This window comes from Gopherus evgoodei, chromosome 1, assembly GCF_007399415.2.
Source record: "Gopherus evgoodei ecotype Sinaloan lineage chromosome 1, rGopEvg1_v1.p, whole genome shotgun sequence".
Classification (NCBI taxonomy): domain Eukaryota; kingdom Metazoa; phylum Chordata; order Testudines; family Testudinidae; genus Gopherus; species Gopherus evgoodei.
In genome coordinates this window covers 320,904,110-321,048,288 of record NC_044322.1, presented here as the reverse complement: position 1 = coordinate 321,048,288, position 144,179 = coordinate 320,904,110, and the positions used below count along the sequence as shown (strand labels likewise).

The following is a 144,179-nucleotide window of genomic DNA, read 5'->3' as shown; positions in this document are numbered from 1 at the left end:
CTGACTGCTGTATGGAGAGAAGAATCTGTGCAGGCTGAACGCCAATAAAAAAGAAGAAATGCAAATATATGAAAATGCAAAAAGAAATGCAAAATCGCACAGGGCATGGTGGACAGAGGCTACAACAGGGACACACAGCAGTACCGTGTGAAAGTTAAGGAGCTCAGGCAAGCCTAACAAAAGACAAAGGAGGAAAATAGTCACTGTGGGTCAGAGCCACATACATGCTGCTTCTATGATCAGCTGCATGGCATTCTAGGGGGTGACCCTATCACTATCCCACCATTGTCCAGGGACTCTTGCAAGGGGGGAGTCTCACACAACAGGGAGGAGGATTTTGTAGATGAGGAAGAGGAGGAGGAGGAGGAGAATGAGTTGCAGGCAAGCAGTGAATCCTTTCTCCCCAGCAGTCAGGACCTTTTCATCACCTTGGAACCAATACCCTCCCAAGGCAGGATCCCCAACCCTGAAGCTGAAAAAGGCATCTTTGGTGAGTGCACATTTGTAATTACAGTACAAGGTTTAAAAGCAATAGTGTTTAATATTTGATTTGCCCTGAAGAATTGGGATGCATTCGCAGCCAGTACAGCTACTGGAAAAGTCTGTTAATGTGTCTGGGGAGGGATTGGGAATCCTCCAGGGGCATCTCCATGAAAGTCTCCTGGAGGTACTCTAAAAGCCTTTGCAGAAGGATTTTGGGGAGGTCTGCCTTATATCATCCTCCACGGTAGGACACTTTACCATGCCAAGCCAGTAGCAAATAGTCTGGAATCATTGCAGCGCAAAGCATGACAGCGAATAGTCCTGGGTTTTGGTTGCATTCAAGCAGCATTCGGTCTATATCTTTCTGTGTTAGCCTCAGGAGAGTGATATCATTCATGGTCACCTGGTTGAAATAGGGGAATTTTTGTAAGGGAACAGTAAAAGGACCCTGTTCATGCTGAGCTATTTGTGCTTGGCTAAAAGGGATCATCCCAGAGAATAGCCACGCGGTGAGGGGAGGGGTGAAGAGATCATCCCAGAGAATAGCCACGTGGAGCGGTGGGGGGATGTGTGTGCTGCATATCCAATCAAAAAAAGCAGCCCCTCCTTTTAAATGTGAAACCCAGCCGACATTGCTTGCTATGGGATAGGAGGGTGCTGAAATTTGAAACTATTCCCACATGTTATGAAGGCGTAAGAAGCCAACCCTGCGTATCCATTGGCTTACCATGGCTGTCTGGAAACTGAACTCTGTTGCCCAGCCATGTATGATGTGACACCATACTGGCAGGCGCTCAATATAAAAGGCAAAATGTGACCTTGTACCTAAAGCACATGTGCTGTCTGCTGTGGATTGCTTGTTTCACTGTGAAAGCAATCTCAGAAATGTATCATCTTAAATGTTACTCTCCCTTTTTATCCCTCTGCAAGTGCAAATGTTTCTATACTCCCCTTATCATCTCCATTCCTGAGGTTATCGCAGATTAGAAGGCAAAAAAAACGCACTCGTGATGACATGTTTTCCAAGCTCGTGAAGTCCTCCCACACTGATAGGGCACAGCTTAATGCATGGAGGCACTCAGTGGCAGAGGCCAGGAAAGCATTGAGTGAGTGCAATGAGCAGAGGCAGGAGGCAATGCTGAGCTAATGGGGGAGCAAACGGACATGATGAGGCTTTCCTGCAGCTCCACCAGATGCCAACAAGAGCACAGACACACACCCCTGCATCCACTGTATAACCGCCTGCCTTCCTCCCCAGGTTCCATATCCTCCTCACCCAGATGCCCAAGAACGTGGGGGTGGGGGGCTCCAGGCACCCAGCCACTCCACTCCAGAGGATGGCCCAAGCAACAGAAGGTTGTCATTCAAACAGTTTTGATTTGTAGTGTGGCTACAACAAGCAACGTGGCCTTATCCTTCCCTCCTCCCCCACCCCACCCCACCCCACCGGGGCTACCTTGTCAGTTATCTCTCTGTTTTTTAATTAATAAAGAAAGAATGCAAAGAGGGCAGGTTTGCATCAAGGAGAAACACATTCATCTGTCACAACATAGCCTGGCCAGTCATGAAACTGGTTTTCAAAGCCTCTTTGATGCGCAGTGCACATAGCTGTGCTCCTCTAATCGCTACTCAAAATCAGCCACCAGGCAATTTGCCCCAACCTCCCACCCTGCCATAAATGTCTCCCCCTTACTCTCACAGATATTATGGAGCACACAGCAAGCAGCAATAACAATGGTAATGTTGGTTGCACTGAGGTCTAACCTAGTCAGCAAACAGCGCCAGCAAGCTTTTAAACATCCAATCCCTCAGACAGAGACAAACACCTACAAGATCTTTATAAGGCATTCTTAAAACTACAATATGCACCTGGGAAAGTGAGGAAACAGACTGACAGAGTGAGACGGGTACCCAGAAATCACCTACTACAGGACAGACCCAAGAAGGAAAATAACAGAACACCACTGGTCATCACGTACAGCCTTCAGCTAAAACTACTCCAGGGCATTATCAATGATCTACAACCTATCCTGGAAAACAATCCCTCACTCTCACAGACCTTGGAAGGCAGGCCAGTTCTCCTTTACAGACAACCCCTCAACTTAAAGCAAATACTTACCAGTAACTACACACCACACCACAGAAACACCAACCCAGGAATCAATCCCTGTAATAAACCTCGTTGCCTAGTCTGTTCCCATATCTACTCTAGGAACACCAATCAGAGGACCCAACCACAGCATCTACACCATCAAGGGCTCATTCACCTGCACATCTACTAATGTTATATATGCCATCATGTGCCAGCAATGTCCCTCTGCCATGAACATTGGTCAAATCGGACAGTCCCTACGTAAAAGAATAAATGGACACAAATCAGACATCAGGAATGGTAACATACAAAAGCCAGTAGGTGAACACTTCAATCTCCCTGGACATTCTATAACAGATTTAAGAGTAACTATTCTTGAACAAAAAAAATTCAGAAACAAATTTCAAAGCAGAACTAAAATTCATTTGCAAATTTAACACTCTTAATTTGGGCTTGAATAGGGACTGGGAGTTTTGCCTCTCCTGGAATTGACACCTCCTCATCTATTATTGGGAGTGGACTACGTCCACCCTGATCGAATTGGCCCTGTCAACACTGGTTCTCCACTTGTGAGGTAGCTCCCTTCTCTTCATGTGTCATTATATAATGCCTGCATCTGTAACTTTCACTTCATGCATCTGAATAAATGAGGTTTTTCACCCACAAAAGCTTATGCCCAAATAAATCTGTTAATCTTTAAGGTGCCACTGGACTCCTTGTTGTTTCCAAGAAATATAGGTTCACCCAAGAAATAAATCCCCCAAGATACACATGCCCTTTGAAATACAGATCACAAGTGGTGTTTCAGTTAGATGAGCAGCCATCCTTTCCTTCTTGGAAACCAGGGCTCCATTTATTTATAGTACAAGGAGAATATCTCATCCATGAACAGGTGCTGACCAAAATGATGCTCATGATTCAGCTGGCAGCATATTTCCCTCTGAGTCAGTGCTGGAGCACTGCCACAGCATTATGTTTTGGGCCACTTTTCCACTGAAGGTGCCATATTTCAGATGAGATTCTTTCAGCTAGTGGGCTTATGCTTGCCTCTGAAATCATCCACTTCTTTTTCTGTCCATATGTTATTTATCCAGTAAGCAATTTCCTCACATTTCTATGGTATCTTCTTGATAAATCACAGGAAAATAAAAATAAGCAACGGCTAGAACCATAAACAAGCTATTTTAAATAATGATCTATTTTGTGGGGGCTCTGTATAAACAGAGTGTGTCAGCACTCTTCCTGAACAGGCTTGCAAAATTACCCAGCTAGCATTTTCCAGTACACTGAGATGGTGCCAAAGGTACCATTAAAATTCTGTCTTTCTTTCTTGTCTCACCATGAAGTTTTCTCCACCTTTTGTCTGGCTCCTTTCTCCTTAACCTGGAAATACTCACAAGAAAATCCCAGTTTTACACAAAAGTCTAGCCACAGGGAATGGAACCGAAAATTGTCTGCCAGCAAACCTTGGCTGGAATGTAGAGAGGATCACTGCCAAGCCAAGATGACAAAATTGTCCCTGCCAATGGTTGCTGGAACAAAGATAATTACTAAGGTTCAAAGACTGGGTTGTATCAAAGGATCAATCCACTTTCCAAGCTCTTATATCTGGAACAAAGGCCAATTGGAAAAGGCCAATATGGAGATCAAAGGAAATCTCCAGGCCCAGATGGCAACAGTGTGACACTGCCTAAGGGAAGTCACAAGATCAGAAATGATTATCAAGTTCTAACTGCCTAGAATAAAGGATTCATCTGCAATAGAAATTGTCAGTAATCAAAACCTCTCAGTACAGACCTCTTAACAGTTTAGTGACAGGTTTCAGAGTAGCAGCCCTGTTAGTCTGTATCTGCAAAAAGAATAGGAGTACTTGTGGCACCGTAGAGACTAAGGGTACATCTACACTACGAGATTATTCTGATTTTACATAAACCAGTTTTGTAAAACAGATTGTGTAAAGTCAAGTGCATGCGGCCACACTAAGGACATTAATTCGGTGGTGTGTGTCCATGGTCCGAGGTTAGCATCGATTTCTGGCACGTTGCACTGTGGGTAGCTATTCTGTAGCTATCCCATAGTTCCCGCAGTCTCCACCACCTCTTGGAATTCTGGGTTGAGATCCCAGTGCCTGATGGGGCAAAAATCATTGTTGCAGGTAGTTCTGGGTAAGTGTCATCACTCATTCTTTCCTCCGGGAAAGCAACGGCAGACAATCATTTCGCACCCTTTTTCCCTGGATTGGTCTGGCAGATGTCATAGCACGGCAACCATGGAGCCCGTTCAGCTTTTTTTTACTGTCACTGTATATGTACTGGATGCCGCTGACAGAGGCGATACTGCAGCGCTACACAGCAGCATTAATTTGCTTTTGCATGATAGCAGAGACGGTTATCAGTTGTTCTGTACCGTCTGCTGCTATCATGGGTGCCCCTGGCTGAGGTCACCTGGGGGCACAAAGACAAAAATGGGAATGACTCCCCTAGTCAATCCCTCCTTTATGGTATCTAAAAATAGAGTCAGTCCTGCCTAGAATAAGGAGCAAGTGTACCAGAGAACCAGATAGCACAGCCACTCCGTGTCAGATCCTGCAGAAATGATGAGCTGCATGCCATTCATGGGGGGTGCCCCTGCAACAACCCCACCCATTGCTTCCCTCCTCCCCAACCTTCCTGGGCTACCGTGGCAGTGTCCCCCCCATTTGTGTCATGAAGTTATAAAGAATGCAATAACACACAGTGACTTGTTAGTGAGATAAAATGAGGGGTAGGCAGCCTCCAGTTGCTATGATAGTCCAGGCAGGACATTAAACGGCAGGGGAGAAGAGCCCAGCCTCCCGCTGCTATGATAGTCCAGGCAGTACAGAATCTTTTCTTTACACATGAAAGGGAGGGGGCTGATTGAAGCTCAGCCCCCAGTTGCTACGATGAGGACGGTTACCAGCCGTTCTGCACCATCTACTGGGAATGACTGGGAGTCATTCCTGTTTTTACCCAGGTGCCCCCCTGGCCGGCCTCACCTGAGGCCAGCCAGGAGCACTCACGGGCAGATGATGGTACTGCAGCAATCAAGCATATTGTACCATCTGCCACCGGGGAGAGAAGAGGAGCAGATACTGCTCTTTACTGATGCAGCATGGTGTCTACCAGCAGCATTCAGTACACATAGGGTAACATTAAAAAAAGTCAAGAAACGATTTTTTTCCCTTTTCTTTCACGTGGGGGAGGAGTAAATTGACACGCTATACCCTGAACCACGCCAGACAATGTGTTTGAACCTACAGGCATTGGGAGCTCAGCCAAGAATGCAAATACTTTTCGGAGACTGCTGTGGACTGTGGGATAGCTGGAGTCCTCAGTACCCCCCTTCCTCCCTCCATGAGCGTCCATTTGATTCTTTGGCTTTCCGTTATGCTTGTCACGCAGCACTGTGTAGCCTGGAGATTTTTTTCAAATGCTTTGGCATTTCCTCTTCTATAATGGAGCTCTGATAGAACAGATTCGTCTCCCCATACAGCGATCAGATCCAGTATCTCCCATATGGTCCATGCTGGAGCTCTTTTTGGATTTGGGACTGCATCACCACCCGTGCTGATCAGCGCTCCACGCTTGGCAAACAGGAAATGAAATTCAAAAGTTCACGGGGCTTTTCCTGTTTACCTGGCCAGTGCATCCGAGTTTGGATTGCTGTCCAGAGTGGTCACAGTGGTGCACTGTGGGATACCACCTGGAGGCCAATACCATCGATTTGCTGCCACACTAACCCTAATCCGATATGGTAATACCGATTTTAGCGCTACTCCTCTCATTGGGGAGGAGTACAGAAACCAATTGAAAGAGCCTTTTATATCGATATAAAGGGCCTTGTAGTGTGGACGGGTGTGGCGTTAAATCAGTTTAATGCTGCTAAAATCAGTTTAAACGCGTAGTGTAGACCAGGCCTAATAAATTTATTTGAGCATAAGCTTTCATAGGCTACAGCCCACTTCATCGGACGCATAGAATGGAACATATAGTGAGAAGATATATATACATACTTTTAATCAAGATAGCCCATTTAAGACAGTTTGACAAGAAGCTGTGAGGATACATTGAATCTATTTCCCCCCTGTTAAGTATCACAGTTTCTTGTCAAACTATCTTAATTGGGCTATCTTGATTATCACTACAAAAGTTATTTTTCTCCTGCTGACAACAGTTCCTCTTAATTAATTAGCCTCTTAGAGTTGGTAGAGCAACTCCCCCCTTTTCATGTTCTCTGTAGGTGTATATATGTCCTCACTATATGTTCCATTCTATGCGTCCGATGAAGTGGGCTGTAGCCCACGAAAGCTTATGCTCAAATAAATGTGTTAGTCTCTTAGGCGCCACAAGTACACCTGTTAGTTTAGTGACAGAATCCCCGAAGTCTTGCACCTTTTACTTTTTCTCTTGTGTGGTGAGTGTAATTAGAATGGTAACATCTGTACAAGTGACCACACAAGGGGCAAAGCAGTTGAGAATCAAGCCCTTAGGGCTCCATTGTAAGGCATGGCACTATGCTGGGGGGTAGTGTCTCTCTGCACCTCTGCTGGCAAGCTCCAGGAGGAATTATCCTAGAGACAGGATTCCAGCCTGATCTCACTTCCCAAGCATGTGAGAATACTGCTTCACCATTTCAGGGGGTAGGCATACTGCTCCTTGCATGGACAGTGCTTAAGTGTGGTGGGGCCATTGGCTGACCTCCTTGCCCCCCTGTTTGGTGTGAAGAACGCAGGGATTTCACTTGTGCCCCACTTCAGCACAGGGGAAGGATGGGGGTGTTCCTTGTGTTCTCCTTCTCCTCATTTAGTGCTGAGACCAGCAAGGTACTTCCCTTACTGATTGTAAAATAAATGGTGTAATTCTATGAACACCTAATGCTTAGCAGCTTCAGGTCACAGCTATTTTTGCTCTGTGTTTCTCCTATCCTTTTCCCTTTGCCTTCCCCACCTTAGTTTGTGCATTTCTCCCCCTTCCTTCTCTTTGTGTTTCTCTTTTTCCATCTCCACTTCCTTTTTTATTTCTCTCTCTCTCTCTCTCTCTTTTTATTTTATAACTCTTCTGCTCTCTGGCTTTTTGGCACATTCCCTCCCTTTTTACCTCTTCTATTTCCATACCTATTTTAACATTTGTGCCTTCTCCACCTACTTCTTGGCCCCTACCAGACAGTGGAAGTACTTTTCTCCAGCTCTCTGTGAGACCAAGAATCTTTGCACAACCCGTTAGTTTCTCTTTCCCTGTGTACAAAGAAGCTAATCCTAGCCAGTTTCCCTCTTGGATAAAAAGAGAAAAACTCAGATCACACGGTCCTAGTCCGTTTCCTTTAGCAGAAGGCTCGGTGTGCCCAGCGCTGGAATGCTACTTTAGCTGCTGCTGGCAGTGCTGAATCTTACATTTATGTGAGGACTGAATGAGTCTGCCAATCCTGCCAGCAGTCTGACACCCATGTCCTGTACTAAGGAAAGCTGTAACTCTAAAAAACAGTTTTAAACATGGCTCTTAGGTGTTTTTTGTTCAGACATGTCTGAAAGGCATTCATATCTTGCTATGTTGGAGTGCTATGTTATAGTACTAAGCATTTAGAGCTGTGGAAAATGATGATGTTGCAGTGCATCTACAATAAGCCATGGGACAGGTTGAGAAGACAACTCATGGGCTACCCTTTAATGCCATCCTCCCACTACTTTCACCTTTGTTTCATGTGAGAACAAACATTTTCCCATACAGAAACCCGAGGGAAAAGAGGAGTGCTCTAGATAGGAGAAGCGGAATTAGTAGCACATTCTTTTCATTGAAGTTTCATCATATTGACATATTCTCCCTGGATCCATCTATAAACCTTTTCTAGTAAATCCTTGTGTATCCATTCATCCCTGTGAGTGAAAGCAAGACAGCTGGTGTACATGTAACAAACTGCTAAACATCAGATCAGAGATGCCACAACATGAGTCCTTCATCCACTTTAAATTTTCAGTAGTGACTGGTGGTGTTGGGTTCCTTGGTTTTGAGACACCTTAAAGAAGCCTAGTTTTCAGTGAGAGGGGTGCGGGACTCACCAGTTTCTGAAAATCAGCCCCTTTGAAGAGGATCCAGTTTTGCACCCCAAAATTGAGACATCCCCAATCACTAGTGACTTTGCCCAACTGCATTTTGTGGCAGAGATGTGGGGACAAAAAGTTGGAAGAGTAATGTTGGAGAACAGGCTTATGATGCTCTTGCTTGGGTTCCATGGCTTCCTGACCCCTCTGAAGTTAATGGGAGTTTTGCCATTGACTTAAATGGAGCCAGGATTTCACTCTATGGATATTCATTTTTGGAGCCTGCACGTGGCCTACCATGATGGATCTAGTGGCCATACAAGCAAACATCTATAAAGAGATCATGGGTAAGAGCCACTGAGCATTACAGTGCAGAGAGCGCTCAAACTTTTATGGGCTGTGCTGTAATGTTAGGGGTATTACTGGCAATTATAATCAATTATTTGTAATGCAGTAGGATAATCTATATGATCAGGGCCCCATTATGCTTTGTGTTGTACAAACATATAGACAGACACAGTCTCTGCTCCAAAGAGCTCATTTGAAGCATGACCCAAGTGAATATGACAATTAAAAAGAGAGAAGAGGTTAAGAGAAGATGGTTACCTATGTAGCTGTCGTATAACTTAATGTTTCTTAATGGTTCCAAAACTAATGAAGATTTTAGGTTTTTTTTAATTAATTAACTAAAATTAGCTGCCTCTGATGTCCCCACAGCCTAGCCATCATTGATTGGCTGATACATCATTTACTTACAGTATGGATCCAATCCTTCAAACACTTGCTATTGGAGGGTAATGACTATTACTGAGATTAGTTGTATTAACTTCAGTGGGAATACTCATGACAATAAGTGTTAAAAAACCCCAATCCCGCAAAGACATACATACTTAACTTCATACACTAGTTCACTCATGTTAAAGTTAAGTACACGTGCAGATTTTTGCAGGATTAACCCCTAATCCAGTAGTAAATGTTTGCAGGATTGGGACCTGTGAATACTATTTATGGAAGAATCCTTAACTACAATAATACTGACAAATTTACTACCTTTTTTCCTCATTTTCATTTTATTCCTTTATTGCCTCTGTACTTTTCTGTTTTATTTAGAGTCCTTCTGCAATGTGTACCTAGCGTCATTAAAATATATATATATATATATAAAAAAAGCCTACCAGCTCATTTTGCGAACCAGTGCAGTTATTGCACCTCTCAAGACTGCAGCCAAGCTCATTTATATTGTTGATGCATTCTCCAGCCAAGTCTGCACTCTTCTGCCCACTGGACTAAGGAGAGAAATTCTCTCTTTCTCTCCACAGTAGCTGAAGAGTTGCCGCCCCCTAGACTTATTTTAGTGCTTTCTCTTGCCAAGTCTGTGTATTTCCTCCCACATTACACTTGCTTTTTAATCTTCCCACCACTGGCCTGGGAAACTAGTGCTTCTCTAGTCTGAGAATAACACAGGTGACAAATTAAATGACCTTCCCCTACTGCTCCCTGCACTTCATCAACTTAAGGAACTCTAGTGGTGTGGTCTGCTGGAAGCAATTGCACAGTTCTGGACTGCAATGTAAAGGACTCTATACAGTTGTGTAACCGTTTTAAGGCAATATTACAACCCCATTATGTTTCTTTTGCTGTCAATTACCTTCACATCACCACTTTGTTATAGTGTCTGGCCCTGGGGCCCTATAATGTTTCTATAATTATTTAGTAAGCTTTTCTGAAAATAGTAAATCTTCTAAAAATTCTGCCATCTCACCTGGATTAGCCCAGTGCCATCAATGAGCCTTTGCTTTAATACCTTGTAGCCACTCTGATGGACTAAAATGATGTGGTTGCCTTTTCCCTGCCAATATAATGTTTTCAGCACTAAGTAGAGGACCATTCTGAATATTCAGTTTTAGTTTGCTTCCATCCTTATACATTTTGATGCACCACAATAGGTATAATTTTCCCTAGGGGTTAAAATAATTTAATTTTAAAATGTAGGGTTTTTTTCTACCATCCCATTTCTATCGCTGCAAGGAATGATTGCGGACTGATTCCATCATGACAATAGTATGTGACCAGTAAGGACAAATATTGAGTTTTAGAGAAGCTGGCTTGTGAGCAACAGCAACATCTAGCGGCTGAGGGCTGCATAAGTGCATTGTTCATTAGTGATGCTCCACCAATTAGATATATTTCCATAGGGAGAGGCAAGGTTTGGATATAACACACATTTCTGCAGCAAGATACTAATTACAGTACAGACCCTTTGTTTTCACATTGTGCTCTGCAATGTTAAAGTAGGCAGAAAGCCTGTTCTCTTCACTAGTAAACATGTAAACATCACATGTAAACAATGAATACAAAATTTAATTTACAATAGTGCTGCTCATCCCACATTTCTCTCCCAAAGAGTAAATCAGATAAATATGGGGTAGATTCTTCCATCCCTTACATAAGTGTTATGCTCAGGTAGAACAATTGACTCAACAGAATTATTGTTGATTTACACCAGCATGCCAAGTCAGGTCCATGCTATATCAATATATAAATGCAAGAGCTTGAAAGATGCAGACGGCCTAAAAAATCCCAGAGGTCTTGAAAAGTGTGAAAATTCAGAGGAATAAGAAATAATGATTTGTGAGCACTTGTCTCAGATGGCAGCAATGCTAGAAGCGATGAAAAACTTATCTCTGGAAATATATGACATGAAATAATTACTACAGCTATATTCTCTCTGGATAAATTTTGGCAAAGCTAAATGGTAGAAAACTGTGCATACAAGGCAATATACTTTTGTATGACTGCTGTTTAAGTGGACTGCAGAGAAAGCAGTTAATGTTGCCACCTATGAGTAAATTACATAAAATTCCATATTACTTCCACCACAAGATTTAATATACCATGTACTATGAACTAAATCATTTACATCAGCGATTTTGGGTGTGAAAGAAATAATGTGTTTGGGATTTTTTTTCAGAATTGCCAGCAAACTGAAAAATCCATTATTCCCATAACCAAGAAGTCACAGGCAGAGCTTTGTTTGTTATATTCAAAATTAATTAAATCTTTTTCTATCTAAGGCAGTGATTCTCAAACTAGGGCTGCCGTTTGTTCAGAGAAAGCCCCTGGTGGTCCAGGCCAGTTTGCTTACCTGCTGCATCCACAGGTTCAGCCAATCATGGCTTCCACTGGCCACGATTCGCCGCTTCAGGCCAATGGGGGCTGCAGGAAAGGTGGCCAGCACATCCCTCGGGGAGCCACAATTGACCAAACCTACAGACATGGCAGGTAAACAAACCAGCCCGGCCCGCCAGGGGCTTTCCCTGAATAAGCAGCAGACCGGGTTTGCGAACCACTGCTCTAGAACATGGGAGAGCCAGAGGATTTCAATGAAAAGACCACCAGAATTTTCAAATTGGGCAAAACAATGTATTTTTTTTCCTGGTCTTGTTCTCAGCAACAGCTAAACTGTTTTGGCTCAAATTTCAAAAACACTGGCTGAGGCAGATACTTGCAAGTAGAATTTCTGCCCAAACTCTTAAAATTTTGCTAACTAATAAAGCAATTAAAACAAGGCTTTATTACAGGAATACAACCTTAGTAATAGGTGGCACTATCAGCCGTCCTATAATAATGAATGGTATAGAGAATATAAATTAGGTACACATATGTTTATAACACAATAACAAAGTGAGGAGCAATGAAATTCAAAGCATAAAAAGGTAAACAGGTAAAAGGAAGCTTTTGTTTTAGGGTTTTTTAAAATACAATGCACAATTAACTTGGGGAACTCATTGCTGCAGGAATTCTTATAACTACTACAGAAACATCTGGTCTGGCTAGTATCAGAGTCTTGCTGCTAAATTTGGTGGACCACTGGGTTGAGCTGGTGTGGCAATTCTGAAGAGCCAATGTAAAACAGGTATCCTCCTCAAATCCAGGGAAGAACCATAAATATAGCTGTCCTCTCCTGAGGTGAACATCCTTCTACAGTGGCAATCCTGTAACTGCATGTGGCAGCATAAGTGAAAGTCCAGGAAAAATCTTCTAACCAGATTTATAATGTTAAAAAAATAGGTTGCAGAAAATTTTCAAGTATTCATTCAGCAGTGGAGCATTTAAAAGCACAGTTTACTGGAAACCTTCTTAGTCTGTTCTTGAACCAGATTAAATACCAGAGGCAATTGGAATATCCCCAAATGCATGACAAACCCAAAATAAAATATTCTGGCTTTGTAGGCCCAAACAAGCCTGAAGCAAGTCCAAGTATAGCATCCACGTAGCCTATAGGGAAACATTTTCCAGAACTGTAGGAGACACGAGGAAAGCAAAGTGACCTTTGGTTACACAGTGCTTTATGGTTTAGTTTCATCCTGCTACTTGCCTCCCTTACTGAAATTAATCAGGTGGAAACTTGAAAACACACATTTAACAAGGCATATTTTGGAAACAGTAAGGCTGAGGTCTTCTATTCTCCTTTCAATATAAACTTCCTTGTACCAGGAAAATAAAGTCTTGGACAAAATATTTAAAGCTTTAGCTGGGCAGACCCTTGTGGGTTTGCTTGAGATCGGGGTCCTACAGGATTTGCTCCTAAGAACGGTGTGGTGAGCAGTGATTTGCTCTATATAGACATACACATACTCCTTGAGCCAAGTACCTCTTTCCCAGGGTTCATAGGGGACATCAGGTAACAGCTATCCTACTCAGCTCTTTGTGGGAGCATCAAATAAGAGCCACTGCTTTCTGAAGTTCAGGTGTTCTTTGGGTAGAGCAAGGTGTACCCGCAAACCAACTCCAACAGAGCAGCAGGAGAGAGTAAACACGTTAAAAGTCTGGTCGGCGGCACAGCAGGGGCCTGGGGTTAAGGCAGGCTCCCTGGCTGCCCTAGTTCTAAGTGGATCCCAGAAGTGGCCGCCAGGTCCTTGAGGCCCCTAGGTGCATGGGCAACCAGGGAGGCTCCGCACACTGCCCCCGCCCCGAGTGCCAGCTCCACCATTCCCATTGGCTGGTAACCACAACCAATTGGAGCTGTGGGGGCAGCGCTTGCAGGCACAAGTGCAGCGCGCAGAGCCTCCCTGGCCACCCATGCGCCTAGGTGCTCAGGGACCTGATGGCCACTTCCTGGGAGCTGCATTAAGCGCTGCCAGGACCCCGTGCCCCTAATTACTTCCTGCACCTCAACTCCCTACCCCAGCCCAGAGTCTTCTCCCATAGCCATACTTCCTCTTGGATTCTGCACTCTACACCTCCCACAATACCCCATCTCATTGCCCCAGTCCACAGCCCCCTCCTGCATACCAAACCCCTCATTTCTGTCCCCACCTGGAGACTGCTCCCCCAGCCCAGAGCCCATACCCCTCGCCCTGCACACCAAACCCCTGCTCCAGCCTGAAGTCCTCTCCCACACCCCAAACCCCTCATCCACAGCCTCACCGCAGAGCCCGCACCCTCAGTTGGAGCCCTCACCCCTGTCCCACACTCCAACCCCCTTTCCCAGCTGGTGAAAGTTAGTGATGGTGGGGAGAGCGAGTGACAGAAGGAGTGGGAATGGAGTAAGTGGGGGTGAAGCCTCGGGGAAGAAGCAGGGCAGGGGTGTTTGGTTTTCCCCAATTAGAAAGTTGGCAACCCTATCCACAGCAATTCCTGCCCTTTCAGTGACTGGCTCCAGACTCCACCAAAATGGCTTCTCCCCTCTTCAATGCTCCCAGGGGCTTCCTATTGGTCAGGATAGCTCTTCTTCCCAGAGTTTTACTTCTTCCTAGAGTTTGACTCTGCCCCCCTCCTTTCTTTCAGGCACTGCCCCTCCCCTGAGCAGAGAGCTGGTGGCCATCCAGGCACCCTCTATCCTTCCCATAGCCAACAGGGGCCCCTGTTGCTCCAAGCAGTGGTTCTCCTTTCATCCTCTAGGCCAGTGGTCCCCAACCTGGTGCCTGCCGGGGCATTTATGTGCACCCGCCTAGTGCCCAGCAGGGGAGAGAAGCTGCGGCCCCGCACCTGACGGGGACAGAGAACTCCAGAGCTGCAGGCTGTTGGCACTGGTGTTCTCTGTCCTTGCAGCTTGTCTCCGGCTTCTCTCTTCTCTCTGGATTCATATATTATGTTATATTAAACATGATGTTTTTTGTATTATTTAACGTACAAATACAAAATAAGCCTGGAAAAATTGTTGGCGCCCGCCACACCCTTCTGAAAACATGAATCTGCTAAGGGCCACTAAAAGGTTGGGGACCACTGCTCTAGGCTGTCTAGTAGACTGTGAATCTGCCTTGTCGTCTCTTCCTCCCAGGGACAGTGCCTCCCCCTGGATTACAAGCACACAGAGCCAAGAATCAAGGTAAACTCCTTGGGGTTAGCACTGGGATTAGAGACAGCTGTGAAGCTTAAATCCAGATCCCATGTTCACCAAATTCATGATCTGTTTAGATCTATAGCAGGGGTAGGCAACCTTTCAGAAGTGGTGTGCTGAATCTTCATTTATTCACTCTAATTTAAGGTTTCAAGTTCCAGTAATACATTTTAATGTTTTTAGAAGGTCTCTTTCTACAAGTCCATAATATGTAACTAAACTATTGTTGTATGTAAAGTAAATAAGGCTTTTAAAATGTTTAAGAAGCTTCATTTAAAATTAAATTAAAATGCAGAGGCCCCCGGACTAGTGGCCAGGACCCGGGCAGTGTGAGTGCCACTGAAAATCAGCTCACGTGCCACCTTCAGCATCCATACCATAAGTTGCCTACTCCTGATCTATACTTATGTTTCAGTTAGAGCTTCACAATCAATTAATGTTTTCTAATGAAAGCCAAAGTTAAATATGCTGAGACATTATTACTCCAAAGAGAAGGACAATTGAGTTTCTACTTCCCGGCATTGGTTATTTGCAATGTAGTGCATGCGTTGGCAATGAGCATGAGGATATTTGATCAATGTTTATGTTGTTAGTTCCACAGGCAGGAATTGCTGAAAGGCCAAGATTTGACAAAATGATTAAAGATTTTGAGTTTTATATTTTTGTTGCAATTCCCGTCCCTAGCTGGAATTTTCTAAGAACTCGCAATTTAGGGGAAAACAATGTGTCATGAAAACAGAGCGGGGTAGAGGTGGAAAAATTGCTGGGTGGACTCAATCTTGAAAGCTGAAGACCCTGTGCTCCTTTCTTTGTCTGTGAATGAAGGAGGGTCCTTCACCTGCAGAAGGAGGTGTTGTTCTGCCTTTCATGTACAACCCCACAGAAGACCTGGGGGGACCCCCTGGGCTTCATGCTTTGCAGACCAAAGGCAACAGAGCATGGGACAAGGAAGCCAGCTAGGATCCTCCAGTCTCTACCCCCCTTTAGAGTGGATTCAAGGAGTAACAAGTGTCATGGCAGTGCTGAAACTATGGCTGCTGGAGAGCATGTTGCCTGTTGGTTGGGGCACCAGAGCAGGAAGAGAGTCTCATAGAACTTGGCTCATTCACAGATTATGGGTACCCTTGGCCTCTTCCACAGGCAAGCAAACCCCACCCTACCAGGAGAATTGCCAGGACTTTCTGTTTCCTATCCCTGTACAGGGGGAGAACAGGGTCCCAGATTTTACAGATTTAGGGCCTGATTTTAACCTCAAACCAGAGCAACATCTTTGATTTTAATGGAGTAACTCCTCATACACTAGAATAGAATCAGGTCCACGGAAACCAAAGGTGAGATTAATTAAAATCAGTGTTAGATTGACTCAAATATTGACTTTTCTTCTTAGATGTTCTGAATCATTTGATTTCCCAAAAAGGGGATTCAGACAGTCATTTTCCAATATGTCAGAGATTTCTAGACAGATATCTAATATCTAAACTCATTTAGATGAGCCTTTGTTTGCACAGGGTTTGGAGTGATTCACAAAAGGCACTCAAGCTGGTTTTATGCCTGAATTTAGGAGATTATTTTCACTGCTGCAAATGTAATGGAGAAAATATAAAAACAAGAGGGCAACTGGCTCCTGATAAGGCAGACGCAAGCCCAAGACTTCGCAGTTTAAAGACAGTTTTGTGTGTAATTTTAAATACTGCATTAGCTTCTGCAGGCCTGTGAAAAGAAACTGCCTGCAGGATCCACTTTTCTAGTACTAACTAGGGTTGGTTTGTTTTTTCCAGCAGCGCAATCGGCATGAATGGCTACTTATTCCAATAGAAATAAATCACTTGATAACAATGAGTTCATGGCTATTCCTTTTTTCTGATTACAAAGGGCATTCCAAGGAGAGTGGTTTGATGAAATGTTTAGTGATTTCTTAGCACCTCCTAAATATAGTTTGTTTGTGATATTTTGTGTACTGAGCTTTTTGCATCAAAAACCTGTAGCGTGAATTGTCATGTGCTTTCATTGCAAATTTCTCTCTTGCTTTTCAAACTTCACCTTTTTTCCCTTGAAAATGGGCTCTTCTTCATTGAAAGGAACTATTTTTGAGTGGAAAATGTGCACTATTTTTTTTTAAAAAGTCATTTTGATTTTGGAATGAAATGGGAAAAACTCATACTTTAAGTGCAAGGAAGGGGAAGAAGGTCAAAGTTCAAATGGCATGTAAGGGAGGAAGACAGAAAGCCATGAATCTTTTAAACTAGAAAACAGCTAAGATAAGTAGTGCTCAGGGTAGGGTGACCAGATGTCTCAATTTTATAGGGACAGTCCCAATTTTGGGGTCTTTTTCTTATATAGGCTCCTATTACCCCCCACCCCTTATCCCGATTTTTCAGATTTGCTGTGTGGTCATCCTAGCTCGGGCCCTATGGTAGAATGCATGTAAATGGCGAACAGGAGGCAGAGGCATTCTGTCACAGGTGTCTGGCTTCCCTAGCACCTCAATGATTGAGAGACAGAAGCCACTGAGAAGTTATCAGTCAGGTCTCTAGATGTTAGGACAGGGGTTCTCAAACTTTTTTTGCTGGGACCCCCTTTGAAAATATTTCAGGCTGTGATGCCCCCCGCATACCATGCCACCCTTACTTCTACTCTGCTGCTGGTGGCGGTGCTGCCTTCATAGCTGGACACTCAGACAGCAGCCACTACTCTTGCCTCCCCGCCCCCCACAATAGTCTCATGACCCCTTGGGTTCAGGACCCTCAGTTTGAGAACTGCTGTGCTAGGAGAATGGAGTTCATATGCCTGTCTATAATTCAAAACATTACAGCTTACTGGTTGAGGTAGGAAAGTAAGATCTAGAAATGGTGGCAAGCCTTCATGATTCCAGAATTCAAGAACAATAATATCAGTCAAAAATATTGAGATTCATATTTATGACAATATCTTTGGTTCATCAAGATGGTGAACCATGTGCCTAATTTTTAGTGCAAGTAGTCCAATAGACTTAAGAACATAAGAACAGTTATACTGGCTCAAACCAATGGTCCATCTAGCCCACTATTCTGTCTTCTAACAGTGGCCAATGCCATATGCTTCAATGAGAATGAACAGAACAGGGCAATTATCAAGTCGTCCACTCCCAGCTTCTGGCAGCTTCAATGGGAGTACTCACATTCTCAAGTTAGGCATATGCCAAATACCTTGCTGACCTGGACCCTAAGGTTTTACCCAGGATGAAAAATAACCTAGTATTTATTTACTTTTAGGGTCATCTAAAAGGTAAAAGCCATGGACTTTTGTCTTTCTATAATAGATGCCAAAATATTTTCAGACTTTGACGTTTAACTGAGTAACCAGTTGGAGAGGCTGTTAACTGGTTGAAAGGAATGAATCTTCTTACTTAAACACGCTTGCAGCAATACACAAAGTATTCTTTCCACAGTAAAGATGCTCAGGTTAAAAAATAGGTACCAACATTTTATTATGGGAACCCTCATTAATTATGTGCCTGCTAATTTGTCGCAGGGAAATACTCTGTGCAAAGTGGACATACTCTGACCATTGAACAACATAACATTGTTTCTTTTGCATAAGAACTGTTGGAAGTAATAAAACAATCATCTGTGAGTAAGAGGAACTATATTTAGCCTTATTCTGGAATCTGATTCTAAGGACAAATTACTCAGCATGGGACAATGATCTTCTGCCCCACACATCCCTACCTCATTAAGAACCTTCTGCAAAAAGATCCTGGGGAAAAGGAGTGCGAGGAGGAGAAGCGAGAGAAAGACTCTGATTGGGTGGAAAGATTATCACAGGATATGCGCAAAGTCGCTTCACATGCAGTTTAACTGTACACTTCCAATAGGTTTTCCACAGCTCAGTAATAAATATTTCAGCAAGCTGAAATAAATAGGTTATAGGAAATATCCAAGACATTAACACCTAGAAGGAGCAACTTTTCACCCCACATCTAATCAATATAGCTAACCATCTTGTTTAATATCATGTAGTGCAACACTTTGTAGCAAAATTCACAGATTAAGTATTTCATGTAGGAGAATCGTTAACACTTAGAGCTAATTATTAAGCATGTGAAGTTTTATTCCTGTGACTCATTCTCTGCTGGAGCAGGGATGGATAAACAGTTAAAAATACTGATTAATGCATATCTCATGATATCTCACCAAATAAGCCAGATTCCAGCTTCTGCTAAATACAGCTAATTAAGTCCAAGATACAAAATTAAAAATGTAATAAAATTTAATGATTTGCTCTATAATGACAATGGTCTCTATTCAGGTGAAATGTTACAGTGGAACAGGCTTCCTCACCATCTTCTTACCTTCAATGTAGTTTTGTCTCTACACTGAGACATTTTACTAGTCTCCTTCACAGAAGTCTTTTAGAAATAGACCTAGGTAGCTGAAGACTAAGGCTTTGTCTAAACTAGCACTTTTGTCAGTAAAACTTTTGTCAGTCTGGGCTGTGAAAAATAAAACACACCCCTGACTGGCATAACTTTCACCAACAAAAGTGCTGGTGTGGACAGCACTAAGTTGGCGGGAGATGCTCTCCCACTGACATAGCTACCGCTGTTCATTGGGGGTGTTTTAATAATGCCTACAGAAGAGTTCTCTCCTGCCAGCATAAAGCGGCTACATGGGAGACTTTACAGCAGCGCAGCTGTAGTGGTGCAGCTGGGGCACTGTAAGGGCTGCAGTGTAGACGTGGCCTTAGTTATACTACTCCTTCCCCATACCTGCCCTCTAATAAATACAAATGTTAATTCTCCAGAGCCAAAAATCTCACGTTATCAGGAAATGCAAACTTAAAAAAAAAATTTGGAAGTTAGTCCAGCTCTGATTGGACTGTCAGTCTTCGCCATAAGTACAGAAGCTCAGGATGAATGGCTGATATAATATTTCTAGCTGTGAAATGCTGCTTGCAACAAACACATTTGACAATCAAACCAGGTCTCTCAGCTACATACATTCATGTCCATCTGTTAGGATGGCATTGTGCCCCTTCACAAAGTAGCATGCCAGTTGTACAAGGGCAGAGGAGCCAGCCAGAAAGGGGCTTAGGCAGGAGACTATATAACATCACACCAACCAGCTCATCTGCAAGAATTCATTCCTCTGTGACAGCAGTATCACACTGGTGCTACAAGCCTGTTTGTGTTTGATCCTGGTTGTGAACACATATAGGACAAATGGAATAAATAAAAGATGACTTGGTCATTTAGGGGTACTCACAACTGCCAAAAAACCTCAAGATAGATTACAGCTGATGGCCAAGAAACTCATAAAGGAGGCCTATCTATTCACTGACATGTACAGGCAGCAGGTGCTGCTGTGTATTAAAGCAATTCCATGGAAAGTATTAGCAGCTAAAGAGTCACAGCCACCAGGGAGTCAAAGAGAGAGAGCTCAAGTGCAAGTTCTGGTCTTATATTGAGAAGCTGGCATGGGAAGAAGAATAATTAGAAGTTGTCAACACAGTCCAGATCCCAGACTTGTTACAAGTCTGATGTTGCAACACTCATTTCAGTGCTTAAGTAACATAAAACTTAGATAGGACAATAGAAAGTTTCCCTATCTTGTGACTCACATGGCCCTCATCACCATAATATGAGTACTTTGATCACAAGGAAGGATGCTGCAGTCCTTATTTCAGGACTTACCGGATTTAATAGAATAGATATCCAAAGATAGATTTTATTGTCTGCAAAAAAATGAGGAAAAGTGGTCCAGCAAGGGCACCCACTCTCAGGCTTCCTGCTACCCAGCAGTCACCTATCAGGTGGAGACACATATCTCTCTCCCTGCTAACTAAGGTATTTTCAGGCTGCCTACACTGTGAATTCCCCAACAAAGTCAGAGTGCCTAAACAAGCCTGTTTTACTTTTCATCTCAGAGATGGTAAACAGTGTAATGACCACAGTTACGTTACCACACAGCTCTTTCTCAGCAAGCCTGTTTATTTGTATCATAAAAATACTACAGAAAAAAGACATTGAAATAATAATAACTAGAACCTATACATGTAATCCCCTTTTCTCTCTTTTTTCCCCCTTATTATTTGGTATTCATCAAAAACTTCACTGGTGAAATTCTAGTTGCTGTTTCTACTTGCTCTGAGTTGATATGGAAACATTCGGAACAAACTACCTGGGGAGGTTGTGGAATCTCCATCATTGGAGGTTTTTAAGAACAGATTAGACAAACATCTGTCAGGAATGGCCTAGTTATTACATAGTCCTGCCATGAGTGCAGAGGGCTTGACTAGATGACCTCTTGAGGTGCCTTTTAGCCCTATGATTCCAAGACAAGATGGCAGTATATAGGCTTGAATGACTGCAAAGAAGTAGTTGCTTTTTCAGCACACTAGAAGGAGTGCGGGAAACTGTTAAACATGCTCAGTAGCTGTTCTGAAGCTGGTGTTGAAGGCTTCATTAAGGGCAAACATTCCTGCATGTACACACATATCCCCTTCTTTAGGAGCTGGAAGCTGCTGACTGATGAGTAATACGAAACTGGCAACCATTCTAGGCACTAGTCAGATCCTGACCCGCCCAGCAAGGAGAAGATAGCACGACCAGGAGTATCCCAAACTGAATCAATGCATTGACTTTCAATGCAGTTTCCTATAATTGTATAGGTTAGTTTGACCTTATTGGTCTGCAGCAGTTATATGTTAAGGTACCAGTCAAGCCCTCCTTCTCAAGAAGAAAAGTTATTTTATTTTATTTTATATAGCTATAGATAGATACAGATACAGAGAATACATGCAGATACACATACGCAGTGGTTTATCATTAAGGGGACAGTGACTTTTGCTACTTGCCTAAAAGTCTGCTTTCTTACTCTGTTGTTCTTAGAAGAAAGCTTAGAATTTAGTAAGTAGGAAACTTGTATTTGTGAAAATTTGTTTATGGAGAAGATAGAGCTGCCGGGGAACTCAGACTAAATCTCTGGGTTGGATCTCAAAACAGTTTCCTGTAATTTTACGGAAGTCAGTGGGTTTGAGACTTGGAAAACACCATAAGGAGAATTCACAGACTGGAGGCCAAATGTGAGCTGTATTACATCATTGAACCAGAGTGTGTGAGCCTAGCAGTTAAAGTAATTGTCAAATTTTCATATTTAAAGCTGTGTTTGTGCTCAATATTGTGGATGCAGAAACAACTGGTTATGTTGTACAACTAAATGTTTTATCTAATAGCCAGCATAAAACCTTACGTGAAAGCGGAAGATCTCCAACTGTCAGAAGTCCCAGTTCCTGTACTTATTTTGTAAGATTCTGGAGTGTTAGTAAAAATATATTTGAAATTGCTAAGTGTGTGTAAGTGAGAGTGAGTGAGAGAGACTGTCTTATGGAAGAGCCTGGCACTGGATTCTAGAAGAAAAAGAAACAAGAAAGTAACTCCTATTATAATTTTCTGCTTTTAGTATTTAGAGAATTCCTATAAAAAGAACAGCTGTAGTCTCTTGCAAGAATATGAATTAATGGTCTCTGCAAATATTTTGTCAGAGGAATTCTATAGCTCAGAGTTGCTAAGTAACTTGACTTACTTTCCTTGGTGTAGGTTACACATGCATGCTAATAAGCTTACCAGAAATCATTGAAACTCCAGGCTCTGACTAGTGAGCAGTTCTTCAAATCATAGCAAGACTTTTCTCTGTGCTTACCAGTTCATAACCACTTTGGTTCAGTCTGGGCCATGTCCTTCTTACCATTCCAAGGAAGGATTGAGGGGCCTTTTGGACGGAAGTTTGTATCAGATCAGACAAAGGCAGAGTCAATTTTAACTCAAGCTATTTAAACAAAAGCCCTTTCTTTGTCTCTGGGTCCCTGGAGAATTCAGTTTGGACCAATATATGTAAGCCTCTCTCAAGAGAGTGATAGCTCTCTGGAGGAGTTACAACCTGAGTGCATATGCCTAGTCACCTCCTATTGTTCTTAGTCTCTAGAGGGTTATGGTCCTGTTCTCCCATGAAATTACATACAATCCGTGGCCCACAATGATACATAAACTTAATTCAGTAATGTTTGTCCAGGATATTGCCCTATCTGTCACAGGGATTGCTAAAGGGAGAACCTCTCCTTTGGAATCTCTCTGCTCTGACATCACATACTCTCTTCATGTCCACATCTCTCACTCACAACTGTGTAATTATTTCAGCGTTTAGGATCTGATCCAACGGCCACTGAAGCCAATGGAAAGACTCCTACTAACTTCAGTGAGTCTTATATCATGTTCATCACCATGATACATGGGTACCTGAAAGATGCAAGCTGCACCTTTTGGTCTAATTTATGTGCACAGCATATACACAGAAAGTTTGTTTTTAATCTAAGTACTCTTGCTAGAAGGTTGCATCATAACACTGCATCACAGAGGAATAATAAGAGTTTGTTAGATATAGCAAGAACAAAATACTGGAGTGGAGAACTACTAGGTACATCTTATAGGAAATTTTTCCTATGAATTCTACTCCACTACTGGACACTGAATTGCTTTGTGGTTTTTATTTCTGGTTGCATGATTCTGCTCTTCTCCCTCTGATGTACATGGTGCTGTTACTTGGAACTTTTGCAAGATATCCATTCTGCAGAAACATAATTTGGAGTCAAGCTGGGAAATATTATTTAAATCCAAAAATATTAAAGTATGTCAACCTGCTTTGATTATGGGTTTATCTGACAAAATATGTCAATTACATTGCTACTAAAGTGACAGAATAGGGAAAAGTTAGCCCTTATTAAATTCAGTGGAAGAAATCCAAAGGGACAAAGTGTTCATGAAGCATAGAAAAGAGAGTTCAATTTTTAATACAGTTGGCTGTATCAGCTTCCAAGCTGAGCCTTCTAATCATGCACTGACTTAGTACCCTATTAGTAGTATTCTTGCATTTCAAACACACACTCAACCTGATACCTTGCTGTTAATCTATATAATGTGCCATCGCCACACAACTCAGACCCTGCACTACTGTTCAGTTGTGTGGCAAACTAGTCAAGTAATAAATATCATTTCAGACACAGTACAATGTATTTGTATATAGTGGCCTTCATACATGGGATCACAAAATGCTTTTACAGACACAGTCAATCCTGTGGTAAAGAGGTAAGAAAGCTTTTAAGGAGTGATTTAAAGAAGGGAAGTTACTCTTGGAGCAGGAGGGGGAAAGTTCCCTATAGGACTTATGAAGTGCAAGAGTGATTATTAATCCTGGGGAGTAAATGGGAGGGGAACCAAGAGTTAAGAAGGGACACATAGTCTGGAAAAGCACATTAGGGGTAGGTTGTTATGAAGTTAGGGCTGCAAAATAGAATGAACCCAGGCAATATTTTAACAAATAAAGGGGAATTTGGAGCTGGATTCAGTTTGCACCTGTAATTCATATTGTTGTGCTGTAGTATGATGTTATCTACAGTATAATTTACACCTGTTTGTGTATCTCTTATAAGTAAGTTGTCCAGGTTAATGTCACTCTAAGACCAGACTGAGTTGTCACTGCCCAGAAGGAGAGAACTAGAAGCTCCCCTTTGCAGGGTTGTCCAGAGGCTTCTCACAGTTTTAGTCCCTGCATTCTTGGATGTTGAGAGATTGCTTGCTCCTATTCCTCCTGCTGCCAAAGAGTGGGTGAAGAGGAAAGTGAGAGTAGAAGACTGGGTCAGGGAAATGACCATCTTCCATATTGGTCTGCAGAGTGGGGTTGGCACTCCGTAGTGGACAGTTTTCTCCATCTGTGCAGCCCAATGCTAAAGGAACAGCACCAGAGAGATAGTGTCTTCGTGGGGGGTGCTGCTCCTCTCCACTAGCTACTCAGAGCTGTGGCTCCAAAGTCATAATCTAGCCTACATATTTTTAATAGGAATAAGAGGTTTGTGCACTGTCCTAGTTCCTGTACCTTGTATGTCCACAAATGAGGAAACATCAACACATCAAATTTTAAAAAGGATGGCCTTGTGGTAAAGGCACTGAATTAGGGCTCAGGAGTTCTTGGGTCAATTTCTGGCCCTGTCATAAGTTTCCTGTGTGATTTTAGACAAGTCACTCAGATCCAGACTGTTGAAGGTATTTTATAGAATCATAGATTATTAGTGTTGGAAGGGATCTCAAGAGATCATCTAGTCCAACCCCCTGCTCAAAGCAGGACTAATCCCCAAATGGCCCCCTCAAGGATTGAACTCACAACCCTGGGTTTAGCAGGCCAATGCTCAAGCCACTGAGCTATCCCTTCCTTCCTTCCTTCCCTCCTTCCCCTCCCACTTGTATCTTTAGGTGCCTAAAGATACAAGTGGGTGTCTAATGGGATTTTCAAAAGCACTAAGGTGCTTAACTCCCAATGATTTCAATGGGAGTTAGTTGAAAATCCCACTCGACACCCAAATGCCTTCAATAATCTAGCCTTTGGTCTCTGTGCCTCAGTTCTTCACCTGTATAAGGGGCATAACACTACCTTCCTCTCATCCTTTATCAATTGGATAATTAGAATGCAGAATCTTTTGGGAGCAGGCTCTTCTCTTACTGTGTATCTGCACTGCCTACTATAATGAGGCCCCAGTCTCTGTTACGATATCTATATGCTACTGTAATAGAAATGCTGACAGCACCAATGGTCATTCGGGTTTGGCGCTGTGACCCCATGTGCCAGGTCACAATGTCTGGAGTGTGGAGCCAGGCCCAGATTTGTGGGACAGGAGTCATTACAGTAGGGTGACTATGGGGCAGGCTTGCTCTTCAGCCTTCCCAGGGCCTCATCTCTGAGTTTTTTGCTCCCCTGTTTTTTGGAAGGGTGGGAGGCCTCAGTTTCAGATTTTACCCTGGGCCCCCAAAAACCTCTGTACAACCCTCAGAAAGAGCACATACTCCCACCAAGTACACAGCCTAAATGTTAAAATATAACATTTTTGTTGGGTTTTTTTTTGTATAGACAAATAGTACAATTTCAAAAATTAATGGAGGTAGGGACCACGCAGAGACTTTCAGCATTCAGCATTTTTGTTTAACCAAATGACTGTTCAGTGAATAATCTTTGCCCAGTCCAGGGATATTAAGAGCACTGTGGGACTGCATAAATATGACATATCAATTTTATAGTGATTCTCAGTATAATTTTCATTGTTCCTAAAATTGAATCTAACATAGTTTAAGAACATAACATTGGGCCTAATTCTACTCATTTATAGTGGTATAAATAAACATTTATTTTGATGGTATAGTGATATGTTAGAACAGTCTACATCTATTCCTCTACTTTTTAATCTAATCATGAAATTTTGGACATTTACTTAAAGTTAATTGGACCACATTTAATATAATAAACATACCAAAAAAGACCAGCTTCCACTCAGTGCCAACATTTTTCCATCCAATATGGACAGAAATGATGTAGCAAGAAGTAAAATTGTGTGATGTTATTTGAGATGATCTTTTTAAACTATGAAAAGAATTTGAACAACCCCTGTCTATTGATCTGCACTGAAACTACAAATATGAACATAGGAAATAAACATACTTAAAGAGAATGTTACCTATGATATTTTCTCCTTGAATGTATTACTTGAATGTACCTTGAAATGCTTAAATAAAAGCATTTTGAGTTTTGTTTGGGAGGGATGCAGGGGAGCAAAGACAGGTAAGCTTCTACCACAGCAAACTAACGAGAGGGAATGGGTCTCCAAGATTTGGACCTATATTGCTTAGCCTTTCACATTTGCCTAACTGTAAAATGGCTCTCTCAGCATAGAAAATGACTTAACTCTATTTGGTGCATTGCAGACTAATATTACCATACCTTGCACAGTTACCAGGACCCTTGAGAAAATCTTTTATTCAGTACATCCTGGGATATATTATGCCAGCTTAAGGCACTCACCAATTCAAATGTATCAGATTCCGTATTCAGAACCATTAATGGACAATTCAAAGTTTAAGTTTTACTTTACAGACAGATATTAAATAAATGTGGATACAAGAATGAATATATTAGGTAATATTATTATTTTCTCATATTTATTGCAGTACTGTGTTAAGGGCCAACAAAGGACAGGACCATGCACCCCCAGGAGCGAACGATCAAAATAGACAAGACAAACAAAGGATAGGAGAACAGTGCATAGTGAACAACACCATGGCTGGAAATGTCATGTTTGTGCCACAGGGTTTTGGGGGGTTTTTTTGCTTTTGTTTTATTTAAATCCTTTTGGAGGAGTCAAGTTAGGAGAAAATGAGCTAGGTGGAAAGAGAGAAAGGCAGAAGGGAAGAGGAGACTGTAGGAGAGGGCAGGAGGGCTTGGAGACTGGGGTTGAGAGGGCAGAGGAGGTTGATCAAACAGCCAGTCAGCACATGGGAGAGAATACTCAGTGAAAACTGCAAAAAGCAGTCTGTATCCTTCAATCCCTGTTCAAAAATGCTTTCTGCACCTGCTCTGCCAGCTTCAGTCAGTGTCTGGCTCCTCCTTTATAAGACTGGGGGGAAGGGAGGGACACCACATGGATACTAGCCGGGAGTAGGGTGGGGGTCCTACCCTGCAGAGTTCTGTGTTCAAGGGGTACTGCAGGGAAAGGTTGGTCCCAGCTAAGCCCCATTTCATCCTCTCACCTCCTGTGCAGAAGCTCTGCCAGCTTCAGTCTCAGGTAGATTTGATTTCTATTTACAAATTAGATTCCTTCCGTACCTTATATATATATATATATGTGCCCATCTCACATGGAACTTTCTCCTGATTACTGTGATCAAGATGTATAACTAGAATCGGGCAATACAGAATATGGGGAAATAACCAAATGTGTTCAGAAGTCTGAAAAAAAAAGATCTTATAGGCAACACATTCTTTGTCCTGCCTAGTGACACTGAAGAGACCAATCCAGGAAGGGAACAGTTGTCCTTCTTGAGGTTGGTGCTAGCTAAGTTGAGTAAGTAAACATGTCACTGACAGCACAGACAATGGGTGGCTGAAGAAATGGCTAAAATAACATGAATAAATGGGCACCAGTTCCTTGCATGTCCCTTGATCCATTTTGCGGCAGTGTGGAGTTCAGTCAACAAGAGGTTGCTAAGAATTTCAGGAGCCAGAAAAAAGACTGCCCTCTCAGTGTGTACCTACAATGCAAGACGCTGAGAAGGGACTACTCGATCACCCATCTAATGGAGGAGAGGGCCAGGAGAGCCTGTGATGTCCTTGGTCTCTACAAAACATGACAAAGAAAGGAAATGGAAATGAAGTGGAGAGACAGAAGCACCATCATCCTGGGAAACGGAGGAGGCAACAGAACTGTTGGAGGAATTGGTTTTATCATCAACAAGGAATGGTCTTTAACAATCTTCTTCTGCAAGTTCAAGTCATCACACATCAGCATGCTGTACCTCCAACTGAACAAGAATAGTACACTCAAGATTATCCAGATCTAGGCTTCCACAAGCACAAGTGAAGATGATGATGAAGCATTCTATCAGGAGCTTGAGGAAACTGTCACTCAAAAATTCACATATACGATTGTGGTGGGAGACTTTAATGCCAAGTTTGTAAGAGGGAAAGAAGGCAAAAAGTTCATTGGAAGGTGTGGCATCAGCAAACAGAATTCATGAGGATAGCGACTGGCAACTCTGGAAGAGACAAAAGAAATGATCATTGGCAACACCTGGTTTAAGAAAAATGCTAAGAGAAGGTGGACATAGATCATGCCCAATGTGAAGAACAAGAATGAGATCGATTGACAAGCAGCGCATCATGCAAGACATCTCACTAGTGCCATAATTCAACACTGGTAGTGACCATCGCTTGCTGAGAGCGAGACTTAACTTCAGTGTAAAGATGGAGAAGAAAGCACTGCAGATGCCAAATCAGAGACAGCAGCCGAAAATATTCGACAAGGCAATCCTGAAAGCTAACATTTCCAAGGAAGCCTTGAGTCTCATAGATAACTGTGATGAGGACTATAAAAACTTCGCAGATAAGTTGAGGCAATGTGTGAAATTAGCCAAAAAGAAAAAACAAAAAGAGCGAAGGGAAGAATCTTGGTGGAAATGAGGAATTTGCTACAGAAGCGGAGGAATATGAAGTGAAATTATGGCGACAAACTTTAGTACTCCTCCTCTGCAAACTGATAAGAAGACGACTAAAGGGAGGACTTCAAGAAGTACCGAAATGAAAGGCTTTTAAAGATGGCTGAAGATCGCAGAAGCCTCAAAAATGCAAACAGGAATTGATGCAGTACAGGTCGACAATAATGGCACTGAAGAACAGGGATGGAAAAGTAGTAAGTGACAGAACAGGGATGGAAGCTGTTTGCAAAGATTTCTACACCAAGCTGTTTTTGTCTCAAATAAATGTCCCACTACTAACATTTCAACAGACCAATGAGTGCATATTTCTGGTCCTCGTCAGCAAAGTTTGACATGCAATTTACCAAATGAAGGAAGGAAAAGCTCCAGGAAAAGATGGACTGACAACTGAAATGATGAGAGCTGGAGGCCATGACCTCTGGAAAACCGTTGTGCAGAGGTTTAGCCATTAGTTGGAAATGCAGAAGATACCATCCAACACCATTTTGCTGTACAAAACAAGCAATCGCAAAGATCAAAAGAATTATCATCCAATATGCCTGCTCTCATATGTTTACAAGCTATTTACCAAAATAATAACAAATCGACTCTCACCAAATCTGGACAGGCAGCAACCGAAAGAGAAGGCAGGTTTTCAAAGGAATTTCAGTACATTGGACCATATCTTCACTATAAACCACCTATTGGAGTGCTCAAAGGAATACAAATTCCCTTTATGCATTGCCTTCATTGACTATGAAAAAGCATTCGACAGCGTAGAGATCAATGCAGTGCTGAAAGCTATTGCAGAGCAGGACATCAACACAGACTACTAAAGGAAGCAAACTCTGAGTGCACTATGGATATAACTCTGTTTCCCTTTCGCATCCCAGTCAAAAAAGGTGTGAAGCAAGGTGTGAACATTGACTTAATACAGCTTTTAAACTTTACTATGCAGAAGAAAAATGCTGCTTTCCCTTTATTTTTTTAGTAATTTATGTTTAACACAGTACTGTACTGTATTATTAATTATTATTATCGTTATTACTATTATTATTATTTTGGTCTCTGTTTCTGCCTGATGGTGTACTTCTGGTTCCAAATGGTGTGTGTGATTGACTGGTCAGTTCATAACTCTGGAGTTTGTAACTCTGAGGTTCTACTGTACTGACTCAGCATGCGGATGTCAGCCTGAGAAGCGAAACATTGACACCAGGGATAAAACAGGATCTATATAAAAGACTTAAATATGACAAAAAAGTATATCAAAATGGGATTCACTTGGACTAGAGTCAGTGAATACCCTCAGTCGCAGTGTGTACTACATAGTGAAGTCCTGTCAAATAACAGCACAAAAATATATCTCCTATGCAAACACTTGGGAAACAAAACATGAACACCACAAGGACTGAGTTTTTCAAGTAGATACAGGCACAGCTAATGGTGAGCAAGAAAGTTTTGTGCTCTGCTGATGAAGGTAATATTAAGGCCTTTAAAGCATAAACTTAGTTAGTTACACAGTTGTGAAGTCAGGAGAACTTCACACCATAAAAGAGGAACTAATACTACCTGTGCCTGCAGACATGGTCAGCACTATGCTTGGAGAGAAGACCTAAAAATTAATTCAGTTAGTGCCATTATCAAAACAGTGTCACATCAAATTGATGACATGGCCAGTGATGTCCTAACTCAATTAGTGAACAATATCACTAGCAGCCAGTACTCTGCTCTGCAGCTTGATGAATCTACAGATGTAGCAGGCTTAGCTCACTTTCTGGTGTACGTGTGGTACATTTATGAAGGTGCAATACAGGAGGATATTTCATTTTGCCAGTCACTGCATACGAGAACAGCAGAGGAGATTTTCCAGCTGCTTGACAGTTTCATAAATCAATATATCATCTGGTCATGACCCAAATTCCTTGAGTCTTACAACAAAGGGGAATAAACCATTTCCCCTCCTTCTCCTTCCTTCCTCCCAGATCTTTCCTGCCCTGGGTACACTAGGAGATCACCATGATTCAACTCCTTGAATCACAACACAGAGAAATCAGGTTTGTTTCCTAACCTTCTCTCCCCCTCCCAGGCGTTCCCTCCCTGGGCTATCCTGGAGAGATAGACAGTTTCAAGCTCTGTGAATCTAAACAAAAGGATTCCCCCTTTCCCCACTCCCTTCTTTCTCCCTGTCTCCCACCATTTTCCCGGTAAGTACAGACTCAATTCCCTTGAGCCTCAACAAGGGGAAAAAATCAAACAGGTCTTAAAAAGCAAAAGTTTTAATAAAAAGAAAGAAAAAAAGTAAAAGTTGTCTCTGTAATTTAGATGGTAAAAGTTACAGGGTCTTTCAGCTTATAGACACTGTAGAGAAGCCTGCCCCCAGCAAAATACAGTTTAAAATACTGCCTGCAAACTACACATTTGCAAATACAGAAAACAATCAAAAGACTATAACCGCCTTTCTACTTAATACTCACTGTTCTGAATATATAAAAGACTGTAGCAGGGAGATTGGCAAGAAACCTGGTTGCACGTCTAGTCCCTTTCAGGACCCAGAGAGAACAAAGCAAAACCCAAAAAACACAAACAAAGGCTTCCCTCCACCGAGATTTGAAAGTATCTTGTTTCTTGATTGGTCCTCTGGTCAGGTATTTTTGGTTCCCTGTTTGTTAACCCTTTACAGGTAAAAGAGACATTAACCCTTAACTATGTGTTTATGACAGCAGCAGGTAAACAAGCCGGCCTGGCCTGCCAGGGGCTTTCCCTGAACAAGAGGTGGACCGGTTTTGAGAACCACTAATCTAGACCATCCCTGACAGGTGTTTGTCTGACTTGCTCTTAAAAATCTCCAGCTCCCTAGGCAATTTAGGTGCTTAACCATCTTGACAGTTAGAAATTTCTTCCTAATGTTCAACCTAAACCTCCCTTGTTGAAATTTAAGCCCATTATTTCTTGTCCTGTAATCAGAGTTTAAGAAAAACAATTTTCTCCCTCCTCCTTGTAACAACCTTTTACGCACTTAAAAACTGTTGTGTTCCCCCTCAGTCACCTCTTTTCCAGACTAAACAAAATCATTTTTTTCAATCTTCTCTCATAGATCATGTTTCTAGTCCTTTAATCATTTTGACGCTCTTCTCTTGAGTCTCTCCAATTTATCCACATCCTTCCTGAAATGTAGTGCCCAAAACTGGACACAATACTCCAGTTGAGGCCTAATCAGCTGTTGAGTAGTGCAGAAGAATTATTTCTCGTATCTTACTTACAACACTCCTGCTAATACATCCCAGAATGATGTTCGCTTTTTTTGCAACAGAATTACACTGTTGACTCATATTTAGCTTGCGGTCCACTATGAGCACCAGATCCCTTTCTGCAGTACACCATCTTAGGCAGTCATTTTCCATTTTGTATGTGTGCAACTGATTGTTCCCTTCTAAGTAGAGTACTTTACATTTGACCTTATAGAATTTCATCCTATTTACTTCAGACCATTTCTCCAGTTTGTCTAAATCATTTTGAATTTTAATCCTATCCTCCAAAGCACTTGCAACCCCTCTCAGTTTGGTATCATTCTCAAACTTTATAAGCGTACTCTCTATGCCATTATTGAAATCATTGGTGAAGATATTGAACAGAACCAGAACCAGAACTGATCTCTGCGGGGTCCCAGTCATTATGTCCTTCCAACATGACTGTGAACCACTGATAACTACTCTCTGGGAATGATTTTCCAACCAGTTTTTCACCCACCTTATAGTATCTCCATCTAGGTTGCATTTCCCCAGTTTGTTTATGAGAAGGCATACAAGACAGTATCAAAAGCTTTACTAATGTCAAGATATACCTTGTCTACCACTTCCCCCCATCCACAAGGCTTGTTATCTTGTCAAAGAAAGCTATCAGGTTGGTTTAACATGATTTGTTCTTGTCAAATCCCATAGTTACTTATCACCTTATTATCTTCTAGATGTTTGCACATTGATTGTTTTATTATTTGCTCCACTATTTTTCTGGGTACAGAAGTTAAACTGACTGGTCTGTAATTCCCTTGGTTGTCCTTATTTCCCTTTTTATAGATTGGAAAAGGGCAAATATAGTTCCAGTCTTCTGGAATCTCTCCAGTCTTCCATGACTTTTCAAAGATAATCGCTAATGGCTCAGATATCTCCTCAGTCAGCTCCTTGAGTATTCTAGGATACATTTCATTAGGCCCTGGTGACTTGAAGACATCTAATTTGTCTAAGTAATTTTTAAGTTGTTCTTTCCCTATTTTAGCCTCTTCTGATCCTACCTCATGTTCACTGGTATTAACTATGTTAGATGTCCAGTCACCACCAGTGTTCTTGGTGAAAACCGAAACAAAGATATCATTAAGCACCTCTGCCATTTCCACATTTTCTGTTATTATTCCCTCCTCTCCATTGAGTAATGGGCCTACCTTGTCCTTGGTCTTCCTCTGTATTCTTATGTATTTCTAGAAAGTTTTCTTGTTACCCTTTATGTCTCTAGCTACTTTGATCTCATTTTGTGCCTTGTCCTTTCTAATTTTGTCCCTACATACTTGTGTTAATTGTTTATATTCATCCTTTGTAATTTGACCTAGTTTCCACTTTTTGTAGGATTTTTTTTTTATTTTTAGATAGTTGAAGATCTCCTGGTTAAGCCAGGGTGGTCTCTTCCCATGCTTCCTGTCTTTCCTACACAGTGGAATAGTTTCCTCTTGTGCCCTTAATAATGTCTCTTTGAAAAACTGCCAACTGTCTTCAATTGTTTTTCCCCTTAGACTTGCATCCCATGGGATCTTACATACCAGCTCCCTGAGTTTGCTAAAGTCTTTGTGATGGTGTATTATAATTTGTACAATGCTTGGACATTAAAGGGTTAAATATAAAATCTGTATTTTGATAGGAGTACATGGGCAGCTGGTATATCTGGAAGGAGGTACGCAATAAGAAAAGTTTGGGAACATCTGCTGTGGAGAATAGAGCTGGCTGGAAAAACTTCATTGGAATATGCAATTCGATCAAAATGAAATGCTTCATGAAACCAGATCCACTGTGCCAGAATATTGTTTAGGAAAAAAATTAAGAGAAAGGGAATTCCAGTGATGTTGAAATGTCCCGCTTCAACATTTTTGGAACACAACTTTTTGTTCTTTTGTTTTGAATGGCTTTTCATTTCAAAATTTGTATTAAATATTATAATACAAAAGTCAAAATGAAATATTTCAATTTTGTTGACACAAAACAAGAAGTTGTAGGTCAGTGCCCCAAAAATCATAAGATTAATATTTTATATTTTTAAGCCAAAGATAATGCTTTTGGAGTTCTTATTTGCTTCTGGGTTTTGAGTGGTCTGGGTGCACTTGTTCACATTTTCAAGTCTTTTTCTGAAACCAGGAATGCTAGAAACTTACTTTTTTTAAAAGAATGAAAACAGATTCTCATATTCACTTGTCTCCCGCAGCTGAGATTTAAAGTAAAACATCAAAAATTGCAAGATTTTGTAATAAAATAGCATCCTCGTATGTAGCAGATGTCTCTCAGTCAGAAGTAGGAAGTACTACACTTGCAGCCATAACGTCTCATGTAGAGATACCATCATGTCCCACAAACTAGACAGATTCTGACCAAGGAGACACACATACAAAAAACAACAACAACAACAAAACCACCATGTCTCTGAATGCTTTTGAAAATCTCAATAGAGAGGCCAGTGCCCAAAATAGGAAACAAAACCAAAATGACTTTACATTTTCCTTCACAGGGAATTTTGCAGTGTTCAGGTTTTATTTTGATTTGGAACAAAATCCAGTTTCAAGATCTTGAAATCCTTCATAAAATGGTACTTTCACTCTCTGAACAGCTCTAGTGGAGAAGCTACTGCCTCTCCATGATAATGAATACTTATCACCTATATATTGTGTACTACATTTTGAAAATGCTGTACAGTCATTAACTAATATTAGTCAAAATTGGCACAGTCCTATGTAGAGCATCCTCAGTTCCTAATGAAGACAACAAAGTGTGAAGGATACTGTATCCAGTCAAGATATGTTGTGGGTGGAGAAGAGAGGAAGTGTTGATAGGAGAATATAGTTCTGCACTGGAACTTGAGTAATGTTTTTTAACCAGTGTTCAGGACCTCAGTTTCAATGGGATTCAGGAGCACATCCACAGCAAGTGTAAATTGTTATAACTGAGACTCCTGACACTCCTAAGACACTTTAGATCTTTTGAAAATGTGACCCCTCATCTAAATAAGGGAAGTGCATTGCCTTTACATAAATGCAAAGTAATGCACATTGGAAAAAGTAATTCCAACTATACATACACTATGATGGGGGCTAACTTAGCTACAACTAATCAGGAAAGAGATCTTGGAGTCATCGTGGATAGTTCGCTGAAGATGTCCAGGCATTGTGCAGAGGCGGTCAAAAAAGCAAACAAGACGTTAGGAATCATTAAAAAAGGGGTAGAGAATAAGATGGATAATATCTTATTGCCCTTATATAAATCCATGGTACGCCCACATCTTGAATACTGCGTACAGATGTGGTCTCCTCATCTCAAAAAAAATGTACTGGCATTAGAAAAGGTTCAGAGAAGGGCAACTAAAATGATTAGGGGGTTGGAACGGGTCCCATATAAGGAGAGATTAAAGAGGCTAGGACTTTTCAGCTTGGAAAAGAGGAGACTAAGGAGGAATATGATAGGGGTATATAAAATCATGAGTGGTATGGAGAAAGTGAATATGGAAAAGTTATTTATTTGGTCTCATAATATTAGAACTAGTGGCCACCAAATGAAACTAATGGGCAGCAGGTTTAAAACAAATAAAAGGAAGTTCTTCACACAGTGCACAGTCAACCTGTGGAATTCCTTGCCTGAGGAGATTGTGAAGGCTAGGATCATAACAGGGTTTAAAAGAGAACTAGATAAATTCATGAAGGTTAAGTCCATTAATGGCTATTAGTCAGGATGGGAAAGGAATGGTGTCCCTAGTCTCTGTTTGTCAGAGGATGGAAATGAATGGCAGGAGAGAGATCATTTGATCATTACCTGTTAGGTTCACTCCCTCTGGGACACCTGGCACTGGTCACTGTCGGTAGACAGGATACTAGGCTGGATGGACCTTTAGTCTGACCCAATATGGCCATTGTTATGTTCTTCCTAATTACATTCTAAGGAATGTGGTTTAATGGTTATACTTTATTGAGGTTTCATTTATAAGTGTGTTGTGGAGGATTAAAACATTATTAATAGATGTTTTAATAAATGGTTAATCAATTGTTATAGATTCCAACAGATCAATGGGTTGCTTTTAACCACCGCTTATAACCACCTATAAACTCCTAATGACGTGCTTATCATCATCTAAAACATGCACTACTCATGTCAACACCGTGCGTATAACATATCTAGCTTACAAGCCACACATAAATGGAAACTTAATATAAAAATGTGACCAGTTGAATAATGACTTTGCTAAAAGAGTGCCACCAACTAACTCCCTAATATCCCTTCTGCTGATTCTAGACTTTGTTTTTATGTGTCCTTCTTTGGCCAGAGTCTGCAAGTGATTATGGCATCTCAACACAAGGCATTATGGCTGCAAGTGTACTACTTCCCACTTCCTGACTGGGAGAAAGAGACTGAGGTTATCTGTAGAATCAACTTATGTCACAGCTTCCTACATACTGGAACTCTAGCAGTGTGGCCTCCTCTCATGAATTCATTGCAGAGCTTGAGATAGCAAATATTTTACTTTAAATTCCAGCTTCTGGAAATCAGTGAATGAGAATTTCATAATTTCCCCACTGCCTTCTCCCTGCCAGAGCCTTTCACAGCAGTGTGTTGCTACACACTTCTGTGACAAGTATGGAGTGCAGCCTGCCTTCCATTGTACTCTACACGCTGCCTTAAGTGTAGACATAGCCTTATTCTTTGCCCTTCCTTCTGCATAAATTAAAAGTCTTGCTGACAGCTGGAGGATGCATTTAACAATGGATAATATGTGCTGTTCTCATTCACAGAAAATAGGACTTTTCATAAAACACTGGGTGGTATGTACAAACTCCCCACTTGTGCCCGGTGGGAAGTGAGTTAATTACATTACTTTACAGTACAAAAGGTCATACTGACATCTGGTGGCCTATTAAAATTGTCCCCATAAATTTCAATAGATGCTAATGTCAGACTGGTGGCAATAAAAAAAATCACGGTGCAGTTATGTTTGTTTCCTCATGTGTTTAGTGAGGATTATCCAAAGTCTTAGTTAAGAATCTGGTAACGAATCCACTACTCAGTACTATGCTGAAGTACTGTGGTTTAATTAGCTATCATGTTAATTTATATTGCTACTGATACAAGCTGTAGAACTCAAAGCTTTTTAATTTACAAGCTTTGGTCAACAACAATTAACAGCATTACAGCTGACGTGGTAATTGCACCATTACCATGGGAGTTATCAATAAATTTGAAAAGGAAGAATTGGTATTAAGCAGTTAGAGCTACAACCTATAGGATTCAGAAGTAGAGCGGTGTGATCTTTGCAGGGTGTGATTGGTGGCAGCATTTACAAGCTGAACCCTGCTATTCCAGTAGTGTGAATTTCTTAAACACACCTCCAGTGGAGCATCTCGCACCTTTCTTCGCAAAGTCCCCCATCTCTCTCTTCTTCCTTTCTCTGCCACTGCTCACCAAGATCCAGACTGTATACTTCCTATTGTCATCTTTCAGGGAAGAGCCAACAGCCTTATCCCCTCCCACTGCTTTTGGTATTCATCCTGAAGAGTATTGAAGCTGGGCTGCTTCCAACATCTTCTATTTTCTAATGGGGAGGGCCACTGGTCCTTCCAAATCCAACGAGACTTGAGGGGCTGCACAGATGGATTAGGTCAGAGGCACTACAGTTCCAGCATTGGGTCCAGCTCCTGGAGTCAGGTGATTACATCAGAATCTCAGCTTTCACATTTTAAAACTGGAAGTCCCACATGATCGTGAAGAGCTGCAATATGTGAAAGGTGTATGTCTGAGTGATGCAGTGGTTTGGCAAATTCATGTGGACAGCCTAAAACACTGTGAGAAGAGTCATTTTGAAACAAAAACAAACCAAAAAAAACCATAAGAAGTTTTGTTCTAAAAAATGTTGAAACAGGACATTTTAACGCTGCTGTAACTTTTTCTCAAGTTTTCCTCCTAAACAAAATTCTGTTGAAATTGATGTGCTTCTGTGAAGCATCTGCCTCAATGTTTCTGAGAAGCAGAAACTTTGTACATAAATTACAAATCTTTGAAGAGCACAGAAGACATGTTACAGACAGAACCTGTATTTCCAACCTAAGGCAAAAGGAAAATGTGATGTTCCACACATTAGTAACTATGAACAGTAAGATTCTGATAGCTGTTTCCCATCCATGATCTCAAAAGCAGAGACTGGTGGAAATTCCACATTAGATTAATATCAGAATCCTCTTCTCCCAACATTCTCGGAAACGGTGGTGGAGGCCCTAACTGGCAACCATCGAAATCAGCAGGAATTCTGCATTGGCCTTCTCTGTTTTATGAGCAAGCAAATACATTAAATGGAACTTTATTTGTTACCTGATGATAATCTTCAGGCAACCCCTAGCCAAGCATTATTGAACCCATGTGCGACATTCCCCTGATGTTATTTGGACCAGGGATCTGCTAGGCCATTCCAATCCTCGGCTCTGGGAGCCAGCCTTACCCTGCTCTGCTGTGAGAACCCCCACTTCCAGGATATTTACGCACAGCCTCTGGCATGTAAGCTGCTCCCAGCTATGTGAGTGAGCACTTTTGGCCAGCCGCTGCTTGGATTGTGCAACCAAATGACGCTAATCAATATCTCCAGCCCCAGACGCAACCCTAGAAACCTCCATCGTGTAGTGTCCAGTTATGCCCGCTGGATGTTGCAAGCTTATACGAGTTCATCAATTTAACCAAGAAATTGATATGTACCAGGCTTATTATCCCAAGGGGAGTCTCTGACATGCTTCAAACTAAATGTACTGCTTCAGGTAGAATAAACAAACAAATTTATTAACGACAAAAGAGTTTTTAAGTGATTATAAGTCAAAGCACAACAAGTCAGATTTGGTCAAATGAAATAAAAGCAAAACGTATTCTAAGCTGATCTTAACACTTTCAGTGCCCTTACAAACTTAGATGCTTCTCACCACAGGCTGGCTGGTTACCTTTCATCCAGGCTCTCCCCTTTGATGAGCGTTTCAGTCGCTTGGGGGCGGTGTCTGTGGATGGAAGTGGAAGAGAGAGGAAGAGCATAGCAAACATCTCTCCCTTTTATCATGTTTTTCTTCCATCTTGGCTTTGCCCTACCCCTACCCTTCAGGGTCAGGTGAGCATTACATCATCATAGTCCCAAACTGACCAAGGGAAGGGGGGTGACTCACTCAAGAGTCCAGCAGATCCTTTGTTGCTGCCTAAGCCAATGTCCTTTGTTCCTGTGAGGCTGGGCTGGGTTTATCCCATACATGCCTTGATGAGGTGTGAACTGCCCCTCTGTTCCTGGAGAGTTTTGCCTGAGCTTGTTTTAAGCCATGAGGACATATTTTCAGCCTCATCACTATATACATGAAATTACAATCTATAACATTACTATAACAATGCTCAGTGCATCATGAGCCTTCCAAAGACACCCGATGTGACAAACTTTGCATTGGATACCACACAATCTTATTATAAGGATGAACATGGCATTCCCCCAAGATACAGAGTATCACACCAAGAAATTAAAATAGTAACTAACAATAGTAGGCCAGGGGTCGCTGTATAAGATAACCTATATCCTATTAGGAAAAGGTGCTCAGAGTGTTGGATAACCTGGAGACCTGATTTTGAATTACATTTTAGAAATTCTGCCTTCCCCTCACTACCTGTCTGAGGCAGGTTTCTTGAATTCCCCAGGGGCAACCCAGAAAAGACCCACCAGGTGGTAAAGTCTTGCTTATCATTTATGGGAGTGAACTTCTCAACTTTGTTTTACAGCTTACTTCAGAATCAAGCCACTCTAGTGCAAACAGTGCCTCTGATAATCATTGATACAGAAGGACAGGCTGGTTGTGTCTAACAAAACATCTGGCAGTGTGAGCTAGAATAAGACCTCTGAGCACTGAATGGGTCCCTGGGTAGGTTCTTCTTTTTTTCTTTCCTTTTTATAAAAAAATCAACTATTTAGAGTACATTGATTCATTGTAACTAAAATTTGTGACTGCAAAATGCAGTTTGCTTGTTATAGAATGTCAGCATAACTAAATAAAACCTTTTAAAATAGGCTTCCTTTTAAATAACTAAATTCCCAGCTTTAAAAAAAATCAAGATTCCAGGTTTATACATATCTCTCACAAACAATAGCACAGTTTGCTATACTATACATTTAAAAGAATCCCCTGGATTAAAATTGTGTGTATCATGCTGTGATGTAGCCTAGTAAAGCTATCCTACTGAAATGGAATAGCTGATTTGTGTTATTATTCACATTATTTATCTAATACTTCATAAGAATAAAAAAAAAAGAAACCGCTAGGAGTATTGTCTCAGACTGAACTTGAATATTCAGTGTTTTGATTGTTACAGCAGCAGAAGCAATAGTACATATGTCCCCTATTTTTGTCATTGCATGTTCATGAATCCAAACATGTATGTCTATGTACGCTTACTGCATGGCAAAATCTACAGTGCTGATGTACTGTTGATTCAAACAGCTGTATGTCAAAGCAAACTAGGAACTTTTAGTGTGCATCAGCAGGGTCCTCACAGGGACTTAATGCACAGGTCAGTGGAGCACTGTGGATTTGCATTGCAACTTGTCATGAAGTATGAGTACATGTTGACTTGTCCTAAGTGTGTTGGAGCAGCTTTTAACCTGGGATTCAATCTTTTATAAGACATTACTTTCCGAATTTAATTACTACAATTTGTAGTGCTGCAATATGGTGATACTTCATAAGACTAAAGAGGATATCTAGGATGATAATATTTCAGGTCTCTAATGAAGAGATTTAGGACTCAGAAACCAGAATAAACAAAACCAAAATGAAAAAAAAATTAATTTGATCTGAGAAATTGAAACAGAATGAATGTTAATTTCTTCTGTTTGTGATTTTTAAATTGTTCTTGTCTGGCTTTGAACAATGGGAATAATGGTCCAATCTGTGTCACTGTAGTCAATAGCAGTTTTCAACTTGACTACAGTGGGAGTAAGATTTAGTTCTACATTTTAAATATTTCTCATACCCAGATATCTAGTAAGCCTGGGCCAGATCTTATAGTCACACATCAGCCTTCAACCAGTACTTATGCAGTCAGAAGTCCACTTTATTTCAACATGAGTTTTTCTGAGTAAGGACCTCAGGACTAGGTCTCATAGGTGTAATCCTCACCCCACTGAAATCAAATAGGAGTTTATTCATGTTACTTAGCAAATGCAACTCCTGCAAGAAAACAGAAGATTTCCTATTAGATTGAATATTATGCCCTCACAACAAAACTACACAGCATAAGTATTTAACATTGGTTCATGTGTCTGTCAAACTGAAAGTAAACAGATCAGATACTGAATGATGTTCTTTAATGACCTGAAAATCAAAAGGGAATCATACAAAAAGTGGAAACCGTGGATGAATTGCTAAAGAGGAATATAAGAGAATACCACCAGCATATAGGGTAAAAATGAGTTACACTTAGAAAGAGATGTAGAGGCAATAAAAAGAGGTTCTTTTTCTCATACTCCTAATGTATTTAGACAAAGGAAAGTGTTGATTCTCTACTTAGCAGAGAAGGAGAACTAACTGATATCAAGAAAGCTGAGGTATTTAATGTCCATTTTGCTTAAGTCTTCAATAAAAAGGTAAATAGTTACCAGATCCTCTATGCAATTAATATTAAAAAGGGGAAGGAATGCAAAGACAAAGAACAAGTTAAAGATATTAGATACATTCAGGTCAGCAGAGCCTCATGATATTCATTCTAGGGCATTGAAACCATTAGCAATTATCGTTGAGAACTCATGAATGGGTAAGGTACCAGAAGGATTGGAAAAAGGCAAACATAGTATTTATGTTTACAAAGGAGAACAAAGAACTCAGGGATTTAGACCAGTCAGCCTAACTTTGACACCTGGAGAGATATTGAGTGGAACAAATTATCAATCAGTATATAAGCACTTAGAGGATAATTCGGTTAAAGGAATAGCCAGCAAGGATTTATCAAGAATAAATCATGACACACCAACCTAATTTCCTTCTTTGATAGGTTTACTGGCCTAGTGGATGGAGGTGGAGAGGAAGCTATAGATGTGATAACTTGATATTGAGGGAGGAATTTGACAGTCCCACATGAAATTCTCATTAGCAAACTAGGAAAATGTGGCCTTGATCAGTGGTTCTCAAAGCCGGCCCGCCGCTTGTTCGGGGAAAGCTCCTGGCAGGCCAGGTCGGTTTGTTTACCTGCCGCGTCCACAGTTCAGCTGATCGTGGCTCCCACTGGCCGCAGTTCACCGATCCAGGCCAGTGGGGGCTGCGAGAAGGGCAGCCAGCACATCCCTCGGCCCATGTTGCTTCCTGCAGCCCCCATTGGTCTGGAGTGGCAAACAGCAGCCAGTGGGAGCCACTATTGGCCAAACCTGTGAATGCAGCAGGTAAACAAACCAGCCCGGCCCACCAGGGGCTTTCCCTGAACAAGCAGCGAACCGGCTTTTAGAACCACTGGCTTAGATGAAATTATGGTAAGATGGGTGGGTGCATAACTGGTTGAAAGATTCTACTCAAGGTGTAGTTATCAATTGTTCACTGTCAAACTCTGGGGGAACGTATCTGCAGGGGTCAGTCCTGGGTTTGGGACTATTCAATAGTTTTGTTTATGACTTGATAAATGGAGAAGAAAATATGCTTATAAAATTTGCAAGTGACACCAAACTGGGAGGGGTTGGAAGCATTTTGGAGGACAGGATTAGAATACAAAACCACCTTGACAAGTTAGAGCATTGTTCTGAAATCAACAAAAGAAAGTCAAAGTCAATAAAGACTACACTTAGGAAGGAAACATCAAAGGCACCACTACAAAATAGTGACTAATTGGCTACATGGTAATACAGCTAAAGAGAATCTGGTGGTTATAGTGGATCACAAATTGAGTGAGTCAGTTTGATGCAGCTCTGAAAAAGGCTAATAGTATTCTGGGGTATAGTAACTGTCCCACTACTGAGCACTGGTGAGGCCTCAGCTGAACTATTGTGCCAATTCTGAGTGTCGCACTTGAGGAAAAATGTGGATAAATTGCTGAGAGTCCAGAAGACACTTGTTCTCTATGTCCACTGAAGGCAGGACTAGTAATTGGCTTACTCTGCACTAGGGAGATTCAGGTTATATATTAGGAAGAAACTCTCATTATAAGGATAGTTAAACACTAGAACTGGCTTCCAGAGAGGTTGTGGAATCCCCATCATTGAAGGTTTTTTTAAGAACAGGTTGGACAAACATCTGTCAGGGATAGCCTAAATTACTTGGTCCTACCTCAGTGCCCTCTTGAGGTCCCTGCCAGCCCTACATTTCTATGATTCTATTATTTTCAGTAATGAAGCCTTACTTTTGGCATTCAAATACAAGCTGTCCGTTAAAAGGAAAGAGCTAGAGCCACTAACCACTGCATTAGAATTGTGGGGTTCCTTCTGCTGATGTACATCCCCATCTTTAACATTCATTTAAATGGGGGGTGATGTGTGTAGCAGAATCCTCTCCCTTTCATAGTACATGCTCTTGATAAAGCTACCATTGGATGGAAACTGTACATTCCAGTCTATTTAGGACCTGGGAGGACTCAGACAAATCCACCTGCTGAGCAAACTTGCCATTTAAAAAGAAGAAATAAGCTTTAAATTCTTCAGGATCTCCAGGCTAGCCAAACCAAGTTCAAAGCAATGATGAATTTAAAGTGAGGGGAAATGAGGGCAACTGAATAAATAATGAAGCTGCTAATTGTCTTAAGTAATCAAGAAGAAAGGGTTGATGAGAGTTGACATTTACATGTGAAACATGTCCAGGAGAGGAGCATCATGTTGAGACAATAATGAGACAATGCAGAGGGTGCAACAACTGTGTCCACCCGTTTAATCATATTACATTAGCATTTTGCACATATGGAAGTGTTTCAAAAGGGTAAGAGGTAGCTGGCCCCCTACTGAACCAATGTATTAGTGTTCAAGAAGTGCACCAGGACAGAGAAATGAAAGGAGATAGTTTATTTAACTATAGGATCTGTAGCATCTAATGCTAAAAAGAATGAATCATGTAACATCAAGTGAAACTCCAAGCCAGGCATCCAACTTGTTGTTAATATTTTACACGTAAGGAAATGAAGACATAACATAAGAAAAGAGAGAGAGAGAGTGTCCTTGTGTAGGTGCTGTGGTAGGGATGGACAGCTAATGAGGAGCATGACTGACACAATAGATGGCCCTTTCTCACAGCAAAGACTACAGCAGAGAGTACTCTATATAGTCCAGATATGTAGAAAATGTTACTGCAATCAATACAAAGCTAATTGCTGGTAAGTCTTCAGAACACACTGAATAGCAGCTCTAGAAATGTTACAAAAACTACACTGCTTGTTTTCATAAGAATTTTACCTTTACATTTTTATTTCTTTTTTTTTTAAACTTTAGTTGTAAATTACAAATTCCATTAACTAAAGCACAAAAGGCAATAAATTATGTTTTTATTCTGGGGGCTTCAACGTCTTTCCATCTCTTTCATTGTCTGTCATGGTTACAGGGTCAAAAGAATTCTGCTGTGCATTCCTAATGTTGCCTTGTGCTTGCTTACATGTGCTCAGAGCACTGTTCAGCACAAGCAGTTGCACAGGAAGCACTGAGATGATTGAGTCAGGTCCTGACAGTTTCCCCTCCAAAAAAGGAGAAAATGAGAAGTTTTTGTGCAAAATGCAAATGTATGGTGGAAGGAAGAGATAGTGCTCCTTAAAGGTGGAAGCACTTTGCACATAACTCATCCTTCCAAAGGGCCCATACTCTGCAAGATTTTACAGAACTCCATTTTGTCATCCTTCCTGTTCAGCATGTGTAAAAAAACTAAATACACTGAGGAGAGATTGAGGCTTTGTCAACACTGGCGCCTTCATCATTTAAAAAACTTTTATCACTCAGGGGTGTGAAAAAAACCAGGCCCCTGAATGACAAAAAAGTTTTAATGACGAAAATGTGCACAGTGCTTCATTGGCAGGAGCCACTCTCCTGTCAATGAAGCTAGTGCTCTTCATTGGGAATGGTTTTATTTGGTCACCGGGAGAGCTCTCTCCCCATGTTGGGTCTAAACTTTTGGTGAACTTTGGGAAGCCAAAACACACCCAGACTGGCCGTCTCTGCATAATCCTTTCTGAACCCTTTATCGAACAAAGCACTGACCTGCAAACTACTCATGACACCCCCTTTCTCAAGTAGCCATTAGCCATTATCTCTATGCATTTACTTGTTAAACTTGCTTTTCCTGTAAAATCTTGATTGATTATGCATGATCATTATCTTTTGTTAATCACTTTGTTTACTTCTGTGTATAAATATTGATGCTCACCCCTAATAAAGGGGCCACACTTATTCTAAAGCTTTTGGGATAGTGTGAGCCCGTTGATCAACGCATTGGTGTCTGGTCTCTGACAGAATTGTGTGCCCATACCAACTCCGCACGAACTCGGGTGCTGGAGAGGTGAGTGAGGACTTGCTTTATTACCTAACACCCACGACAAAGAACAGCTACACTGCTTACCTTACAATGGCGTGGCTGCAGCGGCAAAGCCACTCAGTAGTAAGATCTGTAGTATAGATATAGCCTGAGAAACCTTCTGGGAGGCATGCTCTTCAATATGCAGATGGCTCATCTTTGTCTCATTTTCTTCACACACAGATTTTGCAGCCTAATTAGTCAACCAATGACTGACTGGACAAAACTGAACCAGTTACAACTGACCCCAGATAATTTTGGACATATAACCCTGTTTGCAATCTCAGGGTCCATTTGTACCCATTACTGCACCTTGACTCTCAATTAGCAGCTGTGGCTTATATTGCCTTTCATGATGTAACTATCCAGGAGGCTGTGACTATTTTCTCTAATGCAAGTTTCCCGACAGTTATCCATTCCTTTCATTACTCCCAGAGTACACTACAGTATTATATTCTACCTGAGGCTACAGTTGAAGCCCATCTGGAAGCGCCAACTAGCGCAGGATACAACTGCCTAATTTCTAGTTAGGACAACCTACTGCAAGCACCACATCTGCTCTGAAGTCTTTGTGCTTCCTATTCACTTCAGCATGCAACTCCATGGTTGGGGATTATATTTACAGCCCTAAATGGCCTTAAATCCTTCAAGCTGAAAGACTACTTCTCACCTTATTATCAGGAAGATCTGAGGAGACTTTCTCTGTTGTACCAGCCGATGGTGCTGCCCTTTTCTGTCCATATCAAAGCACATAGAAGCCACATTTCCATTACACTTGTATTCAGTTGCAGTGAGTATCCTTTTTGCTGTCCATTTTCTCCCCATGTGCTCATTTGTTGCCTTTCTCTGCACTCCTTTTGCTAAGCTTTCCCTCACACACGCTTTACTGAGTATTCTCAGCTCTCCACCACCACTCTCACCCCACCCCACCCCACCCCCGTATTCTTTCTCTACTTGGAGGAGGGCCTGTAGATTAGTGGCCACACTAAACTATTGCTGCCTTTGTTGTCAAGACCAAGATGAACAATAAGTGAAAGTGAGTTTGAGACCATTCTTCTGCCTGATCCTAAAGGCATGTACACATTAGCTGCTCCTCCAGAGGGCTGCATTAGGACCTGTGAGGACCTGGGAGTAAAATATCTACAGAATGATTGTTAGCTGTGTAGAAGGCTGAGGTGGGGGGGCGGCTCAGGCTTATTTCTATGTAGATGAGAAGCAAAGAAGATTAACAGTACAAATAAATAATTGAAGAGAAACTAGTAGTTTTCTTGTCTTGCTTCCTTTTTGCAGAGATTCAGGCCTTACCGGATGGCTAACATTGACCATAGTAGTTGGCCATTTATTAGAAATGCAAAGAGCACTGTGAAATAGGTTTTCAAGTATTTAATTTTCTCTGTAGATCAGTTAAGCAAAGGGCCATTAAAGAATCATCTGTGTACAGTGAAGTGTGCATTTCTCTTCAGTAAATACTTAACTGAAGCAAATGGTGTTAGGGGGCTTATTCCTTCACTCTCCCACTTCCCTGGTCCTTCTCGCATGAACAGAGAGCAACAATACCCAAAGTCCAAAGGTGAAAACAATTTGATGTTTATTGGGGTGAACTTCCAGCAAGTTTAAATCCAAGTTCCTTTTTCCTTATTTTTGAACCCTAACTTACTTCCTGTTTGCCCCCAATTTATATAGTAATATTCACAGCTATACCTTAACCAATCATTCTACTAAAATTTACCTAACCAATCAAATTGTAACATGATTAGCTAACCAATTATATCCCACCACCTTAATTAGTTTACATCCAGCAAAATTAATTGTTTCTGTCTGCTGTATAATCACAGAACCAGAGACCATGCAAATAAACATACAAAACAATACAGAAACGAGGATTTCACAACTACATGTATAAAGACATAAGAGTTTCCCAGCTGTGTCTATTGATAAGTGAGTTCTTACCAGACAGAAAACTATCAAACTAAATTTCCTTTTACATCTTCTAGGGTCTTCCCTTTCTCTGGAGGTGATAGATCGAATCACCTTCCTAACAGCCCCAGATTACCTTATTTCAGTATGACTAAACAGAGCCTCAGGCCATGTCTACATCTAAAATTTTGCAGCGCTGGTTGTTACAGCTGTATTAGTACAGCTGTATAGGGCCAGCGCTGCAGAGTGGCCACACTTACAGCAACCAGCGCTGCAAGTGGTGTTAGATGTGGCCACACTGCAGCGCTGTTGGGCGGCTTCAAGGGGGGTTCCGGGAACGCGAGAGCAAACCGGGAAAGGAGACCAGCTTCGCCACGGTTTGCTCTCGCGTTCCCCGAACCACCCTGCAAACCGCAGGGAAGGAGACCTGCTTGCTCGGGGTTCCGGGAACGCGAGAGCAAACCGGGAAAGGAGACCAGCTTCGCCGCGGTTTGCTCTCGCGTTCCCCGAACCACCCTGCAAACCGCAGGGAAGGAGACCTGCTTGCTCGGGGTTCCGGGAACGAGAGAGCAAACTGGGAAAGGAGACCAGCTTCGCCGCGGTTTGCTCTCGCGTTCCCCGAACCACCCTGCAAACCGCAGGGAAGGAGACCTGCTTGCTCGGGGTTCCGGGAACGCGAGAGCAAGCCGGGGAAGGAGACCAGCTTGATTACCAGAGGCTTCCTCCTTCCACGGAGGTCAAGAAAAGCGCTGGTAAGTGTCTACATTGGATTACCAGCGCTGGATCACCAGCGCTGGATCCTCTACACCCGAGACAAAACGGGAGTACGGCCAGCGCTGCAAACAGGGAGTTGCAGCGCTGGTGATGCCCTGCAGATGTGTACACCTTCAAAGTTGCAGCGCTGTAACTCCCTCACCAGCGCTGCAACTTTCTGATGTAGACAAGCCCTCAGACTGTCACAGTGAGAGAAGGCCCTTCACAGATTCTCTCTTTTATACCTGTATAACTAGCTAAATAATAAACATACCTCTAAATTCTTACAGAATAGGCCTTTACAGACAGTCTTGAATATCTATATCCTAACTAGTGGGAGTTTCCCCACTAGTTTTTCATTTTAATCATTCACCTTCACACAATATTAGTCAACATCCAGCAGAAATAAAAGAGCACCAGGGGAGAATACCAATAACTTGACTATTTATAAGAAATCAGTGTCTCTTTCAGTTAAGACTCTCCCTTTGTCTACTATTTCAGCTAAAATGCAACTCTGTGTGAAAATGTTGAAGTGAAAATGTTGAAAAGAACCTAGTGTTTCCATCTAGTCTACTAGAGCCATCAGTTTTCTGATGCAAAATTTTATTTAGTGGTTCTCCAACATGTGTATCTAAGATTGAAAAACTAAATCCATCTAAACAAATGGGATAATTCTCAGGAGATACTGAGCATGTAAAGTTTCCACTGATAGGCAACCAAGTTTGAAAACTGTGTCTGTAATGTAGTTTACTTTTGACTTCACTCTGGCCAGGATTTTAGCCTGGATGTAGAGAGGAGGAACCGTGTTAATAAAGCTGAATATACATTACATTACCTCATCAAGTTCTCTAATGCAGAACTAGGGAAGGCAAAGTTTTGCATGGTCCTGCCCACATTATCTAATCTAGCTCCTTAACTAATTAAGGATTAACCTATGCCCTGCTGCTAAATCCAGTATCTTTTTTTACAGCAAGTACTTTCAAGAGAGAAGATGGGTGAGGTAATATTTTATGGGACCAACTTCTGTTGGTGAGAACAACAAGCTTTTGAACTTTAGAGAGAGCTCTTCCTCAGGTCCATATACTCTTGGTAAGGGTTCCTATGCTTTTATCCCTGGGGACAGGGCTGGTGCTTCCATTAGGTGACCCTAGGCGGTCGCCTAGGGCACCAGGATTCAGGGGGCGGCATTTTGTGCACTCCCCACTGGGCGCATGAGAGCTTCCAGTTCCGCTCCCGTCACGCTGCTGAAGAAGGACCTTCTGCTGACGTGCCGCGGAAAACAGTGGCAGGCAATTGAGCAGCTCAATGACTGTCACTGTTGCCTGCGGCATTTCGGCAGAGGGTCCTTCTTCAGCAGCGCAATGGAAGTGGAACCAGAAGCCCCCAAATTCTGCCTAGGGAGCCAGAAAGTCTGGCACCACTCCTGCCTGGGGGAAATAGCTATAATCAACCCTTTGAATAATCAATTCTTTGAATGCCAATTAAAAGGAGGTCTTGAAGAGCTCTGTGCAAACTCAAAAGAAGTTGGTCTGTGTAAGGAGGCGCCCTGGCTCCCCGCCGCGCCTGAGGGGGACGAGCCAGAGCAGGCGCCTCAGTGGGCAGAGTCAGCATGGCCTGTCCCCGCCCCCCGGAAGTCAAGGGGCGGGAAAGGAAGTATAAAAGCCCAGCCCCAGCACTCAGTTGGCCGCCGGTCGCCGGAGAGGACAGACGCTGGTGCCCGGGCTCCTGCCTGGCCTGACCTGCCTCGCGCCCATTACCCAGAGGAGCGCTGGCCTGACCTGCCTAGCGCCCATTACCCGGAGGAGCGCTACCCGGACCTGCCTCGCGCCCACTACCCAGAGGAGCGCTGCCCTGACCTGCCTCGCGCCCACTACCCGGAGGAACGTCGGCCTGACCTGTGTGTGCCCAATACCCCGAGGAGTGGCCTGAGCTTCCCCACGACCGGTACTCGGAGGAACCTATGGTCTGGGACCCATCAGATGACGCCGGCAAGAACCAGGTACCCAGAGAGGGGGAGGTTGGAAGTAGCCCGGGGATAGCCGACCCTGGTTTGGCTCCGGAAGAGCCCGAACCCATGTCAGTGTGTTGCGGCCAGGATCCCCACTGACCACAGCGGGTCTTGACCGCTGCTAGGGCCCCGGGCTGGAACGCAGTGGAGTGGGAGGGCCTGCGTTCCCCCTGCCACCCGTCACCGGGTGGCAGACTCCCCCTCTTCCCGCCTATTGCCACTGCTCTGCCCGGATCCAGAGGGCCAGAGCGAATTAGACTTGTGTTTGGTGCCTGCCCGAACCCAGGGCTGGGCCCCGTTGACTTTGCCACTGCTCTGCCCTGACCCAAAGGGCCAGAGCTAATTAGACTTGTGTTTGGTGCCCTGCCCGAACCAAGGGCTGGGCCCCGTTGACTTTGCTACTGCTCTGCCCTGACCCAAAGGGCCAGAGCTAATTAGACTTGTGTTTGGTGCCCTGCCCGAACCAAGGGCTGGGCCCCGTTGACTTTGCCACTGCTCTGCCCTGACCCAAAGGGCCAGAGCTAATTAGACTTGTGTTTGGTGCTCCGCCCGAGCCAAGGGCCCGGGCTGATACTGTGTTTGCTCAGCCCCGCTGAAGGCCTGAGCCCGAACTATTGCTGCCCGCCCTGTCCAAGGGCTGGGGCTTATTGACTTTGAGAGCCCCGACCCCGGCTAGAGGGCCGGGGCTCTACCCTGTTTACAGACCCTGTACCCCGCTCAACACCCGCTGAGGGCTAAGCCTACCCGGACGGCGGCGCGCAAGGAGGCGCCCTGGCTCCCCGCCGGCCCTGAGGGGGACGAGCCCCGACACAACCGGCTTATAGTCTGATAAAAGATGTTACTTTACCCACTTTGTCTCTAATATCTTGGGATTAATACGCCTACAAAAAAAACCAAAACCTGCATACAGCAGGTACTTTCCTCGGCTCTCACATACTTCTTGTGCATTTTTTAAGACTGAACCAGTACATTACATAATGACTCAAGTTCAAAACACCTTGCACTGGTAAATGTTTTATATGATACAAATTGTAGTTGACTGTATGAAACCCACAGTTGCCTTACTCGAAGTACAAGATAGTACCCATGCATCTCTGCCTGCCACATCCAGAGTGCTGTCGTACTGAGAGTTCTCAGGGGATGCATCATAAGAGGAATAGTCCTACCGCATAGTGTTCCCTGCAGAGTTACACTTGCTTCCTGCATAGAACTACTTGTGAGAGATATGGCTATTTCCTGCAATATCCTTGAGAAAGCTGACTGAATTAAATTTAAAGTTCTTTGGAGTCCATTGTATTAAATGCAAAGCTTATGTATTGTGGGCTGGGATGATCAAAGGACTATTTTGAAAAGTGTGACAGATAAGAATGGACTTTTTGGACAATGCATGTGAAGTGAATTTCCCAGGAATTACCTATAGAGATGAATGCAAATTCCCCACTTCTAGTTATGCAAAAAAATCTTGCCTTTTAACCTATGCTCTGTGAAGACCATTGTCTGCTGATTACCCATGCCTAGAGACTGGATAGGAAAGGCCAAAGATGAATAAAAAACAGATCTGTGGGATTTGAAGGAATGAGTCCTTTCAGAGCCCTTGCTGGAGTTGGGGGTCGATCTCTGGTAACCTTATTAGCATGCATGTATGCAGGTTTTTATGTTTTCTCTGTAATTCTTTCATCTTAAGAATAAATCTGCTTGCCTGGAAAGGGCTGTGCGATACTTAGCGTAACTGCCAGCAGTTGCATTTATAGCCTTTGAAGAGAAAGCCAACTGCAGGTGCTGGCCTATTTAGTCAGTCTGACTTGCTGGGAATATCACAGTGTAGGCAGTGAATGCTGCATCCTGGAAAAAACCTGTTCAGGAGAGAGAGATCGATGTGCCCAGGAGAGGTGATGGTTAAGGAGCCAAGAGCCTAGAGTGGGTGTTCTCAAGGGACCATGAAAGGGAAATACCAAAGAGTTGCCTGAACTACGACACCGCTCCCAGGACTTCACTTCATCCACCTCTGTCATTTTGAGTATGATGCCTACATGAGCAGCAGTAGTGACAATTAGCTTTGACTTTAGAAGACAGAAGGAAGGAACATGGGTCCATTTATTATAACAGGGAGACCTAGAACAAATACCTTCAACAAGCAATGTCTGGGTCATTAGCAGGGTGCTGTTAGTCCATAATATTGTCACTCCTCTCCTGAGTGGTAGCAGATTTTGGGGCTTTCCCCTAAAAGAGAAAACAGTGATATGGAGACTGGATATTTTCTTAACATAAAGTGTTTTATTTCCACTATATTGATCAGTCTTTAACTAGAGGTGATCAAAAACAGCACGCACACACACACACACACACGCACACACATGCACACACACACACACACACACAAATGAAGCCTTTCAGAAACGTCAGCCCAAATACCAATATGCATCCCCAGGAAACAACCCTGCCCCAAGAATTGACTCTTATTAGAGAGATGAAGACACAGAGCAAGCTCTCCTGCTGCTGTTTGCAACTGCTTTCCCTAAAGATTCTACATCACAAAACTAACAAGACAGAATTTCTTCAAAGGAATAACACTAAGAAAACGAAGTAAAAGATAATGTGTAAGACTGCCATCTGGTGATTCCCATCATAACTTCTATGATTTTATGTTCTCCTCCAGTGTTTCAAACATTTTTCTTTCTGCAGTAAACCTGCAAATGGCCAGTAAGACTTAACATTTTCTGGTTCTCACCAGTAATGTTAGCTTTGATAGTTTTCAGATGTTTCTCTTCCTTCTAAATATGTCCCTATTCCATTCACACATGCTGTATAACCCCAGGACTGCCTGGTGATTAACTTCCCTCTTCTTTATGTATTAATATAACTAAAGCAACAAGAGTACACAACAAAATGAGCTTCTCACTTCTTAAGATCTTCATGGAGATTTTACTAAACTTTCATTAGACATTAGGTCCTCTCCAGTCTGTGAAAATTCTAAAGAGAAGGCAGACTGAAAAGTGCGAGAGAGAGAGAGAGAGAGTATACACACCTATTGTAGATAGTTAAATATATCAGGCAATATTAATTTAACTATCACAGTCTTGGCTTCTGCTCATCCTCATGCAGCTCTACACATTTGTATTTTACTATTAGAGTGGAGCAAATAATTCAGTGAATAATTTGCTTGATAATTTAGCCTCTTTATCTGCTGCCAAAATGTTCACTACCAGATCACAACTTGCTTGAATAATTTGTTATTCAAATTTACTTATGGAACTCTGAGACTATTTTATGGATTTCTCATGAACAGTTCATTATGATTCAGTGCTTAATATTCAAAATGTCAGGTGTGTCAGTTAGCCATGATTGTCACTTAAGTCACACTTTTTTCCTGTTCCCACATCAGATTACTAACTCCTATAATGAAGAGGAGGGTTGAAGAAACCCCTGTATTTTGAATCTCTCAGGGACAGCATGGCAGGAGTAAGAGACAGCTTGTCATTAGGAAGTTGATCCTATCCCAAAGAAGTAAACGGGGGTCCGACTTTGAATTCACTGAGAGCAGGATGAGATTCCAAAAGAGAAAACAGCAATGAACATCCAGGGCAAAAAATATATAAGCCATTGATGAATATGAATGTAACAGTGACAACTTTCTCTCATCATCCAGAGAACAGATCATACTGTGCTTTTCCCTATTCTTATAACTGTTTCCATGAAAATGAGGAGTCATAGTTCTGATTATATGTTTTTTGTGAGACAATAGGGTGATATATAATCAAAATGCTCTACAGTGGGATTAAACTAAAGAGTTAGATCCCATTCTTCCCTCATGTACATTGATATATGTTTATCACATAACCTAAAAACCGTCACTGCATACAAATCAAGTGCAAAGCTCATCTGTGTTAAATCTTTGTATTACTGTCACCTCATCCTTCCTCCCTTACCCATCTCCATTTCTTTGTTAAACCCATTTGCTGTGTTTGCTCTTAATCTTATATTGTAAACTCACTGGGGCAGGGATTGATCTATTTGTAACTAGTAGTTGCTGCTGTAATATAAATAAAATTATAATGAATAAATAGGAGCTTCACCCAGGCAAAGGAGGGCAAAACTGGACCTTTGGCATTCATCTTATTGCATAAGTACTTTATTGATGTTTGATGCTCCTGCAGTTTGGTTTCATGATGCAAATGCCTTACAATAGGATACATGCTAATTTTTGAGTTATACTGCTGTATGTCACTGGCATGACTACTAGCCATTCACATTTTACACTATAAGCAATAAGAATCTGAATAGTAGGCTAGATAAAAAACTTCTATAAGTCAAAGTGCTCAAATTTATATATAAAATCAGATCTCTCACTTTGTGCATATATTGTGAGGAAAGATATTTTCCCTGGCTCATATGTTCAGATACAGAAATATTGACATACATCTATGCAAACTACAGTATATGTCCTTACTTAAACATAGAGCATCCTGATTAGTACATTAAAAATCCACAAGAGATTGACATGATGCCACTCTTTCTGTAATTTGTAATTTTCAGTGTGGTATAGTGGTATATTAAATATGTAGTGCTTCGATTTTACAAAGCCTTTTTGCAGACCCCATCTAGAATACTGATTAGATATACAGTACATTGTATAGAACAGTACTGTAGACTTCCCTTCTTTATATAACTTCCTTAGAAATGGCCATTGTTTTGGATTTCGTAGTTGATTATTGATTGCAGCCTCTCCAAGGGTATTCAATGCACTAATTGTCCCTTAACAGGTATCTTTGAGGATCTTATAATTACAATGTTTTGCAATAATCTCTACCCATCTATTGACAGTTACAATTTTAACAAAATATATGATTGTTCAGAGATTATGTTTCTCTTCGGTGTTTGCGCCTCCCTTTCTAATCAGCATTGACCTCAACAAAAAGATATATTTGGCAAAATATAAAGTTGCCACTCCTGTTGATGTCAATTGGAGTTCACAGAATGGGAGGAAGAATGTGCCTGATCCAAAGTCCATTGAAGTCAATAGGAGATTTCCCATTGTGCATAGGATGTCCAATGTCGTAATTATTCCTGCAGATTTTTCATTCAAAGCACATGGATGAACAAACATTGTGCCTATTTGGGTCCTCCAATGCAATCATGTCTGTATATGACTGTATCAGGTGGAAGCTAAAGATACCAAGGAAACTCAAAACCCTCCATATGTTGAATGGATAGTGTCTTCCACTCCCACAATGTATTTGTTTTCAAGTGTCAATTTCCCAAACAAACATTAGCAAGACCCCATTAGAAAGTTGGGAAGGTCCTTAAGATCCCTCATTCCCTCTTCCCTGTCCCTTTAAATGACATAAATTCCATTAGGGCTGCCCGAGATCATTGTCTCTCTATCACTTACCAAAATCTTCACATTGATCCTGTTCATAGTGGTACAATGATGGAAAGTAACTTGCATTAGGGGCTGAAGAAGGCAATATCTGTTTTGCAGAACCTTCCCTCCAAATGTTAATGCTCACTCTCCCATTTAATTTTAGCAATATTGACTAACACCTTTAGTGGCAATGCCAAGTGTGATGGTGGTTGTAAAATATGGATAACTGAATTTATTCAATCTATACTGTGAAATATAACTATCTGAGAACTATATTCTGCAGATATTTTCTGTTAGGGGTTCTCCTTATCTGATGTTCCTATTTCCCATTTATTAGGAATCTAATGCCACACACAGAACACTGTCACTCCGCAGATGTTGTAAGCCTCACAATCTCTATTATATTGTCTTCTTCTCCGATTGTCTTTATATTGGTGGATGATTTTATTGAACTATACTTCTCCCATGAGAGGGCAAAGAGACAACTGGACAAACATAAGTCTACACACGAAGTTGTGACACACACACACACACACACCCTCGCTTGCCATAAACATATAAGGGAATGAAATCTTCAACTGTTAACTACTTTATTCTGCCCTGGACTTTTTTCTTATTTGTTCTTTGCCAACATTAACTTTTGCTGAAGTTGAATTTTACTAGTTCTGGAATACAAGTGTCTTTTCATTCCATTTTTACACCTGGAATATTTGCAATTGCTTCCTCAGAGATCGACAGGCAAGTTCTCAACCCATTTGTCCCTTGGCTAGTTGTTAAGGGTATCTGGAATGCAGTATGTTCTAATTTTAGATCTCTGGCTAAGGCTATGTGCAAAGGTGTTAAAGTATCAGTGACTGAACTAAAATTCAATGTTCTAGTCTGCAACTTGCAGTAGTTATATTTAATTAAAGTTTCCAAGATTTGTTTCATTGTATTCCCTATTTTAAAAAAGGCATTTCAATTCTGTAAGGAGACTGGCAAATTCTTTATGAAGACAGGAGGCCTATTAGTCCTTTCCCCTACATTTTTTTGAGGGTCAAGATCAAAACACATCACTTGCAGCAAAGGCCGACATCTCCCTTTCCCCTTCTTTTCAAGCAACAGTCTCAATTTAAGGCAGTTCTTAGTAGCCTTTTCACAACCTAAAGGCGTGCATCTGAAATATTCAGCAGGAGAAAGCTGTGTGTAACAAATGATAGATTTTTCCCCTCCAAACAGAATTGGCCACCAGGTTCTTATACTCTTCCACATTATGCCAGGACATTAAAAGTTTGAAAGACTGGTCCTTGAAAGACTGTTACTCATGCAAGTGACTTCTGTAGAACTACTCATATGCTTAAAGTTAGTCATGTGCTTATTAGGACCTTGCTTGCTGAATTAGGACCTAAATGTTAATAGTTATTGAACCCTTAGATTCCTTGTCTTCTACTTTATTTTATAAGTGATCTGGTTATTCTAGTTTTTTTCCCCTCAGTCCTTCAGATAACTGTTTTTTTCCATATGTACAAAGATCCTCAGTCTATATAGCCTGGGCCTGAAATAGATAGTATAAGCATATAACTTGTGTTATATGTGAAACAAGCAATTAAACCAATTAAGTTAATTACTTAAAGTTGCTAGCATCCTAGGCCTTGTTAAAACAAAAGGAGGAGATGGAGAGTGAGAAAAAGAAGAATGAATGGACAAGAGTGAAATGAAAGGATTGGACACCGAAACAGAAGAGAATTAACCATTGATATCTTCTAGAAATGAACCTTTGATAGTCATACCAGTCAGATAACAGGATTATGGTGCAGTATAAATGTAAACAGAGTCAGGATGAGCTCTACCCTGACATCTGGTGGTGAATTATGGGGAATGTGGAAAGGAATTTTAGGTATTTGCATTGGCACACCCACCCCACCTAGCGTAGCCCACGGCAGCCTGGGATGGTTATTTTGACAGCTCTGGGATCCCCAATTTCTTTGTTATTGGGGCAGGAGAAATAAAGTGTTGTCACCCTGATTATGTGAATGAGGAACTATGAGACTGCTTTATGACAGAGATGTCTCAATATCAATTAAGTAGCACTTGCTACACAAGGGGCATGGGTGCCAAAACCCATTGAAATGAGAGAGGTTGGGGACTGGTGTGTGTACCTGATGGTATGGGCTCCTTTTGAGGGCCTGGAATGCCAATTGCACATCCTCCTCTCTCCACTGTTGAAGAGTAGAGCTAATTTTGATTCCATTAGGAGTCCATCTAGAGGCTGCTGAGATGAATTCATGTTGGGCCAATGGTGCACCAGCACCAGGGCTCCCCTACTACAAGCTGAAATCACTAAAAGAGCTGAAATCACCAAAAGTGCTAAGCTTACTGAGCTGAGATCACTGAGTGCTGTGTTAACTAGTGGGGGAGCCTGAAGATCTATCGCTAGAGCGGCTGGCAGAGTGGAGCAGTTTGCAGCATGTTGGAGCAGCCCATGGAACAGTGAGCGGAGTGGAACGGTTGGTGGGGACAGCTGGAGTGGCTCACGGGTCGGCTGGAGGAGCGGCACAGCTGGTGTAGTGGAGCTGGTCATGGTGAAGGCTGCAGCAGAACTCCACAGAAAGGCAGAGCAGTTGGCCCTGGCCCACATAAGGTGCCCCTTAACACCCTGTGTGTGTGTGCCCCACCCCATTTCCACCCAGGTTGGGGGCTAAAACTCTGCAGATAACCTTTTGAACTCTGGGGTGGCACTGACCAGAGACTTTCGGGTTGTTGGACTTTGGGGTGATTGGACTTAACACCCTAAGGGGGAAAGGACATTGCCAAACATACATAGAGGTGGGTTTTTGCTTATGGTTTGTGTTATAATCCTGTTTCTGGTGTTTCTCCAACGTGATGCCGCATTGTTTCCCTCCTTTATTAAAAGGATTTTGCTACACTCAGACTCCGTGCTTGCGAGTGGGGAAGTATTGGCTCCTAGAGGCGCCCGGGGGGGTGGTATGTAATTGTCCCAGGTCACTGGGTGGGGGCTTGAGCAGGTTATAGACTCATAGACTTTAAGGTCAGAAGGGACCAATGTGATCATCTAGTCTGATCTCCTGCACAAAGGAGGCCACAGAACCCTACCCATCCACTTCTATAACTAACTCCTAACCTATGTCCGAGTTACTGAAGTCCTCAAATTGTGGTTTGAAGACCTCAAGCTGCAGAGAATCCACCAGCAAGTGACCCAGGCCCCACGCTGCAGGGGAAGGCGAAAAGCCTCCAGGGCCTCTGCCAATCTGTCCTGGAGGAAAATTCCTTCCCGACCCCAAATATGGCAATCAGCTAAACCCTGAGCATGTGGGCAAGACTCACCAGCCAGCAGGAAAGAATTCTCTGCAGTAACTCAGATCCCATCCCTTCCAACATCCCATCACCGCCCACATGGCATACTTATCTGCTGATAATCAATGATCAATTGCCAAAATTAAGCTATCCCATCATACCATCCCTTCCATAAACCTATAAAGCTTATTCTTAAAGCCAGATATGTCTTTTGCCCCCACAACTCCCCTTGGAAGGCTGTTCCAGAACTTCACTCCTCTAATGGTTAGAAACCTTCATCTAATTTCAAGTCTAAACTTCCTAGTGTCCAGTTTATACCCATTCGTTCTTGGGTTTTGCATTGTGTTATTGAAACAGAACCCCTGGATACTGAACCTGACCCTTCTTGCTGCCAACTCAGATAGGCAAAAGGGTTACATAAATACCTGAATGGAATAGAGTAGAACACAAACTCACCTTCATTATTTTGCAGAATGTATGTGAACTTTTCCACGGGCTGCCTCTTTGTCCATTGGCAGTGCCTAAAATCACTACTTAAGCTATCAGAGCAATTTAGGACATCATACATAAGACAAAGTTTTTGTAAAAGAGCGATAGGACACGTTTAAGAATCTTCCTCAAATCTGAGCAACTAATATCTATATTTATAGGTTATGATCCTGAAAGGTGCTGAGCAAGTCTAGGAGGGATTGAGTGCCCTCAATTCCAACTGAAGTCCTGGAAATCCATGGAAGATGAGGGCACCCAGCAGTACCTTGAAGGAGGCACTAAGTACTTTGCAGAATCTAGCTCATAATCACCACTTTTAGAAATGCTTTTGTACAAGCTATAGGGTCTTGAATACATCTTTGCATTTTGCAGAGAGTCAGGAATTACGCCTCTGGTTCAGGCTTATCAGCATTGCACCAACTCCATTTTATTTCTCTGGACTTTTCTCTAAGTTAGACAGATATGTTCCAAAACAGACATTCATGTGTGCCAAAATATGTGGACTCATACTGCTGCCTCTTTCCACACTCCATCTGCCGTGCAAGCTTTTGTTCTACTGCACATCCTGAGCCACTCCACCTCCCACAAGATTAGTTGCCTGCAAATTAAAAAATGTTACCAAGAGCCTTCCTCAGAAATTAGGAGTCATTCTGGCCTGTTCTTCCCTCTGTTGCTGTCTACCTTTAAATGTGCATAGTAAACTGTACATTGTCAGACTACTTTCTTTTGTGGTGTAGCATTAGCTGTTGATCATAATGAGACACCAGAGTTTCTGAGGTCTATGTGATGATTCACTAATGAACATTATATGAGTTGCTTATAACAAGTCAAACATGTGAGGCTTGCAAGCGGTAGTAGGATAGTATTCATGTCTAGATAACTAGACTTTTCAATATGAGAACTCACATATTTTCAACTGAAGAACCCAGTTCCTGTTTTCATCTTAGAACAATTCAAACCAATCCAGGTTTTGTAGTGATTGTACAGATCCTCTGTTGTTGTTGTTTTTTAGTGATACTGTATGAAAATTACTTCTGAGTAAAACCAAATGAGATTCAGTATATTGTCTTCAAAGAGTTGCCATGGTAATATTCATTAGCTGTGTTGTGATAAATACATAATGCTCCAGGTTACTTTGAAATATGAAAAGAACTTAAAATTTGTCAGTCTCATCCTAATTCTGTCACCATAAGGATGACATGAAATAGTCAGGGATTTGATTTTTTGACAGTCAAAACTTGTCAGCAAAATAAGACACAATTTGGGCCCTAAATTACCAGGAGATTGAAAGAAACAACGTATCATCAAGGCTATAAAAGCCAAACTTAAACTAAATGCAAAAGGAGGGAGAGGCACAGTTGTCTTTTTTTTTCTCCCTCCCTCTGAAAAAGTGTTTTATTTCAGTAACTTCATCCCATAGGAAAAAAGGATTTGAGCTGTACCACATTATAATCATTATATACAGGTTATGGGAAAAGCGCCATTCCCCAGAACCAAGAGAAAGATACCCAATCTATGAAAGTGGCATACACAAAGTTTTAAGACTGATCACTGTGTTCAGGGTTCATTTATTATAACAATCAATCTCTAAAACATCAAAGACTGCACTAGCACAGGGGTGGGGGAATCTAAAATATAGAACAAAAAAAAGTTTAATTCTTGGTTCTACTTTGCAAAGTGACAGAGCAAAGTGGCATCATGGGGTTCTGTGTTTATTGCATCCTAATGATTTCCATATCAAAAGTGATCTGTTTACAAATAACAGAAATGTCTTTACTTGCAAATTCATACTGTTTTGAGAGCCAACTTAGGTCATTTCCTTACCATACACTATCACCAGTAATAAAGGTTCTTCGAGCTAAATGATGCACTTATTTCTGTGATTGAAGTAGAACTGATATGTAATGATGTTATGAATACTGAGATGTAGCCATTTGATGAACACTAATTAACCTACAGCTCTGGGTTATTAGAATTGCCTGTATGTCTATTCCACTAACTTATTGGGATATGTGGAATGTTTATTACAGGGGTAGGCAACTTATGACATGCGTGCCAAAGGCAGCACGCAAGATGATTTTCAGTGGCACTCAAACTGCCTGGGTCCTGGCCACCAGTCCAGGAGGCTCTGAATTTTAATTTAATTTTAAATGAAGCTTCTTAAATAAGGTTTTTAAGGTGTTGTCATAACATTTTTCCCAGATTTGGACCTTAGCGTCCAAAATATGGGTGTTAGCATGAAAACCTTCAAGCTTAGTTACCAGCTTGGACATGGTAAAGCTGCCACCACCCAAAAAATTAGAGTGTTTTGGGGCACTCTGGTCCCCCCCAAAACCTTCCCTGGCGACCCCAAAGACCCAAATTCCTTGAGTCTTACAACAAAGGGGAATAAACCATTTCCCCCCTCCTTCTCCCTTTCAGGTGTTCCCTCCCTGGGTTCCTGGAGAGACACACAGAAGCAAGCTTCGTGAATCTAAACAGAGGGACTCCACCCTCCCTGTTTCCAGTCCTGGAAACACATGAGAGAGCTAATCTCTCTTCCCCCTTACCCAGAGGGTATGCAAAGTCAGGCTTAGTAAATCTAACACAAGAGATTTTCCCCCTGATTTCTTCCTCCCACCAATTCCCTGGTGAGCTGCAGACTCAATTCCCTGGAGTCCCCACTAAAGAAAAACTCCAACAGGTCTTAAAAAGAAAGCTTTATATAAAAAGAAAGAAAAAATACATAAAAATGGTCTTTCTGTATTAAGGTGACAAATACAGGGTCATTTGCTTAAAAGAAAAAAAATGAATAACCAGCCTTATCCAAAAAGAATACAATTTAAAAATTTCAGCAACTACACACATGTAAATACAAAAAAAAACCAATATAAACCTTATTGCCTTACTATTTTTGTACTTACAACTTGGAAACAGAAGATTAGAAAGCTAGAGATAGAAAAATCACTCTCATAGCCGAGAGGGTCAGACCCAAGATAAAGAACAAAGAACTCACACACAAACTTCCCTCCACCCAGATTTGAAAAAGTCTTGTTTCCTGATTGGTCCTCTGGTCAAGTGTTTCAGGTTACTGGTGTTACCCCTTTACAGGTAAAAGAACATTAACCCTTAGCTATCTGTTTATGACAGATGTTTACTTCACATACTACAATAGTTTAGTTATATATTATAGACTTATGGAAAGAAACCTTCTAAAAACGTTAAAATGTATTACTGGCATGTGAAACCTTCAATCAGAGTGAACAAATGAAGACTCGGCACAGCACTTCTGAAAGGTTGCCGACCCCTGGTTTATTATATGCCTATAATGCTTAAATTCAGTGGGGTTAGTTAGGAAGGTGACACAATGGCCTCCCAGATAAGAACACCCAAGCACACACTTGAAAGACAATGGAATACTTCCAGGATCTAGGCCAGTAATTTTCAAACTGGGGGTTGTGAAGCAGTACTGGGCCATACAGCATAAGGCACTTAGTTGTGGCGGCTCTGGTCGGCACCGCTGACCAAGACATTAAAAGTCTAATCAGCAGTGCTGCCTGGCTAAGGCAGGCTAGTCCCTACATGTTCTAACCCCGCACTGCACCCCGGAAGCAGCCAGCAGCAGGTCCAGCTCCTCGCCGGGAGGGCTATGGAGCTCCACAGACTGCTCCCACACTACCATTGGCTGGGAGCTTGTGTGCCTCTGCTTAGGAGACGGACCTGCTGCTGGCTGCCTCTGGGAAGCCTGTGCCCCAAACCCCAACCCCCAGCCCCAGCGCTGAGCCCTCCCCCCAAACCTGGAGCCCTTTCCTGCACCCCAAACCCCTCATCCCCAGTCTCACCCCAAAACCTACACTCCCAGCCCAGAGCCCTGGTCCCCTCCCACACCCTAACCCCCTGTCTCAGTCCAGAGCCCCCTCCTACACCCCAAATCCTTCATTCCCAGCCCCACCCCACAGCGATCACCCCTGCACCCTAATCCTCTGCCCCAGCCCTGAGCCCCTCCCACACCCAACCCCCTCATCCACAGCTCCACTGGGTCACAGGCATCTGCAATTTTCTTCAACTGGGTCGCCAGAAAAAAGTTTGAAAACCATTGCTGTAGGCCAAAGTGACACAGCTGTTGTTCCAGGCTGGGAGGATATAGATCAAGAGAACTATAAACAGTTTAAAAGTTTCTTGATCCCTGAAGGGGAGGGGGACAAGTCACCACAGGTTGCCTAGAGACTGTCACTGAGCTCTGGCAGGGAAATAAAAGTAGAGTTTTGCAGAAAAGTCTATATAGACTTAGTCCTAAGGTCCCTATATGGAAGATGGTTAAACACCTGGTAAACCAGACACACATGCAGTGTGTCCTATTCTTTAAAATAAATTTTCTCTGAAATACTTTCCTTCTAAACACTTTGCCTTAAGGAGGCTTGTGACAGGGTATACAAACCCCACACCGGAGTGGAAGGCATTACAGAGCTGCTTTGGGCTACAGTGGAACTGCCTCACCTCACCAGCAAATCATGCCAGGACTGGAGGAGGAGTTAAGTCAGATGGGGGCAACCCTGGGAAGGAAACAGGCTCTCAGAGAGAGGCTGGAGTCAGCTGAAACTCTGCCCTTGAAGAAAAGAGAATATGGATTGCCTGGGCTAAGAGACTTATACTGGAGACTAGTGGACTAGTGGACTCTGGACCACCAAAGCCCTCTGAAGTAAGAAAGGCAAATATCCTGGCTGAAGCTCCCTTCAGGTTCTTTTCCTTTATGCTTTTATTTAACCTCATTTGTTGACTCCAGACTGTTTTGTTACTTTCACCTGGAACCCTGATTGAGGGATAAGGGTATGGAGGGTTGGGGGCGGAAGTCAGAAGGCCTGGGCCAGAGGGCTGAACAATGGCCCTGCTAGACTGCCCCCCCCCCATTGGGTGCATCAATTGGATCCATACTCATATGCTTCCCATGAAGGGGGCACACTGCCAAAGACAGGTTTGTGACAAGGCTTTTGTTGTTGTTGGTTACCACTGTCATGGCTTTCAGAAAGACCAGAAATGCAGGATCTGAGTTTGAGTCAGACCTGCTGTGGTTTGATCATAGTTAGTATTCAGCATAGGTGCTGACTCTGGGGGTGCTCCAGGAGTGGAGCACCCACAGAAAAAAATGCAGCCCCCTGATCAGCTCCTCCCCCACCCGTGCCTTTCACCCACAGCACCACAGATCAGCACATCCTCCTCCCCTCAGCGCCAGCAATCAGCTGTTCAGTGGCATGCAGGAAGTGCCGGGGGGCAAGGGGGAGGAGTAAGGGTGGGGGTGCACTTGGGAGAGGGGCAGAACAGGGCAGGGTGTTGGGGGAAGGGGTGGGGCAGGGCCAGAGCAGGGGTCGAGCACCTCCCAGAATATTAGAAAATCAGCACCTCCAGTACCTGTGACTGCAATTCAGGGCCTGGGCCAAAAAAGAGGACTGTGTGATTCCACCAGGAATCAGGTGACAGCTTGAGGCCTGAAACCTGAAAGGGGGGAGCACCTGACGAGACCAATTCACTCAGTAACTCAGGCCCGGTGCAACCATTTAGGCAAACTAGGCAGCCGCCTAGGGTGCCTAGTGGTTGGGGGCGCCTAGAAGTCCCCTCAGGCAAGGAGGTAGAGTGGAGGTGAGCTGAGTGGGGGGGGGTGCGTGGGGAGGGCTGCCCGCAGTAACAGGGGGGGGCGCACAGAGGAACAGCTCCTCGCCCCAGCTTACTTCCACTCTGCCTCCTCCCCTGAGCACACAGCCCAGCTCTAAGTCTCCTCCAACCAGCGCCACAAGCCTGGGCGGGGAGGAGAATTAGAGCAGCGCCGGCGTGCTCAGTGGAGGAGGCGGAGCCGAGGTGAGCTGGGGCGGGCTACCCAGGCAGGGTTAGCTGCAGTTGCGGGCGGGAGAGGGGGAAGTCTTCCCAGGCAGGGTTAGCTGCCATGGCGGGGGGAAGTCTCCCTGTGTGGAGTTAGTTGCCATGAGGGGATGGGGGGGGAGAGGGGTTAGCTGTCACGGTGGGAGGTGGTAGCTGCTGCGGGGGGGCTCCCCAGGTCGGGGGTTGAGTTAGCTGCCGTGGGGGGGCGGGGTTAGCTGGGTGGGGGGTGCAAGGTGGAAGTTTAGCCTAGGGCATGAAACTTCCTTGCACCGGCCCTGCAGTAACTGACACATTTCACCATTGCATCCCTATTCTCTGGTTTGGCCCTATAACGGTAGTAAATAATTCTAATTATAATGAAGCCAAGTGATCACAATCCAACTAATGTCTTCTTAGATTGTCACTGTAGTGCCACCAGGGGTGAAAACTAGCAAACACTATTGTCACTGAAGTTAGAAAACATGGTTCTGATATACAGAGGAGTCAGCGCTGAGAAGTAAGTAAATGTGCCATTTTTTGCAGTCATTTTTAAGACCAGAACTGCCTATGTTCTCTGGAGGGATTATTCATGAGGAAACAGGAAATGTGAGGAGTTAGACTGGGTGGGAGCAGCTCAGCCACATGGACAGAGGGTTGCATAGGGTTTAATAAAGTTCCACTTGTTCAATTTAACCTTCGCTCTTTGCAAAGGAAACACTTAGATGCTGCCAGCAGCTTTCCAAACGAGTCCTTTTCCATGGAATATAGTGCTATCAATTAGCTGCACAGTGCCATTAATTACCAGCTGTCCTCTGATGGCTGCTGAAAGTTCTGCTCCAAGCTTGAGGTGCACAGCAACATCCATTCCTGCTAGAAGCTGTTTTTACTTCAAACAGTAAGTTAGTCCTGTTCCATAGTGCAGCAGCCAATTGTTTGGCTGAGTGTCAGAAGCAGCTGTTTACAGAACAATTTAATTTGCAGCCACCTCCTGGTTTTGCTTTGGTTCTCCTGCAGTGCTTAAACTGTAATGAAGATGATGGTGGATCGCTGCCATGTAAAGGTTTGCAACATGCAAAACCAGATTTAATCAGTGGAATCCAGGATGTATTTTTCATTTTCCATCAAAATAAATGTACCTTCTGTGATGCTGGCAGCCCAGCTCTTGCCCAGGCTACAGGCATTAGCTAAGAACTGAAATTCCTAACTGGAGATTAGACCAATTCACCTGTATGTTAGTTTTGCTCAAAATAGGTATTAGTTTTGTAGTAACGTAGTTAGTGCTTAATTTTTGCCAGGGCTGAGCCCTGGCACCTCTAGATCAGGCAGTTCATAGCCCCAGCACCTTTGGGCTTGCTGCATCAGTTATGAAAGTAAAAATATTGCTTGAGTCCCAGCACCTCTTTCATTACAAGTCACTACTTCATTACAAGTAGTGTTTAGATTATGAAATGCTTGCACGTTACTGCATGAATTAATCTCACTTACAGTGCTCCTATTCCATGTTATTAATAAAAGCTTACATATATCCTTTGTAACTTTGAAAATGTTTGCTCTGAACTTGTGAACTCAGGCACAAGAATTGTTCCCTCCTCTCCAGGAGGACTATAAAAACAGATGGGTCATCAAGGAACACTGCAATTCAACGGATTGGTTAATGGCCCTATTGCACCTGGGAAATCCTATGTTCAAGGAATCTGGTCCCCAGGACTTGGAAGCTGAATGAAGGAAATAAAGCAAAGCCACAGGAAAAATTACTATCTTTTTGGCTGTTTAAACTCTGACAGGGCCAGAGACTCTAAACTGAAGCCAAAGATCTCCAGGGGCTGCCTCCTGGGTCCACCATGAAAGACAGTTTGAATTGACAGACTGTCACTCTTAGGATTTAGATATCAGCTCATTTCTGTATATGTATGTTTGATTTAACCTGCAAATAACATTTATTTTTCCTAGTTTATAAACCATTAGATATTTTGTTAAAGGACTGACTAGAGACATTGTAAGATCAAGGGTACCAGTTGATATGGGATATGTGACTGGTCTCTTGGGACAGGAAGCAACCTGAATGAGATGTGATTTTTGGTTTTAATGACTATTTATCATTAAGTCCCATTTGTCTGGGGGCAAGCCCTCTGGGCTTGGCTACACTAGCACTTTACAGCGCTGCAACTTTCGCGCTCAGGGGTGTGAAAAAACACCCCCCTGAGCGCTGCAAGATACAGCGCTGTTTACAGCCTCAGTGTAATCAGTGCCGCAGCGCTGGGAGCGCGGCTCCCAGCGCTGCAAGCTACACCCGTAAGGGATGTGGTTTACGTGCAGCGCTGGCTCCCAGCGCTGGCTCTCCGACCACACTCACACTTCAAAGCACTGCCGCGGCAGTGCTTTGAAATTTCAAGTGTAGCCATACCCAGAGTCTAAGGGGATTGTCTAAGACTCCATGGTAAGATTTAAAGTGATCCAGGAGTTCACATTTGTTACTGGAGTTGCCAGGTGTCCAGTTTTCAAATGGAATACCTGGTTGAAAAGGGACCCTGGCAGCTCTGGTCAGCACTGCTGATTGGGCCATTAAAAGTCTGGTTGATGGCACAGTGGGACTGGCAGACTCTCTGCCTGGCTCCACATGGGTCCTATGAAGCAGCCAACATGTCTGGTTCCTAGGCAGAGGGGTGGCCAGGGAGTCTCCATGCACTGCTCCCACCCACAGGTTACACCTCAGGTACCTACTTCGCAGGTCCCATTGGCTGGGAACCATGGCCAAGGGAGCTGTGGAGGCAATGCCTGTAGGCAGGGACAGCGCACAGAGCCCCCCCCAGGAACTGGAGGGACATGTCAATTCCTGGGAGCCACCTGGGGTCAGTGCCACCTGGAGCCTGCACCCCAAATCCCCTCCTTCATTCCAACACCCTGTCTCAGACTTGAGCCGCCTCCAGCACACAAACCCCTCAGCCCTGGCCACACCCCCAGAGCCCCATACCCCCACAGCCTGCGCCCACAGCCAGAGCTGTCACCCTCTCCTGCACCCCACCCCTCTTCCCCAGCCCAGTGAAAATAAGAGAGGGTGAGAGAGAGCAGGAGGTGGGCTCAGAGAAGGAGCAGGTCAAGTGTGTTCAGTTTTCTGCAATTAGTAAGTTGGCATGCCTATCAAGAAGCCTATACAGCTTCAGTCTTCCTGTATCTGTCCTCAGATCATTCAGCACCACCGTGCGCTTCCCACAGCAAGTCTGCCTGTGTGGAGCTCTTGGGGAAACCTAAAAGCCCTGCACCCCAACTTCACAGTCAGTAGTGACTCTCAGCCAGCATTGTAAAATGGGTTTATTAGTCAACAGGTACACAGCATAGAACAGAACTGGTAAGCCCAGAAATCAGTAACTTTCAGGCAAATCCATCTTTGGAAGACCCCGGGCAAGACGCCCTAGACTTCCCCCTCCTGGAAAAAGAGTGCTCTGAACCCTGCTGCCTGGCCTCCGACCCGCCCATTGCTTCTCCTCCTGGGCTTTGTCCTGCTTCCCGGGCTGTGTCACATGGCTGCATCCCCCTCCTGCGTCTCAGGGTACAAAAGGCATCAGCCATCGCCTACATGCAAGCAGCTGGGCAATCTCACCTAACCCAGGGGCCTCACAACCAACTCCCACCACCTAGGCATTGGTGCTGTACACAGGGAAACTGAGGCACACAGTATTAATACATTACAGTAAGACTCACATGCAACATAACAAGGTGAAAAACCCTACTTTGTCACACCAGGTACCTGTGCAGAGCTGTAAGAAGTTTCTCTCTTGTTCTCCTGCAGGGTGTATAGACTACATCACAAGCTAGCCCTGCTTTTAAAAGAACATAAGAACGGCCGTACCAGGTCAGACCAAAGGTCCATCTAGCCCAGTATCTATCTACCGACAGGGGCCAATGCCAGGTGCCCCAGAGGGAGTGAACCTAACAGGCAATGATCAAGTGATCACTCTCTTGCCATCCATCTCCATCCTCTGACAAACAGGTTAAGGACACCATTCCTTACCCATCCTGGCTAATAGCCATTTATGGACTTAACCACCATGAATTTATCCAGTTCCCTTTTAAAAGCTGTTATAGTCCCAGCCTTCACCATCTCCTCAGGTAAGGAGTTCCACAAGTTGACTGTGCGCTACGTGAAGGAGAACTTCCTTTTATTTGTTTTAAACCTGCTGCCTATTAATTTCATTTGATGACCTCTAGTTCTTGTATTATGGGAATAAGTAAATAACTTTTCCTTATTCACTTTCTCCACATCACTCATGATTTTATATACCTCTATCATATCCCCCCTTAGTCTCCTCTTTTCCAAGCTGAAGAGGCCTAGCCTCTTTAATCTCTCCTCATATGGGACCCTCTCCAAACCCCTAATCATTTTAGTTGCCCTTTTCTGAACCTTTTCTAGTGCCAGTATATCTTTTTTGAGGTGAGAAGACCACATATGTACACAGTATTCGAGATGTGGGCGTACCATGGATTTATATAAGGGCAATAAGATATTCTCAGTCTTATTCTCTATCCTCTTTTTAATGATTCCTAACATCCTGTTTGCTTTTTTGACTGCCTCTGCACACTGCGTGGACATCTTCAGAGAACTGTCCATGATGACTCCAAGATCTTCTTCTTTGGGAACTGGGAACTGAGCTGAAGCTTCATGAGCTCCAAATGCTCCAGAGTGATGAGGAAACTGAGGCAGGGAAATCCCTGTAGGGTTTTTTTCTTTTGTGCAAGCTAAAATAAGAGTAATTGTGTTTAGAAACCATTGCAAAGGTTTCTACCCGTATCCCTTACCAGTCATGCATCCCTGGAAAGTTAAGCTTATTCTGTTAGGGAGACTGCGGGGTCAGCACTGGTCATAGAGGTTTAGTGCTGCTGAGTCATCAGGCCCCATTTCCATGAAGGGGTAACAAAGGATCTGTGCTCAGAATGGGCCAGAGAGTCCAATGAAAGAGACAGTGCAGAGCCTGCCCAAACCAAAGGAAGCCTAAGAGCACATCCTGTTGGGACTCAAACACTGCAGCCTTGTGAGTGTGCAGCAGCAGCAGCTCTACCAGGGCTGTGACACATGAATTTTTGCAACCTTTTTCCTTACTCTGAAATGTCCCTATTTTGCACTTTTTCTGCAGTCATTTACCCAGTGGTCTGTGTTTACAAACTCATTCAAGTAAACTCCAGAATTAAGACCTTCAAGTCCATTTCCCCCACCCAGGGCCGTCCCTACCCCTACACAAAGTACGCAGTTGTGTAGGGCACCAGGAAATCTGGGGTACCAAATTTCCTGGTGCCCTATGCAGTTGCGTGCTGCTCCAGCCACTGCTCTGGTTCTTTCTCATGGCCCCCCACTCCGCCCCCTGCAACACCTCTTCCTGCCCCTGCTCTGCCCCAGCCTCACCCCCACTCCACCCCTCCCCCTGAGGACTGCAGCAGGGGTCAGGCGCCCTGCACTCACCAGGTGGCAGTAAGTGGAGTGACCCTGTCCCAGCCCACTCCGCTTCGCATCGCCGGTGAGTGCTGGGGGGTGGTTCCCCCTGCCCCCCAAGCCCCAAGGCTGGGAGCCAGGAGAGCAGAGTGGAGTGGGCTGGGGCTGGGTTACTCCACTTTCCGCTGCCCCATGAGTGCGGGGTGAGGTCTGCCCTACACTCACCAGGCAGAAGGAAGTGGAGCCAGCTGGCCTCAACCCGCTCCGCTCCAGCAGCTCGTGCTGGGGGGCAGTTTTCCCCCGTCCTCCAAGCCTGCTCCTGTTGTCCTTTGCCCTGCAAAGGCCTGGGGGCCACACACACACACACTGCAGGGGGGCTGCGTAGGGCACCAAAATGGCTAAGGAGAGCCCTGCCCCCATCCCCCATTCTCCGGGACTTCAGACTTTGATTTAGCGAATTCTTGCAGCTTTCTTAGGGCCACACACCTCCTGTAGCTGGCTTAAAACCCTGTCCATTGGAAAAGTCTTACTTTTCAGAGTAACAGTTGCTCCCCTCATGCCCTTTCTTTTCATATTTTGTCTTTATCTTATAGTCCTTAAACAAATTGCCCCATTCAGAATCAGAACACAAACTAAAATAACACATTCCTACCTGCTTGCTTCAGATTTAAGACTTTTAGTTCCTATTATGACTCCACTCAGGAACTTTCCATGCCCTATTTCTTCTTGCTTATCTTTCTGAGAACATAAGCTAGAAAATATTTCACACCCCTTTTGTTATCTTCCTTCCAGACTATACCATACCACTATCTGCACCCTCTGGCTGTCAGCAGTACAGCAACCAATAAAGTTGTAACTTGTATATGGCAAGTGACACTTTTTTCATAAAACATTGGCTATAGAATTCATTGCAGCATTGTACATCAGGCTCTGCTGCAGTAGAGATCTTAGAGAGCAAGATTCAAATAGCCCAGTTTTCTCTATTCTTCCAGAGACAGTAAGTAACTAATAGCTCATGTTTAAGGTGACAATTTAGTCACAGGTATTTTTAGTAAAGGTCATGGACAGGTCATGGGCAATAAACAAAAATTCATGGCCCATAACCTGTCCATGACTTATTAAAAATCTGTTAGATTAAATCTGGAGGGAAGGGCACGCTGCTGGAGGAGCACCTCGGCCCAGCAGCACAAGCTGCCTCCATCCCAGGAACCACTGCCTGGGGCCACCGGAGCAGTAGCTGCTTGGGTGGCCCTGGGGTGAGCCACATTGGCCCCTGCAGAAGTCACAGATGTTGTGGAAAGTCACAGAATCCGTAACTTTCCACGACTTCCCTGACAGACATGGAGCCCTACTCATGTTTCCTCTAGGAAGAGAGTGGGGGAGACTGCACTTCTACAGATGGCATGATTATGGGGCGGTAGAGGAGGGAGCTGCCAGTAGCCTAAGAGAAGACTGGGGTGTCAACCTGTTTTTGATAAACCAGTGGGGTGTTCTATAATTTGATTTCACCAGGCCAGGAGGCATGCCAAACCAGAGTCCTGACTGGCTTCATTCAGAGCATCAGTCCAGTGACTCCATGACCCCTGGCTCTGGGTGTGTTGGAGCAGGTGGGCACTGCATACCTGGGGCAGGTGATCAGGGAAGGTGTGGGGTTGGGCAGAATGTCGGCTCTCCCCCTTATTGTTGGCCAGCATGAAGGATATGACAATACCTGGACAAACCTTGTTAAATTGTATATATATATTTTGGGAGCCCAATGTATTGACAATCCACGTGTTTGTGTGAGACTGTAGAGAACTTCTTTAGAAGGAAAGTAGGAGGAATGTAATCTTTCGGAGATAATAGGATCAAAGGAATTTTGGGGACAACGCGTGTTAAGTGGATTTCCTAGGAAATACTTGAGGAGAATGCAGATGACCCATCTCAAATCCATCCTTTTGAAGCTGCACTGTGAACAGAGACCTATTGCCCGGCTGCTTACCTACTGAAGGTCTCTTCAAAGAGGGAAACTGGATAAATGAGTGACTCTTACTCATGAGTGTTCTTGTTCAGAGCCAAAGGTGTGATTGACTGGAAGCCACCAGAAAACCCTTGGTGGGAGTTGAAGGACTGCTCCTGCCAGAGACCATGTTGCAATTGGGGCAATCTGTGTTAAGTTTATTAGCGTGTGTAGATTTTTTGGGTTTCCATACATTTTCTCTGTAATGCTTTTACCTTAAAGAATAAATGTGCTTATTAGAAAAAATTGAGTGGTAACTTATAATTGTCACAATTATACCGTCCTGTGTCTGAGGAGATATGCAAAGCAGGCCTACTTATTCCCAGCAAAAGACTGTTGGCCTAGCACAGTGAAGGCAGAGAACAGTTAAGCCTAGCTCTGAAGGCAGCATTACCATTAGCAGCAATGCAGAAGTAAGGGTAGCAGTACCGCAACCCGCCCCCATATAACCTTGTGACCCCCTCCCTGCACAACTCCTTCTGGGTCAGAACCCCTGCAATTAAAATGCATGAATTTTCAGATTTAAATAGCTGAAATCCTGAAATTTATGATTTTTAAAATCCAGTAACCGTGAAATTGACCAAAATGGCCTGTGAATTTGGTAGGGCCCTAACCATGAAGGCAATGGAATGGAGCCCTCTCAAATGGTTTCGTACTGGACATGGAATTTGTGTTGCAGAAAAATTTTGGTGATGTTTTAGGGACAGTCCACTATGTCAATGTAGGCAGCCACAAACCATGGCTAATGCTGTGAGTTTGTCATGGCAGTCACAGAAGTCATGGATTCTGGGACTTTCCGGGACTTCTGCAGCAGCTGGTGCGACTGACCCCTGGGCAGCCGCATTGACCACTGCTGGGGCAGTCTTGGAACACTCCCCTCCTCCCCTGCTAGAGCACTCATGTCGGTTCTGGATCGTGTGCTGCCGCCCCTCCTCCCCCGGAGCACCTGCGGAGGTCCTGGGTCACCTCCTGTCCCGGAGGACCCAAGATTTAGTCAGCGATATATAGTTCAAGTAATGGGCAGGTCACGGGCTGTGAATTTGTTTATTGCCCGTGATCTATCCATGACTTTTACTAAAAATACCTATGACTGAAACATAGCCTTAACCATGACACACGTTGTTGAGGACTGCAAAATGACTCAGCTTCCTGGAGAGCTTCCTGCCTTGAACACTGTTGATAAGAACACTGTGGCTTGGCTTGATCAGACTGCATACACTAAATAGTATTTGCCCCACAAATAACAGAGAAACAGGGATTAAATTGTGACTCACATGTGAGTAAGAGTCATAATGCCTTTTGGGGCTACCCTAAAATGCTGCAGCTTAGCATTGCTTTGCTCAGATCAGTGCCAAAGGTCTTATTAGACATAGCAGGTGTATTAACTTATCCTACTCTTGTTAATTAGCTTGAATTTGAATAGGACCATTTATATACTAGATTAAAAAAAATATAGATTGCATTCACTATAACCCTGATCCCATCAGTATATGCTATAAGGAAATAAATAGAGTTAATGTGTCCCACTGCTGTGCTGTATGAAACTCTAGCTTACCCCTCAGAGTGTAAATAAATTGATAGGAGGCAGTTCTAATACCCATTGCCACTATGCTGATATTTTTATTTCAGGGAAATTGAGAATATGTTGAAAGGTCTGTGTGGCTTTTCTATTTCACCCACTTCTTCTTGTCCCCTCATTTACCTCAGAAGAATATTACCGTTTGTCTGCCAATGGCTTGCAATTTGTGTAGCTGAAAACATACTCTTACCCATGCTGATTTTGGAAGGACAATGCCACAATTATATATTGGCAAACTTACTTTCACAAATCAGCTGCATTATATGCCTAATCACTTATACTGTGTACTCTGTATTTCCAGTGCCAGATATACTGAGTGCTCAGTAAAGAATAATGAAGTACAAGCCATATAAAAATGGCAACTGAAAAGAAAGAACATTTTAGACCAGACTGGGAAGCTGGAGGCTTCTCCCAGCAGTGCTTAATGTGAATTGAAAGAGGTGCCAGTGAGGGCTCAGCCTCAGCAAGCCCCAGTATAAATGAAGCCCTATCAGAGAGATGACACCAACCAATTAAAATGTCAAAAACAAAGATATAAAATATTCATGGGAACCAAGTGAAATACAAGATGAACCAGTGAATTGAGTTACATTGTGGTCCAGTTTACAGTCATTAGACCTTGTCTTTCATTTCAGTATTGCCTAAAGAAGAGCTCTGTCTAGCTTGAAAGCTTTTCTTTACCAAACAGAAATTGGGCTAGTAAGAGATATTACCCACCCACCTTGTCTAGCACAGTATAATCACTTTTAGGCATGATGTTAGGACCTGACCTTGGAGCCCTAAGTATACACACATTTCACTGAAGCTCAGTAATCCACTTTGTTCTGTTTGCTAATCCCTATGATCACTTAAAATTTACCTTTTGTAGTTAATAAAATTATTTTTTGTTTATTCTTAAACCCAGTTTGTGCAATTCATAACCGGGCACAGGGAGGGGGTAGAAAGCTGTGCATATCTCCTTCCACTTTGAGGGAGGGGGAAATTTTTATGACCTTATGCTATATAGATCTCCATACAACATAAGCCAATATAATTTTGGGTTTACACTCCAGAGGGTGTGTGCACAGGAGAGCTGGGCATTCCCCTAGCTGAGCCCTGCCAGAGAGCTAATTGCAGACTCTGTGTGACTCTGCAGCTGGGTGTCCCCCAGTCTGTGTGTGTGCTGGAAAGGGGCTTGAGCACCTGACACAGCAGCACAGAGTAAGGAAACCCAGGCTGGTGGGACAGGAAGACTCAGTGAGACCCCAGCACATCAGGTGGCACCCCAGATGGAGGGGGATCTAACTTGTCACAGGTACTGCCTCCCAAATGAAACAGATAGTCAGGAAAAAAGGAAATGCAAAAAAAAAAATCCCCACACCAAACGCTCTTAATAACCAGATTACTCACTTCATACATTTGCCAGGAGGAATCTGGACATTTTCAGTTAGCACAGATAATATATTTCATTGTAAAACCCAGAGGGTTAGGAGACTAAGAACACATCCAATTCTCAAATCAGTTATCCAGATGAGCGTGATTTGCAGATGCTAATTTGACTACTATTTTTATGCAAGTCAATCTCTCTGCCATATGGTAACGGCTGAAGATTGTTATTTTTGTTTTGTTAACAAAGCAGAAATGGTTGACAACAGATTATGTTGAGATTTGAGCACTAAAAAGATTGAGTCTACATAGTACACTCTTTTGAGTGGTTTTCAAGCATAATTTCACAAATCTCAAAAGAAAGTAGGGGAGATACCACATTGTATATAAATGTAGGCAGAGTTGGACAGAGTAGGCTTATCAGCGGAAAGGTATAGGCAGAAGTTCTGGTCGGCCCGGTGGATGTCTGCTGTGCAACCACAGGCATTCACCCAGAGGTTAAGGGACTGGGACACATGCTGGTTGAGGTCTGACACGCGTACAGTGGAAGAGATAATGGACTCCCTTATACTGGAGCAGTTCTTGCAAAGCCTCCTGGAGATGGTGTGCACCTGGGTGAGGAGACACCAGCCAGACACCGTCGAAGAGGCGGCTCAGATAACCGAGGAGTATATAGAGGCTGAGGGACCCCTGGGGGAGGACTGGCAATGGAAAGACAGGGAACTGGGGCGGAAGCCCATTGACTTCTTCCCCAGGAGAGACAAATAAAAGGGGGAGCCCGGAGGAGCACCCAAGAGGCCCGCCTGCCTAACGTGCTGGCAGTGTGGGAAACTGGGGCATGTTAAACAAGGCTGCCCGGACATGGAATGTGGCTGGGCAGATTTTTGTGCTTGGACTGAACGGGCAGGACAGAAGCTGAGGTTGTCCACTGTGCCTGTGAAAGTGGGGCAGAGACCCCAGATGGCTGTGGTCAACACTGCCTTGAGTGCTGGTGCAAAAGGTGCTGGTTAAGCCACATTGGCTCATTCAGAGGAAAAGGATGGCCCTTGGGTGTGTACATGGGGACAGGAAGTCCTGCCCAGTAGCCCAGATATCCCTGGAAGCAAAGGGTTGCTTCCGATGGAAGCAGGTAGGGGTCCTGGAGAAACTACCATGTCCGGTACTGTTAGGCCAAGAATGGGCCTCACTACTGGGTGTGAAACAACAGGGCTCCCTGCGAGGGGGGTGGGGGGATCCCCAGAGAAGGAGGACCCCAGGACGAGAGGACAGGCCCCATCCTGGGAACCAAGACAAAACTCCTAGACAGAAAAGCCCAGAGCGGGGAGACCCGCAGGAAGCATATATGGGGGAGCTGGTCAGTCTGGACTCCCTCAGAGAAGGAAGGCATATGGGGGTACACTCCCTGATCCCACTCTCTCTGTGGAAGAGGCCTCAGATGTACTAGGATGAACGGGGGAAACTGAGGCATGGAAAGTCCTGCCCAGTGGTGGGATGACTGCCGACCCCCGTCCCAGAGGGGCAGGAGAGCCCCAAGCCGCAAGGAGAGCTGAGGGAACTGAGGTGAGGAAGATCCCAGCCAGATACACAGGGGGAGCTGGGGATAGGGGGCCTGCCCCACTGCGATTGGTGTGATGACCTGTGGGCAGAAGCAGAGATGGGGGGGGCACCACTCCTGGAGAAATGCTCCTCCTGTGGGAGAGGAATGGAGAAACCATCGAGGGTGCTGGCTGGCCAGGGCCCAGCTGGGGAGGGCTCCCCAAAAGAGCCTCCTTCGGGGGAACAGCAAAAGGGCTGAGGGGCCAAAGGGGGCCCGGGGGCACCATTCTTAAGGGGGAGGATGTGTAACAGGGTGCTGGCTTAAGCGGCACTGAACCAGCCCCTGGTAGCTCAGAACCTGCTAACATAGTTCCCATCAAGGGAAACTGGCTGGGGCTGGCAGGCTGTGGCTCATTAAAGGAGCCTGAGAGCAATCACCTGTGAGCCTGCTGAGAGGAAGGCCTATAAAGCTAGCAGGACAGAAGTAGGAGGGGAGACAGGAAAGTGAGGGCTTATTGCTCCCAGCTGCAGTAAGAGCAAGCTGTTATCTAAGGGGCTACCTGACCGGCATTGAACTGTATATATGTGATGGTGGTGAAAAATACTGCGAAATAAAAGGGCACTGGTGTGTGAGTGGTCTTCAGCAAATTTGTACTGAGAGCGATGAAGTACTTCTTTACAGGGCCATTCCATGGTAAATAGATTTGCATTTCAAATTTCTAGCCCATGTTGTAAGAAACTAAAGCTGATACTAACTGTATGTGTTTGTTTATATCTTGTTTAATGATTAGCCATGTAAACAGACAGCTCTTGTCACTATAGCTATTGATTTGGAGATCAAAAGGAAATATTAACATTTAGATTAATCTTGGCTGAAATAATGTCATTGTCTATATGTCACTTTAAAAGTTTGTGAATACCTAGTGGATAAATTGCTTTATGTAAATGTGTAGCTAATTGTGATGCTTAGGTGATAGCTCTACTTCAAAGTATCCATGATTGCGTATTCACCTAAGGACTCCAAACTGTATAAAGATGCCTTGGGTCCTAATCTTAACTCAGATCTGCATGAAGCATCAAGCAAGCCAAGCTTAAGCCACAAGGCTGAGATCCCAGTCCTAACTGGACCACCCTGAATATAAACATTGGACTATAACCTATGGACTAGTTCTGAAAGAACTCTTTGCAAGTACAAAGCTCACCATCTCTACTATGAATCTGAATCTCAAGAATTGTACTCATGTCTGTATGTATACTGATCTTTAACTAATACTCTTTTTAATAAATTTTAGTTCATTTAATTGTGTGTAAGCATGTATATGGGTAACATCTGGAATAGTCAGTCATTAACCTGTGAGGTAATGTTTCTGATCCTTTGGGATTGGTAGAACATTTATATATGATTAAAGTTTTCAGCAATCCTTCTCCTATTTTGACTTGGTGTCTGGGTGGAGGCCTGAGGCTGGGTTACTTTAAGGGAATCGTGTTGTTGGTTTCTGGATAACCACTGAGGTATTACAGAAGCTGTTTTGTGCTGGCTCGGTAAATCTAAATACTGGAATATCCACCAGCTTTGGGGGATTGTCTGCCCTATTCTTTGCAATTCACCCTAATTGAGTGACCTTGTCTAGCTCCTCTGGGACTCGAGTCACACCTCTTAATAAAAAATGCTGAAACTACTACCTAGCTTTGTAAGGTAATGTAAGTATGACTACAACAATCACTTTGTAGTAACATATCAGAATTAGAGAAAAGGCGGGTGAGGTCTCTCACCAACAAAAGTTGGTCCAATAAAATATTACAAGTTTTCCAGCTATATAGAGCTGTTAGAATCTGAGACATACTCAGAGTGTAACTGCTAAATGGTCAAACAGTTCAGTGAAAGTAATTAGCATGTATTCTAAGGGACCACTGATGATGAAGTAGTCCATTAACACCTCTGTAGTTATATGAAAAAAGGAGGGTTAGTAGGGTACAACTTTGTCACAGGGTCACTCATCATACTCATTCTTCCTGCTGGTTGTTTTGGGAACTAGCTTTGGTCCTCAGGTGTGCCCTCTGATGGTGGTGGCTCTCCTATCCTGGTCTCTGCCTGCAGACACACTTAAGTTCCAGTTCCTTCTCCCTCTGCTTTGTGGCATAGCCCTCCAGCCATGTCACAATCCAGATTCCCCTCTTCTGGGGGACTCCTTCAACAACAGTCTAGCCGCTCCTTACAGTGGCTTGGCAGGCCCCAACCTGGCTGCTTCTTGAGTGGTGGGGGAAGAGAACCACACCCACCCACTACTCTGGGTCCCAGCCCAGCAACCTTGTAAACAAAAGCTTCCCACTGCCCCTCCTTTCTTTCTCCACCAGTCTATCTCAATGCTCTGGGCCACTTCCCTGCAACCTCAGCACCTTTGGCTCCTGCCTCTGGCTCCTTTACCCTCTTCCCAGGGCTCAGGCTTGCAAGGCCTCACAGCCCTGGTCACAGTGCTAGCTCTCCAGGAAGCCAATCCCCTCAGGCTTCCTGAAGCAAACTGATTTGCTTTGTCCTGCAGCTTCCCTTTTATATGGACCAGCTGGGCCCTGATTGGCTGGTCCAGCCACCACCCTAAATGGCTTTTTCCTTGCAGCCCACCAGGCTGGGTTTTAACCCTATCATGGCCTGCATGGAGTAGATGCCCAGTCACAAACGTAAAGTCATAACTTTGCTAGACATTAAGGGTATTTCTACACTGCAATTAAAAACCCACAGCTGACTTGGGCTAAGGGGCAGTTTAATTGCTGTGTATATGTTCAGACTTGGGCTGGAGCCTGGGCTCTAGGCAGGGCCATCTCGAGCAGGGTGTGGGGCCCAGGACATAGGTGACAAGTTTCTATTTGCCAGGGGGCTGCTCCCTAGGCTGCACCCCCATGCTACCCCTTCTCCCAAGGCCCTGCCTCTTCCCTGCCTAGTTCCATCCCCCCCCCCCCCCGCATAAGTGGGCTGTTCCTTGCTCCTCGCCCCAGTGACTCCAGACACAGCAAAATAGCTGATTGGCAGTAGGCACTTGGGGGGGGGGGGTGCTGATCATCAGGGTCCAACAGTGAGTAGGAGGTTCTAGGGGGAGGGGGAGGCTCTCCATCCCCCCCACCTCAACTCCCCACCCATGTCCTCATGAAATGTGGGGGCCCCCAAAGCACAGGGCCCAGGGAGGTTGCCCTGATTTGCCATACCCTAGGGACAGATCCAGCTCTACGACCCTGTGAGGCAGGAAGGTCCCAGAGCTATGGCGGCAGGCCAAGCCTGAACATCTACACCATAATTAAAAATCCTATTAGCCCACACCCTGCAAGCCCGAATCAGCTGGCACGGACCAGCCACAGGTATCTAATTGCAGTGTAGACATACCCTAAAAATCATGGTTTTAATAAGACACTGAATTTATGGCTTATTACAACAATCTGTAACCCATTAAGCCTCGCTTTTTGTCCTATAACAACAGGGATAGTTCTGAGTAGCCTGAAAGCTTGTCTCTCTTACCAACAGAAGTTGGTCCAATAAAAGACATTACCTTATCCACCCTGTCTCTTTTACTTCAAAGTGAGACATTTTGATAGGCAACTAATAGCCTTCAGTGTGTTTCTTATGTTAGAGAAGCATTGCTTTTAATCTTGACTTCAGTTAGCAAATGTCCAGGCTAAATAATTCTAAATTACTCATAGTAAAGAAGCAAGCTGAAACTCTGTGGATCATTACTACTATAATTATATATTCAAGTGAAAGCTCAGAATTGAGCAAACATTCAGCAAAAACAAACATTTGAATCTACACAAAACAATTCTCACATGGCAAGGATTAGCATTAAACCCACCAAAATTCTACTGAAACTCTATTTTAATGCATCCTGTTATTCCTAAGGATTGTTGTTCGCAGGTGCCACCAATGAAATGGTAATCTTGCATACAGCTGCTTAGGAAAGTGAATATAGGAGATAAGAGTAAAAGAGCTTTTGAATTATACATGCACCAGTGAATTCAAGCTCCTAGAGTGACAGCCAGCTATGATCAATTGTACTTCTCGATGGCCTGATAGCACCAATAAGCACCACTATAGAACACATACAGTACATTAGAAACGATATTGTTAAAACAGTGTTTGCAAACTTTTTATTTGAACTCCAAATAGCTGTTTTATTTGACCAAATTCCTGGCCTTTTCTCTGTTTACATTTATTTGTGTAAATGGGTTTTTGTTGGCACAAATATTTGGGGAATGTCTTGGTTTACAAAAAAAAACATTTGCATGTGAACAAGTTATTTGTACACAAACAAGAGTATTCACTATTCCTTATTCATTACTCACTATTTTCTTTTAAATTGGCCATTCATCATCCATTAGTCTGTTTAAAAAGTTTCAGATGTCCAAACAAGAAACGGAAACACGTGACTTAGGTGATCAATCACACCATGAATAAGAATACGTCAAAGTGAACAGTTCACAAACAACCTACAGGGTGAATATAGTTCATGAAGAGTATCTCAGAAATCAGTATCATTTTGTGAAAGAACCAGCAAACAGATAAGTGCTACATTTGTTGGATTAATGTGTTTTCAGTTAATAAATTGACCAATTCACTAGGCACAGAGCATAAAAATTATGGAGCAATTATTGTCTCAAGTGTGGACACATTTGGCAGGTCTACACAAAGGTGTATGGTTACAGGAGCCTTCCATCCCACTTGCATCTCCCTGTTTATGGGTCAATCACAATTGTGGTCCCTGTACTCTTCAAAGTACAAGGTCTGTGCCCTGCTACCACCACAGGCCACCTCAAAAGCATCAGGAAGTAGGTAATAGATAAGACCAGGCTCCAAAGGTAGCATATGCTGGACCCTCCAAAGGAATGGTACAGCAGGCCCACTCCCTCTGCACTCGAGGTTAAGTCAGGAAATAATGGTTCCCATAAATGTAACACACTCTTTCCCATTGCAGATACTGTATGGTACAGGAAATATTTAGAAGCCTGGGAAGAGATCTGTTTTTTTAAAGATCCAACCAATTAGGTGGTAAACTTTCACTGAAAGTCAATGGGAATTTGGTGCTGGACTCTCCTTTGTACCTTTGAAAAATCTCTCCCCTATCTGCTTGATGAAGATAGGATAGCTGGGCAGTGTGAATAAAGTTAAAGCTGGTTTATACTGTTAAACTTTTAATTGCCTTACTTTTAGTACATTAACATTTTTGCCATTTAATTGCAAATGACTAGATCTTTCTTACATTCCCATACAAGTTACGATAACTATGTAAGCCACAATAGAACAAATGTTAGCTTTAACTTTGAATTTTCTGGCTTCTGGTTATTTTAAACCTACTAAGTTAAACATTAACATAATTTCTGTGGACAAATCAGCTTCCTATTGGCCAATTTGCCCATTATGTAACTTTGTGGTTTACCAATGAAGAGCATTAGGTTATGAAGGATTTGCAAAATACAATTTTATTATGCAAATCTTAATCAAGAAGTTATGTTTTCCTATAGCTCAAAGTAATTCCTAAAACCCTCATTAGAATCCCTTTAATTAGTGTAGGCAAAATTGTTCAAGCATCAAAGGAGATCATATTCTCTACCTCTGCTAGAAATGATAAAATAATTTTGCAATTTACATGCACTATTACTTCTGGGGAAATGTGTCCTGCTGATAGTTTCTGAAAGAAAATATTAAAGGGCTCTGTGTGTGTGTGTGTGTGTGTGTGTGTGTGTGTGTGTGTGTGTGTGTGTGTGTGTGTGTGTGTGTAAGTGCAGATCCTGTACTATACAAAGCAAGGAGGATGATAATGGGACTTATCCTATAGAAAACAGAATTCCAATTAGAAATGCATAAACAAAGGAGACAAGATACTGTGGTTTTCAGTGCCATAACTTTGTATATTGATCTATATTTTTAAAGTCTAATTTCTAATTAAAACCGCTAATAACTTATGAAAGAAAATACTAAGGTTTCTAACGTACTGTCCTGTTCTTGCAGTGCATTTGGATATGTTCCACTCATGTTGATACAATACAACAGAATGATGGAGGCCAGTCAATAGCAATCATTAGCCCAGCAGTGTACTGAGCACTGATAATGTGTTGATAGGAATGACAACTGATGTGGAAAGTGAATGAATGCCCTGTGTACAAACAGACTTCAGTGCTGGCAAATCTGATGTGTCTGAGAAGTTTCTCTAATATGAGTGCTCCAGGTATTGCTCGTCATGGCCAGAAAGGCAGATACACTCAGTAAATAGCTAGTTAATAGTGTGTTAGAAGAAAGAGGTATCTGTAGCCTTTACTCCCTGAACACCAAATGGCAGGTGTACAGAGAAGTTATCAACACACAGAAACACACACATACCTGGAGTAAATATTTAGAGATATTACCTGTTCTCCCTATCCCACAAAGAACAGCCATTCCACAACTGTGGCTCAGTAGTATTAAAATTAAAATAAGGGGAAGTGCAGAGCTCCCTGTCTTATGGGGAAAGGAGAGAGACTTTCCCTTGCTTGGGAGAGCAGTTCTTCCTCCTTCTCCTTGGCTCATGCAGTGAGAGTGCCCTCTCCTGTTTCAATCTGCTTTACCTGCCATGCTGGAGGAGGAACCGGCCCCTCTCAAAGTAGCATCCATCGTATTTCCAGAACAGCCTCATTTTCATCCCTTTCCCTGCTTTTGTCAAGAGCAGACGCACCAGTTCTCCCACCTTTAGCTCAGCAGGCTTGCCCTTGTTTGCAAGTACTTTGATTGCATGACAATATATTTCTTGGATTAAACTTTAAAAGATTTCTGATGTGTAGTAGGGGCCTTTTTCTCCAGATAGATGGTATGTTACTTCCAATTAGAGATGTGAGGTTCAGGGTCATTCAGGCAGTTGAAATCAGTTGTTTATGGAGTTACACTGACACAATAAGACAGTGGTTTTCAGCCTGTGGTCTGTGGAGCCCTGGGAATCCACCGACTACGTCTAAGGGGTCAGCGAAACGTTGTTATTACCACAGTACAGTGGTTTTCAACCTATGGTCCACAGAGCCTGGGTATCCACAGACTATGTTTAAGATGTCCAAAGGGATCCACACCTCCATTCAAAATTTTTTAGGGGTCCGCAAATGAAAAAAGCTTAAAAACCACTGCTAAAGACATTTATTACTTACCATTAGGCATGATAGTAGCTGTCATATGGCAGATTTTCTTGTGTCTGACATGTTGCCAACATAGTGGTACTCTGCAAAGCATCATGAATTCTAACAGAATGGCCACTGAGATTGTGGCAACCTAATCTGTGCCATCATTTCTTAAGAATACATCCAAAACCAGTCCCTATGGGCCAGAGTCTCATGCCCTTACTTACAGCAAGTAAATTCTTACTCTGCTAGTAGTCCCATTGAAACCAATGGGACTAATTGTGGAGTAATTTACTACTTACTGTGAGTAAGGCATCACTTTCTAGTGTTAAAAAATAGTGTAAACAATGGCTCTTTTTACAGCTGTAGAAGTATCTGACCCTAATTGCTAGTGGTTGTTGTCTGAACAGTAGCCACAAATTGAGAAGGCATCAAATTTCCCTGTGAATAAGAGCATCCCTAATACAAACTGCAGCTCCAAAAGAAATGGGGAGACTCACATTTAATTAAGACTGATTGTCAGAAAATCAATACGGTTAGCATAGCAGTAGCAATCCATGATAGAGAGAGATGACACTTTAATCAGTTAAACTTTTAGGTTAATTTTTGATGTCTTTGTTCCAGCTTACAGCAGAAAACATTCTTCATTTGACATATGTTTACTATTCTATAGTTGTTTTTTCAGTTGCCTGCTCTAATTAGTCAAGTGACAGCTGCAAAGGTATGGCCACTCAGAAACGAGATCTCAAGACAATAACACTGGGATTTTTCATTCATATGCACCCATATTGATGGTCTCTCTGTTGTACTAGGGAACAATCCAAGGACACAGCAATGCTGCTTAGAGGCCATGTTTTTTAGGGTCCTTATAATCATTTTCTGCAGAAATGCCCGGGGCAGGGAGGATCACTGTGAGACTCTCTTAATGGATTTTCCCCAAGATCAGTCATGGGGTTGAGGGGGCTCCTACGTCAATTTTGAAATTGGCTCCTACAGAACTTAGATGCAACTCCTCAAAGTATTTAGGCACCTAAATACTGAGCCTGAAACACTTTTGAGATGTTACTCATTGATCCTTTGTGAGATGGGCCATGGGAATGGGACAGAATCCTATTATATATGTATAATCAGTTTAAAATAACAGAAAAAAGTTGCCAAGCATAAAGAAAAGGAAAATATTATACTTTGCAAGATCATTACCAGTGTCTTGGAGTTCTTTTATAGTCAAACAAATTTGCCTTTCTTATATTATGCTTATATATCATAACCAGTAATTACATTTTTAATTAATGGTTGCAAAGTTAATTATACATTGCAGACTCTTGCAGAACAGACTCTTGTTGCTATAATTGAAGGATCATGCTGCCATTTCTTTACTGTTAGATAAGTCATAGATAAGCACACTATAAAAAACACATACTGAATATACAGGCCATAGAACCAATCCTGGGAGGTAAGTAGTAAACAAATTAATACAGTAGAATCTCAAAGATACAAACACCAGAGTTTTGGACTGACTAGTCAACTGGACACCGTGTGGAACCAGAAGTAAGCAATCAGGCAGCAGTGGATACCCCTCTACCTCAAAGCAAATACTGTACTGTGCCTGTATTGCATCTTAAAGGTAGGCACATCTGGGCTGCCTGTCCCCACCCCCATGCGTGGGGCAGATAGACACTTACAGTTAGGAGGTGAAGATGCTGGTGCTGCCAGCCCAAGGCAGCTGGAGCCAGCAGAGCAGGAGCAGTGTTGGGATCTGTGCCACTTTCACCTCCTCCCCCTCTGGCCAGGAGGGAGATGTGCTGTTTTCACCTTCCTGCCCCCAGCTGGGAGGGGGATGCACTGTTTTCACCCTGCCTCCTGCCCTGCCCCTTCCCCGAGGCTCCGCCCCTGACCCGCCCTTTTCCTGAGGCCACTCCATCACCCCTGCCTCTGTTGCTCACTCTCCCCCACCCTCACTCACTTGCTCATTTTCACCAGGCTGGTGCAGATTGTTGGAGTGTAGGAGGGGGTGAGGGCTTGGCTGGGAGTGTGGACTCTGGGGTGGGGCCAGGGATGCGGGGTTTGGGGTGCAAGAGGCACAATCATATCCATACAGCACAAACAGTCATTTTATTACAAAAAATGCCTTGCTCTTCACCATATTGTGGTGATCCTTAATGGACTTCACACATTCAATATTTTCACCATTCTGGATTAGACAAACCAAGGAATGAAGGCAGGCAGTCCTCACTCCTTAATAAAGACCTATTCTGAGAAGATGCTGGTGAGGGCACAGTGCACTTCATAAGATGATGCCCTTGTTAATCCATGTGGTGGACAACACACAGTATCATTAGACACAAAAGTGTTTTCATATGCAAATCGTATGTCCCTATTATGAACTTGTGCTATTTTCCTGTAAGTGCTCCAAGTTTATCTGGTTATCAATTCATCACACTTGGTATCAGAGACAGAATGGAAATATCTTTTACCATGTGTTCTGTATACTGCAAAGGAAGGAAGAGGGGAGAGTGTTATTGTTCCTATGTTTCTCAAGTCATGTGCTCAGAATTAGCTAACCAATTTGCCCCAACAAACTAAGGTCATATCTAATCCTTCTCCCACTGAAGTCAATGGAAATTATGTCATTAATTTCAGTGGGAACCGGAACAATCAGGGCTGGCCTTACCATGAGGTGAACTGAGGAAGCCGCCTCAGATGCCAGACCTTGGAGAAGTGCCACTAGGACCCAGAGTGTAGAAAATTGTGTCTGCTGCTGGTGCATATGTATTCTCTCTGCTCTAGATGCACAAAGATGGTGGAGTGCTGTGCTGGAGGAAGGAGGGCACAAGAGACATAACAGGCAGGCAGGAGAAAAGGTGAGAGGGAATAACAGAAAGCAGCAGGAGCTGCAGAGAGAGAAAGGAGGAGCCTCTTATGTACCTCTCTAGCACCCCCGGGAGCCTGGACTGATTAACACCAGCTTCTAAGGGAGCTTCCTGTTTCCTGCTGCTTCCCTGAACCCACTTGAGGAGAACAGGCAGTCAACTGAAGTAGTAGGAGCCAGTTAGGCCCTTCAGATGCTGATATCTTCCCTCACTCAGGCCCTGGTACCAGCCTGCTTATTTTTCCCCTTCAAGTGAGTGTTGAGAGCCACTATAGCTGGCACATAATAGCAGTCATGAGTGAAAGAAGAAAATGCTCCTCTGGGACAGCATTCAAAAAAAGAAAGCAAGCAAAGGAAGTTTTTCTATCTAAGCAGGAAGGAGCTCTCCTGAGATACATAGACACAAATGTTCACAGTGAGCTTTCCGGCCCCAGTGAGGATGTGAGTGGTGAGGAGATGCCTAACCTTCCAGTCAGAGTGCAGGTGACCTAGCAGCTACTGCAGCATCCATCTCAAATGGATGTAACTATGCACATTCCTGAAGTAAAATGTAAATCAGAGAAGAGTGTGGTGAAGGTGCAAGGAACAGCTGCTGTTGAGTTTAGTTCCTTAAGTCTAGATGATCCAGGACTGCAGACTCACTTGAGCAGTAGCCTGAGGGACTTCCTTGTACTGCATGGGCCACAGCAAGCAAAAAACTTAACAGAAGTGTCCATCCAACACATTACTGGCATGAAATCCCCAATGGTGACAAAGCGGAGAGGCCATGGCTTATGTACTCAAAAACCCAGAATGTTGCATACTGTTTTTGTTGCAAATTCTTTCAGTCTAATGTTCCAGCCACAGGAACAAAGGACTGGAAAAATCTGGCTAGAAATCTGGCATGCCATGAGAAGGCAGCAATTTATCAGAGAGCATTCCATAGGTGGAAAGAGCTTGAGATGAGACTAAGGTTAAAGGCCACCATAGATTATCAGCATCAAGAGAAGATTGCATCAGCCTCTCTTTACTGGCAAAATGTTCTGAAAAGGCTCATTGCCATTGTGAGAATGCTTGCTACCCAAAACCTAGCACTGTGTGGCGCTTCAGATCAGCTGTATGTGCCAAACAATGGAAATTTCCTTAAAATTATGGAGCTGATGGCTGAGTTTGATGCTGTACTCCAGGAGCATCTAAGAAGAGTCACCACTCAAAAAATGTACTCAAACCTTGGAAATACAATTCAAAATGAGATCATACAGTTACTGGCAACAAAAGTCAAACAGAAGATTGTGGGAGATCTGAAGTCAGCAAGATATTATTCTGTTTTTCTGGACTGCACACCTGACAGCAGCAATATGGAACAAATGACTTTAATGGTGCATTGTAACAACAACAGAACCTAGGGAAAATGTCCCTGCAATGGTGACTGTCAGAGGGCATTTTCTAGAATTTATTGACATTGATGATATTACAGGAGCTGGTATGACAAATGTGCTTCTAAAAAAGCTGGAAGATATGGGAATTGCAATAGCTGACATGAGAGATCAGGGCTACGATAATAGTACCAACATGAGAGGAAAGAACAGAGGAGTGTAGACATGGATCCAAGAGTTAAACCCTCAAGCTTTTTTTGTCTCATCCAGTTCTCATTAACCGAACTTGGTGGTCAGTGATGCAGCGTCAGCTTCTAACAAGGCTGCTGAATTTTTTAATGTAATTCAAATCATCTATGTATTTTTCTCTATATCAGCTCATTGATGGCAAATTTTGAAGGAACATCTGGGAACATCCTCTCTGACACTGAAACCACTGAGTGCCACACCATGGGAAAGTCGAGTGGAGGCGATAAAGCCTATCAAACACCAAATTGGGAAGATAGATGATGCCATAGTTGCCATTATGGAGGATAATGCTATGACAGGAACTGTTTGTGAGAGAACAGTGGCAGAGGGAAATGGAACAACTGGACAAAGCAAAGTCATACCTACAGTCTTACTGGTCAGATGAGGGATTTCAAAATGTTCTGAAGAGTTCACAGAAGTTGGCAGAGGAACTTCACATTGAAGCTATTTTCCCACCCTTACAAGAATACAAGAGTCACCAAAGAAGACGACATTTTGATTACGAGGCATGGGATAATCCCATAAGAGACCCCAAACGACCATTAAAAGTTGAATTCTTTAACCAGGTCTAGATTGTGCAATACTTTCCGTTGAAGAACGTTTCATGTAGCTCTAGGAACATAGCGGTATATTTGGGTTGTTGTATGATATTCCAAAACTCCTCACTATACCTGAAGAAGACCTACACCAGCAATGCAGGGCACTAGAGACTGTGTTGACACATGATGACATGCGCGATATTGATGTGAGTGATTTAGGTGATGAACTGAAAGCCCTTTCAAGATACATTTCAGCAGGATCATCTCCAAAGGCTGTTCTGGAATATATGTGCACAAATAAGATGACCACCTTTTGTTGCTCTGCATATACTTCTAACACTTCCTGTAATAGGTGCCAGTGGAGAATGCAGCTTCTCCAAGCTGAAGTTAATAAAAACACATCTATGCTCCACAATGACACAGGAGAGGATGCTCAGCCTTGCAACCATCTCACTAGAGCATGAGCTGGCCCAGACTGTGGACCTTCAGGAAGCAGTTCAATTTTTTTGCAATCAAGAAGGCATGGAAAGCACCACTTTGATTATTCAGACATAAAAATGCCAGTGTTTACTATGCAGGCAAGAAAAGTTACATTTGCTGTTCAGGCATTTGAAAGTTAAGTGTTACTTAAAATTTGTGAACAAGGCATTTTAAATTCTTAGTTCTCCTTTATTGGTGTAGGTAGCAGAGCAGTACCATGAAAGGAGTAGAACAGGAAGAAGGCAGAATTGAGACCTTTCAAAGTTTGGCCCAAGTGAGGGGGTATGGGGGCTCTCTGCCTCAGGTACCAAAATGTTGTGGGCTGGCTCTAAGAACAAGCCTCAAGGGCTTCATTCTGTGAGTCTGAGTGACCTCAACTCTCACTAAGGTTAGTGGGAGTTGGAGGAACTCAGCAATATCAAATCCAAATGTACTCTCTTCAGTATAATAACAGCCATCATTTAGTAACATAACCAGATGAACATAAGTGTGGCAGCCCTGAACTTCTAGGGCTCTGCTGCAACTAAATGGTGAAGCAGAGGAATAGACAGAATGAGCCAGCCCTTATTTGCATATTTTTTTACCCATCATCCCAGTGTGAACATTTTGGTCATTCTGGTAAAGAATGATTTAAGTTTTGGGTGCAGGGGTAATGAAATATCCTTATTGTATGAAGAAGGGCAACAGAACTGTACTTACTATGCCCAGAGCTAGATGGTGCCATAACTTAAACATCAGATTTACATGGGTAGGCAGTCGACCTCACTTAGCAGTGTACCAGATGACTCAGAACTGGAATACGCAGAAGGCCTGCTCCCGCCCTGGTCTACACTACGCGTTTAAACTGATTTTAGCAGCATTAAACCGATTTAACGCTGTACCCGTCCACACTACGAGGCTCTTTATATCGATATAAAGGGCTCTGTAAATCGATTTCTGTACTCCTCCCCAACAAGAGGAGTAGCACTAAAATCGGTATTACCATCTCAAATTAGGGTTAATGTGGCCGCAAATCGATGGTATTGGCCTCCGGGAGGTATCCCACAGTGCACCACTGTGACCGCTCTGGACAGCAATCTCAACTCGGATGCAGTGGCCAGGTAAACAGGAAAAGCCCCGCAAACTTTTGAATTTCATTTCCTGTTTGCTCAGCGTGGAGCTCTGATCAGCACGGGTGGCGATGCAGTCCCAAATCCAAAAAGAGCTCCAGCATGGACCGTACGGGAGATACTGGATCTGATCACTGTATGGGGAGACAACTCTGTTCTAACAGAGCTCCATTACAGAAGACGAAATGCCAAAGCGTTTGAAAAAAAAATCTCCAGGCTACACAGTGCTGCATGACAAGCGTAACGGAAAGCCAAAGAATCAAATGGACTGTCATGGATGGAGGGAGAAAGGGGGGACTGAGGACTCCAGCTATCCCACAGTCCCCAGCAGTCTCCGAAAAGTATTTGCATTCTTGGCTGAGCTCCCAATGCCTGTAGGTTCAAACACATTGTCCGGCGTGTTTCAGGGTATAGCTCGTCAATGTACCCCCTCCCGCCCCACGTGAAAGAAAAGGGGAAAAAAATCGTTTCTTGACTTTTTTTAATGTCACCCTATGTGTACTGAATGCTGCTGGTAGACACGATGCTGTGGCAGCAAAGAGCAGTATCTGCTCCTCTTCCCTCCCCGGTGGCAGATGGTACAATATGCTTGATAGCTGCTGAATACCCCTGGCGGGCCTCAGGTGAGGCTGGCTGGGGGCAGGGGATGCCTGGGTAAAAATAGGAATGATTCCTAGTCATTCCCAGTAGATGGTACAGAACGGCTGGTAACCATCTTCATTATAGCAACTGGAGGCTGAGCTTCAATCAGCCCCCTCCCTGTAAAGAAAAGATTTTGTACTGCCTGGACTATCATAGCAGCGGGATGCTGGGCTCCTCTCCCCCACACCGCTTAATGTCCTGCCTGGACTGTCATAGCAGCGGGATGCTGGGCTCCTGCCTGGACTATCATAGCAGCTGGAGGCTGCCTCCCCCTCATTTTATCTCACTAACAAGTCACTGTTTCTTATTCCTGCATTCTTTATAACTTCATGACACAAATAGGGGGGACACTGCCACGGTAGCCCAGGAAGGTTGGGGAGGAGGGAAGCAACGGGTGGGGTTGTTGCACGGGCAACCCCCGTGAATGGCATGCAGCTCATCATTTCTGCGGGATCTGACACAGAGCGGCTGTGCTCTCTGGTTCTCTGATACACTGGTTCTGTAGTACAGTTGCCCCATATTCTAGGCAGGACTGACTCTATTTTTAGATACAACATAAAGGAGGAAATGACTCAGGGAGTCATTCCCATTTTTGCCTTTGTGCCCCCGGCCAACCTCAGCCCGGGGCACTCATGATAGCAGCAGATGGTACAGAACGACAGATAGCCATCATCTCATTCCCAATTTACAATGGCAGCAGACGGTACAGAACAACTGATAACTGTCTCTGCAATCATGCAAAAGCAAATGAATGCTGCTATGTAGCGCTGTAGTATCGCCTCTGTCAGCAGCATCTAGTACACATACGGTGACAGTAAAAAAAGGCTGAACGGACTCCATGGTTGCCGTGCTATGGCGTCTGCCAGGGCAATCCAGGGAAAAAGGGCGCAAAATGATTGTCTGCCGTTGCTTTCCCGGAGGAAGGAATGACTGATGACATTTACCCAGAACCACCCACGACAATGATTTTTGCCCCATCAGGCACTGGGATCTCAACCCAGAATTCCAAGGAGCGGGGGAGACTGTGGGAACTATGGGATAGCTACGGAATAGCTACCCACAGTGCAACGCTCCGGAAATCGACGTTAGCCTCGGACCATGGATGCACACCACCGAATTAATGTGCTTAGTGTGGCCGCGTGCACTCGACTTTATACAATCTGTTTTACAAAACCAGTTTATGTAAAATCGGAATAATCCTGTAGTATAGACGTACCCCTTTGTGTACTGTATGTTAGAGAAGCTGGGTATTATGTAGTGATATTATCCTTAATCAGCAACAAAAGTTGCATGAGAATTGAGAAGGAAGAGGTATAATTTAAAGAGGTCTAAGCATTCCCTTTGCACCTTTTCAATGAAACATTGAGATAGCTAAGGTACTTTCTTTCTATTTTATGCCTTATGAGTAAGACTTTTTAACTGTGTGACGGTGTTCCATAGCTGTGAATTTTTCCCTACAGTCCTATTACTAAAATTGTCCTTTTAGATATGATAGCTACAAGATGGTATAATCTATAGCTATATTCTGAACAACAATAGTACAATTGTATGTTTGAGCAAAAATGTCACTGTAATGAATGAGTGTTGACAAAAGCAACAAATATTTAATTATTCCACATGGAAATGATCTGGTTATTATATAGAACTCCATGCCACATTCTTAATATATTATGCTAATACTTGTTTTTCCCTATTGGAATAGCTACTAGTTCTCTAATTTATTTAGCATTAGAGAAACAATAACTTTACATACATGAATTATCCCTTATGGATGCTTAATATTGACAACAACGGCGTTTAGCAAATTACGTTGTTTCTTCACTGTGAAGTGTAGCAAACCACTGTGCACATTGAGGCCTTTGAATGCTTGCAGGTTTATTTTTCTTCTCTTACCAACCAAAAGGGCAGTTAATCCCCAGAGGAAGGGAGGTGAAATGTGTTATTAGCCTCCTGGTCACAGTCCCACACCTGATTTTCTTTAATTCCTTCCATTCCTCTTTTTAAGCAAACAATTGTTTGTCTCCTTGCCTCCCACTCCCCAGGAGCTCTGCTACTGCAGGCTGCCTGCCTGAATTTCCTTGAGGAATCCAATCCTCTTCCCTCCAAATAGTCATATTTCAAACAGAAATATCCACAGGGCAATGACTGTCACTTTGTATAAGTAATTTTTTTTTTTGGCTGAGCAGCCTCCTCAGACTCCCCCATATGATGAGATTTTCAAAAGCCCTGTTTTTTCTGTATTTTGTTCATAACCTGTGTTTGTTTGTTCATCATTTGTTTCAGATCCCACTGAAAACAAAACAAGAGGCCTGAGGCGACATGGTTCATGAGGGCTGGGTTGAGGAGGAAAGGGATGGGAGGCTGGTGTTTCTGGGAGATCACCAGGTAAGGAGGCAGTCAAGCAGATTTCCTGAAGAGGAAGAAGCAGCCCAGGGAAGTACTTGAGGGATGAGGAGGAGAGAGGCAGAACTAAATTGAGATGGAGCTCTAAGGGATGGGAAGGACAGAGGATGAGACAAAAGGGAGATTCCCGTAGAATAGGCTGGTGATGGATGGGGAAGTTGCTATGGAATGGGGCAGAGATGGGAATGTCTGAGGATTGGTGGGAAAGAGAGAAGGGGATGGGATAAAAGGAATGAAATGTGAGGCAGGGAGCATAAAAGGTGGTCAAAGAACTGGAGAGAGGGAGGAGGCAGAAATAAAAAGGGAAGAAAGGAGACTTGAGATGAAAAGGCATGAAGGGCTAGAAGGAAAGCTGGAAAGAGTATGGGGAATGAGGGGGAGAACACACACAGGAATCAGAAAGAAGGAAATGGAAGGAAAGTAGAAGTGAAAGCTTTAACAGTGACCTGAAACAAAAGCAAAATCTGAAGTGAAGTTTCAAACTATGAGCTGAATGCCCCACTAGGCAAGCTGGGGCAATCACTTGGCATAGATATCAGTTTAAACTCACCTTTTGAAAAAAAGAAATCTGTGTCCCACAAAACCACTTGCCAGTTCCAGGTTTACCAGAGCCATTATTCTAGGATGTTGGGTACTCATCAGGAAGGCTGTGAGTTTGCCACAGAGATCATGGAAGTCATGGATTCCGTGACCTCTGTGACTTCTGCAGTGGCCGGTGTGCCTGGCTCAGGGGCAGTTCAGGCAGCCCTTGTGCCAGTCGCACCAGCCTCTGCTGGGGCAGTCTCGGGCCACTGCCCCTTTCCCTCCCGGCAACAGACTTTGGGTGTGGGAGAGGGCAGGATGTTGGAACACGGGATGAGGTGAGGCGGGCTCTGGGAGGCACTCACCTAGGGGAGTCCTCAGAAACAGTAACATCCCAGAGCACAGGCTTCGCAGCTCCCATTGACTGGGAACCAGAGCCAATGGGAGCTGTGGGGGTGGTGCCTGCAGATGGAGGCAGCACACATTGCTGCCTGGCCATGCCTCCGTCTAGCAGCTGAGCAAGGGGGTTGTTGCAAGGGGGATATATAGTAAAAGTCACGGATAGGTCATGGGCCATGAATTTTTGTTTACTGCCCGTGACCTGTCCATGACTTTTACTAAAAATACCTGTGACTAAAATGTAGCCTTACTCATCAGCTATAATATTGAATCAGTCTACAGAGGCTCAGGTAAGATGCAATTTTTTTAGCTTCCTCCTTTTATTATTTTATTAATTCAAAAGTAAACTTAAGACCGCTCAATAAATGAAAATAAGTTTTGGAACTATCTGGGTTGATTGAGAATTGTAACTGATTAGACAGCTGGCATCCCAGATGATATATCCTTTGGTGTCTATATTGAGCCATGAGCCAATGAGGTGATTGTGGGACAAAAACTTTTTTTAAAAGGTTAGTTTAAATTCATATATTTGCTGGCTACTGCCCAGGGGTGGCTCCAGGCACCAACGCACCAAGGGCATGCCTGGGGCGGCAAGCTGGGGGGGTGGCCTGCTGGTCACCCTGAGGGCAGCAGTCACACGGCTTTCAGCGGCATGCCTGCGGGAGGGCCGCTTGTAACGCTGATTCGGTGGCAATTCGGCGGCAGGTACGCTGAAGGTGCAGGACTGGCGGACCTCCCGCAGGCAAGCCGCTGAATCCACATTACCAGCGGACCTCCTGCAGGCATGCTTCCGAAAGCTGCCTGACTGCTGCGCTTGGGGCGGCAAAAAACAGAGCCGCGCCACTACTGCCCATAGTTAGCTTAGCTCATATTTCCAAAGTCCTTAACTTTTTGGTTTGTTTCTCAGATCCCTGGAAGGGGTCAGACAGAGGAAAGGAAAAGGGTACAAAAAAGAGAAATAAAAGATTCACCAAAAATACAAAGTGAAAGGAAAGATGGGGGAAGGGAAGAAGCAGAGTGAAGGAAAGAACTGGGAAACAGGGAAGGACAAAACCAAGGCAGAGAATCCACAACAATGAGTTGTTTCATTGTTTTACACAGTCTGATTGGCATACAAATGCACAATAAAACACAAGTGAATGTTTACTTTGTCAGGAGATGCCAGAGGATATAATGCTATAAGAGATGTGGTGAGTGGATAAATGTTCCTACTTATGCATTAGGGGATAACTGGCTTTATTAGGAGTGGGTGGAATTGTTAATTTAGAATAAAATGCTTTTTAATGTACTTTAGCAAGAGTGATGCTGGAACCTCTAGAATAAATTTTCCTCTTTTAATATTGGTTTCTATGAATGTCTGATGGGAGATTCACAAATGCTTCAGGGTCATGGTTGTTTTTTTAATAGAACACAATTTGCTTCTGGGAATTTACTCATATAGAGAATTCCATATGAATAGATTAGTTTTTAGGGCCTAAAATGTTCAGGTTTCCTTAAAAAATTACAGGAAATTGCATTTGTTAAGGAACATTCTCTATAACACTTCCCACTTACTCTCTTCTTTAAAGCCCTAATCCTGCAAAGGCTTTCACACATGCTTAACTTCACTCCTGGGAGCAGTCTCACTGAAGTAGGGCGATTGCTCACATGGGTGAAGTTGGAGCACATGCAGGTCTTTATGTGATCCAGACTTAATTTTGTCCCTTTTGATCCCCCATTCAATTTAATCACGTGGTGCTATTCTTCAGTGGTTTAACCAAGGTGGTTCTGAGTGGAGAGCTAGGGCCAAGGGAGGATAAGTCATGCTCTGAGTCACGGAACTTGCTTGGGTTTGAGTCAAAAGGTATCATTTTATCCATCATTCCCACAGGCAGCAAAAGAGGGGCCTGGAAGAACTACAGAGAGTCTTTACCCCACCTTCCCTCTCCAGGCAGGAAGAGGTTTTTAGGGAAACCTTTTCATCCTCCTTCCCTGGGGCAGTAGTTAAGGATACCCCTGGCGGAATGGTAGGGAGGGCTGGTTGGTTGGGATGAGAGCAGGCATTGGGAGAAAGACCCATTTGAGGAAAGAAGCCTCACCTGGAAGCAGAGTCAAACACAGGTCCTGGCTTGTTGTGCAGTTGGCTCCTGTCCTTCATACTCCTCCTCATTCATACCACATCCTGTATGTTCATAGGCAGGGCCTGTGACTTGGGTTCCTCTGAGGTATCCAAGGTGCTGTGGAGGGGGATGGAGGGTCTCCACTGAGAATGGCATGCAGCTCTTCATAAAAGCATAAGGTCTGTGGCTCTTGATCAATTGTTGGCTTCCTGATATGCTTGCCACAGCTCCTTGGCTTTCACATGATTAATAGCCCAGCACATTTGCGCAACAATAGTTCCTGCAGTGGATTTCATGACTCCAAATTGATTCCTGACTGACTGGTAGTAATCTGGCATTGCAAGTTTCCACAGCGTGATCACCACTTACTTCTCCACTGTCAGTACAGCTCTCATATTGGTGTGCCTGCTCTGGAGGGCTGGGGTAGCCTCAGCACACAGATCCAGGAATGTGGCCTTGCACATCCAAAAGTTCTGCAGCCACCATTCATCATCCCAAACCTGCATTATGATGCAATCCCACTAGTCAGTGATTGTTTCTCGGGCACAGAAGCAGTGCTCCATCATGTGCAGCTGCTCCGTGAATGCCACCAACAACCTTGAATTGGTTCTCGCTATGTCCCACAGCAATCTGTCCTCCAAGAAATCGTAATGATCCCCACTCATTTGGTTCATCTTGCGGTTCTGCAGATACTCCAGGATTTTGCGTAATGTGTTTGCAATGCTCATGACAATAGTGCAAAGCAGAGCAGGCTCCATGCTTCTGTCAGAGATGGCGGACAACAAGGAGGGATGTACAGGTATTTGGGATTTTGAAAAAAGGCATGCAAATTATGGAATATAGATAACTTTATGGGATGGAGACAGTTGCAAACTGGGAAGTTGATCCCATGCTCCCAGTCACCTCTGTGCAACTCGTTTTGGCCCCATTATGCATTGCCAAAACTTCCCAAAAGACACTGTGCTGGATGATGGCAAGTTACACAGTGGGATCCCTACCCATGGTGCACCGCACTGTGCATCAATACAAGCACTCATAAGAATATAAGAACAGCCATACTGGGTCAGACCAATCATAGACACTAACTACATGGGTCCTAACAGAAAAAAAGTTGTGGGGGTCAGCACCCACCTGCAGGCCCCACCAATCAGCTCCTCTTCTTCCTGCCCAGCGCCTAGTGCCTCCCACCTTCTGGCCATCCCTGCCAATTAGTTCCTCCCCCTCCTCCCTACCACCTCCCATCTGCAAGTGGGCCCCACTGATCAGCTCCTGTTCAGTGGTGAGCAGCAGGTGCTGGGGGAGGAGGGGTAGGAATGGCAGAGTGAGAGCAGGGCACACTCAGGGGAGCAGGTGGAACAGGGCAGGGAGAGGTGGGGTGGGAGCCAAGTGGGGGGTGGAGTGGAGATGGGGCATGGGGCGGAGGAGAGGTTGAGCATCCCCAGGAAATCAGAAAGACACTTCCTCTGAGACCAATGGTCCACCTAGCCCAGTATCCTGTCTTCTGACAGTGGCCAATACCAGCTGCTTCAAAGGGAATGAACAAAACAGGTATTCATCAAATGATCCATCCCCTGTCACCCATTCCCAGCTTCTGGCAAACAAAGGCTAGGGATGCTTCAGAGCATGGTTTTGCATCCCTACCCATCCTGGCTAATAGCCATTGATGGACCTATCCATCATGAACTTATCTAGTTTTTTTTTTAACTCAGTTATAGTCTTGGCCTTCAGAACATCTCCTGGCAAGGAGTTCCACAGGTTGACTGTGCATTGTGTGAAGAAATACTTCCCTTTGTTTGTTTAAACCTGCTGCCTATTCATTTCATTGGATGACCCCTAGTTCTTGTGTTATGAGAAAAAGTAAATAATACTTCCTTATTTACTTTAGCCAAATCAGTCATGATATTATAGACCTCTATTATATCCCGCCTTAGGCGTCTCTTTTCCAAACTGAAAAGTCCCAGTCTTATTAATCTCTTCTCATATGAAAACTGTTCCATACCCCTGATCATTTTTATTGCCCTTTTTTGTACCTTTTCCAAATCCATTATATCTTTTTTTGAGATGGGGTGACCACATCTGCAATCAAGATGTGAGCGTACCATGGATTTATACAGAGGCAATATGATATTTTCTATCTTATCTCTCTCTTTCCTAATTCCTAACATTCTCGTAGCTTTTTTGACTGTGATTGCATATTGAGTGTATGTTTATAGTGTAGACAGCCTTAAACCTAAGTCATTCAACTGCTATTAGCCTAGTATATTTATTAAGAAATAAAGCTGAATCTTGACCATTCCTCTGGGAAAAGGGGTTACTTGCACAATGTGACTGACATTCTAAAGTGTAGCAGGGGGACAATGGCTCCTACTTTTCGGCCTAGGATGAGGAAAGCCAGCGTAGAGCTCCGCTGTGCTGGAATGGAAGTCTTACATAACCTCAGGACATGGCCAGAAACAGAAATATTTGTGAATAGAGTTTAGAATTGTTTCTTTAGAAGCAGCATGGGTTAGAGAACAGGCTACAGGCCCAGGAGTCGGGAGACGTAGGTGCTAGTCTTAGCTCTACCAATGACCTTGGGCAAATCATTTTACCTCCCTGTCTCAGGTTTCCCCTCTTGCCCTTTGTCTATTTTGACCTCAACCCTTTGGGGGAAGGTATTGTCTCTAATCTGTATGTATGTCTCAATAGGCTCCCAATCTTGGCTGGGGTCTCCAGGATCAACTGTAATAATACATTATTTCTCCATTTTCTGTCACATACCATATTAGGCTTTTTATTCACAGGAGGTCCCATTGATATCAGTGGTTCGCTGTCTAAGGCAAGCCACATTTGATTCAGATCATTGTGAAAGCTGGCTAACCCCCCTTATATTGTTTGTATTGAGGGGGGTGGCATGAAAAATGCCCTCTTTACATTGTTTGTATTGAGGGGAGTGGCATGAAAAATGGATTGGATGTTCTGAAAAACATGAGGAAACAGCAGAAAATAATTGTATCAAATCTTTCTCACTTTACTCTTGTAAAGAGTCCAGTTGCTTTCAATAGAAGTATTGGTGCAGGAATGTAGACAGTGACTTTTAGTGGGAGGCTACAGTAAAAAAATAAGTAAATGGCAAAAAAAATGTCAGTGCAGTTAAGGTTGCCCAGTGATAGCTCATGCTCTGAGTTCTTGCAGAATTGCGAGTTCAGCTAAAGTCAAACTTCTGAAAACCAGGAAATAAAAGCTTGATTTAAAAATTGCCAGTGATAGAGAATCCACCACAGCCCCCAATAAAGTGTTGCAATGGTTAATCACATGCACTGTTAAAGACTTATGCATCATTTTCAGTCTGAATTTGTCTAACTTGGTGGTTCTGAACCATTTTTTATTTGCAGATCCCTAAAACATTTCAAATGGAGGTATGGATCCCTTTGAAAATTTCAAATGGAGGTGCAGCCTCCTTTTGAAATCTATTGTCTGTATATACAGTTGAATTCTCCTGAGTCAGTTTTCAGTCTTAATCTTTCGCAGATCCCTTAGATATAATCTGTGGACCTCTAGGTCTAACTTCAGTTTCCAGCTATTGGATGTTATTATACATTTGTCTGCTAGACTGAACCGCCCATTATCAAATATTTGTTCCCCACGCAGGTACTTATAAACTTTTATCCTCTCTTTGTTAAACTAAATAGATTGAGTTCCTTGAGTCTATCCCTATAAATCAGGCTTTCTAATCCTTTAATCATTCGCGTGGCTCTTCTCTGTGGAGCCTTGCATGGATATGAAATTTATATCTGTGGATGTGGCTATCTACTGATATACATTGGTATCCGCAGAGCTGCAGGACTATATCAGGAACTGCAGTCGCAAAAGCAGCAGCATGTCAGACCCCTGTTCCCAGGAGCCAGTGCCCCACGCCGGGAGCTCCTCCAGCGTGGCTGTACCGACTGCAGCCCCACCCCCAGCCACACCCACTGGGGCAGGTACCAGGCTCACTGGCAGCTGTCCCTGATCACACTAGTGTGTGCAAGCAGCTCGAATGCTTCCAGAGAGGGGTCCCTTCCATGCAGCAGTCTGCATCTCCTGTCCGGGAGCATGTGAGCCACTTGCACACTCTAGCATGACCAGGAACACCTGCCGGTGAGCCTGGTGACCACCCCAGTGGGCGGAGCTGTGGGTGGGAGGTGGTACTGCCACACCAAAGGGGCTGCTGGCATGGAGCACTCGCTCCTGGGAACAGCAGCCCGGTATGCTGTTGCTTTCACCAGTGCAGTGCCTGGTAGAGCCCTGCAGCTCGGTGGATAATGATTTATATTTATGGATATCCGCATCCGTTGACATAAATTTTGTATCTGTGCAGGGCTCTACTTCTCTGAACTCTCTGAGGGTTCAGAGCTAGCACTGTGCTATAACTAGAACTTGTCTATACGGTGGAGGGAGGGAGGTTATTAATAAAGTGCGCTAATGTGATGTGCATTAATTGGCCTGTGCAGACTGCTGGTGTGCTTTAATGTAGTGCTGTTTGAAACATAGAACATTTAGTGTACACCAAAAGAACTACGCAGTCCAATGAATGCTTTAGAAATCATACCCCCATAAAGCGCATTACCCCCTGGTGTAAACAAGCCCCTAGAAGGAGAATGGAGCGGAGGAGCATGACCCATCCATCAGCAACAGAGCAGGCTCAAAGCGGTGTGAAGGGACCCATTTATCTCAATGAGATGTTTCAGGATGTATTCTCTTTCAACTGATAACAATAGCTCTGAGATGTGTGTACTGCTCCAGTCATGTCAGTGGGTGTTCCCGTTCCCCATGTCCAGTCATGGAATTTGATATGTGTCAAGCATGCCCGTTCTCAACTATTTATTCCAGTCACAGCAGTGTGTGTTCTTGGTGCATGCTCTGAGCATACCTGTTTTTAAGTTCCCTCACTTTGAGGGGCAGGGTTTCTCCACATCTTGTCTCAGGAGAAGGTTGGCAGATTGGCTCAGATCTCCTCTACACAACTACTAGACACCTGAAGCTGGCCTGTGCATGCCAACTTGGGTTCACAGGGCTTGGGCTGCGGGGCTGTTTTATTGCTGTGTAGATTTCCATGTTCCAGCCTGAGCCTGGGCTCCAGGCCCTGAGAGCCTGAGCTCCAACTATCCCAGAACACATGAGGGTAGGGAGTGGGGTTCAGAGAGCCATCCACTAAGGCAAGCCTCTAAGCTGGTGAACGGAATCTTCTTAAAGTAGGATGCTACCGGTGCCCTGCCCTCATGCTGCCCATTCCCCCCGAACTTCCACCCTCACACTGCTCCTTTCTCCAAGGCCCCGCCCTTGTGCTGCCTCTTCCCCCCAAGACCCCATCCCCCACTCACTCCTTTCCACCCCCTCCCCCTGTTGCTCGCCCATATGGCTGATAAAAAGTAATGGGACCATGGACCCCTGGCCTGCCCTGTTTCGGCACCGCTGCCTCTAGGATCCAGGCACACACACAGGGAGTCAGGGCTCAGTTGCTCCCAGAGAAGCAAGGCCTGCCAATCTCATCTTACATGATGGGGACAAAGAGAGAGGCTCAACCTGCCCAGATCCACACACACCCCATTTTAATTTGATTTCTTCCAAAGGGCTATTTAGCCCTGTTGGGGTAACTCGATCATCAGAGACCTGGTGTAATGATCTTAGCCCTGGTTTGATCTCTAGCGGTGTGCAAAAAACTTCATCAGAATGTGTCAAGTTTTAAGAAAAGTAGTTTTTTTTTCCAGGGGTTGCATCTCAGGAACCCCTTGGACAAATAGCCCCAAATTTGAAACAAAGACCATATCCCATGCCTCCATGTAGGACACCAAATGACAAGGGAATTCAAGTAACCATACCAGATTTTAGAGCATGTAGAACAATTGAAGTTTAAACGGAAGACTTGTCTTAACCTTATAACAAAACTGTCACTTTTGAATATAGAATCATAAACTATCAGGGTTGGAAGGGACCTCAGGAGGTCATCCAGTCCAACCCCCTTCTCAAAGCAAGACCAATCTCCAACTAAATCGTCCCAGCCTGGGTTTTGTCAAGCCTGACCTTAAACACCTCTGAGGAAGGAGATTCCACCACCTCCCTAGGTAACCCATCCCAGTGCTTCACCACCCTCCTAGTGAAAAAGTTTTTCCTAATATCCAACTTAAACCTCCTCCACTGCAACTTGAGACCATTACTCCTTGTTCTGTCATCTACTACCACTGAGAACAGTCTAGATCCATCCTCTTTGGAACCACCTTTCAGCTAGTTGAAAGCACTTATCAAATCCCCCCTCATTCTTCTCTTCTGCAGACTAAACAATCCCAGTTCCCTCAGCCTCTCCTCATAAGTCATGTGCTCCAGCCCCCTAATAATTTTTGTTGCCCTCCACTAGACTCCTTCCAATTTTTCAACATCCTTCTTGTAGTGTGGGGCCCCAAACTAGACACAGTACTCCAAATGAGGCCTCACCAATGTCAAATAGAGGGAAATGATCACATCCCTCAATCTGCTGGCAATGCCCCTTCTTAAACAGCCCCAAAATTCCGTTAGCCTTCTTGGCAACGAAGGCACACTGTTGAATCATATCCAGCTTCTCATCAACTGCTTCCTAGCCATTCAGTCCCTAGTCTGTAGCAGTGCATGGGATTCTTCCGTCCTAAGTGCAGTACTCTGCACTTGTCCTTGTTGACCCTCATCAGATTTTTTTTGGCCCAATACTCTAATTTGTCTAGGTTCCTCTGTATGCTATCCCTACCTTCCAGCATATCTATCACTCTCCCAGTTTAGTGTCATCTGCAAACTTTCTGAGGGTGCAATCCACACCATTCTCCAGATCATTAATGAAGATATTGAACAAAATCGGCCCCAGGACAAATGCTTGGGTCACTCCACTTGATAGTGGCTGCCAACTAGATATGGAGCCATTGATCGCTACCTGTTGAGCCCGATGATGTAGACAGCTTTCTATCCACCTTATAGTCCATTCATCCAGCCCATACTTCTTTAACTTGCTGGCAAGAATACTGTGGGAGACCATATCAAAAGCTTTGCTAAAGTCAAGGAATAACATACATCCACTGCTTTCCCCTCATCCACAGAGCTAGTTATCTCATCACAGAAGGCAGCTAGATTAGTCAGGCATGACTTGCCCTTGGTGAATCCATGCTGACTGTTCCTAATCACTTTCCTCTCCTCTAGGTGCTTCAGAATTGATTCTTTGAGGACCTGCTCCATGATTTTTCCATAACTAATTTTGTACCATAACAAATTTGTAAAAGTGAGGTAAGTGAGCTTCTGTTCCAAATTCAGGGTTTCCTTTATTTATTAATGCAATCCCTGTATTTTCGCCCCCCTCATTTCCTAAATGCTCAGCTGTCTATACCCATGTGGTATTAGTACTCATATGAGCATACCTTACTGTAATAGGAATTTTCCTGTCAAATGCTCAGTTGTGCCATACACCCTATAATTTTATTTATAAATACGAGTAAAATATCACTTAGTGATGACTTTTCTCCCATTTCATAGGTATGATTAAAAATAGATGGTGTCATTAATATTTCTTTTAGAATGAATGGGATTTTGTTTTGTTTTTTTAAAAGCATTTTCCCACAAGTAATTAAAAATACATTAATTCTTGCAGTTTTAAGGTGCCTTTTAAAATAATATCAACATTTATAATTTTAATAGGTTTTCCTTGGTACCAGACTATAAAAGGGGCAATATGTCTGTCAGCATACTGCTCCTGTAGAGAGCAAACTACTGAATATATCTGACAAAGAAGAACTGTCTAATTAGTCTACATTTTTCAAAAAATAATTGCCTGTCAACTAGTTAAATCATCTTTCTGGAAACATTTCCCACGGGAGAAACTGAAATTACAGGTATGTTCATGTGAATCCTTGATAATATAAAACACTCAAAAGCTGTCCTATTTCTATTTTTTATACAAAATATATTTTCAGTGCTATTTTATGTTTGAAGTACAAACTATAAAATTAAGGAGAAAAGATATTTAAAGGGTTTTCAGGTTTCCAGCAACAATTACTATACAGTAGCTCATTCCAAATAACAAGGCCAATGTCTTCTTTTATGGCATGTGGCAAACGTACCTCATTTAGAATTGTTTAATACACTGCTGTTAGTTTTTCAGAAGATAAAGCCCATACAGTAACACTGGCATGAATAGAATTGGGTGAGGCTGAGGAGTGAAGCACTGAATATTAATGTCGTCATGTCAGGTAAAGATGGAAGCTATTTTTAGATCTTCCTTTTCAACTATGTTTAGAACAATAAGGTATTTGTGATATTACTCCATGGGGACTTTTGCTCAATAAAACATAGTCAGTCTGCAGTGTTGCAGAGGTAAGAGTACCTGAGAAAATAATGAAGCATATTTCAATAAATGTTAGTATCCAATATCTCATTATGTTTCATGCCTACTGATTCTAATGGTAATTAGGCACCAGGGGAGGAACAGATCTGAAACTGAGATAAACAACTAAATTAGAGATGCCATTTACTCATTATGTTTCCCCTGTATTATTATCCCAGAAAATTAATCCAGTATGATGCAACCAGAAAGCTGGTGAGAACATATTAGAGAATTCCCTATTTTTTTAAAGCAGTGCCCTTGTTTACATGAACTAGCTTTGCACAGCTCTGGTGTTCATATTCCATTTGTATGCCATATTTTATGAATAACCAACAGCAACCCACTCTTAATAGTAGGGCCCTGATCCTGAAATGTACGCTTAATTTTACTGCTGTGATTTCAGTTAGGACTGCTCAAGGAAGGAAAGTTCAATGGGTGTGTAAGTGTTTGCAGGATAAGGACCCAACATTAAAAAGCCCCTGCTCATTTTGAATACTGAGGTTGGCATTTTCATCTGATTATTTTAATGCACAACAACTTGTGCAATATGTGCATAGTTAATTAAAACTTTATAGCAAAAATATCCTAACAGCCAGAGGTAAGAAAATACGGTTACACCTGCTCTGTGCCAGCTGGGAAGAGCCAGCTGTTCTCTGGCAGCTTTGCTCTACTGGAGTGGTGTAAAGAGGCTGGATTACAGTATAGAATCTGGTCCATAGAATGATAATGACAGCATTGCCTCTAATGAATGCCTTGTTTCATCTGGCTTTGGCAATTTAGGGAAATATCCCCAACTTTTTGTGAATTATACTCAAAGACACCCAGGTCAGACATTCATCTGGTTTACAGCAAGATCCTATTCTTAACCATTAGCTTTGTCAAGCCTGGCCTTAAAAAGTTAAGTCAAGTCCTGTGTACTGCTCAGCTGTTATTTGGCTAAAAGTTTTTGTATATCTAGGTAGAAGCAGGGCCTGTTCCAGGATTTTTGCGGCCCCAAACGGTGGAAAAAAAAAAAGGCCGCGATCACGATCGGCGGTAGCTCCACCGTGCCGCTTTCTTCTTCAGTGGCAATTCGGTGGCAGGTCCTTCCCTCCGAGAGGGACTGATGGACCCACCGCTGAATTGCTGCCGAAGAGCCCGACTTGCCGCCCCTGGGTAGAAGTGGGCAAAATTTTAGAGACACTGAAACTTTTTTGAATTCATGTGGGTTTCACTAAATGGTTTTCATCAGGGAGAAAAAATCAAAAATTCAAAACACTTGATTTCAGTATTTTAGAAACAAAATGGTTTCAATCTGAAAATTGTTTTGTATCAAAACTGTATTTATTTATTTTTAAAATCAAACATTTAAAAATTCTTGAAATTGAAACATTTCATTTGATCAGATTTTTTTTTCCACTCTGAGTCATGGAAAGTCTTAAATTAATTTTAGTTATACCCAAAATGATTTTAGCAATTTTTCAAAGTTGCCAGTAAACTGAAAAATCCGCTATTCCCACAGTTCTATCTGTCTGTGACAAGATGCAATCGCAGTACCACAACGTCTGCTGTAAAGTATAATACTCCTGCACACATGTGATGTTCTAGTGAGTCTTCCCCATTAATTAGTTATTAAGTTAATTTAACTAACTGGAAATCTGCAAGAAACTAAATTTACATCACAACTCAGGTTTATATTCTGAATATTCAATATCAAAATAAACAAACATTCTGCACATGAAAATTTTTTTTTAAGAAATATTGAGAGCAGGTTCTTCACCACATTCCATTTGTAATGGCTCATTGGAGATGATCGTCTCTTCAATAAAAACCTCTTCTAAATACTTTTACTCGGTTTCAAATAAAATTATAAATTTACAACAATGTACTACAAGTGTACAAAAATATCAATGATAAGATAAGGGATTTCTCTGCACTAAAGCTCTAACTGGAACTTTTAGTAAAGATGTGATGGTTTATTATATTTAAGTACTAATGGATAATATTAAATCTACATACATCAGATTTGGGATGTTTCTGAATCAGTTAAAGTTTCATAGAGTCATAGAAATGTAGGGTGGGAAAGAACTTCAAGAGATCATCTAGTCCAGCTTCCTGCTCTAAGGCAGGATCACGTATGCCTTGACCATGTAGGTATTTGCCTAATCCATTCTTAAAAACTTCCAATGATGGGGACTCCAAAACCTTCCCTGGAAGCCTATTCCAGAGCTTAAATAACCTTATAGTTAGGACTATACCCTGTCTAGTTGCTTGTACAATTTTTGCCCATATTCTTTCTGATATATAAAACAATTTTTAAGTACATCTACATGTACTACCCCATCATCTTCTTCAGTTGCATTGAAGCTCTAGACTCATAAGCTCTAGAAAGAATATCAGCAGCAATTCATGATTTGACTGGCTGATATTCTAATTTAAAATCATATAAATACAATTGAAAACAAAATCCTTGTAACTGAGGTGGTGTGTTTGTCATATTCCTTTTTGAAATAGTAACTAATGGTTTATGATCTGTTTCTGCCAGTAGAGATCTACCATAAATATGAAATGTTCTGCATGCAAAAACTGATGCCAAAGCCTCTTTTTATAGTTGAGCACACCGACATTCTATTTTCGATTTAGCTATAGATGCATAAGCAATTAGTTTCCATAGATCACCATTCTTTTGTAACAGAACTGCTCCAAGGCCTTCTTTGGATGCAAATGAAGATGATTTTGTAAGTCGGTTATTATCAAACAGTTTTAATACTGGAACTGTTTTTGTTAGTTCCTTAGCTTGCTTGGAAATTCTTGTAGATGCTGACAGTCTCATTTCTATTGATTATTTTTACAGAGTAAAGCCCTTCAATTTGTTTTTTGTTTTTGGCTAGGTTATATGTGTATTTTCGTTCAAAATTAACCATATCCCAAAGTTTCTGTAATGACTCCCTATCTTTTGGGTAAGCAATCTTACCAATGGCTTGTATTCACCGTGGATGAATCTGTAATTCCGGACTAATCACTTTTTCACCTAGAAACATTAATTCTTACACACTAAATTTATATTTATTTTTGTTAAATTTCAATCCTGCTTGTTTTGGTCTAAATAATGCTTTAATTAATTTTATATGATAGAATCATAGGACTGGAAGGGATTTTGAGAAGTCATCTAGTCCAGCCCCCTGCACTCATGGCAGGACTAAGTATTATCTAGACCATCCCCAACAGGTGTTTGTCTAACCTGCTCTTAAAAATCTCCAATGATGGATATTCCAAATCCTCCCTAGGCTATTTATGCCAGTGCTTAACTACCCTGAGAGTTAGAAAGTTTTTCCTAGTGTCCAACCTAAACTGCCCTTCCTGCAATTTAAGCCCATTGCTTCTTGTCCTATCTTCAGAGGTTAAGAAAAACAAATTTTCTCCCTCCTTCTTGTAACAACCTTTTACGTACTTGAAAACTGTTATCATGTCCCCCCTCAGTCTTCTCTTTTCCAGACTAAACAAACCCAATTTTTTCAATCTTCCTTCATAGGTCATGTTTGCGAGACCTTTAATCATTTTTGTCGCTCTACTCTGGATTCTTTTCAAATCCTTCCTGAAATGTGGCGCTCAGCACTGGACCTAATACTCCAGTTGAGGCCTAATCAGAGCAGAGTAGAGCAGAAGAATTACTTATCATATCTTGGTTACAACACTCCTGCTAATATATCCCAGAATGATGTTTGCTTTTTTTGCAACAGCTTTACACTGTTGACCCATATTTAGCTTGTGATCCACTATCACCACCAGATCGCTTTCCACAGTACTCCTTCCTAGGCAGCTATTTCCCATTTTGTATGTGTGCAACTGATTGTTCCTTCCTGAGTGGAGTACTTTGCATTTGTTCTTATTGACTTTCATCCTATTTAATTTGGACCATTTCTCCATTTTGTCCAGATTATTTTAAATTTTAATCCTATCCTCCAAAGCACTTGCAACCCCTCCCAGCTTGGTTATCATGCTCTTCTACAGTTCTTCCCCATATTATTATATCATCTATGTACACCTGTGTGCCATCTATATTTTCAAAAATCTTTTGTATTGCTCTATGAAATACCTCTGGAATTGAACATAATCCAAATGGTAATATTTTAAAATAGTAACATCCAAGAAATGTGTTAATTATACACAGTAATTGACTTTCTTGCTCCTATCATATTTGCCGAAATCTATTAGAAGCATCTAAAGAAGAAATGTCATGGGACAAAATATTTTGTCCAAATATTTCTTCTTTGATATATATTTTAAAATGTTCCCATTTAACATACTTATATATGTCTTTTGGCTCTAAATAAATGTAAAGATCCATCTTTCTTTTCTACTATTGCTAATTAATTTACCCACTCAGTTGGCTCTTCCACATTTCTCCAATTCCTTTTACACTCTATTTCTTAAAGCTAAGGTATTTTTTTACTTGCATGTATAACTAGTTTCTTTGTTTCATTTAACTCCATTTTATGCATCATCTCCAATTTACCAAAGCCAGTGAATAACTCTGTAAATTTACATTCTGTTTCCAGTGTTTTGGAATCCTGATTTGTCTGAATTCTACCAATTAGATTTAGTGCTAAACATGTTTCTAAACCTAAAATAGAAATACCTTGTCCCTTAACTACTACAAGTGTTACATTTTCTAAATTATCTTTAACTAGGACCTGAAATTCACAAATACCCATAACAGGATTTTTTTTCACCACTATCAGACTTCAAATTAATATTCATTTTTTCTGTTATTACAGGTTTAATTTTTAGATATTTTATAATATCTTCTAAAATTATATTAGCTTGTGCACCTGTATCTATTACATACAAAATAAATATTCCATTAGTAGATAGAGTAACTGTCTAATTCTCCTTTTCAAAGTGACTGTTTCACAATAACCAGACACAAATTTTCTTCATCTGTAATGTCAGCTCTATATTCTTTTTTTGGTATCATCTCTGAAACTTTTAAATTTTGAACTAAATCGATATTTCTAAGTTTTGCCAGACTTCTCTGTTTACAAACTTTTGCAAAAATGATTCTATTTCTTGCAGATATGAAAAGTTTGACCTATTCATCACAATTTGATTTCCTACCATTGACTCAGATTCTGGAAATTAGATATCTGACTTCTTGTCTTTAGATATGTTTAAAAATTATTCAGAAGTCTCTTCCTTACCTTGATTTCTTGAGTGAAACTGCAATCTTTCGAATGTTTTATTTCTTTTTGGTAAACAGCATCCCTCATTTTTAAAAAAAAATACAGACTCATAGTTAACTCATTTTCAAATATTAAGCTCAAATGAATTATATAATGAAATTGCTTTAGAGCCTACACTATTCAAAAACATGGCAACCTTTTCTTCATCTTCCTTATAAATAGATCCAACTACCCTCAAAAATAAAGCAAATTCTTGTTTAAACCTTTTCCAGTTTTCTGCAGCATTTTCCAATATATTTAGGAATGTGGGAACACATATTTGAGCCATCTTATTTCATTCAAACTTGTTTTTCATTTCTGAGTAACTTTTACCTCTTTTTTAAAAAACAAAACAAAACTTCTTCCAAGTCTTTGTATCACTTCCTTCATTTCCGGTAGCATGTATTGTTTTATATTCAAGCAATCTACTAGTCTTAATAACAATTCATTGCTAGTAATTTAACAAAAGTATTTATTAGTTACATAGTTAATACATATAAGAGCATCCTAACTCAAGTCAATCAGTCAGTCTTATGTAAAACCAACCTTTCCTCATAAGTCAGGTTTTCTAACCCTTTTATCATTTTAGTTGCTTTTCTCTAGACTCTCTCCAATTTGTCCTCAAGTGTGATGCCCAAAATTGGATCCAACTGAGGTCTCAACAGTTACTTCCAGTGTTGTACATATGACATTACTGGTTAACTCTCACCAGCATGATATTAATTTTTAGCAACTACATGACATTGTTGACCCATATTCAATGTGTGATCCATTATAACCTCAAGATCCTTCTCAAGTTTGACTTTTTTTTCTTCCAAAGTGTACTACTTTGCACTTGTCTGTATTGAAATTCATCTTGTTGATTTCAAACCAGTCTCCAATTTGTCAAATTCTATTTTGTGATGAGGTATCCACTCCCCACAAGGCTTGAAAGGGTTAAAGTGGCAAATTAGCTCCACAGGCTGGACCAGGAGGAGGATCTAGGTAGCAGAGAATTGATTGGGAGCAGGCCCAGCTGGATAGGAACAGAAGTGGCCAGTATGAAGCCCAGGAGCTGGCAAAAGTAGGGGGCAGCAGAAAGGCAGGCTGCAGTCACTCCCTGAGAGGAGGGAGTTGGGAGATTGGCAAACTCAGAGAGGGAGGAAGCCAGAAAGTTAGGAAAGGCTCAGGGGAAAGTAGCAAGGTAGGACAGTGCAGGGCTTGGCTGCTGACCAGAGGGCCTTTTGAGTTGGAACTTGGAGTAGAGGGTGGGCCACTGGGGATGTAGCACCAACGAGGCAGAGAACAGTGGACTGCTTGATTTGTTCTGGAAAGACTTAGTTACGTTCCTGAAAGGGGGAACTATGTAGTGACCTTTCCGGAGAGCTGAGTCATGAAGAAGAAACTGTGGTTCCTGGATTGAGAGGGGTCTATGTGATGAGAGGATGATAGGGAAGACACCACTAGCGGAGGGCATAATGCCTAGCTAAAGCTAATCCTCAGAGTGACCAAGAGGAGGTGCCACTACCCAGGACCAGATTAATCTTTTGTGGGCCAAAAGCCATGCGGCTCCCATGGAGTTGTCATGGGCCCTTTCTGAGTGTTGGCCCAGTGCAACCCAGCCTCAAGTCCCTACCCTAATAATCATATATCCAATACTGCTAGGATAGGGATGAAAACATTTATTCAAAAACAAAACAACATATTTGAAGCCACACTTGAATGAGATCTCCATAGAGAACAAACTGGGCTAGCATTAATATATCCAGAATACTCCTGAATTTGGTTAAATATGTGGGAAGTGGTTATTAGTTTAACACCAGGGTCCTGAACACAAGTGCTTAATTAGCACATTTATGAGCCAAATTAAGCCCAGGTGTACCAGATAGTGGAGTTGCAGCTGCATCTCCCCACCACCACCACTACCGTCACCCAAAGTTATGTTTCATAAATACATTTTTTGAAGGCAGGATTTTCTACTTTGGTACAATAATGTTTACAAAACTTTTTAAAGTTAGTTTCTTTAGCCTATTTCTCCCTCTCCCTCACGACTTCAAATGAAACAGTAAAGTTACTGGGGTGGAGTGCGGGGAGGAAAATTGCTGGTGTCCATCTTTTGCAGGGAGAAAGGGCCACTGAGACAGATACACACAGATAGTTTCTTTACCACCAAGGCTACCACAACCCAGCCGCAAGTCCCTACCCTAATCTTCACACCTGGGCTCTCCCTGTCCCTCCTGCTACCCCACCTGCACACAGAGTTAACCCCCACCTTCACACTCTGGCTCTCCTCAGTCTCCCTGCTACTGCCCAGCCTCCCCATGCCCCATTTTGTGCCAGGGCTGTCACCTCCCTCCAGTCTGCTGCTCCCCAACCTAACCCTCAATTTTAACATCCTGCTTCTCCCCCCACATGGTGTCACTGCCAGCTCCCCTGTCGCACCTGGACTTACCCCACAACTGCCCCTTCCTTCCAAACCATGCTCTACTCCATCTCCTCCCCAGACTATGGGGGGAAGTTTCTGGGCATTCCCACCGGCAGGGGGTGTGGCAATCAGCACTGCTCAGCTCTGCTGTCACCATCCCCACCACCACTGAAGGACACAGACAATCAGCCTTTTCTGCACTGGGCCCCGATGGTGGCTGAGGGGGGACACACACCTGGCGCAAAACTGCAGGATTGAGACAGTTCCCAGGTGTCTGCAGCCGGGCATCAGGGTCACCAGGGGTGGGGGTGCACATTGAGACTCACAGCACCGCTGCTGTCCCTGGCTCCCCACTGTCCTAGGAGAGCAGGGGAGACTTGGGGGCTGGGGGCAAGTCAGAAGCCTCCACCCTTATAGGTGCCAACTCCATGGGTGCTCCAGGGCTGGAGTACCCATGGGGAAAAATTGGTGGGTGCTCTGCACCCACTGGCAGCTCCCCACCGTGTCCCCCTGCCCCAGCTCACCTCCACCTCACCTCCGCCTCCTCCCCTGAATGCACTGTCACCGCTTCTCCTCCCAGCACTTGTCACCGCAAACAGCTGTTTCATGGTGTAACAAGCTGTGGGAGGGAGGGGAAGGAGCAGGAATGCAGTACAATCAGGGAAGAGGCAGGGCCATGGTGGGGATTTGGGGAAGGAGTCCAATAGGGACAGGGAGGGGGTGGAATTGGGGCAGGGAATTTGGGGAAGGGGTTGGAATGCAGGTGGGGCAGGGGTGGAATCCAGGCAGAGCCAGGGGGCATAAGCACTCACTGGTGCCAGGAGAAGTTGGCACCTATGCCCACCCCATGCTCCACAGGAAAAAAGGGCACAGTGGGATCAGCACCCCCAGCACCAGGAACCCTCTCCATGCATAATTTCTTTGTTTTAGATTTGTTTTTGGTCCACTCTGCTACCATCTGCTTCAACTGGGTTGGCTCGCAGCATGGTGCAGTGCATTCTGGGAGTAGTAGTGCAGTTGACGGTGTAGGTCCGATAGCCCCAGCTGAATGCAGTGAACTACGACTACCGTCATACCCTGCAACACCCAGTCCCTGTTGTGTCTGTGCACTGCACTACCTGGGCTGCTCAATGTCAGCAGGTGCTGAGAAGTTGCTGACTCTTCACATTGCCAGGCTGTGGCCAGGGCCAAATTAACTTTCTGTGGACTCCCATGTAGTCATTATGGGCCCCTTCCAAGTGTGGGGATGGTACCATTGGTGCCACTGTAAACCTGGTACTGCCACTAGCAGTGAGTGCACTTTGCGACAGTTTTGAATTAGGATCCTGACAGAAATCAGGACCCACAGCATAGCCAGTCTCCAGGCAAAATACCAGTGCACCAGGCTTGTAGTAGGTTGCCTGATTGACTATGTCACCTGATCATTTGGAAGGATCAACAGACTGGCTCTTAAGCCCAGCTGCGACAGCAGGTTAATGCCTGCTCAAAACATCTCCCCACAGCTGTGATAGCTCTTGTGCCTGCTTGTTCCCTGCCCTGCACCCAGCCCCTGCCTTGCCTCACGGATTCTCCAAACCTTCTGAGCCTGAGAACTCATTGGGGAAAAGAGTCTAGCTGAAAGAGAAGCTGGCTAAGACCCTACTACTAGCCTAAATTACAATCCAGCTCCAGTGAGGAGAACTGGGACCTCTTGTTTTAAGAGGAGGTGACTATTTAGCATGAAACCCAAGCACAGGAAGGGGCAAAAGAGCCAATGAAGACTCAGAGTGGGCATGTGTCAATAACCTAGTCCCAGATTTGGACCTTAGCATCCAAAATATGGGGGTTAGCATGAAAACCTCCAAACTTAGTTACCAGCTTGGACCTGGTACTGCTGCCACCACCCAAAAAATTAGAGTGTTTTGGGGCACTCTGGTCCCCCCAAAAACCTTCCCTGGGGACCCCCAGACCCAAATCCCTTGAGTCTCACAACAAAGGGAAATAAACCTTTTTCCTTCCCCCCCTCCAGGTGTTCCTGGAGAGATACACAGAAGCAAACTCCGTGAATCTAAACAGAGGGATTCCACCCTCCCTGTTCCCAGCCTGGAGAACAGAATTACCGAGAGTCCATCTCTCTTCCCCACTCACCTAGAGGGAATGCAAAGTCAGGCTAGTACATCTAACACACTCAGGTTCCCCCCCAACTTCTTCCTCCCACCAATTCCCTGGTGAGCTACAGACTCAATTCCCTGGAGTTCCCCAGTAAAGAAAAACTCCAACAGGTCTTAAAAAGAATTCTTTTTTATATAAAGCTAAATACATAAAAATGGTCTCTCTGTATTAAGGTGACAAATACAGGGTCAATTGCTTAAAAGAATATTGAATAAGCAGCCTTATTCAAAAAGAATACAATTCAAAGCACTCCAGCAACTATAGACATGTAAATACAAAATAAAAACAATAACCCTTATTGTTTTTATGATCTCTGTACTCACAACTTGGAAACAGAAGATTAGAAAGCAGGAAATAAAAATCACTTCTCAAAGCTGAGAGAGATTCAGGCAGACAGCAAAGAACTCAGACACAAATTTCCTTCCACCCAGAGTTGAAAAAATCCGGTTTCCTGATTGGTCCTCTGGTCAGGTGCTCCAGGTTATTTTTTTTTCAGGTGAAAGAGACGTTAACCCTTAGCTATCTGTTTATGACACATTACTGATGAAGTGGACTACATTTTGTAGAAAGGCTCATCCAATCAGCCCCACAAAGAGGGTACATGTTCTGAACCAACCTAAGCTAGGTAATTGATTGAAAGAACCTGAGGAGCTGCTGCATGCAATGCACCTCTAGAACCAAGAGTGCCCACAAAGGGGTGTGCTGGCATGCAGTGCCCTATGACAGTCTGGATATAAAAAGGTAATCTGTAGTTTAGTGTGGTAAAAATTCAGTTGGCCCTGATCTCTAACACAAGTCACTATTGAGTTATAAAACTACTCATTCCATCATTTGAATTCTCTAGGTTTCCAGACCTCAATATTTCCCACTAAATGAGATTTAGCTAAAGATGATGGGTGGGAATTTCAGAAGAACTCAACTTTGTCCTCACTCTGCTCCCACTGAAGTCCATATGGAAGCTTTATCGCTGATTTCAGTGGGGGAAGAGTTAGGTCAGGGCTGCTGAGCACTTTTGAAAATCCCACCCAATATGGCTTTACTATTGTAACTCAGTCTTTTTTTACTATAAGCTGAATTATAATAAAAACAAGTGCTGCTACTTTTCAATCTACTTCTGCCAATCAACAAGGGAAGGGGAGAATTGGTGGTGGTCTTTCATTTGTTAGGAGGCACTCCACTATTACGGTGATGAGGGCCATGTAAAGTACCAAGATAGATGGGAAATGGCTTTGACACAAACTACCACAAGCTATGATATGACCAGTTTCTGTATGCGCTGATGAAGGAGGAATCTTTTTACTTACACACAGCATAGGTCACGCTGCTTCATCAATTAAAAAGGCACACAAAAAAAGGGTAAGAGAGGAAGAAAACTCCATGCAATTTCTCTCTGTTTTCACCAGCTGGCATCATCCCCTACTCCATACAGAATGGGAAATGAGCTGGATGTTTGGTTTTCAGAATCTACAAAACAGTCTGGTGCAGAGGCCCTAAGAAAAACTTGCAAGTAAGTATAGACTCTGTAATGTGTGCTAAATTCCCCTCAGACTGAATCCTTATGGGGAAATTTAAACCTCTGATGATAATGTTTGATGATATAAAGAAAGTGCTGACAGAAACTTGCTCATAGTGTTGAAAATGTCACAATTATAATAGGTGAAAAAGTACCACAGAGTTTCCTCAGGCTTATTGTATTTTTATTGCTACCCCTTTTTCAAACCTTTAGGGATCTTTCAACTTGTCACAATTTTCCTTTGTCATTTTTTTTTAAAAGGGAAATTTGCTTCCTTTCTATGCTAATCCACCTCAGACATGACATGCCACCATGAAACTTCTAAGACATAGGACCACAATTTGTTCTCTAATCATTACCAAAACAACATGTGACAGAATTGCTATGTTCAAACCTGTTTTGCATTTTCATTACAAACTCCATGCTTAATTAGCATTACAACTGAAACCTGGCACTGAAGTTCCCCTTCATTATTTGACAATTTGCATGCAGACTTACAATACACAGGCGATGGCCACCCTTTCAGAAAGTTATCAGCACAGGCCCACGGATCTGAACTCAATGGGATTTTATCCATGAAGCATATAGTCAAATGAAGGTCCATAATAACCATATGAAACCTTTATTGTTTGAGATAGTGGCACTAATGCATTGAGCACTGTGATGTTGCACTCCATATGTTTATGGAAATATGCTTATGAGTGTAAATATAATGTTACTGGAATATGCTTTATGCAAAAGTTCTCTTGTAGGGTATCATTACAAAGCTTATGATCTACTGAGTGTGTTCATTCCATTTATTTGCATGTATTATTTCTCTCTCTGGAGTTAGGAGAATAAGCTATAAACTTGTATTATCGTTGTAAACATGTTAAGTGGAAGCCACTAAGGGTGCTTCAGAATCAGTTACCTGTAAATGGCTCTGTTTACCGGCAAACCTTCCGGGGGTATACCAAGCAGCCCTGGAAGAATGGAGACTAGGGGTTTCACAGGACATGTGACCATGTCACATGATACTGGAATCCATTTTAAACCTGGTGCTTTTCCATTTAGGAGGAGTGAGAACCAGAGAGACAAAAGATTCTTGCCTTGTGCCAAAGCTATAAAAGGGGGTAGAAGAGAACAAAGGGGGCTGCAGTCATGAGAAAACCTCTAGTTACCACCTGAGCTGGAACCAACAAGAACTGTACCAGGGGAAGGATTGGGCCCAGACCAAGAAGTCATCTAGTCTGTGAAAATGAGGAGTCCTTATGGCAACTTAGAGACTAACAGATTTATTTGGACATAAGTTTTCGTGGGCTATAAACCACTTCATCAGATGCTCAAATAAATGTGTTAGTCTCTAAGGTGTCACAAGGACTCCTCGCTGTTTTTATTGATACAGACTAACACGGCTACCCCTCTGAAACTAGTTTGTAAAAGAAGCTTATTGGAACATCACTGAGGGTGAGATTTACCTGTATTCAATTTCTTAAATGTGTTAGACTTAGACTTGCTTGTTTTGTTTTATTTTGGTTGGTAACTTACTTTATTCAGTCTGTTATAACTTGAAACCACGTAAATCCTACTTTTTTATACTTAATAAAATCACTTTTGTTTATTAATTAACCAACCCAGAGTAAGTTGGGGAGCAAACAGCTGTGCATCTCTCTCTATCAGTGTTCTAGAGGGCAGACAATTTATGAGTTTACCCTGTATAAGCTTTATATGGAGTAAAACGGATTCATTTGGGGTTTGGATCCCACTGAGAGCTGGGTGTCTGGGTGCTGGAGACAGGAGTACTTGCTGAGCCATTTTCAGCTAAGTCTGCAGCTTTGAGGACGTGGTTCAGACCCTGGTTGTGTGTTGCAGCAGGCTAGCATGTCTGACTCAACAAGACAGGGTTCTGAACTCTCAAGCCATCAGAGAAAACAGGTTCAGAGGTAGTTTCAGCACATCAGGCAACAAAGGGGGTCTCTGTGACCGAGCCTGTCACAGGCACTTTGTATTTTTTTAAAACGATTATGTTTCTGAAGTTGTAATGTATGAAAACAGATGGGTTATTTCAGCCTTGTTTTACTTTTTTGTTTTTTCATCCTGTTACAGTTCTAAGGTGAGCTACACTGATGATCTGTCTCTCCATGGCATTTCTTTCAAGTGCCATATACAGTACCCACACTTCTGAGTGCAGCCCTATGATTCACCCCACCTTTTGCTTGATCATCAGATTAGAGCACCCCATTTCCCAACTGTATTACTGCAGGTCCAGCTGGGTCTGCCACCTTCTATCGAGTCCTCTGTGAGAGCTGTGACCAGCTGGTAAAAGCAGTGACAGAATAGCCTCTTCACAACATTGTATGATTTATTTATCCAGAGGAACATCAAAACAGAAAGAAAAGGGTTAAAAATAACAAAAGCCTAAGTTTTCATTTCCTTACCTGGCTAGGGAAAGCTAACTTTAAGAAGCTTGTGCTTAACCAAGACACCCCAAAAGCACTGGGGCTGAGTGAGACAGGCTGCCCCCGAAACTACTGCCTCTCTGACAGTCTGACCCACAATTAGGCGGGTGTGGGGAAGAAGCGTTGTCTTCACATGCATCTCAGGTCACAGGCTTTTATCCATTTCAAAGTTCTTTTGAATCAGAGTTCATGCATGTTGATCTCCTGTGGTTTCCATTAGGACTCCTGAACCTGGTCAAACTGGGTTATGTATGTCTAAAGAGGGGCAGAGGTAATCTTCCTGCAGCAGATACCTGATATTGTCCAACTGAGCACAGGCAATTGAATTCTGTCCGCTATCATCGATTTGGATTACTGTATGATTTAACTGTCATCTTTTAACCAGCAATACAATAACCACCAACCCCACAGATATATATATAACATTCATAAAATATAATACAGCTACTTCCCACGTTCTTCACACATGCTCTAGCTAAAAAATAAAAAGACTAGATTTGGAAAAACACCTATGTTTTTGCAACTAGATTTTGCAAGCACAATGTTTTATAGTGAATGGGTGACCTAGTTATTTAACTTTGAAAAGTGCTATTAAGCAATGAAATAGCTTCCTTTCATAACATTGTTTCACTCTGCATTGAAAGAATGATAAAAAAGATTTGGATTTCAGTAAATGTTCTGTTCTATGAAATTGTACATAGTGTACTTCTAGTCACATCAATCCCACTATAATGCATAGCTAATTTCTATGCCAAACTCAAAGAGGGCCAAATCCTGAGGTTCTTACTCAACATTTACTCTGTTCTTACTTGGGCAGAACTCATATAAGGTGGGAGTTTGCCTGAGTAAAAATTGTTTGAGGAATTAGGATTTGAACCAAATGACATGACCCAGCACATCTTTAATGATGCAAATGCCACATTTGTAAGCATAAGCTCTCCCTTTAGGCTCATTTCTAACACAAGAAGGCTGATATACTGCTTCAGGACTCCACGTTACACCTAGACACAATAGAATGAGCTCCCCTTTCCCCCCATAGCCACTCCATGCCCAATAAAGATGTACTTCTTGATTCTGTTTCATCTGTTGGAATCTCAGTGCCAGTCACCCTCTCCCCCTTCTGCAGTAGGAGGGCTTTAGTTACCTCCTCTAGCTTTGAATCGAAAGGGAAGTGATCACAATCCATGGAGATCTGTTTGGAGGATGCTGGGACTTTTTTAACATAAGATATGTTCCCCCACACACACACTCTGAGTGGCATGAGTTTACATCCTGGTCCTGGAGACAGGGTGCAGGTCCTTTCCACCTCCCTCCCACCTATGCCTATTGTTTTCAAGGGGGAGGGGGCAGGATCAAACTCACAATGGGCAAACTGTCCCCAGGTCAGCCTGCTCAGGATCAGTGCACCTTGCGTACAGCATATGTCATTCTTTGGGACCTATGTGCCTCTGAAGGGGCATTCCCTCACTGGCAGAGAGAAGTCTAATGAGCTCTTCTGGGCCTGTTCAACCCCAATGACTCTCTACCTGCAAGGCTTGTTGTGTGGGTGGGGAGGGGGAGACTGCATAAAAAGGAAAACCTGCCACAGGCAGGAGCAGTTAATAGGAAGAAGACTGCCCCTCCTCAGACAGCTGATACAGGCCTGTGAACAGGGAGACAGTAACAAACCTCACTATTTCTGAAGCTGCATGACCCAGCACACCCCATGAGGAAGGGATGGTGGTAGACTCCTGTCATAAACAGATAGCTAAGGGTTAATGTTTCTTTCACCTATAAAGAGTTAACAAACAGTGACCTGCAAACACCTGACCAGAGGACCAATCAGGAGACAAGATACTTTCAAATCTCGTGGAAGGAAGCCTTTGTTGTGGGGTTTGTTCTCGTTCTCTCTGGGTCCTGGATGGGACTAGAGGTGCAACCAGGTTTCTGCCAATCTCCCTGCTACAGTCTCTTATCTATTCAGAATTGTAAGTAAGAAAAGGCGGTCATAGTCTTTTAATTTGTTTTTTGTTTCATTTGCATGTGTGTACTTGCTGGAAGTAGCTTAAATTGTGTTTCTGCTGGAGAAAGTTTCTTTCTATTGTTTATAAGTTGAAAGACCCTGTAACTTTTTACCATCTAAAGTGCAGAGATAAACCTTTTTACTTTTTTCTTTCTTTTTTTATTAAAAGTTTTGCTTTTTAAGACCTGTTTGATTTTTTTCTCCTAGTTAAGATCAAGGGAATTGGTGGGGAGAAGGGAAGGATAAATTTTCTCTTTGTGTTATATTCACGCAGCTTGTATTGCCTCTGGGTGAGGGGGAAGGTAACAGTCCTCTCCGTGTGGTGATTCAAGAAGTTGAATCAGGCGATCTCCTAGTGTTCCCAGGGCAGGAGGGAGCAGGGAGGAAGAAGAGAGTGGGAAGGGAATCGTTTATTCCCCTTTGTGGTGAGACTCAGGGAATCTGGGTCTTGGGGTCCCCAGGGAAGGTTTTGGGAGGACCAGAGGGTATCAGGCCCTGGAAAATTCCTGATTGGTGGCAGCATATCAGACCTAAGCTGGTAATTAAGCTTAGGGAAACTCATGCTAGTACCCATATTTTGGACACTAAGGTCCAGAATTGGGAATTATACTATGACAACTCCATTTAGGCTAAACCCAAAAGGCTGATCCAAGAAGACTGCCTGAGTTGTAGGTCATCCTTACTTCTCTAATTTCCCCTCTCCCATAAGGGAGGGAAGAGGACTTTTATTATGATTCTTTGCTCCAAGAACCCCTTGGATGTCCACTGGGGTAAAAAGACACTATCCAGACTTGAAGCAGGGACTTGAGGGGACCTCTGCCCCCTATAAATGGTGGGAAATAGGCATGACCATACCTGATACAAGGGTTTAAAAATAAAAGCCTTAGAGGGAATAAAGCTCAGCTGTTCTGCATAAGACAGAATCAGAGCACTGGTATAAGTGATTAGCAGAGATGCAGCAGCAGCAAGCCACTCAGCAACAGCAGTTCCAAGAGCAATTGCTGCAGCAGCAGACTACCCAGCAGCAAATTCAGAACACACAACAGCAACAGCTGCTGAGGGAACTGATGGCCAGAAAAGCTACAACCCCAGCCTTGTTCCTCCACCAATCCTGTTCAGCTCCACTATCCAGGTCAAGCTCCACGTGGGGCAGGCAGGGCTGGATTAATCTTTTGTGGGCCCGATGCCAAACATATTTGCGGGCTCCCATGGAGGCAATGGACCATGGCATGGGGAGATCAGTCCCCAGAGCGAGAGGCCAGCCAAGGGCAATGGGGCATAGTATGGCAGGAGCGGCCCTGCTCCACCAAGCCCAGTGCAAGGGCACTATTTACAAACAATCATTTGCTATACGCACAGTGGCTCACCTGGCCCTATGCTGCCAGCATGCCCCTTCCCCTCAGGGGTGGGCATTCTATGCCATACAGCCCCTGCACCTAACATCCCCCTGACTCCATATGGCCAGTATTCCCAGCATTCCCTCCAAACCCACCCCAAAAATGCACAACACCCTGCACAAAACCACCCGTGCCCAGTGCCCCCTCCCCACCGCCCAACACTACTTCCCAGCACCCCACACAGAATCCCCGCTCCCTAGGAGGATGACCAGGTGTCCGATTTTCAACAGGAACACCAGGTCGAAAAGAGATCCTAGCAACTCCAGTCAGCATTGTGACCAGGCCGTTGACTGTCTGGTTGTCTGAGACCGGCCAGGCTTCTGCACCAGTCCTAAGTGGCTCAGCTCCAGGGAGACAGGTGGGGCCCCACAGGTGTGGTAAGAAGACACTGCCCGGAGCCGGAGGTGCACTGTGGTCAGGCCGGGGGACAGAGGTCCCGGCAGGTGGGGCCAGGGGGCAGAGAGGACCAAGTGGTGGTAGTGGGGAGCCAGTGGGGTCTCAGAGTGCAGTGCAAGTGGAGCAGGCCAGGGCCCCTTCTGGGCATGGGCCCGGATCCAGGGAGCCACTGGCACCATTGTAAACCTGGCACTGCCAAGCAGGGGGAGAGCACAACACTTCCAGCCCTGCTCCACTTTCAGACCAGCTCTGCCTCCAACGCTGTAGTGGGACTGTTCCTGTTCTGCCTCCAAGCCAGATTCTCCTCCAACCCCGCTCCAGCCCCAGCTCCACTTTGCACTCTGTTCCATCCCCAGCCCAGCTCTGCTCTCATTTCCTCTGCCCCAGTCCAGTGCATCTAGCTTCAGCTCCTCCCCCATCCCCCGTTCCACCCCCAGCTCTGTCATCAGCCCAAGCTCCAGTGTGGAGGAAGCAGAGTACAACTGGAAAAGTTTGCGCACCATGGTTCTGGAGGTAGACCTCATCTAGGCTAAGCCCAAAGGGCTGATCCAGGAAGACTGCCTCAGTTCCAGCTCGCCCTTACTTCTCTTTACTTTCCTATGAACTCCTCTCTCCCATAAGGGAAGAAAGAGGGAAGAGGACTTTTCCTTTATTTGTTTGCTCCAAGCGCCAGGTGGAGAACAGAGACAGTATAAAGGCCTGAAGTTGGGACTTGAGGGGAGCTCTGCACCCTATATTGCCCTTTACAACCATGGAAGTGAGCCTCAGGAGCAGGCAAATGTACTCAGTCAGACACTGTCCTTCGTTATACCCACTAAAGTTAACAGTGCAACTGACAGCAGAACTTGGCCTACTGCATTTAGTGTGACCAAACATACATTAACAGAATGGACTAGTCAGATTTTTGCTGCTGTGAACAATGGAAATAAATTGCATGGTGCGTTCATACAATTTTTAGAATGAGCCCTGAGCAGAATGTAGAGACCGTCATTTGTTCTGACTGGAATGCTTAGTAAGTCTTCATTATTTCTAATAGTAAATAGCCTGTGTAATGTGATTCTGTTAAAACCCACTAAAAGTGGAATCTACTTTATCAAAGCAAAGAGCCTATTACTAGTCTGAAGTTAAAGTTATTGATTCTTGTTCTCAAAGACATTATAAATCCTCAGATGACATTGAATCTTCCAGGTCACCCAGGGCCTCTCTGAGGAAACAGTTCATATTTTTGCAGCCCCTATTTTTCTAATTTCTAGAAATAATACTTCAGGCAGCAGGAGACAATAATGAGAAGCTGCATCCCACTAAAGAGATTCTATACGGCACAAGGACAAAAGCACGCAGAAAAGCACAAGGAACGTTACTATCATCAACTTCCATCTGGAAAGAGACATTTATGGTTGGTATATGTTATGCAATAATAATAAACACACAGGTGAGAAATTTCTCAGATAGTGAATATGAAAATTAGTATACAGTCACCATATCAAAGGTAACTCTGCACTGAAGACAAAATATGTGGGAAATTATTTGTAAAGATTCTTTTATGTTTCTGTTATTGTATCAAGATTTAACTCCAAATACTGATCAAGGTATAAATGCAGATATATATAATGAAGAGGATAGAAAGAGGTTGGAACTGCTTCAACTAAAAAAACAAAATAATACACACACCTCAGAGAAAACAGCTCTCTTTAAAACAGATCTGTGTAGTCCCACGTGCAGAAAAAAAAATCTACCGCTAAGACCCATCTTAGACTCTTAAACCTTTTCAATTAGTTTGGGAGCTATATCTTCCCACAAAGAAGGCAACCTTTACTACACTACTGTATTGAGCACCTCTGGCCATTTTCTCCACTGTTCATTCTTGGCTGCCATCCATAGATCATAACTAGTAGATGTGCTGTAGCACATCAGCTGATTTCTCATGCTGCTCTTAAGGGACTTGCAGGCTGTACAATCTGACCATTAAATTGTATCATTACATGGAGAATAAGCTATGATTCATTTTGTACTGACTGTGCATGTTAGATATGAAAAAGATGTTAATTACAAAGTTGTTTTTATTATTCATTCACTTACACAAATATATGTGCCATATTAACCTGATATACTTATGTCTGTCTGTTCCTGTTCTTTCAGAATCTCTTCATACATGTGACATAACATGCTATGTGCCACATGGTTTAGGTCTACCCCAGGGAATATGTTTTGCTCTCAGAGTGTTTCTGAGGATTTATATTACCCGATGTGCCTACAATGGGTTACATTCGGCTTTTGGATGTGTACTTACGGTTTCCACTGGCTTCATATGCAGGCAACTGAAAGAAAAAAAATATGTCTAATGTTATGTGAATAGAAGTATTCCTTCCAGCTAGAGATGAACTAATGAGGCGAAGGTCAGATTCAGGTGCAAAGTCAAATCAGGTTTAGAGTTCAAGTTTATATTCAGATTCTGTAGAAAACCTACGGTAGATCCAACTGTACTAAAAACTCATAAAATCTTGTAAAATTTTAACCCAAAGTAGCCAAAAATCTTACAAGATCAGGTATTCCCACGTGATTTTCAGCATGTCAAGACAAATTCTTGCGAGAATAGGCCAAGATTTTGATGACTCCGTAAATAGAAACAAGTCTCCTTCCATTTTTGAATTCAATTGAGAGCTAAAGTTGAGGATGGGTTGGTTCAGTTCTGAGGATATAAGTCCACCTGTCATGCTGTCTGGTATGGGACACAGCTGAGAATGCCAAATTCAGGACAGACTGTAGGAAACAGGGCTGACACATCCGAAAACTGATGGCATATTCTGTTATAAGATTTCACCAAGCCAGTAACAAAAGTGAGCCTTGTATGACTACACTATTTCACAGAGAGCCACACAACAACCTCTAGGCACTCCAGCCCCTGGTTACCACCAAAATAACTGGATTTAGTAATGAAAGGTTATTAAAACCAAAGTTCACCACACATTAGGTTCTTCCTATTCCAAAGGATCAGACACTCTTGCCCAGGTCACCATGTACTTTCAGGATGACACCAAATATCATGCTGCAGCCAATCTTTAGTAAACTAACTAAAGATTTATTTTAAAAAAATAAAAGTAGAGAGTTATTAAATGGTTAAAGGAATCATGTACATTATAACTGATTTCAGAGTCTGTAGTTCAGGATAATAGCAGTGATGGTAATTCTGCTAGCCTGCAAATAGTCTCTCTGGATCACGCAAAAGACTAGGGACCATCAGTCCTTTGTTCAATACTTCTTTCTTGTTAGAAAATCAGAGTCCAGGGAAATGGCGCAGAAGTGAAGACAAAGCGATGTCATAGTCTGCAATTTATACCCACAGCACATGTGCATGTAAAGTTACTGGAACAAACATGGAGGCCTGGGTCACATGTGCCTTGCTGAGTCATGAGGCATTCATTGCTTGCGTGCTGAAGAGATCTCAGGAGGGGTCCCTGGAAGAGCTAATTGACCTTAATATTAATATCAAGCAGGATGGCTAGCCTTGATGTAAATCTGTCTTGGGCGTGTTACCCAGAAACACTATAGGCCTTACGTGGCCCTGCCCATACTCCACTCCCTGGCCCCTTCCTGCTTCCCAGTGCTGTGCTGTGGGGGGCTCTTCCCCCGTGGCTGTGGCCCCAGGCTTGGAGTGGGGCTAATGGGGGCTGGCCTGCGCTCCAGGGCTGGGGAGGGCCACAGGCTGCATCACCTGCCCACCCACCCAGCACTCCGGGGCTGAGGGCACGGGGCCGTGCTGCCCACCTGGTGTTCTGGGAGAGTGATGTCACAGTCTGCAGTTTATACCCACAGCACATGTGCCTGGGGCTGGGGGCCACATGGATGAGGCCTCTGGGTTTCAGCGGGAGGGGTGGGGCCTTGGGCAGAAGGTAGGGTGACCAGGTGTCCTGTTTTCGACCAGAACACCTGGTTGAAAAGGGACCCCAGCAGCGGCCATTTGACTGTCCAGTTGGCAGCACCTCCTGGGAAGCAGCCAGCATGGCCCCTCTCTGGCTCCTACATGTAGGAGCAGCCAGGGGGCTCCACATTCTGACCCTGCTCCAAGCACTGCCCCCACAACTCCCATTGGCCAGGAACCATGGTGAATGGGAGCTGCAGGAGCGGTGCCTGCAGACGGCTCCATGTAGCAACCAGAGGCGGGACTTGCCACTGCTTCTAGGAGTTGCTTGAGGTAAGCACTGCCCAGAGCCTGTACCCCTGACCCCCCCATGCACACCTCAACCCCCTGCTCCAGCTCACTTCCCCCTCCCACCCTCGGAACCTCTCGGTCCCAGCCCAGAGCACCCTCCTACATCCCAAACTCCTCATCCCCAGCCCCACCCCAGAGTCTGCACCCCCATCCAGACCCTTCCCATACTCCGAACCCCTCAGCTCCACCCCCCAGCTGGGACCCCCCACCTTCACCCTAAACCCCTCATCCCTGACCCCACCCCAGAGCCTGCACCCCCAACCAGAGTCCTCACCCCCTCTCACATCCCAACCCACTGCCTCAGCCTGGAGCCCCCTTCTGCACTCTGAACTCATCACTTCTGGCCCAACCCCAGAGCCCACCCACCCAGTGGGAGCCCTCACCCCCTTCTGCACCCCAGCCCTCTGAGCCAGCCCAGTGAAAATGAGTGAGTGATTGAGCAGGGGCAGGGCCTTGGAGAAGGAGGGACATGGGCATGGGGTTTCAGAGGAGGGGTGGGGCAAGGGTGTTCTGTTTTATGTGAGTAGAAGGTTGGCAACCCTAGCAGAAGGGAAGGGCTGGGACAGGGGCTAGCCTCCCCCAGCCCGGGGTTCACCCGCTGTCCATGAATATAGACAGGATAATCATACTCAGCAGACCATAACTTTTCCAATGATGCCTTACACAACATACTTTGTACAGGATGTATCATAATTGTGCAACGGTGGTGATACACTAGTGTAAACATGATCATCTTTCTTTCATACAGCATCATACCACCCACCAATAAAATTTGAAAGAGGTTTAAGTTCACTGTGTTGGCTCAGTTATCTCTTCTTCCCATGGACTAGAACATGAATGGTGGATGAAAGGATGGCACTTTTAGCTTTAAAATGTAGTGAGTGCACATGTATTAGTTAAAGTGACTTCAAGTAAGCTATGACTTTTTTCCCTAATGAATGATAACCTTAAAAATAAATAACAGAAGAATACATTATCTTGTATATTAAAGTTGAATTAAAGAGCAACATTTTGGTTAAAATACTTTAAAACACAAATGGCTAGCAACAGCAGGTAAGCAAAGTGAAATAAACAAGGCAACAAATCAGGGATTACTGGCTCTACTGCAGAAAAACAAAGTAATGCCAAGCTACTGTGGACACCTGCAGTATTGCTTATGGATAGTGCAGATGTGCACCAGATGAGACACTATGTTTAAACAAAAGCTTTATTTAAACTGTTGACTCATGTTTCCCTCAATAAGCTTTTCATACACACAACACACCCACTCACACAAACATAATTAGAATATAATAAACTGACCTGTTTATCAAGATATGTCTCCTAAAGATTGGAAAGGAAGAAAATGATATACTTACTGTTAATTCTATTATTAAATTATTGGAAGATACTCAGATGCTACAGCGATGGGAATATATAAAATCTGAGATAGATAAAGAATGCACCTTAAAATCTAAAAAAATGTTAATTACCTTGTAGATGGAGTTTTAGCCCGAGATCGGGATTAGTATGAAGACATTGTCATGTGGTATAACATCATGTAATCCTTTTATTTCTGTTCCTGCAACTAGCTCTTTCACTCTCTCACCCAGACACAAAGAGGCAAAATGAAAATAATTTTAACAGAAATATATTAAATCATTAATCTCTCACAAAATTGTCAGAATCAGGCTAATAGGATTAAGGGCCTAGTGTCTTTTCAGCTAGTTGATTGTACACAGTAGCTTCTGTGTCAATTTGATATCAGTTGATGGGATAGGAACCACAAACACATAGTTGGCAATCCAAGTAAGATTGGTGCTAATTAAAGCATTCTTGACAGACAATAGGGAATTTTGTTTGACTTTAGTATAGGAACTTGGTCTATTTATGTTTTGTATTAGATACTGGTCATCTGTTTAAATGAATTCCATTCAAAATATGCATGTGATCAATGTCTGTTTTATGATGCAAGGTGTCAGAGGTAAGTTTTTACGTTCAACCTTAATTTTGGCTTTTCCTGGCTTTGAGCATTGATCATGCAGCCTTAGTGTTTTATTAAAGATTGTTTACAGAACAAATAATATGACAAGGCACTCTTCAGAAGTGCAAAATCCTACTGGCTTACAAACAAACCTGTAGCAGAGTGGATCTCTGCTCCGGCCCGGAAGGGGTTAAAACAGCCCCTGGATAAGGGCTGGGGGCTGGAGAAAGCAGCCTTTTAGGCTGGGCTGATTGGGGAAGTGGCAGCAGCTGGGGCCACACCCCAAACTGAGCAACCCAGGAACGATAGTTTACATGCGAGTGAGCAGCGGGAGCCCGGCTAGGGAGGGGAGGGCCAAGCAAGCCTGAGAACATAGTCAGGGGGGATACCCATAGATTGGGAAGGGGAGGAGTCAATCTTGGGGGTAGAGCTGAGCACAGGACTTTGAGGAGTGGCGGGAGGGGGAGGAAGAACTGGGCTGGGGATTGCTGTGGGTAGCTGTGCCATGCGGGGAGGGGGGCAGGAAAGGCTGGGAATGGAGCAGGGGCATACCTGGAGGCTGGTGGGGGAGTTAAACTTGGTGGGGGGTAGAGGTGTGCACAGGACTTCAGGGAACGGATGAGGAACTGGGCTGGGTATTGCTGGGGGGAGCTGGGCTGGGAAGGGAAAAGAGCGCGGGTGGTTCTTTGGCTCAGTGATCAAGCAACAAATGTGCTAGGACCTCCTGGGGAGCAGGCTGGTGGCCCTGGGGGAGAGCAGCTGTCCCCAGCAGCCCCACACTGTACCTGCACTTCTCTGCTCTTCTGCCCACATGCCCTGTCCTGTCGGCAACTCCCTGCAATCTCTCTCCTAGTCCCATTTTCACTCCGCGTCCCTCTTCTCAGAAGTTTAAGCCCGGACTCGGAGGATTCTGTTTGGACTGTCACCTTTCCTCTCCTCCCTTCCCCAGCAGGGATCAGCAGCGGACTTGGGTTGGGAAGAAGGAGAGACACACAACCAGGCTAGGGAGGTGGGAAAGTTAAAGGAAAATAAAAAAAAGGTGGTGTTTGCTCTTCCTGCCCATTCACAATATTCCAGTGTCAACAGGAGGAAACTGACATTAAAACAATGGGAGGAGTGGGATGTACCTGGAGCAGAAAAGAAGCAATCAGGACTGCAGACTGCAAGGGAGGAAGCGACCTCTTAGCTGGGGAGGCAGATGGACTCGCACTTGACAAGGCTGGAGTAGCTGAAAACTTTTATTTAGGAAAAAGGGACATGATTTTTTTTTCTTGTAGATCCAAGTATCTCCAGGGCTCTCTCTCAAGCTGGTAGCATTTTGAATGAGAGAGAGTTCTAAGCAGTGCAGAGTTGAGTGGGATTTTAAGGATCCCTTCAAGAATGCAGCACCTTCTTCCTCACCTGTGGGAAAGACCTTTAAAAACTGCCTTAAATAATCCAAAACAAGAGCCACTGTTCAAATGAGACTTGGCTGGTTATGGCTCCAGCCCCACTGTCGAACCATTGTTCAAACTGTGTGCTGAGTTATACCCAGTACAATCCCACTGAGCCGTGTGTGGCAACCTGGTGTATAAATCAGGACGGAAAAAAAGATTGGTGCCTCAATATAATTCCTTTTCTTATTAAACTGCACATCCCAAGCACCTCTTTACTTTTCAGGATTAGGGAGAATGAAAGGCCATTTGGGAGTTGATGGCCCAGAGCAGAGGCAAGCAAGGGCCTGGATGAGGGCTGGACTCAGCCATTGGTATCAGCTATTTCTTTTTTGTCATTCAAATAGATTTTGGGCCATGGCTCACATCCCAGCCATCATGTAAAACACTTCCCTGTGGCCTTTTGACATGCACATAGACGTATCTCACTGCCAAATCCGTATCCTAGGAGGGGAGCGGGAAGGCTGCAAGGTGATTTCTCACCTCCATGCAGCCAGTGGCCTAAGCTTGCCACTGTAGTGCTGGAGCCTCCACATTTATTTATTGACAAAATTTGCAGAATTTTAAAGTATTGTGTACAGAATTTAATTGTTTGGTGCTGAATTCCCTCAGGAATATGGGGTGCTGGGCAGTTTGAGGGGGGCTGTAAGAGAGGTGCTGGGCAGTGTGGGGGTCTGTGAGTGGGAGATTGCTGGGTAGAGAGATCTGTGGTGGAGATCTCTGGGTGAGGGGCCAGTGGGCATGGGGGTTGCTGAGCATATGGGGGTGGAAGGTACTGGGTGGGGGCAGTACGGCAGGGCGTGTTGGCAGCACAGGGCTGGGTTTGGGGGTGCAGGTGGGAGGGAAGTACAGGGATTAGTAAAGGCAGCACTGTGCAGAGGTTGGGGTGAAGGCAGTACAATTAAACTGTTTTTAATAAAGTGCACGTGGCAAGTTTTCCAATACTGTAAGCTTACGTTTGTGTTGCTAAAAGCAAGTTTAATAATACTGCATACAGCCCTATAAATCCTAATGATGGCCCTGTCAATATATAAAATTTTCAGAAAGCTGAAACCAGGGATTTAGAATCAAAATTGTTATGCAGTTTTTCACTCTACATCCAGTTCAGCAAAAGCATTTAAACATGTGCTTAAGTCCACCCCAATGCAAGGCACGTGCTTAAATGTTTTGCTAAATAAGGATGGACTTAACTGTTTTGTGGATTAGGGATAGACTGCTGAATCACAGCCAAAACCAGTTGCTGCTTCTATCCATGTAAAGCCTGCACAGTGCTTTGAAAATGAAGTGCTATAATTACATTAGCTAATGAATTATTAATATGCTGATGGTGTTTCATAACAAAGGATGGCTGCATGATGAAACGTGCAAAACCAATAACTTTAGTTAAAAAAGAGCAAGAACAAAACATACTTTCTATTAAGTTGTTCAAAATAGAGAGTATGAGAAAAATTAATTCAATATATTTTACTTTTCAGTAAAAATGGTTAAAAGCATTTAATCATATTTAAAATCTTTATAAACCCATATTGTGCTCCACTGAAGATATCTAGAATCAGATTTGTAAACATTTGTGGGAAAGGGTTGCTCAGTTGCAAGCTGGCTAAGGCAACAATTTAAAAGTCACTTTTTTTGGTCATAGAAGTCATGGCTGTAACAAACATTCAGTCTTAATCATAACAATACAGAAACCCCACTATCTTTCATTACCTCAAGAGTTAGACTGAGGATCTATCTGCATTATAATTTAATTGTTCTGTAGTTTTAAATGAATGTATCTGAAGCCCAAACAATAACAGGCAAAATTGGAGTATACTTAAAGCACAAACTATGACAATAAAAACCTTTCTCTGATTATCAGGAAGTATTGTACTCTTAGAAAACTTGAAACATCACTGAGGTGTATCAACAAAAATCTATAAATCTAACCAAAACAATTGCATTAGTCTTTCCCCACGTGATAGTGACAAGTTGCAGCCTGCAGTGCTCACAAATGAAATTTGTGACAGTTTTCCTGTTAGGATACAGGCTTTAGGTCTTCTGATACAGGCAGCAATGAAAGAGAGGACAGTGAATTCTCAGGATAAAAATAGAAGTGCCAGGATTGGAAGCACTGCAACAAGTACAATATCTTCAAATCACTCAGAGCATGCGGGTGTCTAATGTAATCAAAGTTGCTTTTATGATGTTTCACTTCATAAGACTGGGATGCATTGCTCTATATGGGATAAAGTCAACAGTAATCTCTGACTTCATTTCCAATAAGTTTTAAATGCTTGAATCTCAAAATCTCTTCATTTAACAACTGAAGCGTAGACATCTTAGAATATTTAACCTTGAGTACCCTGAGGAGAGATTGTGAATACTAAGCTTATTGCTCTTTCCTTGCTACACACAGTAAAGGACTGTACCAGAGGTAAATGATGTGACACATGTAATTAAAATCATTATCACAAACACATTAAAGGACAAATTCTGTCATCAGATCTGGGATGTAGATCTTAAATGAGCAGCTTAAGGCCTGATCCTGCAGTTTGTCACAAGTACGCAAATCCTGCACCTCTGGTGCCCCCATTGACTTCAATGGGTATGTACAAACAGCAAAGAAATAACAGTGTTTGGCCCATGCCAGTTGATTCGGGCTCATGGGGATTAGGCTGTTGAGCTATTTCATTGCTGTGTAGACTGCTGGTCTCAAGTTGGAGCCTAAGCTCTGGGACTCTCCCACCTCACAGGATCCTAGAGCCCAGGCTCCAGCCCAAGCCTGGAAGTCTACACAGCAGTGAAACAGCCCTGCAGCCCAAGCCCTACTAGCCCAAGTTGGCTGTTCCGGGCCAGCTGTGGGTTTTTCTTTCCTATGCAGACATACCCAATGGGGCTCTGCTCAGGGAGCTGCCTGCAGCAGTAAGGGGCAGAATTGTAGCCATAATGGAGCACTGAGGACGCTGAAACATGTGAGTGGGGATTCTTCAACACGTCAAACAATATTGTATGTGAAATCTACATCGAGATGGAGCAATTCTCGGAAAGCAAGGTGTTGGTTAGAAAAATAAGGACATTTTTAGTCAATGCTTTATTAAATCGAAGACTTGCTATCCTGACAGTGCCCTCCAGTCTCAGTGGTGGCAGATGACAGAACAAGGAGCAATGGTCTCAAGTTGCAGTGGGGGAGGTTTAGGTTGGATATTAGTAAAAACATTTTCACTAGGAGGGTGGTGAAGCACTGGAATGGGTTACTTAGGGAAGTGGTGGAATCTCCTTCCTTAGAGGTTTTTAAGGTCAGGCTTGACAAAGCCCTGGTTGGGATGATTTAGTTGGGGATTGGTCCTGATTTGAGCAGAGGGTTGGACCTCCTGAGGTCCCTTCCAACCCTTGATATTCTATGATTCCACTGAACCCAAACAAAGATTTATACTAGTCACAAAGTTTTCCAACACTGCTCTTTGAAGTTAACCCTTCAGTTAACGTAACTGCCAGGATGAGCAGAACACACAGAAACTGAGAACAGAGAGGCAGAGAGGGAAAAGCAAGAAAGCCAAGCAGTAGTCTGCAAGACAGTGTGAGCCTAGAGAAAGCTTGCAAGAGAGCTTTTGGGACTGTTGAATGAAGAGACTTGGGGCTGTAAGCTAAGAAACTGCTCCTCCTGTTTTTGGTTCCTTCTGTGAAGAGATACTGGTACTAAGGGTGATGGGGGTGTAGCAGCACCCCATGGCTTGAAGTGGTTTCCATCAGATACAGGGTTTACAGTTTGTTCAATGGCTTTCAGCACCCCCACTATAAGAACTGTTCCAGCGCCACTGCTTCTGTGTGCAGAGAAGCAGGACTTGGAACATTCCACATAAACAAAACTGCATCAGATAAATACCTGATTATCACTAATTTCTACTCACACTTGGAACACAGGGCCCCAAACATCAGCTGGAAGCTTGGGTCTAAATGGGGCAATGATCCCAGGGCAAACAGCCTCCTTCAGGGTTCTTAGTCCATTCTCATAAGCATCTGCTGCTGGCCACTGTTGGAGACAGGATACCGGATGAGATAGACCATGGTCTGAACCAGCCTGGCAATTCCTATATTCCTACATTCCTGGAATGTTTATCTAAAATGTGAGCATGACCTGCAGTATTTTCTGACCTGAGACATTAAGATAAAGGCATGCTTGTCACACAAATGCTCTTCAGGTGCGACTTGCTATCTCATTGCTCCTGCTGCTCAAAAATGTCAACTAACAAATACTGATCAGTAAGATAGAGACAGAGACACATTTTGGAGCAAAAACAATATTTCCTTTTTTCCACTTGTCTCATCTGGTGCTCAGATATCGGAAAAGTATATATCATGAATCCATAATTGATAATCAAGGGTAGAGGCCCAGGTAGAGACAGATACATCGTGGAGGTGAATACCTGGCTGCGAGGGGCTTCAGCTTCCTTGACCATGTGATATTGTTCCAGGAAGGAGGATGCTAAGCAGAGATGGGGTCCACCTATCAAAGAAGGGGAAGAGCATACAGACTGGCTAACCTAGTAAGGAGGGCTTTAAACTAGGTTAAATAGGGGAAGGAGACAAAAGTCCACAGGTAATTAAAAAACATGGAGACTTGAGAGAAGGATCAGAATCTGGGGGGGAGTATGGGCTATTATAGGAGGGATAAGGGAGAGACAAGAGAGAAAATGGGGTCGGAAATCAAATCAGTATCTTAGATGTCTGTATATTACTGTGAGAAGTAGGGGTAATAAGCAGGAAGAACTAGAAATGCTAGTTAATAAACACAATTATGACATAGTTGGCATCATGGGGTGGGGATAATACACATGACTGGAATATTGGTATAGAAGGGTTGCTTAAGAAGAACAAGCAGGGGAGAAAGGGAGGAGGTATTGCCTTATATATCAAAAATGTATACACTTGGACTGAGGTTGAGATGGAAATAGGAGACAGACTTGTTGAAAGTCTCTGGGTAAGGATAAAAGGAATTAAAAAAACCCAGGTGATGTCATAGTAGTGGTCTACTACAGACCACCTAATGAGGAAGAGAAGGTGGATGAGGCTTTTTACAAACAACTAACAAAATCATCCAAAGCACTGGACTTTGTGGTGATGGGGGACTTCAACCACCCAGACATGTGTTGGGAAAATAACACAGCAGGGCACAGATTATCCAACAAGTTCTTGGAATGTATTGGAGACAATTTTTTATTTCAGAAGGTGGCAAAAGCTACTTGGGGGGAGGCTGTTCTAGATTTGATTTTGACAAATAGGGAGGAAATGGTTGAGAATTTGAAAGTGGCAGGCAGCTTGGGTGAAAGCAATCATGAAATGACAGAGTTCATAATTCTCAGGAATGGTAGGAGGGAAAACAGCACAATAAAGATAATAATTTCAAGATGGCAGACTTCAGCAAACTAGGTAAGATCCCATGTGAAGCAAGTATAAGGGGAAAAACAGTTCAAGGAAGTTGGCGGTTTTTCAAAGAGATATTTTTAAGGGCACGGGCAAACTATCCCACTACATAGGAAAGATAGGAAGCATGGCAAGAGACCATTCTGGCTTAACCAGTAGATCTTCAATAATCTGAAACTCAAAAAAGAGTTGTACAAAAAGTGGAAACTAGGTCAAATTACAAAGTATAAATATAAACAAATAGCACAAGTATGTAGGGAGAAAATTAGAAAGGCCAAGGAACAAAATGAGATTAAACTAGATAGAGACATAAAGAATAACAAGAAAATATTCTACAAATATATTAGAAGTAAGAGGAAGACCAAGGACAGGGTAGGCCTGTTACTCAATAGGGGTGGAGGGAACAATAGCAGAAAATGTGGAAATGGCAGAGGTGCTTAATGACTTCTTTGTATCAGTTTTCACCAAGAAGGTAGGTGGCAATTGGACGTCTAACATAGTGAATGCCAGTGAAAATGAGGTAGGATCAAGTCTAAAATAGGGAAAGAACAAGTCAAAAATTACTTAGACAAGTTAGATGTCTTCAAGTCACCAAGGCCTGATGAAATACATCCTAAAATACTCAAGGAGATGGCTGAGGAGATATCTGAGCCATTAGCGATTATCTTTGAAAATTCATGGAAGATGGGAAAGATTCCAGAGGTCTGGAAAAGAGCAAATATAGTGCCAATCTATAAAAAGAGGAATAAAGGTAACCTGGGGAATTACAAACCAGTCAGCTTAATTTCAGTACCCAAAAAGATGATAACTAACCAATCAATTTGTGAACAGCTAGAAGATAATAAGGTGATAAGTAACAGTCAGCATGGATTTGTCAAGAACAAATCATGCCAAACGAACCTAATAGCTTTCTTTGACAAGCCTTGTGCACAGGGAGAAGCAGTAGATTTGGTATATCTTGACTTTAGTAAGGCTTTTGATACTGTGTTGCATGACCTTCTCATAAACAAACTAGGGAAATTCAGCGTAGATGGAACTACTATACGGTGGGTGCATAACTGGTTGGAAACCATTCCCAGAGAGTAGTTATCAGTGGTACACAGTCAGGCTGGCAGGGCATGTCAGGGCATATCCCTAAGGGATCAGATCTGGGTCCAATTCTGTTCAATATCTTCATCAATGATTTACATAATGGCATAGAAAGTACATTTGTAAAGTTTGCGGATGATACCAAGGTCAGAGGGATTGCAAGTGCTTTGGATTATAGGATTAAAATTCAAAATGATCTGGACAAACTGGAGAAATGGTCTGAAAAAAATAGGCTATAATTCAATAAGAACAAATGAAAAGTACTCCACTTGGGAAGGAACAATCAGTTGCACACATACAAAATGGGAAATGACTGCCTAGGAAGGAGTACTGTGGGAAGGAATCTGGGGGTCATAGTGGATCATAAGCTAAATATGAGTCAACAGTGTAATGCTGTGGCAAAAAAGCAAACTTCATTCTGTGATGAATTAGCAAGAGTGTTGTTAGCAAGACACAAGAAGTAATTCTTCGGCTCAGGATTTTCAAATTGGAGAAAGTCCTGGGAAGTGCAACAAAAATTATTAAAGGTCAGAAAAACATGACGTTCGAGAGAAGACTGAAAAAAAATTGGTTTGTTTAGTCTAGAGATGAGCAGACTTGGTGGGGGGGACATGATAACAGTTTTTAAGTACATTAAAGGTTGTTAAAAGAAGGAGAAAAATTGTTCTCTTTAACCTCTGAAGATAGGACAAGAAGCAATGGTCTTAAAGTTCAGCAAGGGCAGTTTAGGTTGGACATTAGGAAAAACTTTCTCTCAGGGTAAAGCACTAGAATAAATTGCCAAGTAAGGTTGTGGAACCTCTGTCACTGGAGATTTTTAAGAGTAGGTTAGACAAACACCTGTCTACAGGGATGGTCTACATAATACTTAATTCTGCCTTGAGTGTAGGGGACTGAACAAGATCTCACGAAGTCCCTTCCATTTCTACACCTCTATGATTGTATGATAATAAACAGTACAAAAGGGAGGTTAGGCCAGTGTGACAGTAACTCTTTTTTCTCCAGGATTTTCTTTTCCCTGGGAAAGGGCAAGCAAATTATTCTTTTTATAACTTTTTTTTTAACATATTGCCGCTTCGGAGACTGATCTTTGTGCCTCACAAAGATTCATCTATTGCCCTCCTCCTATAGATGGACTTTTATGCATAGCCATCTCTGCAACTACTACATTTGCAGCCTTATAAAAGCTATTTTTCCTCTTTTTTTGTTGTTGTGGTACATTTCTCTTTTCCATTCTATGACTCCATGCTTCATTTTTTTCCCCTATGTCCACTTCACCTTCCAGTCTTACCTCCCTCTTGGCTGCATTCGCTATCCTACTTATGTGGCTGAACTGCTCTGAGAAGAGCATCTAGTCAGGTGATACACCATCCAGTTTGCACAAATATGTCACTAGAGCAACTAAGCATATCACAAAATAGTTCCCCTCTTCTGGAATGGGAGGAGAGGAGGGTGAAAGGGAAGCCTTTCCTTGAGCAACATAATACAAAAAACTGCAGAGGCAATGGGGATAGGATGGGAAGAAAAGAGACAGGATCAGGCATTTTTTTTAACAGGATCTAGGGACAGGAAATCATTCAGGTTTTAAAATGAATTGTATGCTCACTCCTCCATTGCATGTACTGAGGTCTATGAAACAATGCTTTGTCAATGAAACTGTTACAAATCCAGTGTAATATGGATATTTCTCACAGTACAACTAAAAATTATGACACTGAGTGCTAAATAGGTATTGTGAAACTCAAACAAACTGTCTGTGCGTGTAGGCAAGAACCATTCATTAGTGGGCAAGGAGGCAGAACTCAGAGTAACAAAGGGCTTGCGTAGATGGAGAGTTAGTACATGGCAAGTTGGGGCATAAATCTACCGCATGCTGTGCACTAACTGACTATGTGCACTCTGCTGCCCTTTGTGTACCCTGTGTGTCCTTTGTGCATACCTGGCAGGTCTGACTGGGCTCAGCACTTGTGGTTCTTCCTTTTGGGATTCTGTGGCCAGCTGTGTTTCTAGTGACTAGACAAAGTATTGTTTGTTTTGTTAAAACAAATCAAAGTGTTCTATGTTTTAACAGTGGGAACAAAGCATTTAGACAAAAAAAAAGGATCTGAAAACAACAGACACTCTACTCACATGTCTGTCTTACCTAAAATCTTACCATCTCTGATGGTGACTACATAGGTCTAACTTCTTCAGACATCCCCAGTGGGTATGTCTGCATGTCAGTCTGGCTTCCTGAACAACTCCCCAAACTACTAACTCCCACCACCACACCACACACTTGTCTTGAGAGAGCATCCTTATTAAACAGCTTCAGTCCTTTTGATCTTCTGGTTCCCTGGCCTTGGCCCTGCTCATCTAAACCAGTTCTGTGCATTGCTGCAACCAAAACCTTCAAAGCTAATAATTCAGGAATTGTCTTTTTACAGCCCTCAAGTATTTACTGAGGGGTGACTTATCTTGAGCCATTATTTCCTTTCCCTCTTATTTTCCTTACAGTCCCTGTCACAGGTACGAGGCTAACTACAATATGTGTTTTAATATAGTCAGTGAAAAGTTATACATCTAGGAACAAAGAATGTAGGCCATACTTACAGGCTGGGGGACTCTAGCCTGGGAATCAGTAACACTGTAGAAGACTTAGGGGTCATGGTGGATAATCTGCTGAACATGAGATCCCAGTGCAATCCTATGGCTAAAAGGGCTAATACGATCCTTGTATGCATAAACAGAGGAATCTCAAGTAGGAGCAAAGAAGTTATTTTATGTCTTTATTTGGCACTGTTGCGATTGCTACTGGAATATTGTCTCCAGTTCTGCTGCAAAGAAGAGCTACAAGAATGATTAGAGGACTGGAAAGCATGCCTTATAGTGACAGACTAAAGGAACTCAATCTATTTAGTTTAACAAAGAGAAGGTTAAGGGTTCATCCATCTGTCTATGAGTACCACCATAGGAAACAAAAACTTGATAATAGCTCTTCAGTCTATCAGACAAGAATATAACATGATCCAATGGCTCAAAGTGGAAGTTAGATAAAGAAATAAGGCACTTTTTTTTCTTTTCATTAAATAGTGAGAGTGATGAACCATTACAACTTATCAAGGGCAGGTGCGTAGCTAGCGGGGAGCAGGAGGAGCGGCTGTTCCCCCACTGGCCACATTCTCCAACAGTGGCGCCTTAGGCGCTGACTCCCTGGGTGCTCTGGGGCTGGAGCACCCACAGGGAAAAACTGGTGGGTGCTAAGCACCCACTGGCAGCCCAGCTCCCCAGTCCCTGCCCAGCTCACTCTGCCTCTGCTCCGCCTCCTCCCCTGAGTGGGCCACTGTGTTCTGCTTCTCCCCCCTTCCTCCCAGAGCTTGCACTGTGAAACAGCTGATTTGTGGCAAGCCTGGGAGGGAAGGGGGAGGAGAGGCAACGTGGTGCGCTGGGGAAGAGGCGGGATCAGGGCAGGGATTTGGAGAGGGGTCCAGTAGGGGCAGAGTCGGGGCAAGGCAGGGATTTGGGAAGGGGTCTGAGGGGGCAGAGTCGGGGCGGGGATGGGCCGGGTGGAAACAAAACAGCAATCTGGTAGGAAAGAACACTGAATATTAGAAACATAAAGCCATTTCACCTGTCACTATTTATGTTGTTTGATTGTTGCATTTCTCTCAGTGCTGACAAGGGAAATCAATAAAGTCAGTTCCACCTTTGTTTACAGTCGGGTTCGCAGGGCTGTGAAGTTTGGGTTGCAAACACTGCAGGGGAACCTTTATTTGAGTTGTGTGGTGGATCACTGTCCAACATTCTCCATGCACTCAGAACTTCCCTACGTTTCAACAGGAGTCTTGGTTCCACAAAAAATACAGGATCAGGCCCCTGATTTTCTTCTCAAGATGGCAGCTGAGTTTTCTCTAGCAGCAGCAGGATTGGCTGCTTTAAATGCTATATTTACAGTACCCCCCGCCCAAGATATTGTACCCTGGACCTGTAACCCCACAAGTACCAACCCCCTTGAGCCAAGGGAACTACTTAATTGGCTGTAAGTGGAATCAGCCACTAGGGGGCACTGCACTCCCACGGCCTATCCAATGGTTACACCTATAGATGAGTGAATCTGATTTCCCCTCCCACTTCACTAAAACCAGGATCAGTTCCCTCTCCCATGCCAGCACAGAAGATGGCCTGGGCCCCACTGAATCCCTCTCACATATCATGTAGCCCCCCTGCATATCTGGGTTGGTGGGGTGCTCCCCAGCACCCCTTACCACAGGTTCTTTTATGCACAATGTAGGCTCCAGCAATAAAACCCAGAGACCTAATCTGAGCTCTCAGGCATCTCTCTTGCCTCTCCGCACTAAGCCTTCAGCCACTTGGAATTGCTCACTGCCTTCCTGAATGGATTTGTAGTTGACATTCTGTGCATATCACTGGTAATACCTTTGTCTGATCTTTTGAAGACATTTTGCTGCAGTAAATGGAACTTGAGGGGGGCAGGGGGTTCTGAATGGCGCACTGAAGAGAGGTGATGGATTGATGGCTCTGGTACCTTGAGTCACCTCTGATCCTGTAAAACAGGAGAGCAGCAGGGCCAGCCAGTCCCCTTCCACCCCACCCCATGATTCCCCAATGACGGGCTTCTCTAGATAAATCTCTGATTATTTTCATATGACTTTACATTATGCCTCTTCATATAACCTTGTAGTGGGTCTACCCAGTGGGACCTCTGTTTTCATGAAACTTTGTATCAAAGCCTCATACAGAAACATTGTACTGATGAGCCTTGGTATATGGAAACTTTGTATCAAAGCCTCATGTAGAAACTTTGCATTGAACCTCGCTATAATGTTATCATCCCTAAGGATAGAGTAAGATAGAAGAAAAATGTATTTTTTCTAGCAGTAGAACAAGATCTTCCCCTTACTCTTAATCAATTGCCCTGTTGAATGAACGAGGTGTGAATGAGGAAGATGTGGAAGGTGAGAACCTCCAGATAGCTGCAACAGTTGGAGAGGGGATGGAAGCCAGACCAGTCATACAGTAAACGTCCCAAATAACCAGAGCAGCTCCACTTCTGTTACAACTAGTCCTACTGAAGTCAATGGGACTATTCATGTGGGTAAAACCTCCAAAATCAGACCCAATGGCATTTAAGTGATCTTTCCTGCTGAATGCTATAATCCAGTGTACTACAACTCAAAGAAATACAGAGGGCTTTTTAACACCTAGTTTTCAGAGCACATCAACACAACATTATTCAAATCAGCACAGATGTTTGCTGGAGCTGATATATGTTAGGAAAATTGTAAGAAGTCCAATGGCCCTTAAATTTACATTTCTGCATCTTTGATAGGCTCACCCAAAGTTAGTCTGTAATATTAGCACACAGCATAAGCATTTTAATTCTGACTGATTGCTGCTGAAGGGTTTTCTTCAGTGGTTTGTGCTTTTTGTTCTTTTAGGCACAGTCTATAACTTCGGGCTGTGCAGTGATAAAACAAGCCATTTGATCCCTCTCACTCATTTATTTTAATAGAATTTGTACTAGAAAGCTTTGGAAGCTAGAGTGAACTACTCAGTTGCTTTTATAGATGAGTTGAAACCATTAGATGTACTTCGAGTCTTTCTGGGGCTGGATTCACTCCTCTGAGTAAGCCACTTATTTGCTTTGCTGTCAGTGCATCACATACTTACTACTGACAGGTTGAGTAGCTCAGCCTCTTTCCAAAGTCAATTCCAATACAATTCCCGTTAAAATCAAGAGCTATTCATCTGAGAGTGTTTTTTATGATTGTTGAAAGTTTCTCCTTTAAAACAAATGACAGTAGAACCTCAATTACCTAGAAGTCTCATGGGACAACTGAAACCTTTGAATAATTAGGGTTAATTAGGTAGAGCTGGTTTTATGCACTGACGCTGTTACAATCATAGCTGGAGGCTAAAATCCAGTCCCGTCTCCACCACTCAGTGGCTATCCAAGAAGCAGAACCTGTGCAGTTTTAGTGCACAAGTGGTAAGCCTGATGCATTGGGGGCTGAGGACATCCTCTTGTGGGGCATGGAGCTCATCTCTGCAAGGGCCTTCTTACACAAAGTGTGCTAGTGTCAGGACAAATGGAGCCAGGGCCAGAGATCCACTACCCAGATCTTCATGTCCTCCACATGATGGGGAAATGATTCCTTCCCAACTGCATATCCATCCAGAGTCCAGACCAACTACTTCAGCTGGCTACTGTGCAAAGGATTTTAGCTACACAGCCATACATGCATAAAACCTCTTTGTCTCCTTCTGCTTCCTCTCCGTCTAGCTAAATTTAAGGAATCTGGCTAATAAAGAAGCAAAGGAAACTCCACTCCTCCTGCTCTCCCTCAAAGTCTCTTTCAGCTGGCACTGGCAGAAAACCTCGAGGGACTTACATGGTTTCCAGAAAATTGGGAATATTAGTTAAATAGGCTTTGGAAATCAAAGCTACTGGTTTTTAAAGATTTTTATTTCATGCCATTCTTCCCCAGTGATAGCACACTGCAGACTCTTAACAGCCTGTTAAATACTGAAATCTATAGGATTTATATCCGTTAAGACTTGCATGTGTCATTTGCAGCCACTGAAACCTACACAATTCTAACAATTCTTCTCCTAATGGTAGCATTTTTCCCCCAATAACATGGAAACAGATGCTGATTTCACAAGAAGGAGAGGAAGAACAGTGATTATTTTAAATCACCTTGGACACTGGTTCACTGAAATATAGATTTTTTTGTTTTAAAATAATCATTCATATCCCATTCTTTTCCATCGAGAAGGAGAAAGGCGAGAGAGGGAGCATCAACTGGCTTCCAAGAGCAGTGTTGTTAGAACTTTGTTACATTTCAGATGCTAAAGGCTGAGAGCTACAGGTGCCATTTTCACAATGGCATGTGCAAATATTGGGTTCCAGAAAAAAAATATGAAGGAAAACATCTTGAATGGCATTCTCTGCTATATTTTTGACATTGTGATTCAGGAGAAAGTAAGCTAGGTAACAGCTCCTGAACTGTGTAGTTATACTGGATACTCCCACAGTCAGAACCCCAGAGGTCAATCACACGCCTCCTTTCATCATGTCCATTTTGAATTTAATAGTATTC

At 43.3% G+C, this 144,179-nt stretch overlaps 1 long non-coding RNA gene across 9 annotated transcripts; it reads left to right on the top strand.

Annotated features, from left to right (window-relative positions):
* The first annotated feature begins 71,768 nt into the window (after nucleotides 1-71,768).
* LOC115644552 lies at nucleotides 71,769-120,998 on the top strand. Of its 9 annotated transcripts, none has more exons than XR_003998527.1 (8): nucleotides 71,769-71,856; nucleotides 93,984-94,085; nucleotides 96,180-96,214; nucleotides 97,813-97,922; nucleotides 104,303-104,386; nucleotides 104,795-104,988; nucleotides 116,639-116,742; nucleotides 118,834-120,988. It is a non-coding gene; the product is annotated as an uncharacterized LOC115644552 (long non-coding RNA). The 9 variants fall into 9 exon arrangements; XR_003998525.1 differs by having other exon boundaries at nucleotides 96,126-96,214; XR_003998528.1 differs by lacking the exons at nucleotides 96,180-96,214; nucleotides 97,813-97,922 and having other exon boundaries at nucleotides 118,834-118,840; nucleotides 120,965-120,996.
* Nucleotides 120,999-144,179: the final 23,181 nt, after the last annotated feature.